We start from the raw sequence: 110785 nt of genomic DNA, 5'->3' as shown, positions 1-110785 counted from the left end.
GCTGGAGACACTCCTGTTCGTCAGTGTCCCCTCTGGCTCACAGCCATTTGTCAGCGCTGCCTGGGTGTAGGATTAGACTTTGTCGTTCATCTTGAACTTCCACACATCCACCACATCAGCCCAGAGTCGGCTCTGCCCATCACAGGGCTGCTCCCCATTCCCCAAGTACCAGCCAGGATGTAGGGTCAGCCTGAAAGCCCACTCAAGGATGGGTGGGGGTTCTGAGACAGGGTGAGGGGCCAGGGGCCAGCTCCAGGACCGGGGAAGCCTCAGGCTGTGCGGCCCAGAACCCAGGCAGGCACAGAAAAATGCAACCCCAGCTGATGTACCCGAGCCCTGCATTGTCGCCCTCCTTTGCAGTCAAGGACACTGCGGCTCAGAGGGAAGGACACCTTGTCCTGTGTCTCACAGCATTAGAGACAGGGCAGAGGTCAAACCTGGTCTATTTCCTCCAAAGCTCAAGAGCAGGTGCCCAGAGGAGATGCGTTAAGGGACAGGGTCAGGATAAGCAAAAGAGGGAAGGAACAGCTCTGAACTATAGAAATCATCCAGGCAACACTCTCCCTGATGACACTTGTGAAAATGTGGATTTTGGAGGGAGGATATAGCTCAGTGGTAGAGTGAATGCTTAGCATGCACAAAGTCCTGGGTTCAATTCCCAGTACCTCCATTAAAACAAACAAACAAACAAACAAACCTAATTACTTCCCCCAAAAAACAATAAAAATAATTAAAATTCAATAGCTATCTTTAAAAAAAAAAAGAAAATGCAGATTCTTGGTTTCACCTGCCCCTCAGACCAACTGAAACCAGAAACTTGCATTTTAAAAAGCACACCAGGTAATTCTCAAGAAATTTGAGAACCTTTAGCCCCCAATAATGCAGGGAAGTAGAAATGCAAATAGAGAAAGACTGAGATATCAGAGTAGCTCATTAGTTTGCTGTGCCAAAGTTAAAAAAAAAAAAGAGGAGCCCCCAGCCTGACACCAGGGCTTCAGAGGTGCAGGGCTCTGACGCTGCAGAGTGCACAGTCGAGCAGAAGCCTTGCACTGGCTTCTCACGGCACCCTGTGAGAGCAGGCACATAGAGCCCCACGTACAAAGGAGGAAACTGAGGCCTGGAGAGAGGAAGTCATGTGGCCGGCGGTGACAGAGCTGGCCCGCCAACCCAGAGCCAGTCACCGCACTGCTGCCTGCAAGCTCCGGGCAGTGCAGACCCCAGGTCAGCATTGTGAAGACCCCGAGGGTGCTCTCCCTCTTCTCGTCCCTGCTCCATTGCACCCACGTGTGACCAGACGTGGGGCACGAACGATCCAAAGGGTAAATACCAAGGCGGGGGCGCCTGACGAATCGCATTTGTCAGCGGGATGCGGTACTGTTGGATGGATTGATGGTTATGACCTTACGCCTGCATGGCCCCCTGATGGTTTACAAAGTGCTTTCCAGCAATAATTATCCCCCATTTGCTCACAAGAAGAATTAGTACTCAGTCACAAGTGGGTCTGATCGTAATTTGCAGAATGAGGGCTGAGCTCAGAGCGTACCTGATGTCTGTGGCCACCCCAGGAATCCTGACTCAGTTGGTTGGGGGTGGTGCAGCCTGGACGGAAGGATTTTTTAAGCTCCCCAAGGGATTCTAAAGCATGGCCAGGCCAAGGCGGAGAGTCGTTAGGCCCTTAAGGGAGACGGGCTGGATTTCAGGCCCCCGCATCTCTAAATCACGGCGTGGCTGGGTTCTGGGTGTTTTCCCTGGATTGCCTAGACAATGCCTTCAAACCCGCATGTCCCAAGGGCCCTGCGGCCCCGCCAAGTTCACCTGTTCAAGGTTTCCTTTCCTTGCCTCTAGGACCATCTACACCCTGACAGCACAGTTCTGGGAAAACACATCTTAGCTGAATCCCAAAGTGCACCCCAGCCAACCTGCCACCTCCCACTCCAGCAACTCAACTCCAAACCCACCTCCTCTGTGAGACAAGTGCAGAGTCACAAAGACTGCAGCGGGCCCAGCCCCAGCCCCACCCCGTCCCACCCCACCAAGCTCCCACGTGGCCCCAGCTCTCCCAAGCACGTAGGTCAGCCCAGGACTTCATGCTCCGAAACAGGTCAGGCCATTACCCACCACCGGCTAGTGATTTGGGCTTCGAATTGCCTCCAGTGTCTTAGACGGTGACACTTTCCCCACAGGGACCAAGGTTAACCAATTCCAAGCACTCCCCATCAGCCCCATGGTAATTACCAAGGTCAGTGTGAGCTGTGTGCTGAGCGCTTTCCCCGCATCCTCTCAGTTAATCCTCAAGCTAGGCTGTGCGGTCACTGCTGTGATTACCTTCATTTTACAGATACGGAAACTGAGGCTCAGAGAGGTTAGTAGCTTAGGTGGGTAGGTGGCAGGGTCTGGATTGGAACTGGGGTCAGACAGACACCAGAGCCTGGGCTCCTCCTAACAGCCACACTGCCCAGCCTCTCCCAGGGGTCACTTAAGCATCCTTGTCGCTGTCCTCACGGGGAGACAGCAGAGGGAAGCGCACCAGCTCAGGGACCAGAGCTGCTCGGCCACGCATGAGCTGTGCTGGCTCGGGGTCAGGGAAAAGGGCCAAGTCCAGACCCTGCAGGGACCTCCTGGCTGGCGTGGCTGTGATTTGTCCCCCGAGCCGGGGCACTCTGGGCAGCAAAGGGGGCTTTTATTTTCATGTAGTGTTTTGGTTTTTTACAATGTTGTATTAGTTTCTGGTGTACTGAATAATAACTCAGTTATATAGATACATATATTATACATATTCTGTTTCATATTCTTTTTCATTACAGCTTACTATTAAGCTGTTGAAGATAGTTCTCTGTGCTGTACAATAGGACCCTGTTGTTGACCTATTCTGTACATAGTAGTTTGCATCAGCCAATCCCCAACTCAAAGGGAGCCGTTAGTACCGACGGTGGGACACTCCGTGTCAGTCGGGACTGTCCCAGACAAGCAGGATTTACAGGCACCCAACACAGAGTTGAAGCTGGCTAAATTCTCTGATCCTCAATCTCCTCATATTTAAGGTGAGGCTATAATGAGGACCCACTAAAACAGTTTGTGTGACCACACACTTAATAAACTCTGAAACCTTATATGCAAATGAAGGGCTTTGAAAAAAATTTACAAGGACACACAACTCGGCCTTATGAATTAATTCATGGTCTAGCTGGACGTTGGGAAGCCTCTCCCACCCAGGACCTTGGTTCTCCTGCCGGTGTAGTGAATCTTTGAGCGCATGTGGGCGGCAAAGTGACAGTATAGGGCCAAATTTGCCCAGAATGACAAATCTTGTTTGGTCAGCACAGAGTTTTGATGTTTTTGACTTGGAATGTCACAGCCCTGCCACTCCCGCTTGGCTCCTCCCTGGCTTGATTCACATGGCATGGTCACCCGCCCGGCCCCTTGGGCATCTGAATTTGCAACCATAGGACTAGGCACATCCAGAAGTCCCTTCCAGTCCTGCACATCCTAGGGTCCTCATAGGCTGGGTCCCTAACACTGATGTGTACCCCAGCTGAAGCTATACATGTAGGTTGGCTGCAGCTAATGTCCAGTGTTAACATTAGATCAGTAATGTTTAGCATCAACCAAAGTACAAGAAAATCTCCCTTCACGCCATACCCAATGTTTAGGTCAAGAGGGGGAAAACAGAGTCACAAAATCAAAGGGTCATCACATCTTAAGTGGGCATTTTGGTTCTTCATCAAGCAAACCACTACCAACCTCTTCAGCTTAATCTTGAACCTGATCATAAGGAGAAGGGGTTGGGGAGGGGGAGCCTCTACCTTCTGAGTGAGCCCCAGTCTCCTCTCCTGCAAACCCCAGAGGGTAGCATGCACCTGGCCGGACTAAGAGGCTTGGTGACTCCGCTGAGCACACAGCCCAGCACACACACCACCCCATCCCCAGTCACTTTTACTCTCGCTGACCCACCCAGGTAGAGTTCAGGTGGGGTCACTCTCTGTAATGAGTAGATACTAGTCAGCAGATCCACCCTGGTCCTTCTTGGAGGGCAGCCTCTCGGAGAAACATGGCGGCAGTTGGAAAAGCACTGACTTTGGAATTTCAGCAACTTGGATTTGAATTCTAGCTGTGCCTCTGAGTGGCAGACCTTAATGAGCTCCTTGACCAATTTGGGTCTGTCTGTGCACCTGCTAAAGGGTTAACAATGACCCCTGTCCTGCCCACAGGTGGTCGTCAGCTTGTTAGAACCCTACCTGTGAGATCTTGTGGAGGACCACGTGTGTGCTGTCACTGTAAGCTAAGAAACTCTTCGAGAGGACCAAGCCCTTCACACTCACTGCTCTCTCTGCCATGGAAGCTGATGCAAATGTGTACCACATTGGCCCTTAGCCACAGTGATTATCCACACAGGTGGACTAGTCCCAAGGCTATGAGGCTACAAATTTTTCTTTTTTAAATTATTTTTATACCAAATTTTCTTCTTTAAAAATTATTTATGGCGGGAGGGAGATAATAAGTTTCATTTATTTTTCAAATGGAGGTATTGGGGATGGAACCCAGGACCTCATGCATGCTAAGCCCGCACTCTACCACTGAGCTATACCCTCCCCACTTGCAAGGGTATGATTCTTACCCAGGGTAGTAAATAAGCCCCTTTCATAACAACTGCAAACGAGATGAACAAATCTGCCAGTAGCTGGATCCTAGATGAAGCCAAGATGCCGACACTTAGCCAACAGAGCCAGCTCTTAATTATTTGTGATACATGATCAGAGATGGATCTGGCTTTGGGGGGCCTGAAGCTTATACAATTTGGTGGGCCCTCTTTAAAAAGAATCCAATAGTACACAAATAAAATCAGATAAAGGACCATGGAAGGATCCATGCAAGTGAGTGGCCCTGAGGTTGACCTTGTTCAGCTTCAAGGTCAATCTGTCCAGAGCGTGCGGATAGGCACAGGGGGCACCAATGATAGCAGCCATGTTTCACCCACTCTGTGCCAGGACCCATCTGCACATTGTCCCTTGAATTCCTTCCCACTGATCCTATATCAGAAATGCATTATTAAAGGTGAGGACTCGGGGGTCAGAGAGGTAGAGGAACTTGTCCCCCCAAACTATCTGGGAAGGAGCAGACCCCGCTCACTCCAAATCCTATATTCTTTCAGCCACACCAGGCATCTCTTCAACACACATGACCCACACGATGTGGGTAGTTGGTAATGATGAATGGAACACAAATTTGGGGTAAGATTCAGATTCACCCCATCAGTGCTGCACCCGACTCCCACCAGAACTCCCGAAAATCACAAACATTCAGCCGGGACCCCCCCCACAAAAAGTCCCGGGTCATAACTGTATTCGAGTCATGGAAAATGAGAAAATGGAAAAAACCTCAACATTCCCAGCAAAGACCTGACTGCGCCCTCGCGAAGCTCCACCTCGCTCCCACTGAGGCAGCTTCCGGCAGGCGCCTGTTTGTACAGCCAGCGAGACGCATCACTCGTGCTGATCTGAATTTCTTACCCCCACTCGCTTGGTTCTCTTATGATGACAGGCAGCTCTGTCGAGTTTCACAGCATCCCCAAAACGTGCCAGAGTAGGCTGGTGAGACTCTCGGGGCTCAAAGTCTATCATCAATCACATCTTGGTCGTGACCACAGAGGGTTTTTTTGTTCTTTTTTTTTTTTTTAACACCAGCTCCAGGACAGAAGCATTAGTCAGGGCTCAGAGGTTCAGGAACTCTACTGTATGGGACCATAACATCACTGTAAGGCCCCACAGCTCAGCCACCACCCTTGGTTGGAGCGAAAAAAGAAAAACAAAAAAAAACTCCCAGGTACTTTACCAGACACAGACAGCAGCGTCCTGTTTGGGACAGAGTCATCACAGGCATTTGGCACTGCAGATTCTCAAGCCATAGTTAAGAGTGTTTCATGCTTTTGAAACTGAAAGATGCATCCAAAATAATCTCTCTGACACACCGTGACTCACGCACCACCACCCCCGCCCAGCTCGCAAGGGGCTCAGTTTCTTTCATTCACACCTGAAGTGAAAGGGGGCTGGTCAGTGTCTGCCAATTACACTTCCTGCTTCCTTGCTTCCATCAGCCAGTGGAGCCGCCGGGAGGGACGGGTGTCACACCGCGGTGGGGTCAGGCAAGCCCAACTGCTGTGCCTCCAGAAGCAGCCTAGCCCTGACCCAGTCGACCAGGCCGCCAGCCCCCCATTCATTCGTGGGCCGTCTGTACAGCCGGCCTCTACAGAGGCCTCTTCCGGGACGGGAGTTGTTAGGAGTCGCATATGGAAAGAAAGGCATAGTTCCTCCTCTCAAGGTGCTCACAGTCAGAGGGAGACCGAGACGTGAACGAACAGTCAAATACCATGGTTGGGTACCGGGACGGGGGTGCACGTGTGCTACTGGATCAAGCGGGGAGAGCACATGGTCTGTCCTTAAGGAGTCTAGGAAGGCTTCTCAGAGGAGGTGACAACCCAGAGCAGAAGGATGATAAGAATGACAAAGAGGATGTTCGCTCACCCTGGCTTAGCACCTATGATGGGCCAAGCGCTTTCTAACACCTTACATCCCCATTGCTCTTTGACGTAGGTAACATTATTCATTTCACCTTATGGAGGAGGCAACTGAGTCACCAATATGTTCCCTCATCTGGCCCAGAGCCACACAGCTGGTATAAGCACAACACGAGGACAAGCTGACCTCAGGAGACAGCACAGGGATCAGGACGTGGGAAGCCATGGAGACCAAAGAACATGGCATTTACAGAGAACTGCCAGCCTCTCCGGAGCATAGAGCACAGGGTAAAGGTCATAACACGTGGGCATGTTTTGTTGTGGGAGATGCTTTGTTGGTGACCCACGTGGTGCTTTTCAAAAAATATAAACCAACATTTGAAAATTGGGAGATTTCATACAAAAACCCAGACTATCCAGGTTGTGCTGAAAAACTGGGATCTGGAACACGGAGCCGCATTCTTCTATGATGACCATCAGGGTTGGGATGGTTCTCTCTGGGAGAGCACATTGTAAATGGCAACATGACCTACGGATGCGAGAGACACATGGCTGTTGTGTAACATTGTCATCATTGTTTCTTGTCCCGTTTTGAACCCACATAGAAAACTCAGCCAAGAAGGTCAAGCGCGCCATCTTTCCTTTTCTCCTTTCCCAAAGTTGCCTAGCTCTGATGCTATCCCAGGATCCACACTAAAGATTCAGAAAGATCTTCCCAGTTCCTACCTTTAAAGGGGACCTCAAGGAATGCCTCTGTAACAGTGGTGTTTCAGGTGGCCCTTTCTAGAGCTCTCAGATTCTACCTAGCAAGCATCTAGATTAAGTCAAGCCAAAGACCTGGAGGAAAGCAAAAAAACCCTCAGCCAACATGCAAAAGGTTCCAAGTTTTTATACTGCTTGGCTACATACAGACCAGGGTGAACAGATTTCAATTCACACACCAGATCTAATGGTATGGAAAACTGTTTATGCTAAGAATGAGTCTATGCTGCATTTGAATGAGGCAGAAGGGAGTGCTGTAATTGATTAGTGATGTCTGTTAAGGGCACAGGAATGGAATGGTTATATGTGTGTCATACATTTGCCACCAGTGTAGATAAAATAGCTAGCGTCTTTTCATTTGGGTTCAGGCAGATGTTTAGTCTGTGTAGACCCAGCCCCAGTGTATCAAGGCAGAAGACCCAGGGCCTAATGGAGGAGCCCTTCCCTCCAACAAGGAGACTGATTTTAACATTCCCACCTCCTGTGTCCTCCATCAACCCTCTCACTTTATTTTCTATTGAAAGCACCCTGTCATCTTTTATGTTTCCACTCAGGAAACAGCAACCACTGAACAGAAAAAAAATCAAGATCCCATTTGCCTTGATGGATTCATTTCGATACAACTTCACTCAAGAGCTAGCCGCTTCCTGATTTCACATTTCACCATCAAAGACAAGGGCCACACAGGGCTAGGGGAGCAATCTTATCAACAACGTACCTGGCGGAGCAACAGCTTTCCACCTGGAGAAGCGATTCTGGAATGGCAGCTCTGAACCCCAGCAGCCCATCCCAGCAGCCAACAGAGGAGGGACATCCTAAAATATCCCCCACTTGTCCCATCCTGCAGCCAACTGTGGTAACAGTGGACAGAGCCCTAAGAGAAATCAAAATGAGATTAAAGCCAGACTATCTGTACAGATGAGGGAAGCAAGGCCCAGAGAGGGTGGTGGTATGGCCTTGGTCACACAGCAAGGCTCTAGCATCTAGTCTCCTCACTCTGGCTTGGGCACTGCTTCAGGCTACTTGATGTACCAATGTTGCCACTCATTTCCCTGGTGGGGACCGGGGGACATCAGGGACTCAAGCAACCCCAGACCAAGATAGTAACGAGGTGGTAGTCTGCTATGGGCCTGGTGGAGGAGGGAACACACTCTCCACAGAGCAGGGGAGAGAGGCGAGGACTGAGGACTTCAGGTCCTCCCCAGAGATTTTCACGAGCAACTACCTGGTCCTTGATAAACAATTCCAACATGAATGACAGGGAGTCCACAAACATGGTGACCACACACTGGCTGGAATCCAACCCAGGCTAATATCCACCAGAGGGAAGAACAATGATTCATTCATTTATTGAACAAATTATGTGACAGGCTCCTGCCAGGCTCTGTGGATCCAAGGCTGAAAAAGACACAGCATTTAGATCTTCACATAACTTAGAATAAAACCATTAATACTAAATCAAGGCAGTAGTCATACAACAGGGTACACATTAAATACACCACTTAAAAAGCACAAACCACTGCTACCCTCAAAAACACAAATGAATTTCACAGGCATAACGTTGAGTGAAAGAAACCAGAATGTGTCAGAGGGCACATTCTCTGTGATTCCCTTTATACGAAGCTCAGGAAGAGGTGAAACAAACTGATGGAGTCAGAACAGGGTTCAGCTTGTGGTGGGAAGGGAGCTGGAAGGTTAGGGACACTAGGAAGCCTTCTGGGGGGACAGAAATGTTCTATATCTTGAGGTGGGCAGTGGTTTTGTGTGTGTGCATGCATGCGTGTGTGTGTGTGTGTGTGTGTGTGTGTGTGTTATAATCCAATGAAAGTTCGAGTTTTTTAAAAGTCATTAACAGTGTCTGTTTACACATCCGTTTCACAGCTAACCTCTGAAAAGGCCCAAAGGCAGTTTTGCCTGAGCCTGAATCTTTCCCATGAAATACGAGATTCGGGACTCTGCAAACCCATTTGTATTTCCTAGAGATCAAGTGGGAAGCTCTCCCGGTCAGTCTGGAGAACAGTGTTGGTGAAAATGACCCTTCCGCTGGCCAGTACTTGGAACCAACAAAGAAGTCATCAGTTTCACATTCTGAGCTTGAACAGAGGACCAGTGGGGTGACCGGAGCCGCGTGGGGCCCAGATGGTGCCCACTGGGAGCAGGGACACACGAGTCACAGATCAATGACAGACCAGAGCCGGGCGTGGAGGCCCCAGGTGTGGAGGCCCCGGGCTCCAGGGTGACCCAGTTTCAAGCGAGCCAGCACTGATGCCTCCGAAGCTCCTTCCTCTGCTCAGTGTGGGATGGAGGGAGCCCAAAATAGCAACCCCCCTCCTGCCACCCACACAGAGACAACAGGTGGCTGGAAAAGGAAGGCGGGAGGGGTGGGGAGGAGAATGGCTGACAGGTGAAGGGGGGTGGGCTCCGGGTGGAACCATCTCTCTTCTCTGAGTCACAGCCAAGGGGCAGAGAAAGGCAGGGCAGTGACTTCACAGGACTCCGCTGCCACCGGCCACCCACGTCCACAGTGGTGACGCCAGTATGTCCCCAGACTCATATCTCCCACTGCGCACTGCCCCCTCAGCACCCCTACTGGGATGTTCAGTGGCATCTCAAGTGTTACATGGCCAAAAGCAAACAGCTGATCGGCCCCATCTCGGACAGGGACCCTCCAGCCTTCCAGGTGCTCTGGCCAAAACTCCCTGACACCTCTTTCTCTCTCGTCCCACATGAAATCCACCCAGAAACCCTGCTGCTCCACATGTAGCCAGACTGACCACTTCCACCACCTCCATGGCAACCGCCTGGTCTGAGCCATCATTTCTCACCTCCTGACTTTGTGCCTTGCTCCCTCCAGTGCATCCTCCGCCCTGGAACCGCTCCAGTTTCATATCCTGCTTGCCCTGTGTCCACCACATTGGCCTTCCTGCCATCAAACACTGTGCACAGAGCTCCTGCCTCAGGGCCTTTGCACTGCCCGAAAGCTCTTCTCCCCCGGGAATCTACATGGCTCCCTTCCTCACCCTCCCTGACAATCCTATTTAAAATTGCCACTCCTCCCCTGTTGTATTTCTGTGTAGCCTCTCTCACCATCTGACACATATTTTTTTAAACTCATTTATTTGGTTTATTGTCTATCTCCCCAAGTTAGAATGTTAGAAGCATGAGGATAAGACTCTTCTGTTTTGTTCATGGCTGTATTCTCGACACCAAGAACAGTGTCTAGTGCATAGTAGGCACTTAATCAGTTGCTGAATAAATGAATGCATCCAGGCCCAGCCACCTCCCTCTGGGTCACAGCCTCAGCAGCAAAGCACTCTGCTTCCTCCTGGCCCCATAGCGACCACACTCAGGGCAGGATCACAGGTGTGCAGTGTATCCCAGCAGGTCCCCACATCCCCTCAGAGATGGGGACAAGGGACTCCTCCTCAGGTCACATGGCTTTCCCCACTGCCCCCTACTCAGCCTCCAAGATGCCCCTGGCCTCCTTGTCCCCCACACACCTGACCTGCCTTTTACAACTTACGAAGAGTTTTGCCATCACGGTCTCAGCTGAGCCCTCACGTAAGCCCCGAGCAAAGTTTCAGCACCCCTGTCCCCCGGACTAAGGCCCAATGACACACAACAGACAGGGAGGAGGACCCCCATCCTGACACGAGTCTTGGCCCGCGCTCAGCTTCACCATGTTTCTACCACCTGATTTCCCCAGAGCAGCGCAGCGACGACAGTGGCTGTGCCGGACAGAGGAACGACAAACCAGCAAGGCTCTTGCCGCAGGAGAAAGTGGGTCAGCTGGAAACCAGGAGACTGGGGCTCAGAGGAGAATGCAGAAGGGATTAGGGCGCTCAGATGGACCTGCAAAGCCACCAGAAAATGGCTTTTTTTATTTTTTTCACTCAACCTAAAGCAGGTACTGATCAAAACACAGGAAGCAATACCCTTGGTGTTTGAACGTACATCCCTGTGACCCCATAACCCTCCACCTAGAGATTCATCGCAAGGCGATCATGGAAGGCGTGTCCACGGTGACTGTACAGGGATGTCCATCAGAGCACTGCTGGCAGGACAACAGCGGACGCCATCGGCCTGGCCACCAGAGGGGGATGCGGTCATAAATCATGACCTCCTTGAGAACAGTGAACGCGGGCTGCGTTTCCTAACTCGGAGAGACAGCCGTGATGCTGAGCGCCAAAGAAGGTGTTGCACGAGCCCATTTTTGTTTTTCAAAACGGTGTGTCTGTTTGCACAGGCAAGTGTCTAGAAAGATGCATATCAGGAATATCAAAAGGGCTAGTCTCTGCTTGGTGAGCCGAGGGGCAACCTACTCTCCTATTCTTTTTTGTATCCTACAAATCATTTGCCAAATAGCGTACATCAGTATTCTTTGTTACTAAATCGGAAGGGTTCATCCATTTTAGAAAAAATTGCACGAAATATTCCAAAGGCTGCCCCGAGAGCCCAGCCTGCTAGGCCGTCTCTGCAGCCAGACCTTGGCATCGCCCATCCAGAGCTGTCTAAGCTGAGACTCCGGCCCTCCCGCCGGGCCTCTCCTCTCGTGGCATCAAACGTCTGTGTGCGACTGAAGAGGGGGAAACAAAGAGAAAAAAACCCACTTCCTGCAGAGCTGGTGGTGGTGGCAGCTTTGGGGGAGGAGAGTCGCCCACCAGAGGTGAGAAGGCTGAATGCAGCTCAGGGGCCGCCCTGATTCTCGGACCACTGGGGCCCTCATTGCGGCCTCTGTCGACCACCGGCCGACCAGGTCCTGGGGCGGGGCGGTGCCCAGCGGCTGTCTGCAGCCTATGCGGACACTGAGACCCGCACTGCTTTAGGGAGCATGGTCTGGTCTGAAGCCAGAACAAGCACAAGGCCACAGATAATGGAATCCTCAGCTGGTCTCCAGAGCCACCCCATAGCAGCATGTCTGAGGGGACCCCATCCCTCTCCAAGGAACATGTGGGCTTGCCCCCAGCAGACGGGGGATGTTCACCCAACTCCCCACTGCCACCGGTCGTCCAGGTAAGATCAGGATCTGAATGTGACTGTGTTCTATCCGTCTTGGTATGCGAGGTGCCCAGCACAGACAAGGGGCTTAATGCGTATTTAATCAAGGAATGAAGGAATGAATGAATGAACAAACGAGCGAGCCGTCCACAAAGACGACCCACATCACTGCTTCGAAAATGACCATCTCAGGAGCTGGAAGGGCATCTATAACCTGAAGAGAGAAGCTGTTTTTAAAGAAAGAGAAGGAGGAGGCAGGCAGACCTGGAGAGCTCGGGCCCAGTTACAGGAATGGGCCAGAGGACCCCACCCTACCCACCCCACCCACAGGCCCCGGAGGAGGGGGAGTTGGCTTCTGGGAAGAAGTGGGGCCTCACCTGGGGCAGTCCCAGAGGAGGGAGGTGACAGTGACAGGGCCGGGCCTCAGTTTCCTGCCTTCAGAGGGTGAGAGCCAGGCCACACGGCTTCAGGATAATTACGCCCAAGTCTCCTTCTCCGGAGGCATCCACCTACCAGATGAAGACACGAGTCGGGGCTCCTCTGATTAGACTGAGTGACTCGGGGGGTGTTCAAGCTGTGACATTTGCCTGGGGCCAAAGGGGACATGAATTGCCCTCAGCTGGTTTTGCCCTGCATCGGGAATCAGAGAGGCAGATTCCAGAGAGCGTGGTGTTCGGAGGGAGAGAGGACACTCGGTGAATCAATGCGGCTTCCCTGGGAGCTGAGAAGCTGTTACAAGCTTCCACACCCTGATACGATGCAGCCGAGCTGGGGCCTAATTCTGCCGCTGCCCACCGTCACACCCCCGCACACACACCCTGACTGTGGCCACACTCAGGCCAGCAGGACAGACACACAGAACTATGGACCGTAACTGTAGCCAAGATGCTAGAGAACCCAGAAAAGCCAGCTCTGGCGGTTCCCATCCCAGTGGGAGACTTAGACACCATCTGCCCACTCTTTCTGCAGGCCCAGAGGGAGGGGACATTTGTTCAAGTCAGAATCCAGTCCGGGACCAGAAGCCAGGGCCCCAGACTCCACAAGTGCTGCACCCGGGGGAATTTTCTAGACAAAAGTCAGGGCTTCCCAAGAGGCCTGAATCAGCAGGATGTGGTATCAGCTTGCCCCATGGGGGGCAACCCCCACCCCCTACCCTTCCCAGCTCACTCATCCACTTGGCCGGCAGACCCCCAGACTTCCTAGCCTGGAGCTGGGGGCCAGGACACTTAACTGAGGAGAGTTTTCCCTCCGGATAAACCACAAGACACCCTCAGAGCCTTCTGGAGTTTTCCTGGCTTCAGTGTGCTTTGGACAAGTAACTCTGGTTAAATCCCTTCCCTTCTCTGGGGTACATCCTCCTGGTCTCTGAGGTTCCATCGGACCCTAAGAAGCTGTGAACGTCCAAGCCTGGATTCAGTCTTACTGTGTCAGAGAGACTCAACCCGACATGAATGAGCTGGTTACTAAAACCAGAAAGGTCTCCCCCTCACCCAAATGGCGTGTGATCTAGGAATTTAGATACAAGGACCAGTGGTCATTCTTTTTCACTTGAAATTTCACTAAAAGAAAGCGAACATTTGTGCCACCTGCAAAGCATCCCAAATACGATTGCTGGCCGGGTGATAGCTGCGGCTGCCTCCATCTGTTTATTTTCTCTTTTATCTACTTTTGCCCACGAATCGGGAACATTTAACTGGGCATTTTGGCCATAATGCCTTGCACGAGCTAAACCTTCCCCGAGATGAAAAGCTCCTGGTGGATGGGGGCTTCGGGTGCTGTACTTTTGTGCCCTAGCGTCTAGCACGGTGCTTTAGACCCTATAATGACTATTACTGTTGTTGTTGTAAATTTTCAATTAGAGAGCCTGACGGGAACTCCACATCGAATCCAACCTCCTCTCTTTACACTTAGGGAATCTTGTTAATTCTACTTCAAATCAGTCCATACATTCATTAAAATTGAAATTTAATAGAGTTTTTCAGGGTTTGGGAGATTTGACAAATTTATTTCAAAGTGAGAATAAACAAGAAATATTGGAGAAAGAAGAATAATGTCCTTCCACATTTTGAGAGGATAGTTCTGCAGATTTACAGAAATTAAAACTGGGAATAGATTCATCAGTAGAAGAGAGAATCCAGAAAAAGACTGAGATTTTAAGGCAATTCAATAAAGTGGTGATGTTTCTAATCCGTGGGGGGAATGTGGAGTTTTCAAATAGTGGTGTGGAAGCAACTGCTCTCCTTTTGGAGCAAGAAGTTAAAAAATAAAAACTTCAAAAATGATTTTAAATAACTGAAACAAAGCACATCTCACACCATACTCAAAAAAGTACAGGGAGATTAAAGATGTCTGTATTATAAAACAAAACAACAATAAGACTAGAAGAAAATGCAGGGGGAAATTTCTGTAACTTCGATGTGGAAAAGGTCTTTTTAAGTATGATCTAAAACTAGAAGCCATAAAGAGAAAGAAAAAGGATTTTGACCACATAAAAATGTTAAACTTAGGAATAGTGAAAGACACCATAAAAAAAATCATTACAAAATGGCAGACTGAGGCAAAATATCAGCAACACATGTAATAAACAAATTAATGTCCATCATATGTAAAGAATTTCTATAAATCAACCAGGAAGAGACAGACAACCCAAAAGAAAAATAGGCAAAGAATATGAACAGATAATTACCCAATGAAGAAACACAAATGTCCACAAAACATATGATAAAAATTGTCAATTTCCCTGAAAATTAAAGAAATAAAAATTTGAAACACAACTGGATGTTTTATAGCTATCATACTGATAGAAGTTAAAACTATGGGTTACATCCAGCATTGAGGAGATGGGAGACAATCAAAGCGTTCCTACCATGACAGTAATCACGTCCACTGGTTGATCTTTCTTAAAAGAACCTCTTTGGCGTCAGCATTATCTTTCAAAATTTTAAATGCTCATACACAGAAAGCGACACGACAACCGGAAGTCCATCCTAAAAGATATGAAACACATGTGCCTAAAGACATGCTTGCTGAGCTCTCCTTGTAAACAGACTAAATGCTGACAAAGAAAAGGATAAAATAAATCATGGCACACTCATATTTTGGACAGCCGTGCAGACATTAAAGAGAAGATCATCCACATATTCTGCCATGGAAAGTCACTTATAGTTTATTGGGAGGTGAAAAAAAAGGAAGCAATGATATAGTACATATGTGTGTAAATATAATGTCCCATTTTGTAAATAAACAAGTAAATAAAAATCCAAAGCAAACTTTTAGCTGTGGTTACATCTGCAGGGTAGGCTTGGTGGAGAATAATAGAGATGAAGAAATGCTGCTTTTTAAAAAGTTTATGTTGGTGTTCTTTGAATATGTTTCGATGGTACACAGAATTTTGCACATATATACTGTGTATATGTGTGTGTGTGTGTAATTAACAACAAAACAATATACCCCCACAGGCCCCCACACAAAGTCATTATCATTTTTATTTTTATTTAATTTATTTTTTTGTGTTTTGGTGGGGAAGAAGGTAATTAGGCTTATTTATTTATTTTTAGAGGAGGTACTAGGGATTGAACCCAGGACCTCCTCCATGCTGTGTGTGCTAAGCATGCACTCTACCACCGAGCTATACCCTGCCCCCTTATTTTTATTTTAGAGATGAGAAAACCACACCAGGTTTTCTCTTGCCTGAGACTTTCACATGCTATAAGCTGAGAAGGGAGTCTAATCCCAGTTTACCTGAACCAAAAGCCAGCTAGGACCCTACCCCACCACAACCCACTCACCCTACACCCAGAGCTTGGCCATGTGAATTGCTGACTTGGCAGATGGCGGCCATGGACATTAGAGCTATCAAGAGATCATGCATTGTCTCTCCAAGTGCTATATTTAACATTTCTGATCATCAAAGGACCGTAGTCAACTGGAGAAATACAGGAATGTTAAGAAGCAGGAAAAAAAAATACCAACCACCCAAAGACAATTACTATTAATGTTTTAGAATATTTCTTCCAATATTTTCACTGTATTTTTTCACTGCATTTTAAAATGTAGTCGATATTACACTCAAGGAATGATTTTGTATTTTTCCTTAAAAAATAACGCTGTATCAGAGTCATTTTCTAATGTCATTAAAATCTTTATAAACATCACAATTTAAAAACATGTTAATGTTTGAAGCAGCGGTACTTTATCCTCTATCTAATTTCACCTTGCTTATCCACTCCCCCCACCCACCCACCTAATCTGCAGGCACCGAAGTGTCCCATCTGAGATAAAATATACTCAGTGCATATTCTACGCCAGGCACAGAGATGACTAAGATATGCCGCACCTCATACCACACAGCAGAATTAATTCTGGGTGGATTAAAGGGCTAAAGAAAAAAAAATCACAGAAATACTCGAATAAAGTTGATGAGAGTATTTATCAAACCTCTGTGAGGGGGAGGACTTTCTAAGCCTAAAGCTATGGGAGAAACCACAAAAGAAAAGATCACGAGATCTGGCTAGCTAACATTTTGATACTCTATAAACAATGAAAACCAAAAAAGTAAAGGTCAAGTTGCAACCTGGGGAAAATAGCTGCAACCAATATGACAAAAGATTATAGCCGTAATATATAAAGAGCTTATACAAATCAATACAAAACACCCACTGAGACGCCAACACATAATTGAGGAAAGGCTCTGGGCTCTCCAACGTGCTAGCCACCAGCCACATGTGGCTATTTAAATTTAGATCTGAATTAATTTAGATTTGAAGTCCTAAATAAATTAATTAAATTTAAAGCTAAAAATTCTGTTTCTCCATCAAACTAATCACATTTCCAGGGCTCCTTGGCCACACTTTTATTTAACATCCTATCCTATGCTATTAAATAGTGCAGATACAGACCATTTCTATCATCAAAGAAAGTTTGACTGGAAAGCGCTTAGATCATTTCCAAAAGAAGACGTACAAGTGACTAAGAAACACTTTTTTTAAAAATTCAACTTCGGGAAATACATACAAGATCTTGTGGTAGCTCACAGCGAGAAAAAATGTAACAATGAATATATGTATGTTCATGTATAACTGAAAAATTCTGCTCTACACTGGAATTTGACACAACATTGTAAAATGACTATGACTCAATAAAAAATGTTAAAAAAAATTCAGCTTCACTAGGGATAAAAGGAATGCAAATTAAACCAAAGTAGTATTTCATATTCATCTAGTTCGAAGTGAAGGGGATGCTACTAATGTAAGAATACGGAGTGAGTGACCGACCCTCTGTAACATAATCCGGCAGTAGGAATTAAGAGCTGTAAAAACCCTCAGCCCCGTAATCCAGTTTCTGGGAACAGAACCTAAAGAAATGATCAGAAATACAGAAACAGTTTTATGTAGAAAGTTCCTCTATCCCCGAGTGATTGATACCTTCAGAAAGAGAGCCCAGCCTCTGGGAAGTGGTTACACTCACTCACTCTGATAAACTGTCAATAAAACTTATGTTTTTCCAAGAGAGTCTACTTGAAAAATACCTATGATGTAAGATTAGACTTTTTTTTAAATCATTCAAAACTGACCAGTGAGAATGACATCAACTATAAAAATATGGGAGCAACATATGCACAAAATGCTGTCAAATGTCAGAAATAAATATCACAGGGTGATGGGATTCTTAATATTCTTTTATGCTGTTCAGCAATTTCTGAATTGTTAACAGTGGTCATTTGCTGCTTTTACACAGAATTAGAAAGGTTATTAAAAACTCGGAGAAAGAGACATAACCTTGTGATTAGAGCACGGGACCTCAGAGCCAAAGCGAGCCAGCTCTCCCACCTCAGTCAAGGTCACCTCAGTGTCCTCACCTGTGAAATTAACACCAGCCCTGCCTCCTAAGGTGGTGAGAAAATTAAGCGAGACGTTGCCTGCACAGAGGTGGGCAGTCTGAGCACAGACAGACCGTACACTAGAGCCACGGCTTTTATTAACATGGGAAATGTTTATTCACACTATTGCAGGTGAGACCAAGACCCAGCATCTTCTACTGAACGTACTCTTGACTGGGGAAATATACGCTTTAAACATGAGCTTTTTTAAAAGTCCCAAAAGACAGGAAGGTGCTTTTCCAAACTAACAGTGGTCACCTTGGGGAGGCGGGATACATGAGTTTTCTTTCTTTGTTTAAAGAAGCAAGAAAATACCTTTCTGTGCTTTCCAAATTTTCTCCAGGGAGCCTGCAACCTTTATAATCATAAAAATGCTTGAAAAACAAAAAAGCACAGCTGAAATAAATAAGCATGTTTGATTGGCTGTGCTAAAGAGGTCAGTCAGGTTAAATCCGGGCACTCAGGGACACATAAGTGAAGGCATTAGCAGGGTGCTGGTCTTTGAGTGACGGGCGTCTGGGGGTGATTTCAATTTTTTCTATATATTTTATGTATCTTCCAATTTTTGTACAATGAGTAGGGAATGAGAATTATTTTTTTTCTAATCAGAAAAAAAAACGTAGTTAAGAAAAGAAAACTAGGCTCCCTGACCTTGGGGATGGAGGGTTAGGAAGAGGGCAGCACGGGGACCATGGCTGCCCCGAGAGGGGCCTGCCCTGCTGGGCTTGCGGGTACGGGCTGGATGGGATGGAAAAGGCTCCCTTTCCCCTTGCCCACCGGGGAACTCAGGCCCAGCACAGCTGCAAATATACCAGGGTAATGGCGACAGGTTACCTGGCAGGGGAAGCGGTCCCTTTTGGTTTTCTAAATTTCCTATAAAATGTCTGTGAGTTTTTTCATTGTCAGAGCAAACAGGAGAGGAACTTGCGTTTCACAGTTCACATAGCTGATAACAGATCTATCACATTTCTGTCACTTAGAGATTTATTTTTTCCTCTGAGAACCTGGCAGTGGCTGTCCCCACCCTGCTTGCATAAGTTCCCCCAAAGCATGGCCTTATCATTCCAAGTGCTCTCAAACCCACAGGTCCAGGCCACACACCTGGGGAACAAAAAAGAAACATTTACCATCGAAAAGGGCCAGGACGTAACACCCTCTTCCAGCGTGAGGTTGGGCCATTTCTCAGCCCTGTTATGTCTCAGTCCCTCTCCTGATCTCCAAGCTCCCCAAATCCCCCAGGGCCTCAGACAAAGCCTGAGAGGGCTCTTTGTCAACCAAAGGGAGAGGACCGCTGAGACCCGGTGTCAGATCTGCTTAGCCCGGCACACTTCTGAGGCGCTGGATTTAGTTTTGCTTGAAATGAGTGGGTTGTTGACTGGCGTGTGAGAAGCCGGAGGTGATGCAGAAAGAGGCCGTGAAAATGCAGGGGCTTTGGGATCCGACAACAGGACCTTGACCTGGTCATCCGTCCACACTGGGCAGCAGCCACAGCGTGGGGACGAGAGCCCAGGCTTGCAGGGTTGTGGCAAGCAGTCGATGAAACAGCTGACGGATTTGACGCAGGGAAAGGACTAGTAAATATTAACTCATCCAGCTCCTGTTCTGCTGTTGTCATGGCAACAGGGAAAGCCTACGAGCTTCGGGGATAATGGCATGAAAGGGTCTGGGACCCAGAACCCAGAGTCCCAGACATGGTTCCACATTGGCCTTGTGACCTGTGCCGGTCCCCAGTCCCCTTCTCTGTACAATGGGGTCCCTGTCACCTCCAGCCCTGGCAGCCAGCACCATGCCAGAGGCTCTTCATCACAGGAGTTGGGAGCCACGGAAATGCAGGCAAGCTGTAATCTCTGGCAGAATAATCAATTGCACGCAGAGCCCAGACCAAAAGCACAAAGTCCGGGTCCCCAGGCAGCAGTTTCCTCCGTGAAGAGAAGGTGCATTCTCTGCAGCAAAGCCCAGCAGACCAACAAAACACGAAACCATGCTTCCACGCTGCTCGGCCTCGCCCTGCACCAGGGGCACGGAGACCTGGACTGAAAGTATGTGCCTTCTCCCCAGAAAAATGCACAAATGCACACGCATGACAGCAGGCAGCTCATGGAACCCTGAAGAGCAAACTGGACCCCGAGGTCAGGACAGGCCCCACCCTGGGCTCAGGGTACACCTAGAATCGGCCTGGTCATGGGCAGCCCAAGTTAGCAGAAACCAGGCTGGAGGCCCAGCAGCCTCCGAGATTTGCTGGGCCTGGAGTTCCATCCCAAGCTCTGTGGCTGGACCACCCAACCTTATTGGTGTCATTTTGGCTGCCCCTGAGATGCCTCATCTCCTCTCCCAGGGTCCCCCAAACCCTGGGCAGAACAAAGGGAGGTCCTCAGCTGGGCCCCAAAGGCCCCTCCTTTTAGATTCACTCCCAACTTGGGGCCAGTGGGTAATAGGACCCCCCAAAAGCAGCTCTCTTGAGTGCTCTGCAGTGTCTACAGGCTGAAAGACCCCACCAGCAGAGGCGACGGCTCTGCATCCTTACCTGGACCTCAGAAAGGCAGGGAAAGCCCCTCTGCTCCCTGACACCCCCAGCCCAGCATCAGTCCCCAGCCCCAGCCTCCGTCTTCAGAGATTCAGGACACCTAGTCTAGCAGAGGACGCCTCATGAGAAATCCTCATTCGTGTTTTAAATCTCCTATTCTCTCCATAGATCTATTACCCGGATTTGACCTGGAACCTCTCAGTACAACCTGTGGCCACAATGGCTATACCTTTAGCAGAGCCTGCAGAGGCATGAGCTCTCAGGATTACTGAATTTTCGACTTTCAGCTTTTCTGTTCAACCCCCATGTCAGAGAAGGGAAGTCAGAAGGGAGCATAGAGGAGAAAAGATGGAGGGAGATGGGGCAGCCCATACCTTATTGCAGGGTGGAAACCAAGGAGGGCTTCCTGGGGGAGGAAGCCTTGGGCCAGGGCCTGACTGAGGGTGAGAGCGGGGGCAGCACCAGCTCCAGCTTCCTTCCGCCCCCCCACAGTCCTTCCCATGCCCCACCCAGCCCTCACCCTGGGCACCTTGCCCCAACATCAAGCCAGCGCCTTCCTCCCCAGTGTTTGTGTCATCAGGGCCAGGCCCACCCTGCATGTTGAGCAGACCAGCCTCACAGGGGTGCCAAGGACAGGCCCTGAGAGCGACCCCCCTCAAGGCAGGCCCTGGCCCCTAGACACACACACAACCCAGGCCAGGGGCTTCCCAGTGCGCCCCAACCCCCATGCAAGCCCACCAGCAGGTGTGGCTTACAGGCCATGGGGGCACATTTTACCTTCTGGCCTGTGAAAACCTAGCAGAGCGGCCTTTTCACAAAATCAAGGGAACAACCCTGATGATCCCAGTTTAAGTGCTGGTTCCATCTGCTTGTGAGTTGGATCATGTTTCTCACAGTCACAGCACCTTCCTCTCTGGAATACTGGGGTGGGGGAGTATCTCGGTTCACCTTTCCCCAGGGCCACCGCACGCCTGACCTGCACCACACCACCCCCACTAGCAGAGTTTGGGGGCTGGGGGGGATCTCCTCCCAGATTTACCTGCTTTGCCTAATTTAATCCTCACTCCAACGAAGTAGGAGCTATTATCATTCCCATTTGACAGAGGTTGCTCAGCTGGTGAGTGGCAGAGCTTTCCAGATGTTAAAAAGAGGTTCCTGTCCCCACTGTGTCCCCACCAGAGAGGCTGCCCTAGAACCAGTCTATCTTGAGGTTCTCTGTGACCCTCATCCCCCAGGCTCCCCACCGAAGCCCATCCTGCAGACAGTGGATGCAGGAGCCATGGGTCCCACCCGGCCTGACCTCTCTTGTTGGAAGCCCCCTAGCATCTTTGGGCCTCCATGTTCCTGTGTTCAGGCCCCAAGGCCCCAGTGTGGGCTGTGCCTTACAAGCAGGCCTCCCCTAGTGGACACGGCCCAGTGTAGCAAGGAGGCGGGTATCCTCTTGGGTTGAGAATCAGGAGCCCCTGTCCCAATTGGTTCCTTAACCCGCCAAGGGACTGTGGGTGAGTCACTTCCCGTCTCTGAAACATGGGGCAAATATTTGTTATCCGTGCTGCCTTCCTCCCGGGGTGGTTATGAGATCTCGGCTACAACGTGAACATGAAAGTTCAAGGCTCAGTGAGAACTGACAGTCAGAGGCTTTTACTGATCAAGGTGATCACAGTCCTCCCCTGGAGGGTGGCAAGGCCCTTTTGCAAATGAAATTTAAAATGGCTTGGAGGAGTGGGAGGGTATAACTCAGCGGTAGAGTGTTATGCTTAGGCACGCACGAGGTCCTGGGTTCAATCCCCAGTCCTGCCATTAAAATAAATAAATAAACCTAATTACCTTCCCCATTAAAAAAAAGAAGGAAAGAAAGAAAAGAGACAGCTTCCCACTCCAAAAAGCCCGCGACTTGTTTTGGTTTTAACTCTTTCTCAGAAGGCGGCTGGATTCCCCAGGCTATGAGGGTCTCCACAGGCTGGCCGGACCCCTGGATTTACCAGGCAGCTGGAAGAAGGTACAAACAGAAACAGCCAAGGACTTCATATCAGCAGTTCCGAGTTCAGATCCTGGTTCTGCTGTCTTTTCACCCGGCGGTGTTGAAGTCACTTCCCTTAGCCTCAGTTTCCTCGTCGATAGTGTGGGGACAAGACACCCCTACCCCAGCCATGTCCCCTGGGGCTGTGAGATGCTGCGGGCTGGGGAGTGGGGGGGAAAGAGCTTTAAATGCAATGCCACAAGGGAAGCAGTAAGATTGTCCAAACCACTTACCACCCAGGCCACCTCAAGGCCGCTCTGCGATTAGAAAAGCACCTGCCTCTGTAATTGTGGGTTTGTGTATTTCACACCCCTCCTTGGTCTCTAGCTCTTTGGAGAAAGTCCTGACTACTCTTTTCTGTGCAGGCATCTGTGGGTGGCAGCAGAGCTTCAAAGTTAAAAAAAAAAAAAAAAAAAAGTGGATTCTGTACGACCTAGATGCCCATCACAGTAGAATGGATGAATAGAGTGTGGTATCATCACACAGTGGAATCCTACACCCAACAAAGAACAAACTCCTGCCGCACACAGTAACGTGGATGGCTCTCGTGAGCGTGCCGCTGAGTGAAAAAAGTATAAACTGTGTGATACCATGTAGATAAAGCTCAAGAACCAGCAAAACCAATCTATGCTGATAGAAGTCAGGATAGCGGATACCTGGGTGGGGAGGGAGCACAGGACGAGGGAGGGCCTCCGGGGGCTGATCAGGCTGTGTTTCTTGATCTGGGTGCTGGTTACATGGGTGAGTTCAGTTTGTGAAGTCACTGTAGCTATGCATGTGTGATATATGCACTTTTCTGGGTGTACTTTATATTTCAAGAGAACGTTTTGTAAATTAGGCATCTGAGTTCCAGTCCCAGCTCTGCCCCAAGCATATTGGATGATCTCAGGCTAATGAAACTCTCAGCCTCCACTCGCTCCTCTGCAAAGTCGGGGTAATAATGGTATCTGTCCCTAATGGTCCCAAATGCCAAGTATTTAAATTCCACCTTCATGATATTTACCTTACCCAAGTGCCAAGTAGTCATTTAGGTTTTCCCCTTAGATCAGCTCAGCAGTTTTAGCTAAATAATCTAAAAATAACATTTTATATCACTCTCATAAGTCATGGCTTTGGTGTGCTAGTAATTTATTGTCTGGTATACTAAATTAAGACAAACTCAGAGCCCCTAGCACCGGGCAGGCCCTTAGTAAGTGGTAAACATTCACATCTTCATCAGCATCTTTGTCATTATTACTGACATCATCACCACCATCATCTTCACCATCCTCATCACCATCATAATTACCATTGCCACCAGATACAGAGCCAATAAATACATGCTTCCAGACCATCTCACAGGATCAGCCCAACATGGCCCTGCCCTCAGCAGAATTAAGGACATGGAACCCATCCTGAAGTTTCAGGGCTTGCTGGGGTGCACAGCTAGGTGAGGGCTCCCTGCGGGCTGGACTGGGTGGCGGCTCTGGGTTGCCCCTCCCGCCCTCCACACCGGACCAGAGCTGATCTCTCTCCGGATGCCTCTGTCAACCTGCCTCTTCCTCCAGGCCAAGGCTGACCACACCCAGGCCTAGCCCTACATCTCTCAGAACTTCAGTCTCCTCGTCTCTGAAACAGGGCCAGCAGCCTCAGCTCTTCAGAACCCCACACTGGGTCCAGATCACTAGACAAACAGAAGTAATCATAGAGAGCCCTCAACACTCAGTAAATCATCAAAATTGTGTCTTCACGTTATCTCAGATTTGCCCTCCGGGATGTGCCTGAACCCTTCCCACACTGACTGTTGGGGGAAAGAGGGCCTGAAATGCTCACAGAATTAAAATAAAACCCACTTGGGTTGTGCTCCTTTTTATGTAAACTCAGCCACTCAGCATTCAGAGTTACTAGAACGAACTGCACTTTCTAAAAGGGCTTTTGGTGTTTCAAATGACCATAACCATTGATTCAAATAATTCTACTTAAAGGAAATAAAGATATGAAAAAAGATGTTTGTGTAAAAATACTTATCACAGAGTTATTTTTAATAACAAAAAAGAGAGAGAGTAAACAATACAAATGTCCAGTAATAGGAAGTAGTTAAACAAACATCAGGACTTTTATGTATCAGCAGGACATCTTTTAAACCATTGTACAACCATTTAAAAGCCATGTTATGTAAGTCTATGATGTGGGAAGACACTCAACATATATTGTAAGAGAAAAAGCAGGTTACAAATGTAAGCATATATCTAATATATAAACACATATATATATCTTTTATGTATATAAAGACATATATATCATATATGATGCTAATTTTGAAAGAAAGTAAAATCTTTATAATTATAAATGAAAATGAATAAAAATACATGCCCTGATATGTTAACAGGGGTCATACTAGATGATAAAATTCTGGGAATTTTATTTTTTCTGTACTTGATTTTTTTTAATAAGCATGCATTATTTTTATTATTAAGGAAAATCATATAATAAAAATGTTATATGTCATATATAATGATACCATAAATACCTGGGACTTTCGTCTTTAAAAATTTTCCTGCAGATCCCTTTTATGTTATTTTTAAATGTATCATAAAATCATAATATACAGTCTTTGAAAGAAAAGCTCAACAATAAAGAGGTGCATAAAATAAAAAGAAAAGCTCAACCCAACCTCGCTCTTCCATCGCTACCAAACCCTATCCCGCATAACTCATGTTATCATTATTTTGATGAATATTCTGCAAAACCTTTCTCTGTGATTGTAGAAACATTTTATCTAACTATTCAGTTCACTCATATTTTTATTTTATGAAAATAAAATTGCAATATACAAACTGTTCTGAAATGTAGTTTTTTTCAGAACAGCTATCCCTTCGAGTCAGTACCTTGTGATCTATGTCCTCTCTCTTCACTGTATCGTATTCCAGAGTGGGGTTAGGATGAAACTGATTTGCCCTTTGCCTTGTCTTTCCATTTTTTATTATCCCTTGGTGGCTTCCTAAACACCCTTAAGTATACTGACTTGCACCCTAGGAAATATAAGAGGGATCTCTAAAAGTAACACTGTGTAGGCGCTTTTTTAAAAAAATGTAACTTTTGCCATTTTGCCTTCAAAAAAGGGTTGTATGGATTTTTCAGATTCCTGTGAATGTATTCCTTAAATAAGATCCCAAGCCTCAACTCCCAGATTGAGGAATCTCAGGGACCATCTCGGGCTGGGTGAGGGGAGATATTCAACCCCAGGTACAGAGGCGAAAAAGGGCTGAGTCAGGACTGATACCCAGCTCCTCCAACTTCTAGACCCTTCTCACCTGTAGCAACATGGTTATTGCACTAACAGGACTCAACAGCCTTTGCCCTCAGCCTGGAGAACCAGCCTACCAAAGTGGCAAACTCCTGCTCACTCCGGGTCTCAGCTTGGATGTCACCCCTTCCAGGAAGCCTTCTTTGACTTCCCCAGAGGTTGAATTGGACACACCTCTTCCTGAAGGCTTAGCCATGGACTGTCCCAGTTGCCTGTCAGGTGGTGTCCCCACTAGACTCAGGGTTGGTGGGGAGGAGGGCAGTGCTTATCAGTCTGTTTCATATGTCCAGGCTCAAACGCGTCAAAGGGCAGAGAAGCATCAGCCTGAGATAAGAGAGAGGCTGTGCTGAGAAAGGGTCACCCACAGACCAGAAGACTTGGGAGTTCAGTCCAAACCTCACTGTTAGCTGTGCGTCTTGGGAAATTCACCTAACCTCTCTGATGCTGTTACTTCATCTGAACAACGGGCTTGGTTAACACTTGTCCTACTCTATCTACTAGGGGCCTCATTTTCTCTATCAAAACTCATGCCCTGTGGTCGAACAAGTCCAATCCTACTCACAGGAGCAACAGAAGAGAAACCGTACACACTAAGTCCTCAGATGCACACACAGGCCATGGGCTGTGGGATGTGTTTCTTGCATACCCACCATGGGGAGGCCTGAAGCAGCCCCGGTGGGGGTGGGAGTGAAAAGGGCAGGTCAGTACACACCAGGGCATCTGCTGGGCCTCCAGGCAAACAGCCCGGGAAGAAATGTGAATAGGCCCCGGAGGGGGTGGGGGTGGAAGAGGCCTGAGCTGACCAGTCTTCACACTCACTCAGGGGAGTGCACTAGGGTTTACAAACCCTTCATGTCATTATAATAGAACCTTCCAGAAGCCCTGTAACGCAGGGCTCCTTCCCTACCCACATCTTATAGAGGAAGATGATCAGTTTCAGAAAGGGGAAATGACTAGCCCAAGGTCACCCATCTAGTCAGAGTAAAGCTAGTTTCCAGGCCCGTAGGCCCTATACACACCCCCCAGCCCTGAAATTATCATCATAATAGCTCTCATTACCAGTGTGCTTCACTCTTTATGTGGGTTATTCTACTTCATCTTCGAACTATCACCTCGGAAAGATGAGGATTTTTAGATAATTTGCTTGGGTCCTTGACTCAAGATTTCAACACAAGGATGTGAAGCCAGAGTCATCAGATAGCAAAACCTGACTCCCAGAAGGGATGGGACAGCTGGGGGTAGGGGGCTTTGACCTGTCCCTCCAGACTGCAAAGCCTTCGAGGGCAGCCCCACTCCCACCTAAGATTCCAGGAAAGTGTACACACTGAGCCACCGTACAGAGCCAGCATGCCCCTATCCAGGACAACCTCCAATTCACACTCTGTCCTTCGCCCAAAGCCCTGGCATTTGACACCCTCTCACCCAACAGAAAGAATCAAACCCTCCGGGTTCCAGAGCATACAAATCCCCTACCTCCAACTCTGATGGTGCAGCCTGGGACGTGGGTCCTAGAACAAGAAAACCAGTCTCAGGATCATACAATCCCAGTTTGCAGATAAGTCAGCTGAAGCCCTGAGTGGCCACCTGGGGCAGAGGTGGGACCTCTCCACCACATCTGCACATCTCAGCTGTCCACCCAGATCCAGAGCCAAATGTTATGTCCCTCCTTCTCCCCTCTCCCCACCTCTCACTAATAATCTGATCCAGCTGGAGCAAAAGTGGGGGAGGGGGTGCACTTCCTGAGGTGTGGAGCAGGGGAAGGATGCTGCCAATCCTGCTCTTCTTAGGGCAACCCCCCCTCCCCTCTGCCAAGTACAAGTTTTCAAGGATTCCGGTCACTGAGTCATTCAACAAACAAATAGGGGCAGGGCTCTTCACACTCATCTCAGAGCAGAGGTACCGCCTCTGGCCACCGGGCCATCCCGCGGTCTTTTGGAACCATCCCAGAGATACATCCACTCATTTAACAAACGCTGAGGTCCTACTACGCACCAGTCACATTTCTCAGCCTCTTTCCTCTCCTCCCGCGGCCCCTCCCTCGGTCCCAGCCCTCAGCTCCTCCCCTGCCCATGCGTTCCCTGTGGCCCCTTGACCCCGGGCGAAGAGGGCAAATCCCGGGGGCGCCGGGGAGTCAGGGAGCCCCGAGGGGCTGAGACAGCGCTGGATGACCGAGTGACAGACACACGCAGCCCCCGTGGTTACCTGGTGTGGGCCCGGGCAGCGCAGGCAGGCGCCTCTCCCGCGGAGGCCGAGGAGGTACTGACACGGCCCTGGGGGGTGCTAACCCCCTCCCCACCCCCATCTTCGGCCTCCACCCCGGCCGGGCGGCCTGGAAAACCCAACCCCGGCTCAGCCGACTTCCTCTTGTGTCATGGAAAGTGCGGGTGCTGGGCACAGGAAACTCCCGCCAGGGATCTGGGGTCTGAGCGGGGACAGTGGGCTGGAGGCCTGGGAGGGGTAGAAGGAAGGCTAACTCGCGGAGGGTGGGCGGCAGGGAGGAGGGGCTTGGGGAGACAGAGGAGGGTGGGCGCCTATAGGACAGCGGCTGGGGAGGGGGTGGACGCTTGGGGGTTGGAGGGAGGGTCAGGATCCCTCCCACTGGGATGGGGGCAGGCAGCCGCCTGAGGTCCTGGACTGCTTTCAATTTTCCAAAAATTAACAGAAAAGAGTAGAAACTATACCCTTGTCTGTAATGAAGACCCCCCCGAGATCAAATAAAAAGCCAGTATTTTTGCTTGTTTTCTTTGCTTTTGGCGAGCGGGGGTGGGGAGGGTGGGGTGGAGGGTGGTGGCAAGGGTTGTAAAGTGAGAGATATGTGGGTTCAAATCTTAGTTTTAACCTCCCGAGGCCAAAGACGTTTCTTTCTGAGCCTCAGTTTCCTCGACTGAGAAATGGAAAACTGCACCCACTTCCTATGGTGGTTAGGAAGATTAAAGGAGGCCACGCCCCCTGGCTTGGGTAGGTGCCCACTAAAAACCCCCTTCCCCGGCTCCCGCTGCGGTTACGTAAACCGAGCGTGGTGACAAGGGCCATGAAGGGCCACTTCATAAACACCCCTAGTGTGACAAGTAAAAGCTTCCTAAACACCGAGTCTTTAAGAAAAAAGTTATCCAGAAGGTCCTTGGAGTGTAAGCAGGGTGGGGACCGTGTGTCTGCACCCCTGGTGCTTAGTGTGGGGCAGAGATTTGTTGTATGATCAAACAAACGGTGGAAGGATTGAAAAGTCTGGGATTTCTAGAGTCACAGGGGAAGGATGGATGTTTTGGGGTGGGGGGGTGGGGGTGCCAGGAAGGGCTGGCTGAGAACTTGGGTGTCACCTCTGGGGAGGGGAGGAGACAGCTCCGAATCCTGTGTGAGGTGGTGGGTGTGCCCCCCAATTGCACGTGTGATGGGAGTCCTCAGCCCCTGATCCTGGGCCTCGACCCTGCCCTCTGGGGAACCAATTCCAGTATCCCCAAATCCTCCCAGCCTCACTGAGAGGAGACTGGGGAGTGTTGGATGCGGGAGCTAAGTGGATGCTATCTGGCAGCCGCTGAGACAACCTCATCAGGCCCTGGGAGGGAGAGCCCCGCCCCAGCGCTGGAGGACCGCCAGCTGCAGAGAGGGCGGGGATGGGGATCGGGTGCAGCTGGGAGGCCCACTCAGCCTCTTAGCCTCCAACATTTCACATTACTGTCATGTCGGAACCACTTCGCCCCTGCCTGGTGTGGCCCGGATTTCGAGAAGCCCCAAGGAACCGAGGTCTGCCTCCATCTGCCCTTCCTGGAATGAGGGACCTGAACCTTTTCCCAACCACATGCCTCCCCCACCTGCTTCACAGAATGCCGGCCACCTCCCCTCACCCTCAATAGCCAGGGATTTCTTTCAGCCCCTCTGGGAACAACATGCATCAACACAAAGATGTCACACATACACACAGCGACGCAGACCCGGCGCCCACGGCAGAGCCCTCTCCATCCAGTGTTTGCTAGTAAAATGCCTCCGGTGGGGAGTCACCTCCAACTCACCCCTCATCCCAGCAGGGGAGATGGAGGGTTTCATTTGGCTTTTCATCTCTGAGCAAGGACTGGGGCAGGGTCCCCACTTCCCACTCACTCCTCACCCCAGCACCGCTCAGAGCCTGCTTGGTGGGATGTGGCCCCTGTCCCCCTCAATCCCCTCAGCCAGGCTTAGGGCCCCCGCAGGCCGCAGCCCTTTCCCTGCCCCAGCCCTAGGCACCTCGGGCAGGAAGCTGGCAGAGACCAGGCCCGCCATTCGAATTGGGGCAGATGGTTTTACCAAGGAGGAAGTTGACAGTTTCAACTTCAAACACAGGTGACGCAGGCCCCACACTGTCGGCTTCCCTGTCCCACCCCTGCCTGAGCCTGCCCGCCCTGCCCCCTCCTCCCAGAGAGGGACACACAGGGCCAGACGCCCTCACCCACGGGTGCCGAGCTCACCGAGACTGAGGCAGGACGAGGCCGCGCCCATGGGGTCTCAGCATTCGCCGCTCGCCGCCCGGTACCTGCTGGGGCTGCTGGGTGAGTACCCGCTCTGGGGCGTCTGTCAAGGTACCTGGTCTCAGGGTGCCAGGGTGAAGATGTCAGTTCTTTCCTCGGTCTGACTCAGGCTTGCATGTCACCTCTCTGGAGCATCATGGAGGGTTGGGGCCACCAGGACTCCTGTCTTCTCCTCCAGCCCCAGCTCAGCTCTCAACCCTGCTTGTCTCACCCCCAGGGTCCCACCTCTGCTTCTCTCTTGCACTGTTGGGGACCTTACTGTGCCCTTCCAAGCGGAATTCATGCCAAGATAAGACTCAGCCTAGAGATCAAGTTGTGCGGTCCCCATTCCATGCAAGCTTCCCTGTGCAGCTACTCTCCACCCCATGAGTGTCCAGGCCGTTACTTGGATGCCTCCGGGGACAGGAAACTCAGCATCTCCTGGGCAGTTCTGACGATGCTCTGGACAGAGCAGACCTAAGCAGGGTGGGGACCACCTCTGGATTACAGTGGGACAAAGGTCAAAGACACACCGAAGTTCATCCCAGAGGGGCCTTACCCAGGCCTGCCAGCCAAGCGTAAGCACTCTCTGGGTCTGTTCTCACTCCAGGCCTGGAGGACGGGCTTCCAGAACTCTTCCCCAGGGCCATGGTGGAAATGACCTGGGGTCTCTGGAGAAGCTGGCTGGGGATAAGGTTAGGGCTGGGTGAGGTCTGAGGCATCCTATTTGCTGGAGGGGAGATGGTGGACCTGGCAGTCCTCCATCCCTTGAGACCTTGGGACACTAGCTGGGGACCGGAGTCCTGCTGCTAGGGCACTCACGACACTGGTAGTGGGGAGGATCTGGAGCAAACGTGGGGTGGGGAAGGGCAGTGTACTTTGTGGCCTAAGCCCTAGCATCTAAGCCTAGCTGTGTATGACCTCAGCTATGTCCCTGAGCCTCTCTGGGCCTCCACTTCCCCATTTATAAAATGCCAGGGGTGATCTGGATGAGATCTGTCTGCTTCTCAAGGGTCTGGAAGGTGTGGCAGGGTGAGAGGTGATTGACTCAGGACAGGAACAAGCGGGAGCTTGCGGCTTCCCAGTTTGGAGGGAAAGGACTCAGGGGACATTGCCTACCTGAGCAGGAAGCCTCAGTCCTTCCCAGAGAAGGGGGCAGGCAGGTGTGTATGTGTGTGTGTGTGTGTGTGTGTGTGTGTGTTCGTGGGCAAAACATGGCCTCCAAGTGTAGGCTTGCCTTCCCGCCGTGTGTGTGACAGTGGACGTGCACACACATGTTCTCATGGCTGTTCTTACATGGAACTGCAGAAGGTACAAAGGGCCTCCCGTCCCCAGGGCGGAGGCTGAGAGGTAGACCCCTGCTGCCCTCTGGGACCCTCCGAGGAGCTTCTGAGTCCTCCTTAGCCCTGGAGATTCCAAGGACCAGGCCCCTAAGCCCCGCTACCTACCCCTCCCCTGTGGCCTCTGACCCCACCAGGGCAGAGAGGCTGGCCAAGCTCCCAGCCAGGAGCAGGGGAGGGAGTCTTGATCTATGGGCCTCCTCCCAAATTCCATCAGGGCCGAGGCTCACGGCAAGACCAGGCCCAACAGAGCCCAGAGTCAGGAAGCGTTGGAGGCAGTGTCTTCACTGGAGTATAGGAACCATCTGGAAGCCCAGGAGCACATGGTTCCTGGTGTGTGTGTGCATCTGTGTGTGTGAACTGGTGGGTAACAAACATTCCCATTGTTCAGTAGGTCACAGCTTAAGAAATACTTTTAAAACCATTTTTTTCTGTAAGCTTCAAAACAGGAAGGAGGTGGTCCCATTGCCCCCATTTTACAGTAGGGGAAACTGAGGTCCCTGGGGAGCATCTAGTGAGCTACAGAGCCCACCCCAGCCTGGTGCTCCTGCTCTCACAGAGGCCCCTCTGCACCCCGAGCTAACAGCAAAATGCACCAAAGCCACTCCTCCGAGTAGGAAAATGGCCGTGGGACACAACCGCCATGCAGCCACCAAGGGCTAAGGATGCCTAGGGCTGGGGCTGGGGGCAAACAACACAGGCACCCTTCGAGCCATTCCAAGTAGAGGCATCGCCAGAGCCTTGGGGATACTGCGGCCTCCTGGCTGGCCATCAAGGTTGTGCCATGGCTTGGCGACCTTTGATACATGAAGATGCCCGTGGCCTGCTTCCCTCCGCAGCTGCTCTTAGCCCCAGCCTGCCTGGGGCTCACCTGCCAGGGGTGGGGCATAGAGGCCACCCTGATCACCACCCAGCTGGTCAGGCCCAGCCACCGGGACTCCAGAAGCCAGCACTCGGGCGTGGGAAAGTCATGGACTCGGCAGTTTGAATTCTCTTCTGTCGCTTATCAGCTGGGTGACCATGGACCCATTCTATGAGCTTCAGTTTCCTCCTCTGCAAAATGGGTATAATAATAGGACCTGCCTCATAGAGATTGATGAGGATTAAAGGAATCAAAGAATGTGGAGCCGTAGTAGGAACATCAGCACGGAGCATAGTAAGTGCTCAGTTAGCATTAACCACCATCGTAAATTAATTTATCATAGAAATAAATTTATTAATACATAAAATTATTGTATGAATTTATTAATTGTTATTTATTATACAATTCGGCATATCGATTTATTACTTATTATATAAAATTATTATTATTACTATCAGCCTCAGCAAGAGACAAGGTGAAGTAGGACCTGGTGGGGAGGAAAGTCTTGCCAGATGAGAGCCAGGCCATCAGCCTCTCTCTTCCCCAATCCTCCCGCACAGGCTCGGCATCCATTCATTTATCCACCTACAAATATTTACGGAGCATCCGCTACGTGTCCAGCTCTGTGTAAAGCACTGGGGCTACATCAGTGAAGGAGACAGGAGTCCCTCCCCTCATGGAGGGAGCAGCCGAAATATTCACAAATTTCTAAATATCATGATCGGGGCAATGAAGGAAACAGCAGGGCTGAGATGCAGTGGCCGAGTTCACTTTCAAAGGGGCTCCCGGTCCAAGGGGTTCCCCTGTGAGGAAGCGGCGAGACCCAGATGATGGAAGGAGCCAGTCAGGCAGAGGAAAGAGGCAGGAGTGTCCCAGGCAGATGAGACATCGAGGGCGAAGGCAAGGGCAGGACAGGCAGACAGGGACTGGGTGTCCACAGTAGAGGAGGGGAGAGGGGGGAGCCAACTGCAAGCTGTCCCAGGCTGCAGAGCTGCAGCCCCGAGCGCCCCACCCCCAGCGGGGAGAAGCGGGACCTGGGGTCTCGAGGGCTGGCACTGACCCCTCCGGTCACTCTGGCCAGCTCCAACCATTCAGAGGGATTTTTCCACAGCAACCAGGGAACCAGGGAAGGACTCCAACTCCACCCAACAACATCGATTGAACACCTGTCCTATGGGCATGCATACAGGTGCCTGGATAGCAAGTGTGTGTATGCTGTGTGCCCGCCTGCTATGTGTGTGTGTATGTGTGTACACACAAGCGTGAAGGCCTGTGGGGCTTGGGAGCAATCAGTCTGGGTTGGATTTCTGCTTGGCCACTCACAGATGGTAAGAACACCCTCTGAGACTCAGCCTTCTCAGCTGTAAGCTGGGGGTAACTTCAGAGGGTCATGGCAATCTTGAGATCTGGTTCATTCAGTCAGTCAGACAGCATGCGTTTAGCGAGCACCTACTGTGTGCCAGTACTGTCCTAACCGCTGAGGACACATGAGGAACTATCCAAATTCCTGCCCAGGTGGACCTGACTTTGTAGTTGGGGTGCGATGGGGAGGCAGGCAAGAGATGAGCTAAGTCAATGACTATATGGATGTTAGGAGGTTATGAATGATGTAGGGTTGGGGACTGGGTGCTCCAGGGGGCCGTGCTGGACCTGGGAGGGTGCAGTGTTCTCACAAGAAGATAATATTTGAGCAACTATGCACAGGAGATAGTGGGTGCACCGTGCCCTGTGGGCCTGGGGAGGACCGCTCCAGGCAGAGGGGCTGTCACACACAGGCTGGTGGCGAGGCAGAGGCAGCCATGGAGGCCTCCGTGAGGACAGGACATTTTCTCCAATGAACTCAAGCTGCCCAGGTGCCCAGCAGAGGAAACAGGGTGCTGAGTATCCTGGAGAGAAAGGGTAACTCTCACCTCTCCAGGTGCACAAGTCCCATCTTGAGCCTCAGACCAGGTACGTTTGGGAACCCGGAATTTTTCAGGTTGCAGGTAATATTGTTTATGTGCTATGTGCTCATGACATGCCAACAAGGTCCGGGCAATACCTCGTAATCAAACACATCCCCAGTTCTGCAGTGAAACTGAATTCACACACTAAAGGCACAAATATCTTCCCACCAAATGCATCAGAAAAGCCTTTTGGTTTTGGACTTGGAATTACAGTGGCAGATGGGACCCTGTATCACTTCCTCTAAAGCCACTACTGTCACCACGATTACCTCTGTCATTATCATGTATCCTTAGGGTGCTCGACTCTCAGGTTTCCACTAAGGACCCTGATACTCCCTTCTCCCTGGGGGCGCGGCTGGGAGAGATGTAGTGGGAACAGGGTACGAAATTGGTGGCAGTTGGCAGAAGTGACTTGGATCCCATGCGCTGCCACAGATGCCCCCTTGGAGTGAGCCTCTCCCTCTCCCTGGCCTCAGTTTCCCCTGTCTGTACCAAGAGGCAAGCAGGCTCTGGGGTCTCCCACTGGTAGACCCCCAGGGCGCCCTGTTAAGTGATGGTGTTGCCAAGAAACCAGCCTCTGAACCCCGATAGCCGAACTGAGAGTCGGAGGCAGTTTTGAGAGGAGAGGAAAGAACAGCTTTATTGCTTTGCCTGGTAAACGGAGTCAGCAGGCTAATGCCTTTAAGACTGAGAGTCCGTCTTGGGGTAAGGGTCCTGGGGTTTTATAGAAAAATGGGAGCAGGGAGGGTGGTAACAATCAGGTGTGAGCAGAGTCTACATTCCTTTCATCTTGGCAAGAACTTACTGCTGTTATGGAGGAATTGAGGGTCTGCCCATTTTCTCAAGGTTCAGTCCATGACCTTTCAAGACCTCTAGGGTAAAAGGATAAGTTATTCTAAGAAAAGAACGCACAGGGAGGGGAGCGTGTTAGTCATAAGATCAGTTTAGTCACGAGTTCAGGCCTGAACAGCACGGTAGCCATCTTGTTAGTTTTCTATTCTTTCAGTGGTGATGGGGTTTCTGCCCTGACTCTACCACCAGTGAGCTGTGTGACCTTGGGCAAGTCACTCAGCCTCTCTGAACCTCAGTTTCTTGATCTGAAAATGGAGGTAAACATGGTCCCTTCATCACAGGGCTGTGGGTGGAAAGGACAGTTCCCTGGGTGTGAAAAGGCTTTGGGATCTGTGCCACTCTGAACAGAAGGAAGGGTTTGTCCCTGTGACAGTGGAGGCACACACTGCACCATGAAACTCATGCAGATTCAATCAGACGCACCAGGCCACCAAGGAGAGCGTGGCATCGCAATTTAGATAGTGAAGGCCATTCTGCCCATAGTCTTGCTATCACTCGTTGGCACAGGGCCTGGGTGGGTGAGATTAGAGACCCGAATCTGCTGTTCTTTCTGCCAACTCCAGCCCCCAGGCTTCTCTTGGCATGAGCTCAGCTTGATTCTTTGCGTGTTTTGCACATAAAAAGGCCCCTGATCAAAAAGCAACCGCTGCATCTGGTACTCGACCCAAGAAACAGAATTTTGGCCCTTTATGATCTTCGTTTCCCTGAGGCCCTGATACAGAATCGGGTTAACACGGCTCCACTGATGAGTGTCGTTTCGGAGAAGCAGGGTTCCTGGACTTTCGAGTCAGCATCTCATCAGAGGATGAGGGAAGGGCAGTCCAGAATGCCCCCAAAAGACAGTCAGCATATCGTGTTTGTGGTAAATCGATGAGAATCTTATGGACCATTAGAGGGAATCACTGTTAATGGAAACAATGATTCGTCTGACTTCCAAACCGCATTAAATCAGTCTGTCAGTTTCCTTATCTGGAAAACAGAATGATGACAGCCTCTCTGATTGAGCCTGTCAGGAAGAAGTGGGGTCTCCCGTAAAATAGCCTCGCCCAGGGGGTCTGCACAGAGTAAGACTCAATGAATGTCCCAGCCCTGTGACAGTGGGATCTCGATGCCCGCTGGGCCCTCAGCAGGCCACGCTCTTGCCTCCACTTCCCAGTGTGTGGGAGCTGCGGGCTCAGATCCTCACTGGTCCAGGCAGACCCCGGAGTGAGTCAGAGTCGAGCATCAAGGATACAGGCTCTGAAGCCTGCAGCCTGGGCCAAATTCTGGCTCTGCTGTAAAATGGGATCCATAATACAAGTCCATCAACATTCATCTGCAATTCCGAAACCCAAAACCCGTTTGCAAATTTCGGGCAAACTGCATACAGTGCAAAATTCCGACCTGAATGAGTAGGAGACTATTTATAATCTTGGCGCATCCCACTCCGTGTGAAAATTCCTCACGTTCCACTGCAGAAACCATCATGTGTTTGAAGATGAGGCTCTCCAGACACAGGGTGATGGGGGGGTGGGGTCCCGAGGGTGCTGGCAAGCCAGGACAAAACAGGCCGAAACCTTGGAGCTCACGGCAGTGCAGCCCCATGTGGCCAAAGCATAGTGTTTTTCAAAAACATCTGGATCTTGGGGGTTTTTTAAAAGCAAAACAGAACCAAAAGAAAGCTTTAAAAACAGTGGACTCAAAAAAAGATGTAAACACTGTGCAGAGCAAATAAAACTCATCCGTGGCCTGATGGGGCCGGCAGGGTCGCTGTCCAGAGATCCAAAGTTAGAACCATCTGGAATGTGGGGGGGCGCAAGAGGAGAGGGGAGGGAGGGAATGTGTATGCAAATGTCTCAGAGCTGCTTTCAGGAATTCATTTACTCCTCGCTGAGACTTCATCAGGGCAGGCAGGGTCAACATTTAAATCTCTGCAAAGGTAGAGATGTGGAGAGGGTCTCACGGAGAATTAAAAAGCTTTCTAACTCTGGCGTTTTTGGCCCTGAGCTTTCGCTGGCTTGGTTGGTCTAAGCCCTAAGTAGCGGGGCCTCCCAGGAGAGTTTGGCAGGGCAGGGATGGGGGCCGGCCCCCTACTGCTCCAGGTATAGTTGCTGATGATGGATTGGGAAATGGCACGATGCTTCCGTGCCTCGTGTCCCTCATGGTCTCGAGGGTCCCCAGGCTTCCGTTTGCAGATTCTGCAGCAGCAGATCCCTGGGCCTTGGACTCCATGCAGGGGCTGAGCTAAGTTGTAGCCAGGGAGGGGGTGGTCAGAGGGACCCCAAGCACAGGCTGCAGGGCTCAGGGGAAGGAGGATGTTGGTCTGAGCCCCATAAGAAGCAGCTGAAAGAATGGAAATAAGTCGTGGGCAATCAAAACCTGAACGGATCCCTGGACAGACAGGAAGACGCAGCACCCAGGAAGCCTCCCAGTCAGTTACACATCTCACCTGCCCACGCCTGCCAGCTGCTGAGATGCATCAGGAACTAAGACTATAGACCCTGGAAGTTTGAGTTGAAAGGAAGGTGAGGGATGGTGGAATCTAACTTTATAGACAAAGAGACCAAACCCAGACAGGTTGAGTGGCTTGCCAAGATCTCACAGCAGATTCCTGGAAACGTCTTCCCACAGCATGTTTCACTGACTGAACGGAATCCCAAGTTCACCCCCTTTCAGCAGGCGTGCACGCCAGGAGCAGGCAGGAACTGGTGGCACACAGGGCAGGCGGTCGCAGCCGTCCCTCTGAAAGAAAGGGCGGCAGCTGGGCCCATCAGTCAAAAGCACAGACTCTGGGCCACATGGCCTGGCTCAGAGTCCTGGCCCCAGCACTCACCAGTTGCTTAGCAAGTTACTTACTCTGTTTCCTTTTCTATAAAACGGTGATCACAATAACAGTGTGAAGTCTAAGTAGTGAAGTCTAAGAGAGTTAATGTGCAAAAATGCCAGGGGAAGAGTGCAAACTATAAGTGTTAATGATGGTGATGGTGATGGAGATGGCGCTGGTGACGGTGGCAATGTTGGTGATGGTGACGGTGACAGTGACGGTGTTGGTGCTGCCGACCTGAGACCAGTCAAGCTCCCAGAGGGAGGCAAAGCCCTGGAATGCATAGATGCCTTTTCTCCACAGAGCATTTTCTTCTCCAGAATTTTTCTCGGTTCCCGGGCTGTGCAGTCTTTTCCTGAGAACATTCTCTGAGCAGAGCCTGGCTGTTCTGGGTGAGATCTGCTAGGCTGGTCAGGCCCAGTCCGTGCCCTGGGGGCGTCAGGGTCTGGGAGTTCCAGAACCACAGGGTCAGGGTCTAGGTCATTTTCATTTCTGCATTCCCAAACTTGGGATTTTGGAGGCCCCACTGGGTGGCAGAGAGCAGAGAGCATGGGTTTGGAAGGCAGAATCGTGGTTCAACTTCAGGCCTTGCCAGTGGCTGGCATTGTCACCCTGGACAGGGCACTCGCCCTCTACCAACATCTACACCGTGAACATATTCAGCTCGTGTTGGGGGGCCGTGTGGAAGATGAACAATGATATTTGTAATGACCCCTCCCCCAGGAGGCTGAGTACACAGTAGGTGGTCAATAATTGGTAGCTGCCGTTAATGAATGTTGACTGTGGTGACTTTGGGAATATGCAGGTCCTAGTGGGAAAGGGAAGTGGTGAGCCCTGTGACCTGGCTCTGCAATGGTACAGACAGGGATCGCTCCTGCTGGGGAAACTCCTGAGCAGGCCTGCAGCCCCACCACCCCTGCCCCGGGGCCCAGCCAGTAACACCAGCTCTGAGCACTGAACACGGGCCAGGAAGGCACAGGGCTAAGTCCTCTACATAGATTATTTCATCTCATCCTCATGACATTGCTGTCAAGTTGGTCCCTTTCTTGCTCCCATGCTGCAGATGAGGAAACTGAGGCTCAGGGGGGCTAAGAGACTGTACCCCAGGGCCCTCAGGTAGGAAGTGGCAGAGCTGGTACTCAGATCCAGCGAAAGGCATCAGTGTCCGAAAAGCTGCCCTGCGTCACACAGCGCCAAAGGGTGGATCTTTGGCCACTTCAAGCTGCCTCAGCCCTCAGGGCTTAGCCAAATAAATGAATCACTAAAGGTAGACAGTACCATTCACAATGGGGATGTGGGACCAGAGGGAAGTGGGAATGAGAAGTCAGGGGTGAGAGTTGAGGGAGAGACAAAGCCTCCTGCCTTCTCTCTCACCAAGCTAGCCGGGCATCTCCACCATGTCCTCCAAGGCTGCAATAGAGCAGATGATTGACAGTTGGCCAGCCCCCTCCCAACCCAGGCCAGAGCTCTGCCTCTGCTCTAAGTCCCACACTCCCTCTGCGTAGGAAAAGCCTTCTCCTTCCGAGGCCCAGGACTCCCCGGGCCACCACAGTGGGCTCTTGCCAAGATGGACAAAACTTACCACAGGCCACAGCTTCGTTATAAGGCGCCTTGGTTGTGGGGAGATGGCAGTTTGGCTGGTTCAGCTCTCCCCTTAAAATTCTACCATCAGCTTCAGAACACACAGGGAAAAATGGGCTTTTTTACACCCAGCAACAATTTCTCAAAAGCAACTTAAACACAGCCCTTTACTGTATAAAGTGGTCACCCTGATCCCAGGGTGAGAAGCCAGCCCAGGGGGCAGATGGAAACCAAAACACCCGCTCCATGACCGAGAAAGCCAGGCAGCAAATTTGGGGAGGGGGGTGGGCTCTGAGGCCATGCAAGCCTGCCACCCCACCGCATCCCCATCCAAATCAAACTTCTGCCCCTGCCACACATGAGCTGGCCACAGGCTGCTCGGCCAAGAGCCCGGCAAGGAGCCACTGGGCCCCCGCTGCACAGAGGGGCTGGGAGGAGGCGGAGCGTCCTACATGGCCCCCATTCCTATCAAAGTGGCACAGGCAGGAGCCAGGCCAGAGGGGAGGCCAGTTACCCCCCAGACCCACGTTCACTGGGCTCCTTCACCAACTGGCCACGTTATCGTGGGCAAGTCCCTTTGCCTCTTTGAGCTCCGATTTCCTCGTCTAGAACTGGGAGCTGTTAAAGGGAAATTGCTATCATTCTTATCCAGCCTTGGGAATTCTAGAAAGCACCAATGCTGTCCTGGATTCCCATTCTGGCTCATTTCTCAGCTCTCTAGAACCATGACATCCAAGCTTTTTTTGACTGAAAACAACACTCAGGAGATTTTTATACCACCACCCAATGCACAAAAAGTGAGCCTTACCCTCACAAGACATGATGCATTCTGACATTCTCTATTCTACCCCATTTCATTTTTTAAAAAATGGATGGTTGCATTATCATATAATTTTTAAAAATTGATGGTTGCAATGCTGCATGTTCCTGCAGAGGGACAGCATGAGGAAATCTGGGGGGTGATGGGCTGTCGTACGCCTCGTTTGTTATGGTGATTACACAGAACTATATGTGTGTTAATATTCATAGAATTGTGCATTAAGGGAAAATCAATTTTACTGCATGTTTGTTTAAAAAGTAAAGTTTTAAAACAAGAAAGAGAAGTGATGGTTGCCTTGCACTAAATTGATTTCCTGACCCCCTAGGTGTTCCAACTTGTAGGATGAAAATCCCTGCCCCTGAACCCTGTGGAGGGTGATGGCGGCCGGAGGCGGAAAAGGCCATTAATCAGGCTGTGGGTAGTGGGGAGGCGGAGGGGGGGGGCGGGTGGAGAAGGGAGTGGGGGACAGACTTCATTTCCTGACGTCCTCTCTCCTTTCCGCAGTCACTTCCTGCCTCGGAGGCCTCCGAGGGCTCAACTTGGAGGAGTCAGGTAAGGAAGAGCCACACAGAAAGGGGGGCGTGGAGCAGGGCTGTGATGCCACCAGGCTGTAGGGGGACCTGACATCCCTCTGTCAGAGTGAATCCACCCTGAGGAGTTGGGGAGAGAGAGAGAGAGAGGGCTCCGACACACATACACACACACGTGCACATGCACACGCATGCACGCCCACTTAAGAGGCCCATTTCAGGTCGATGCCCTCGATGGCCATAAAGCACCACACAAATGCTAGCTCTCCTGATAATTATTATTACCACCCACTCACCAGGCACAGAAAACAGACTGGCCCGTAAATGCACCTTGCAAAGTCTTGCTTCCTACCCAGTCCTGCCAGATGCTCCCTGGTCAAAGACATTTGCAGCTGAGGCTGCAGAGAGAGGCTGCACCAGACTGTAAAGTGTGTTAAATGTCTTGCCTTTGAGGGTGGACACTAGCCTAGAGGCTAGTGTTTCCCAGACAGGGTTCCACGGAACTCGTTGGACCCACGTTAGGCAACACTACCTCACCCCCTGCAGACTGTTGGGGTGCACAGGCCAGGTAGAAGCAGCTGAGAAGTCCTCCAGCGAGGAACTCTGTTAAGCATTTTCAAATTCAGCGGTTCCCAGACTCATTTGACCACAGACCTCTCTTTTTTACATTTCCTGAGATAACATCATGCTGAATGTATTTGAGGATTAATGCGGCGGGAGGGTCCCATGAAGCCACGGTGCAAAGGGGCCTTGATGGGCCCTGAGCCAGGACCTGGAACCCTGTGATGGCAACCTAGCTCCCAGCTCTAGCAAGACTGCACCTGCTGTACGAGCCCACTTCTGTAACATGTGAGAACGGGCAAAACTCATCTCAAGTGACAGAAAGCAGATCAGTGGTTGCCTGAGGCCGGATTCAGGGAAATTGACTACGAAAGGGTGTGAGGGAACTTTCTGGGCGATGGGGACATTCTCTGTCTAGAGGGTGGCAGTGGCCACAGGCATGTATATGTTTGTCATCTTCCACTGAACAAGTGCCCTTAAGATGAGTGCCTTTCCCTGCATGTAAATAGTACTCAATAACATTGAATTTACAAGTTAAAGGGTAAAAACCCAATTAGGAACCGGGCCCTATCCGGGATCTATTGAAACAGAATTTCCAGGAGTGGGGCGATTCTGCTGGACAGTGGGTGCCGAGAACCCCTCGCTCACTGCTCCAAGTTCCCCTGGGCTCTGGGGTCTCCAGCCCCATCCTCCTAGGCCTGGTTTCAAGAGACCACCTGGGGCAGGAGCAGCACCAGCCCGAGTCTCTGGGAAGTCCCTGCAGGGCCCCAGGGGAAGCTCACAGGAGAGGCCAAGCAGGCAGCGCGTGGGCAGAGGGAGCCTCCCTGGGTGTGGGCGCCAGGCGGGGAGGGTGCAGCGAGGGGACCTCGTGGAAGGCCCTTTCCCACCTGACCCCCACCCTCACCTCTTTGACCCCCTAGGGTTCAGTGTGAGACTCAGTGGTTCCGGCTCGTGGTGCCAGGGCCGGCTGGAGGTCAACGCCAAGGACACGTGGTACATAGTGCACAGCCAGAGCTGGGGCCTGAGTCCGTTCCGCCAGGACTCCGCCGGGGCCTCGAAGCTCTGCCGGCAGCTGCAATGCGGGGAGCCCTTGTTCCTTGCCCACTCCCATCCCCTCACAGGGAAGCTATTCCTGAAACAGATCACTTGCCATGGACAAGTGGGGTCCTTCTCCAATTGTAGCTTGAGCTCCAGCAGGACAAACCGGGCAGAACCTCTGGCCCTGATCTGCTTAGGTGAGTAACTAGCTGGCCACGGGGGTTCCCTGGGCTTGGCGCCAGCCTCAAGGAGACAGCCCAGGGCCTGTGACCTGGAGCCTGAGCAGGCAGGTGGAAAGGGTCCCAGATTTACAACCACCCCCTCAGAAACATACACTGGTGGGGAACTGGAGGGGGCGCACTGAGGGGGTGCCGGCACCTGTCTGGTAAGATGGAAAAAGTTGAGGACCTGGTTCTGCCAACTGCTAACTTCTCTCAACCTCTATTTTCCCAACTGTAAAACGAGCTGGTACTCCCCGCCTCACAGGAGGCTTAGAGACAGCGTGCGGGCCGAGGGGGCTTGCATCCTGAGTTCTGGGTCTTTCTCAACACTGCCGGTTGCCCCCAGCTCTCCGCACACCCCCATCTCTTCCCTCGTCCCTCCCAGGGTCCCCAGCTCCTCTCTAACCAGAGTGTCTATTTGTAGAGCCACGGAAGACGACGCCTCCTCCCACAAGCCCCCCGCCCACAACCACGCCGGAGCCAACAGGTAAAAAGATTCTGAGGGCCTTGGGGGTCGGGGGTTGGATTTAGCAAGTAAAAACACAGGATGTGCAGTTACATTGGAATTTCAGATAAGAATGAAAAGTTTTAGTGTAAGTATGTTCTACACAATATTTGGGACCTTACCATACCCCTGGGCTGTCGGCTAGTCCATGTGTTAGAGCCACTGAGCAAGGACGGCCCCAGGGCTGGTCATCAGTGCTCAGCTCTGCTCTCCCCCATGCCTCTCTTCCCCCAGCTCCTCCCAGGCTGCAGCTGGTGGCAGGTCCCGGGGGCCTGCGCTGTGCCGGTGTGGTGGAGTTCTACAGAGGCAGCCTGGGTGGCACCATCAGCATCGAGTCCCAGGATGGGACCCAGGACCTGGGGAACCACATCTGTGCAGCCCTCCAGTGTGGCTCTTTCCTGAAGCATCTGCCGGAGACCGAGGCCACCAGGGCACTAGAGGCTGGAGAGAGAAGACCCTTGCCAATCCGATGGAAAATCCAGAACACAAGCTGTGCCTCCCTAGAACAGTGCCTCCGGAAAGTCCAGCCCCAGGCAGGCGGCCAAGCTCTTGGCCTCATCTGTACTGGTGAGTGGGGCCCGGCCAAGACCCATGGGTATCCCCAGATAGTCAGTCACCACACGGTCTCCAGGCAGAAGCAGCCCCTGAGGGTCTCTTGGCCTGAGGAGAGGAAAACCTGGCTGGCTCTCAGGCCCACCCACCCTTCTGCTAGGAGGCCTCTGCAGGCTCTAACCTGCAAAACCAAACCCAGAGGTCTTGCCTTTGATTTTTTTTTTTCCCTAAATAGGAGATTTACTAGGGCTTTGAAGATGCATGTTGCTATAGAAATTGGCCAAAGCTGGTGAGATCACAACTCACTCTAACCTGAGCACGTGTGGGCCTCCAGGCCCAACCCTGTCAAGCAGAAATGAATTCAGTCTCCATTGGGCCAGGCCCTTTTATGAAAGCCTGTCCTTCAAGGCTCGAGGCCTAGGCAGTTGGATCCCTGGGTTCTGTCCCATCCGTGAGTCACCAGGACTCAGAGCAGGAGGTACTTCCCCCCCCAGGCCTCCGTTTCCCCTTTCTGAAAAGCCCTTCCTCCTCCTGAGGTGGGAGCAAGAGAATGAGAGGATGTTCCCAGGAGAAAAGTGGATCCAGGTGGAGCCGATTCCTCACAGCTCATCTTTTCCTGACCCTGGGCAGAGGCTGACTCCCTGCTGGTGGCTGCCGAAGGGCACTGCCACCTGCTGGCCCCTTCACTGAAAGTGCCAGAGCTGTTGCAGCTGTGCAGGGGGTCCAGGGACAGAGCTTGATGGGGGAAATGCAGGAAAGGATGTCAGAAGAAGGAAAAGGCAGAAAGGAAGGTGGTCTCACAAGGTGCCCTGCCGCCCCCACCCCCGAGAGCTGGGCCCTGCCAGGGCCCCCACTTTGCCAGTGCCACAGGGCCCAGGGAACTCCCGCCCAGCCCGCCACCTCACCTCCCCTTGCTTTCCCCCCAGATTTCCAGCCCAAGGTGCAGAGTCGCCTGGTTGGGGGCAGCAGCTCATGTGAAGGCACTGTGGAGGTGCGCCACGGCAAGCAGTGGGATCCCCTGTGCGACAGCTCCTCGGCCAAGGGCTCGGCAGCGCGGTGGGAGGAGGTGTGCCAGGAGCAGCAGTGCGGCAACGTCAGCTCCTACCAGGTGCTGGATGCCACCGAGAAGACCTCCCAGGGGCTCTTCTGTCCCCCAGGGAAGCTGTCCCAGTGCTACCAGCTTCTAGAGAGAAAATCCCACTGCAAGAGGGTGTTTGTCACATGTGAGTTGGCCACAGGCCATGGTGGTTGGAGGGCGGTTCTGGATTTTCCTTCTAGGACTCAGTCAATGAGCCCTTTTCTGAAGAGCAGGCCTGGGGCACTAAACAGAGAGCCCCGGAGACCTAGGAAAGTGTGGGGAAATGACAAATAGGGGTGGGGAGGGGACAGGAGTGCTGAGACAGCAATGAGCATGAACCATAAAGGGGAGACTGGCCGTAACTGTTAGGCAGCTAATGAATGACACAACTCTCATTCCGTTTTCTATCTTCCAGATGGGAGACAGAAAAGCAAGGGAGCGGTGCTGCTCATTCGCTGCACTAGTGGTACCTGAATAGCACAGGAGAGAGAGAAACGAGGGGCGGGGGTAACAGCTCAGTGGTAGAGCACATGCCTAACATGTATGAGGCCCTGGGTTCAATCACCAGTACCTCCATTAAAAAAAGAGAGAGAGAGAGAGAAATGGCTGGCTGGCTACTGGTATACAGTCTTATACTGGTATGTGATGGCAAGGTGATCACTTATAAGCAACTGGCTAATGGTAGAAAGTTACAGAGTTGAAAACAGGAGTGGCAAACGATAGCCATCCGGATGATCAATTGTTAGATAGTAAATCATGGATAAATGACTGTGCAGCAGAGAATTCCAGAGATGGGTGGAGAGAGAACCAGATACCGCACTCGCTGGTGAATTACTGGGGAAGCCAGCCAGCCCGCAGCTTCCTGCTGATGGACAGTTTCCAGAGCTCCCAGGCCGGAATGACCTAACCCCTCCACCTCCCCCAGGCCAGAGCTCGAGCCCAGCAGGCCTGGGCGCCGGCACCGTGATGAGCATCATCCTGGCCCTTGTGCTGCTGGCAGTGCTGCTGGTCGTGTGTGGCCCTCTCGCCTACAAGAAGCTGGTGAAGAAATGTAGGTGTCCGTGCCCCAGATCACATTCCTCTCAAGGCCCCGAGTGGGGAGACTGGGCGGGCTGCACTCGGAGGGGTCCCACCTCCAAGAGCCAGCTGCCAGCACCCCTGCTCACCAGCCAGTCCTGCCCCTCTCCTGTCCCCGCTCCCTCCCAGGCCCTTCTCTGCTCAGAGGAACAAACAGAAAGTCAGGAAAATCCCTGATGAGCCCACATCTGGAGCCCGGCTGGGACCCACTCCAGGCTGAAGGGAGGGCGTGGCCATCCTTTAGACCTGGGTGGGTCCAGGGGGTCATCAGCCCCCACTCTGATCTCAGAAGACACAAGTCCCAGGCCAGGCCCCACCACCTACCAGCAGATTGAACCACTTCCTCTCTGAGCTGATTTCCTCCAGCAACAACTGGGCGATGGGGGACCTTGTGAATGTAGAGGGTATTCCCCTGGCCTGGCAGAACTCAGGAGAAAATCATTCAGAGACAAGAAAGTGAGGCGGGAGAGGCTGGAAGGAGAAAGCCCAGAGGTGGGCAGGGTTGGCGGGGGTCCCTGGCGCCCTCTCAGGTCTTAATTCTGGTTCTAGAATTCTCTCCAGGAGAACCAGCCCCTCAGCATGCACCTGCTGCCTCCTCCCTCCTTCTCTGACTCCCCCCACCCCGCCCCACCCCTCCCTCACTCGACCCCTCTCCCTAACCCCCATCCTGATGTGTCTTTCCTGTCTGTCGCCCAGTCCGCCAGAAGAAGCAGCGTCAGTGGATTGGCCCAACGGGAATGAATCAGAACAGTAAGTATCCCCAGAGGCAGGGTCCTTCCTTGGCCCCAGCCAGTGTCCCCCAGGCTGAGGAAGGAGGCCGTGGAGCAGGGTCACGAGTCACCGCTGACCACAGATGGAGCCAGTGCAGTGGCCGCTTGAAGCCTCTGATCTCCACCATGCTTGTCTAATGTTGTGCTTCTGGCCACAGGTGTGAACAGGTGGCACTCGGAAAAGGGGACTCCATGATCCAAAGGGTGTGGGAATCAATGAGTTCAGCAAGCCAGACATGGTTCTTTACTTCAGGACTTATCAGAACCTTCATTGGCATTTTTGCACTGTTCATCTCTGGAGTGGGCATACGTTTCTTAACAGGTTGTTCGAGCTAGATTTACCATGGAACATCTTTATCATGGAGCAACTTTAAGAAGCCAGTTTTAAAACCTTTTGATGCAGCCAGCCCAACCCCCACCCGTGTTCTCCACCCCCCTCTCCTTCTGGCCACAGCCCTCCCCCTGCCTCCAGTCCACATTCTCCCCTGCTTCACATGTCAAGGGCCAGATCCTTCAGGAAGGCTGTATGTTGTGAAGTCTTTCTTACAATATAAAGACCCTCAGCTCCAGGAGGGCAGGGACCGTATCTGTCCTATCACTTGTGTTCCAATCCCTTGCTTGATAAATGTTTGATGACTGACTGACTGACCAACTGACTGAAGGCCCACCAGCCAATCAGCTTGCCAGCCAATCCAAAGCTGCTCTAAAACTCTGAGCCCTGCTAGAATGAGACTCCCCAGGAAGAAATGGAAAAAGAAATGCATTGAAAGATCTCCAGGGCCCTTGTTTCCCACCCCACCCCCATTACATGGTGGGAAGAGGAATTTTGAGTCCTGGGCCCCTGTTGGGGAGGAGGAAGAGGAGGACAGAGCAGCAAGTCTAATGACACTCCCGTCTCCTGCTCAGTGTCTTTCCATCGCAACCACACGGTGACCGTCCGGTCCCAGGTGGAGAACCCCTCGGCCTCCCACGTGGAGAATGAATATAGTCAGCCTCCGAGGAACTCCCAAATCTCAGCCTATCCAGGTAAGCACTGGCTGGCACTCCTAGGAATGAAGGCAGGGCAGAGCAGAGGGCCACATGATTGCTCGGAGAGAGAAGGGAGGCTGCAGGGGGATGGTGGTGTTGGGAACAGTGGGGGTGTGGAGGGGATCAAACTGCCCCTTTGACAGCCAGTCACGGCAGGTTATGGAAGGGATACAGCTTAACAGGCCGCTCAGCTAGAGAGAAGGACGTGCCGGGATGCCATTACCCTCAGCACTGCTGTGACTGAAAGGGCCTGTTTCACAATAAATGAGGCCCCTTGAATTCCTTTTAGGCAGAACAGAACCATCCATCAGTGGCCCGCAGAGCCCTGTATCGAATACCCTCTGATTGGCGCTGACAATTAAGCCCCAGGCAGCCCGGAGTTCAGCATCATTAGTGGACACTAGCTGATTCCATCACAACAGATCCAGGGCTGTTGAGTCACCAGCTCAGAAAGCCTCTGTGATCTTCCGACCCCTGCAGGGCTCTTGGCTCTAAGGACTCTCTCTGTGTAGCCTGGAGGGATAACCCGGCTGCAAGTAGCCTCCTTTCTTTCCGCAGCTCTGGAAGGGGCCCTGCATCGGATCTCCACCCAGCCTGATAACTCCTCCGACAGTGACTATGATCTGCATGGGGCTCAGAGGCTGTAAAAGGTGAGCCCAGCCCTCGGCCCCGGGACCCCTGCACAGCCCTGGAGACAAGCACCAGCCACCCCGTTCCTCACCTCCTGCTCACCCTGCCCATCCATGACCCGGGGGAGGTGGGGGTGGGGAGGGGCTGGCTGAGCATCTTGGCTCTTGGAAAGAACAAGCATCAGCAGTTCAGGAGACGGCAGCTGATTTGGCAATTTGAGCAGAGGGATCGTGGACCTTAAACACCACCTTAAACTCCATCTCAGAAGACCACACAAAAGAGCTCCTAAAAATAGGGGAAAGATTAAGAGATACAAACCACTATGTATAAAATAAATAAGCTACAAGGATATATTGTACAGCACAGGGAATATGGCCAATATTCTATAACTACAAATGGAGTGTAATCTATAAACATTTTGAATCACCATGCTGTGCACCTGAAACTAATACAATGTTGTAAATCAATGACCCCTCAATTTTTTAAAAAGCACCCCTAAGAGTGTCCAAATGGACTTGCACCAGCAAGAAGGAGAAACCACTGTCCCTGATACTGAACGGGGGCTTTGGGGGCCCGTCCCCCACCTCCCTGCACCATCTCCTCAGACACATTTCGTCACCCCACAGAACCAGGAATCTGGAACAAACGTCGAGAGCCAGGACTTTTGTCCTGAGAACTCCCTGCAGTCACTGCTTGGAAACGATGTCCCGGTTCCTGCCCGGTTCCTGCCCAGCAGGGACATGGACATGACTCTCCAACACGTCCTGCAGAGGCAGGCCAGCTCTGACATCTCCCCACTGAGCCCCACCCAGGTGAAGACCCCCAACACAGCTCAGCTGGCCCCTCCAAGTGTGGAAGCTGTGAAAGGGCGGAGCCCTGAAACAAGCAACCCTCCCCAGCAGAGACACTCGGGGTCCGGACCTGGGCAGCCCCCCACCCTCGTCCACGGGATGCTGTGCAGGATCGGTTCTCTTCTCAGACTTTGACCCCATGGGGCCCACAAGGAAGTCACACCTGGGGGATGGGGGCGGGCTGATTTCTCTCATGTATTTTTAATATGTTCTTTGTAAATAATGTTTTTTCTGCTTCCTGAGAACTTGCTTGCCTGCCCTCCTCAGTCCACGGTCCACCCTGTGGATCCCTTTGGGGCTGCCAGTGGGAAGGGGATGTACCGGGCAGGCAGGAGGCTCTGCAGCCTCATGGTCAGAGGGCTGCGGACCTGACACAGGACTGCCGAGCACATCGCGGCCGCTGCCAGCCAGCACGTGCGTGTGTGCCCGGGCTGTGTGTGGCTGCCTGACTTGGAGCCTGGTCACCAGCCCACCAACAGCCTGTCATCTGTTCCCTGCCCCCTACCCACCTCGCAGCCCCTCACTCGACCGAGAGCAGGGACCGCTGGCTGTCAAGCCCAAACCAGCACCCCCACCTCAGGGCCCTGCACAAAAATGGTACCTAGTAAATCCTAGCCGACTGGGGGTTTGGGTCAATGAACCTTCTAACCTGAGGGTCAGAGAACCGGGCTGAACATTCCTGTGGGTTAAATCACTCCCTTAACTAAAATAATCTCCTTACTCCCTGGAGAAACAGACACATACCTAACCCTGCAGTGGCCAGGTTTCCTTAACTACAGTGGGACGAGGACCTCTGACTAGGAACTTAAGGGCCCAGTAAAGGGAGAGTGTGCCTGGCCTCACCGAGCCCCGGGCAGCTGACAGTTCCCCGAGAAGAGGCCTTGGGGCTGGGGCCTTTCCCCACATGATTTGGCCCTGTATCTGCTGGGAGCAACAGATACCGATGGTCCGAACCACAGAAGCTAACTCTGGAAGAGCAAAAAGAAGTTACTAGAAGGGTATGGCGAGGGTGGGGGTGTGCTCATAGAATCGGGGAGCTGGAGGGACACCTGCACGCCTGAAGAGCCTGGCCAGCACTCTGCTCCACCAACATCCTCCTACCAGCCCTCCCGCCCACCCCCGTTCCTGTGAGAGCCCAGGGCGTGGCTCTGCCCTGACCCTGCCGGGAATCCGGAAATGGGGCCACCCAGTCACCTTCCTGTATGTGGCAGGGGCTCCTATACTGGAGGGGCTCCTCCAAAGGGAACTGGGAGGCTGCTGTCAGGAAGGGGCTCTAAGGACCTCTTGCTGCACCTTTCTGGAAAAAAGCTCTTTAATCTCTAGCTTGGCCACCATGGCCTACTTGGAAAACAAACCACCCCCCAAAAGAGATGCATTGAGCAGAAGATCTCTTTACAAGACTGTTTTCCTAGTAGTGGCTGGCTTGGGCAATGTATTTCCAGAAAGATCTGTTTGGTTAAGCAGCTGAATTAGAATCATCTCAGCCAGGGAGGCCCCTTTGTCACGGACCAGTCTTGGTGGGGAGACACAGCCCGCGGGCCGCTGGTCAGCGCTGCTCCTCTGGTGAGCAACTCACGACGTCTCCCTCGGCTGGGAAGGTGCCCAGCTGGGACCTGGGCCCACCTGGGTCCACATTCCAGCCTGCAGCCCGCCAGCCAGAGCAGAGCAGGTACACCCTCCGCCTCCGCCAGAGGGGGCGGCTCACCAGTATAGCCCCACAGCCTAGCCCCCTCCCCTACATCATGCTGCCCACCTGACCCTCACGGGCAACCTGAGTCTAGCACATTCTCCTCACGTTAAGTCAAGGAAACTGGGGACTCCAGAAGGAAAGCTCGCTCGGATCACCAAGTACCGGGTCTAACTTCAAACATGTCAGGCCTCTTGGGTCTGGGAGGACTGAGTGGAACAACCTGATGGCTGAAAGGGCACTTCAAATGGCCTCACCAAGCGAACACAGCAAAGTGTCCTTCTCACCGAGCTAGGAATCTCTGTGAGGCTCTGAACTTGGCACTTAGAGCTTGTCCCCGAGCAGCCCACACTGCAGCGAGAGGCCCACTGCGGTCTGGCAGAGGATGCCCAGTGATTTCATGCAGCGAATGCAGAGAGGAAGGGCGTGGGGAGGACCCGTAGGCCAAAGTGAAGGTGGGGAGGGCCTGGGGAGAAGGGACAGCAGAGAGCAGCTCGGGTGACATGCACTGAGTGACCAGAGGAAGCAGCTCTCCACCGAGCGGCTTAGAAAGTGGCGTTTCCTCTATTCATTCGAACCTGGGTACACCCTGCCACCACCCTGGGACCAACTCAGAGCAGGTGACTTGATGCCCCCCTCCCCAACCCTGTGAGCTTTTCAGCTTCTTCCTACAAAGCCTCCTAGCTCTCCCTGCTGTCCTGCATCCTCAGCCCCGGACACACTTGCAAGGCAAGAGTTCAGGAGGCAGCAAAGGGCAGTAACCCTCTGACCCAACCTCAGACAGATTCACCTGTGGGCTTAGATTCCCCAGGCTTTTCTCCAGATGGTGGCCTCTCGAAGCCTGACAACTTCTGGGGCCACAAAGGCATCTCAGAGGAGCCCCTGAAGCCAGATCAAGTCTGCAAATCTGGTCTCCACACCATCCCTCCAGGCTGTGTGGCCTGGTCACTGAACCACCCACCCTGCAGTCTCCTCCTGTTGTTTAAACTTGGGAGTCAAAGGGCCACTATGAGGACAAGAAAGTGCCCATAGACGGTTAATACACGGTGCAGCCCACTGAGTATTCAATACTGGAGATTCTCGGCACCTCCAGGCCTTATCCTCAGGCCGCCTGCCCTTGTCACCTTGCAGGGAAGGAAAAGCAGAGGGCTGAGTTGAGGGTCCGTTAGAAACTTGGCCTAGAAACCTGGCCTCCTGACTCCCTGAAGCTGCACTTCCTCCTGAAAGCAGAAGGCACTCTTTCAGGTCTCACGATGACCATCTGAGCTCAGGGCGAGCTAGAGAGGGAGGCAGAAGACTGCGTGGTTCCACAGCCAGTTCAGCGGCCTGCTGCCCCTCTATCCCAGTTTAGAAATGGGATGAGACTCTGACCCCAGCTGCGGGGCCTGGCCAGCCCAGCAGGTGGCAGCACTGCGGCGGCCTGTGCTCCGCTGAGGCCGGCACGCCCCCTAGTGGGGCTCTGTGGCCTGGCACCGCCCAAGCTCTCCCCCAGGACCAGGGAAACGTGCCCGCGCCAGCGTGAAAATGCCTCAGATGAGGGGACGGCCGGCGTAGGAACGGAAAGGGAAATGCTTTAAGAACCAGGCCCGGGGGGTGCAGGAGCAGGGGAGGGCAGCAGCTCAAGAGACAATATCTAGAAAGATGGGGCTTTGTGAAGAGGAATCAAAGAGGCCTTTCAGCAGGGCAGGATCCTGAAGGCTGCGGGAGAAAACGCAAAGCAAAGAATGCTGCCCATCATCCAGTTCTACGGGGAATCAAATCATTAGCCACTGCAGTCGCTGACAGACAGTGCACCCTGGAAGGCTGTGGGGTGAAAAACGGGATAAGGCACTCCGTGCTTTGGAAAAACAGGCTCCTTAAATAGATACCTTAGGGAAAAAAATGTTAATGAACCCAGGTTCTTGCACCTTCCCATACAGAGAACAGATCATTAAAGGAGATAGCTGGTTTGTGACATCCTCACTACTAACAGTAATTTTTACCAAGATGGATGCTTGACCGCACACATTCCTCAGACAAAATCATATATACACTGGCTTCTCAGAGCTACTGAGAGGCTGTTTCCTGGGCAACTGTCCTATAGTAAGGTCCCCGAATAAAACTGAAGCCCATAGCTCTTACGTCGTGTTTTTCTTTCAGTTGACAGTTTTGGTGACCACAAAGGGACCCAGAGCAGCTTCCCTCCACGCCTGAATTCTCCAAGGATCTGGAGCCTTGGTACCAGCAAGGGCCCCTTGTGCCCATCTGCCTCCTCGGTGAGCCCAGACGATTGGGTGAGTCTCTCCTGAGTCTCAGATCTTCCATCTTGGTTGACAGTCCATTCAGTGTTAGTTTTAAAAGTACCTGACTTCTCAGTTGAAAGATACTGAGAAAATTGTTCAGTTGAAAGATACTTGGAAGGTTCGGACTGGGAGATTAGGTAGGAGGCTGGCCTGACATCCTTCCTCAAACTGGCCATTTTACAGGGTTTGCCAGTACGAAAGTGAAGATACCATATGAGAGCTTTCAGCTCCAAAGGGCCCCAGCTCCACCTGGCCAGGTACGGTTTTCTCGGACAACTGAGAAATTTACTGAGAAATTTCCGGGAATGGCGGAGGCGAATCCTCCTAACATGCAGCAGTCCCACAGGGAAACCCGCTCATTAATCTGAAAAACTAGCTCATCCAGGGAGCCACACGTAGAGACGGGCCATCCAGTGCTTTGAGCGCCCAGGGAGGGTTTAGCCTGTCAGGAGAAACTGAGACACACAGAGGAGCTGAAACGATTCTAGGGTGACACCTAGAGGTGCCTGACTGCACGTACACCCTGGCCAAAATCATACGCATACTGGCTTCTCCCCCTACCTCTGTGGAGCAGTTTCTCAGAGCCACCGAGATATAATTCTTAGTAAGGCCTCTGAATAAAACTGAAATCCCCAACTCTCATGTTTCCCGTCTTCCTTTCAGTCGACAAAATCAATGCCTCACAGGCAGCCACATCTTCCGTTCTTAAATTCACCGGAGCCACAAACCTACCTGTAACTCATCAAAGTTTATTATGGCAATTAATTACACAAACATCCCAGCAACCATTCACCCAGTCCATAAGCGCTCGAACTGGAAGAGTCCATTAGTGATTTCTCTGTATAAATAACTTCTGAGAAGCAAGCACAACTGGTAAGAGACCGACATCGCCAGTCAAGCATCCGATCGCACGCACCCACCGATGGCACGCAGGCCGGGAGCGGGGCAGGCTCCAGAGGTCGAGTTTCCCCGTTGGCCCCCAGCCACCCAGGCCCACCAGATGCTGGGTACTCGAGTAGTGGACATTTCAAGGCACATATGACTTCCTAACTGATAGCAGCTCCAGAGTCTGCCCTTGAGACCTGGTTCACGTCGGGAACAACCACATTAATGCTTTGCTCATCACACCCTCCCTTTGGTCTGTTGTCATGTCTCTTACTAACCGTGCTGAAAACCCCCAGTGTGCTGGGTGGGGGCTGCATGTGGTATGGAGTCACAATCCCTGCCCCTTACATTCTGAAGATGAGAGATGTAAAGAAACGGATTCTGATGTAGTGATGGTGTTTTACAAAGCACCATTTGGGAAGTAACTGTCAGGGTATCTTCTGATGTCTGTCTTAGGAGGGATTTTGGGAGTGGGGGAAGTGAGTTACATCCAGGAGCCAAAGGAAGGGGATGAAGGGAGGGGGCTGCTGCAAGTGAGACTCAAGGCACTGAAGGAGTGGATGCACGGGGTGGGCCTCAGAGGTCAGCCAGAAGTGGAGGGCACCGGAAAAGAGGGGGGGCTGGGGAGGTGACCCGGCCCTCCGCTCCTAAATGAGCCCCCTATGTGATCATGATCTCCTGGGCCAGAGCTGCTCCCTCTCCTCCAGCCAAAGGGTCCAAGGCAGCCCCCTGGATCCTCTAACCAGGGCAAGCGAGGTCTGGGGTCCACCTCACAATCCCCAGCCTCCTCACTGCGTTGGCTCCACTGCCATCATTCAAACTAGCATACAGAACAAGATTATCTGACACCAGTCTATGAGAGTTCAATTATGGCTTTGTGTGACTTAAAAATCATGAAGTATTTTTCCTAATAACTCTGTTCTCTCCCCTGATCCAACCCTGACATGGCGTGCAGGGCAGGCCATTCTTGAATGGACCTGAGAGACACAAAGAGCTGTAGCCCTCAGCTGAACATGCCAAATCCCAGAGGAGAGTGAGGGGGTGAGCAGGAGACAGAGACCCGGCCACCCTGTCATCGAGAGAACTCCGCATGGGGTTCAGACGTCCAGGAGCGAGTGCAGGCACAAGCAGAGGTCCACAAACGCGAGCATCTGCTCCCTCCCGGGCACCCTCGGTGAGGACTGAGCTCCCAGCCTGGTGAGCACCAGAAAAGCTAAAGCCAGTCACAGAAACGAGGCGCCCCCTTCCCCCGAGAGGGCAGCCAGTGCTGGGACCGGCTGGCGCCTTTCCAGGCCTGTGCACTCCCAGCCCGGTGCCCCCAGGCCCCCCGTGTGGGACACAAGACCATGGGGGAGTCAACTCCACTTCCAGTTTAACCTCGAATCTCAGCAGTGGGTGGGCCAAAGGTTGTGCGCCAGGTAGAAGTAGGGAAGGCCAAGGGCCAGGACCATGTCTAATAGCCCGGCCAGGCAGGCCCCTGAGGCGGTGGAAACCCATAGGGAGGGGCGGGCCCGGGGGGATAGGGAGGCTGAAGGGGGCCTGGGGGCTGTAGCTGGCCTGGGAAGCTCGGGAGCTGGGGCTGCGTCGGGTAGGGAGGTTTTCCTCCTGTTGAGGGGTACGGGGGCTGTTGAGGATAACCAGGACTGGGGCCCTGGCCCCCCATCACGGGGTACCCAGGGCCAGAGGCACCAGTGGGGGCCACAGGATAGCCTGGCCGGGGTGGCATGCTCCTCTGTGGGGACCAGGAGTAGCCTGCAGCAGCCCTAGGCCCCGACTGGGCTGATGAGTACGGGGGCCCCAAAGGCCCACTGTAGGAAAAGGAGGGCTGGGACACCACAGGGAAGGGGGCCGGCTGGAGCGCACCTTGGGCAATGGGGCCCGCGGGAAGGCCTGGAGAGGGGCTGTAGGGCAGAGGAAAGGGAGGGGCCGCTGATGGTGGCGGTAGCGTTGGCGGTGGCTGTGACTGCAGATCCTCAGCCACAGGGGGCGGCACCTGGGGGGTGGGGCGAGGTGGGGGAGGTGGGCGGGGAGGTGGAGCATCACCAGCCGGCTCCAGGGAGGCTCTGGGCTTCCTCATCACATCCTGGAGCTTCTCCACCCGAACCCGGCGCAGATGGGACAGCATCCTCATGGAGGAAAAGTTCTCCAGAAACGTTTCCAAGGGCACCTCGCCCTCCAGGAACTTCTCAGCCATGGCCTGGAAGACATAAACTCCAGTGGCAACAGGGGTCTGTCGGGATGGAGGCCACCCAAATACCCCCAGGTCGGGGTCAGCTGGGCCCAGGAGCTGCCTGCCTCCTCTGGCCTACATTTGAGAAGTTCTCTCTATGGCCCTTATCACTGCGGATATGTCATACAAGCACATGGCTATTAGTCCATCTTCCTCGCCAGAAACGTGCCATGGCCACTGCTGTCCCCACCCCCGTATTGTGCCAGGCTCACAGCAGCTGCTGCATGTATTGCTGACTGACAGGACGATGAGATCTCCCCATCGCCAGCCCAGCCAGCCCAGGGGCTGTGGGACCCCGCAGCGTCCTCCACCCAGAGCGTGGAGATGTGGAGACCAAAGAGAGGCCCAGAGGGAGGGAGAAGAGAGGCCAGGCAGCCCCAGGAAAGGGGAGTGGCTGGGGGCCCGGCTTCAGGTCCTGCTGCACTGCCCATCCCCCAGGACTGCCAGCTGCCCTGTGGCCGGATTTCCGGATTTCCGCTTCAGCCAGTGAGGCTGGGCTCCTGTTCTCTGCATCCAAAAGGGGCCCCACAGAGAGACAGGAGGAAATGTCATCCACCTTGACCATCTACTAACGCCCGGTCCCACGGCCCCCCACAGGCCCGCAGACCTCGGGGCTCGGGACAAGGCCTCCCGCTCCAGGGGCCGACTCTTCAAGGGAGCAGGGGTGTCACTGGCCATCTCACCTCGGACTCCTCTTCAATCTTCATGCTCTCTATCTGCAGAAGGTCCAACAAGGTCCCTAGCTGCAGTGCTGCAGAGAATTTCTCTGAAAGGGAGGGCAGAAAGGTTGACATTTCAGAAGTGCCTCCTGATTCAGTATCGGAGGCCACGGTTTCCACAAGGCTCTCTGAGGGTTCCCTGCATGCTGGGGCCCAGCCGCCGCCCTGGGCCCTGCTGCAGAACACCTTTCGGTTCGGTTCCCTCAGGTCACCTTCCTGAGCAGAGAGGAGCTCGCCCAAGCCCAACCCAGACCCTACTCCCCTGCCTCCCCATGCCAGCCTGGGAAGCAAGAAGCCCTGGGCTTCGGGGCACACCCACCAACCCCAATCCTGTTCTGTCTCCCAGGGAGTTTCTTCACCTGCCTGGGTGTCCAGTCCTCTACCTTCAAAACCAGGACAGCCCCTCACCTTCACAGACGGCAGGCTGGGACACAGAGAGCCCAACCAGCTCTGCAAAGAGCCAGAGCAGGGCTGGCTGAGTGGCCGATGCAGGCTGCAGGCTCTCTGGGTTCCAGTCCCACCTCTGTGGAGCCGCAGAGCCCCAGCCACATTCCTGACTCTCTCTGCGCCTCACTCCTCTCATCTAGGACATGAGGGGGACAGCAGTGCCTACCCTGAGATGGCTGTTAAAGCACAGCACAGGGCTGGGGACGTGGTGACCCTCAGTAACCGCTGGCCCCTTCCTGTCCTGGGGAGGGAGATGGAATCTGTCCTTCCACGTGACTCCAGCAGCTCCCAACCCAGCCAGGAACAGGGCCCTTGTGTTACCAGAGGCGCCCAAGTGCACCGTCGTGGGGCCAGCCGCCTACCCAGCTTCGCCTTCTGCTCCTGGCACCGCTCCACCAGCTTCTGGAGCTCCTGGTACTTGTCCGAGAGGTTCGAGCGGCCGAGCTCCAGGGGACCCTGGAGCTCCAGGTTCTGCTCGGCCAGGCTCCGGTTGGTGGCCAGTGCCATCTCCCGTTCCAGCTGCAGGTCCTGGACCTGAAAGAGCAGGGCGCTTGACCGTAAGACCCACTGCCACCACCAGCACGCGGCTCGCGGTGGGCGGCACCCGGGGCTTCTGGGACTCATCACTGACCGTGGGGGAGCCAGGCAACACTCAGCCCTCAAGGAGAGTCAGACAGACCCAGGTACAAACTCTGAGCAAAGTAGTCCGACCCAGATACCTCACTGCATCCTTAACCCAGCAGCCTATGTGGTGGATACACGTGGGAAACTGGCACTGAAGGGTCATGAGATGAGCAGGAGGAGACCCACCACGGGCTACGCAGAGCTCCGGGGAGCGGGTGGAGAAAGTCAGAGGCTTTCTAGGAGGGAAGGGACCAAAAGTCCCAACCACGTATCACCAGGATTCGGAGATAAGAGCCCTACTCTGATATGCATGAAGGTGGCCTGGCCAGATGACAGGCCAGACACAGAATGAGGCCCCCAAAGAAGGTTAGTCTGAGGAGGGAGGAAGCCAGGGCCAGACCATGACACCGATGCCGGGGAGACCTGTCCCTGCCTCCTTCACAGGCATATCCTGCAGAGAAGCCATGCAGATGAGCTAACAGAGGGGTCTCCAAGAACTGGAAGGGAGTCCCCAGGCCAGCAGAGGACTCCTACCCACACAGGTGACCTGTGGCACCTGAGGCCCTGCTGCCAACCTTAGTGCCTGGACTGCCCATATGTGCCCCACTGAAAGCACGTCCCCAGGCTGAGCAGAACTTTGGCCCATCAGCCAGGTCCTCTGTTGTCACCAGCTGCTGAGGTGGCAGCCCCAGGAACCCTTCCCAGACCTGCTCATACCTGAAGCCCCATCCATTTGCCAGGGAGTCCTCTTCACTGAAAGGAGGGCGGAGGTCACACCCACACCCCTGCGGGAGCGGGGACAACACACCAGCAGCACCACATGACACAGAAGAAAGGACACGGCACCCAAAGCCGGGCTCAGGGTGCAGCTCGGCGAGACCAGCTTCCATGCAGGAGCCGTCGGGCAGCTTTTCCACTGTGGTCGGCCCTTGGTGACCAGGCCACCAAGCCTGACGCTCGTCCCCAACCAGATGCAGGAAGGCTGGGGGCATCCTGGAGGAGGGGGTTTCAGAAGGGCCGGCCCCCTGCTGATCCCTGACCACGGGGCCTGGAGCCATGCACTCTGGAGCAGGCCTGGAGCTCCAGACTGGAAAGAAGGATGCCACGGCCACCAGAGATCGTGGGGCCCAGCCGTGGTCTCTCAGGTCTGCGCCCATATCTGGGCTGTCTGATTTGCTGCCACAAACACCCTCTGGAGCCACTCAGCAAGCACACTGACTCAGGGACACCTGCACCACGTAGTTCCAGACTCACTGTCACCAGCCGTGAGAGCTTTTTTCCCTTGAGTGACTGACACGGAGTGGGAGGCCTGAAGCCCCCTGCTCAGCTGCCCAACAGGGGGCTCCAGATCCTCAGCGCATCCTCTGTATACCTTCACCGCCTTTTCCCTGGACCTCAACCAGTAAGTCTACAACCAGCAAAGTATCACTCTCCCCTACACCCGCCCTCCCCATTTCTGCCCCACTCCTCGGAAACTCCCCCAATTTTTCCCCATCTGGGGTTCGCTACAAAGCCCTCCGCCAGACATTAGAACAGGTCAGTAAGATAGTCTAGCACCCCACCCAGAAGAGCTCGCCCACCCTGCCTCAACCCCGCCGTTCACACTCGTCCACGTGGAGAGGTCCTGCTCTTTTCTCCAAGCAATGTCCCCGCCCCAAACTAAATGAGCTCCCGTCTCTCCTCACAGCCCACTGCGACTCAGGTGTCATTGTCCAGCCCATGGTAGAAAGCTAGCCCAAGGGGTCTGGACAGTCTATGGAGCTCTCCCGCCTTCATCTCCCCTTGATCCTGAGTGTCTCTCGAATCAGAGAATTCAAATCCATCCATCAAGACACAGCTGCGCACCACAAAATTCAACATGCCTTTTGCCCAAGCTGGTGTTTCTGCCTGTTTTCCGTGATTCTGCGCTTCGCCGCCGCCATTTCCACCAGCCTGCCCAGCTTGGAAGTCAACTAATCATAATGATGTAATCAGGCTTGTTTCTACACGGTTCTGTGTGCTTTAGAGCAGGCCTTGGGATCCCCAAAGCACAGTGCTCGTGCCAGATTCAAGAAGCACTTGGTGCTTAACATGGGGAAGGCGAAGGCGTGAAGGCTGGCACCGAGCTGGCTCGGACTGGACCCGGCAGGGCTCTGGGCCTCACCAGCCCCTGGAGCCAGCCTCACAGCTGGACCAGGACAACTTTTGCTAACGTCCCTGCTGAACGAGCTCTTGCTGGCTCAGGTTCAGCTCAGGGTGGCAGGACACACCACATCCAGCCCCCGTGGCTCTGCTCACACCCTGCCCCGTCCTCCGTGCCCTCTGGCCCCTGCAGAGATTGCTCCTGTGGGTAGAGGGACGGCGGGGCAGCAAGCACACAGCACGGGAGAACGGGAGAGCACGTCCGGCTGCGCATCCTGTTACGGAGAGGGAAGTGGGCTGCAGAGGCAGAAGGAGAGAAGCTGGATGGCAAGGCTTCCTTTTCTGGGGTCAGATATTGTGAATTCACACAAGAGACATACCACTTCTGTTCACCAGTAAAGATTAAAAACACACTCCAAATGCGAATCAATGAGCCTGGCACTATTTGTGTCCGTGTCTCCTGCACGCTAGGGGCAGGAGGCAGCAGCTTGCAGTGTTGCCACCTCCAGGTGTGACTATGGGCATGTCCAGCCCTGCGGCCACAGCCACATCCAGCCACTTGACCTCTCCGACCTCACAGGGGAGTCACAGGGACAAGGAGACGGAGAGGCCGGGAAAGCCTTTTATAAAGGGCAAAGCTCTGTACGTTCAGAAGGGATGTTTCATTCCCATCGGGACCGTGATTAGGAGCTGAGTCAACAGTTAGGTGCTTGTTCTGAGAAGGAAAGGGTTAACAGGATTAGGAGGTGAGCCTAATCCCAGCCCCAGCACGGCTCCTCCGGCTCTTCCTCCTCTGGGAGCTGCAGGGCCAGACAAGGCAGCTGGGGAAAGACAGCTACAAAACAGCACCAGTGCTTCTAGAAGCTGCCTCCAAATTCAGGCTGGAACAATAGGGTGGGGGCTCCTAGGGCACACAGGTCCTTGAAGGCACCAGGAGCCCGGCTTTGTGCGGGGGCCCTGGACCCTCTAGCACTGCCCGTCCTGGAACTCCCAGAGGGCCCAGGAACTGGATTGAGACCTCAGGGGCTCCTCTGGCTGGGTCCACATCAAGGGCAAGGCCATAGAAAGAGGAGATGAACTTGACCCAACCTCCCAACCAGCCAGTGCCCTTAAGAAGGGCCCCATTCCCATCTGCTGTCTTTGGCCCCATGACAGCCTTCCTCTACCTCAGGGGACTCCTGGGCCAGCCGGTCAATGGCCTCCGGGTCATTCTGCATCTCCTCCAGCTGCTCCAGGGTCTTGTCTTTCAGTGTCTCCATCTTTCCCTGTGAACACAGAATGATGCTGAAGTGAGGGAGGGGACAGCTCAGGCAGAAGGGACCCCCAAGCCTATATATTACCTGTCAAAGACAAATTGCAGTTTTCCAATGACGCTTTGAGTCCATATGCAGGCTCAAGGAGGGGCACACTTCGGCCACCCTGCCCATCCCCTGTACCCAGGGAGACCAAGGACTGCTCCTCCACCCACACCATCAACAGCAGGATACGTGGATGCATTAGGAAGCCAGAGGCTAAACCATGATTCTTGGCGGTGCCAGATGAAGCTCCCCAAGGAACAGGCGGGAGGAGGGAGAGAGACAGCCAGAGACAGAGACTAACTTGGCCCCGGGCCACCTGCACGCCCTCTGGGAGGTGTCTATTTCTGTCTGGGCCCGAAATACACGCACCCTCCACACACTGAGACTTTCCCGGCCTCGTTGTCACAGGCTCAGCTGCCCCCTGCCTGTTCTATTCAGTGCCTTGGGTTTCCCTCGAGGATTCTCTGCGGCGGCAGCCCTCTCCATGTGCCACAAAAATGGACTGTCACATGCGTGTCCTCATCAGAGAAGAACAAAAAATAGCCACCAAATTGGCCCCTCCGGCAACCAAAAGAAAAGGAAATCGACCGACCTGAATAGGACGTCTGCTTTGACCGGACAGCCGGTTTCAGCGGTCCTCTCCCTCCATCACTCTGCCCAGAGGGACATCGACCAGTGTCTGTGACACAGGGGTCACAGTCAGACCCCAGAACGGAACTCCAGGGACAGAGAAGAGGAAGCACAAATGTACCCAGGATTCCCCTTCTGCTGACAGGATCCTCTATTTTCATCTGTTCTCAATCTTTTCTAGACATGCATTTTATAGCCCTGAAGTGGGTTTTTCTCACTACAAAGGCTATGGAAGTTTTCCAAAGATCCCAGCACTGCAGAAACCCAGAGCCCCCAACCCCCACACCAGCACCCGGCGCGAGTGAGCCAGCCCTGACGCCTGGGCCCAGGCGGCAGCGGGGCAGCAGGCCCAGGGTCACTGTTGTGCGGCCAGAGGCCACCTCCAGGTCTGCTTCCTCATCTGTACCAGGAAGGGTGGGCTCCTCCCAGCACCAGCAGAAGACTAAGGAGAAACTACATTTGTGTGTTTGTTTCTGAGGTACCACTGACCTATAAGACTGTTCGTTCCCATTACACACATAGTGACTTTTTTCCATGCATTTCAAAATGACCACCAGGGTTAAGTCGGGTTATGATAAGTCACCATGCAAAGATATTAGTTATCGATTATATTCCCCAAACTGCGTTTTATACCCGTGACTCATTTATTTTGTGGCTGGAAGTCTGTACCTCTGAGCCCCCTCACCTATTTCCCTCCTCCCCTGACCCGACCCCCGCCTCTGATAACCACCTGTTAGTTCTGGTATCTATGACTCTGTTTCTGTTTCGTTATGTTTGTTCGTTTGTTTTGTTTTTTTAGATTCCACAGATAAGTGAAATCACATGACCTTTGTCTTTCTCTGTCCGGCTTATTTCACTTAGCATAATAATTTAACTTAACTAATTAAATTTGTAATGATGTTTAAGGTTTTGCCTAAGCTACCTGGATCAAGCTAGCTTGGCATCTCCCGTCTTTCCACTCCCTCCAGCTCTGAGGGGACTCAGGGGGACTAGCCTCATGGGACAGGAGAAAAGCAAAGACCCCGGGAGAGGAAGGGCTTTGTCCACGAGTCCCTGCACAAGCAGGATGAGAATCAGGGTTCACCCCATGTTGTTTCTATGGCGTCTCCACCAGGACCCCAAATGCACTTCCCTCTAGGTATCAATGGCCTGGCTTGCGTAGGTATGGTGGGACCCAGGTCTTCCACTCCAGGATTTGAACTCCAGATATGCGGCCCTGTGACATCAAGCACCATCGAGTGAGGCAGTGTTGGCAGTGGCCACCACAGTGTCAAGGTCAACCAGCGGAATGTGGGGTCGACAGCCCTGGAGAGGTGAGCCCACACTCTGGCCAAATGCAGGGGGAGAGCCCTGCAATGAGCATGCCCGCCACGTCAGGCTTCCAGCAGGTCAGGAGACCCACACCGCGTGCAGGCCGAGCCAGGAGAGGCCGAGGGGGCCTGCACTGGGCCCCGGAGGAGCTCATCCAACTGAGCAGGAGGTGCTGACGTAGGACCCACCCTGCAGCCGCCCCAGGGGCCTGGCTTCCCTGACCAGCTTGCCTTTCCCAGCTACTTTTTCCCCTAAAAAAGGGGAAATATTTTGATTAGACAAGTTACCAAAACAAAATCTTTCTAGAACCTTCAAATATTTTACAACATTCTGAATTGTCTTCCTAGGGGGCTGGCAAAAGGCAGGGCTGATGCCCGGCGGCTCGAGTGCACGTCCATCCTTCCGCGGGCCCCTGCGGAGGAGGCTGTGAAAGCAAAGTTGCCAAGCCCTCCCCCTGGGCTTGAAAGTCCCAGGTCACACAAAGGGGACCTGATGCTGCTAAGAGCTGCGTGATGCTGCTGCTTCCACAAGGGACGGGGCGGCAGCAAAGATGTAACCTGTCATAAAAGTTTGGTAACAAGTCACCAAAGATATTTAGCAAGAAAGGAGACTTCTCTGTGTTCAGTAAAGAACAGTGGCCAATCAAGGAATGAAGAAGGAAGGGAGCACCCTGGGTGATTCTAGAATGCTCTGAAGTATGCACCCCATGGTACCACGACACCTGGCCCCCCCGAGATACCTTCCCCTCTAACCGCTATCCCAAATAATAACCTTGCTCTGCCATCTGAAGCCCCACACCTAGCTCTGTCTGATGGCTTTAAACTCCTTGTGGCAAAAATCCCTGTAACATCAATCTGCCTGGTGATCTGGATAGTCCCATGTCTTTAGACATCAAGAAGTCACCCCAAAGTGGGCAAGGAATGAAACATACAGCTCTCCAGGAGTCCACTCTGCGTACGGAATGTGATCTCAGGTGCTGGTATGAACCAGAGGCCCGAACCCGGACTTTCATCACCTGTCTGTGATGACCATCTCTACCGCTCCCTGATGGGGAAAGATGACCCCAGAAATGCAGAAAAAAGGCCAGATCAGCCCAGGGGCCATAAATCACCTCTCCCCTGTGTCAATTCCCTTTCATCGAAGACTTCCGTATCTGAGCTACCTCAAGAAGTTCAAGTACGAAATACGTCCCTTTCACACAGGTCAACACAAATTAGAATGGACTCTCAAGGTCAGCCTGCATACCCGATGACCTCGATACTACTGGAAACAGACCCCTTTCCAGACAGCAAGTTTTCAGTTGAAATGTAACCAGCTACCGCGGAATGCGGGCTGTGGTGCCTTTCTTCTCATTCCACCTTCTCTGGTTTCTAACTCAACATCCCCCTCAATTCTACCATGCCTGTTTCACAAGGGGTAGAGTGGCATGTAACTTGCCTGTGGTGACAAGAGTGGGGACACCAGACCTGGGAACCCTGACACAGCCTGCTGTTCCTTCCACCAGGCTTTGCCCCCCGCCCTCCTCTCACACGGCCTCACTAGGCGCTGCTGGCACGTGTGAGAGCCACACGTTCCTGCTCCTTCTGGAACAGGTGCGCTCAAGATCCCATGCCCACATGTGCCACACTCAATTTTCCATACCTGATGGTCCCACAGCTCCTTTCTTCTGAGATCCAAACCCTTTGCAAACTCTCCGTTTAATGTATATAATCACTCTAGTGAGGAAAGGGAACACAGGGTTTAATACCCCTATTTCAGAGATGAAATGAAGGCCAGAGAGAAATCATAAGGGAATTGCCCGAGGTCCTATAAACTGCTGGGGTCAAACGACCAGAGGCCAGAGCTTCTTCCCAACTCTGGTATTTTAACAAACGATACCGGGTAGTGATGAGGCCAGAGTTTAGTTATAAGATCATCCAAAATGCAGAGATTACAGGCCCATGCAAGCCACAGCTTATCTGCCTCCCCACCACGGTCCCTGCCTCCCAGCTAGAGGTGGCTCACATCTGCGCCGCTGACAACATCTCAGGCCAGAGGAGCAGGCAGGCAAGTTCCATTTTACGAGATTTATCGTGGCATCACCTACCCCTGGAAGTCACTGGTGCCTTTCCTTCTGAAGTTCACAGAAATCACCTGATCCTGAGTCACCCAGTGAGGTTGAAAATAGCATGCATTTCCCTGGGTCCACAATTTGAAAAAACAGCAGGACAACATTCTACCCGAGGCCCACAACACAGGTGCCCCTGAAGTCTGGGCACCTGCCACCGCCAGCGTTCTGCCTCCGGATCATCCAATGTAGCAGAAAAATCCAAACCAGTGCTCCTCAAAATGGCCAAAACCACCGACCAACCTCCACAAAGTGGAGAACTGGGGGTGAGGGGTTGGGTGTGAGAAGCTATTTGGGGACGCAGAGTCCAGAGGCTTTCGCTTCTGGAGGATCTGACGTGTCCAATGACCTCGCCACCTGGGCCCCGACCTGGACCCCCTGCCGCTTACCAAGCGCCCAGGAGAATGCTGGCCGCTTCCTGAGCAGTGCCCGGAATCTGCCCCGGGGAAGGGACAGCAGAGGAGAGTTGAGGTGAGGAGACAAGACCCATGAAGGCAAGATTTCCTGTTCACCTCTGCACTCCCAGGGCCCGGCAGAGGCTGGCACACGGACAGCTCAGGGTGATGCTTGCAGAAAAACGGAAGGAGGAAGGGAGGGAAAGAGGCCATCAGCTGGAGGGCAAGGCACGCAGGACTTGGGGATATGAGGACAGGGCTGCTTCTACTTTTTCAACCTGCATTCATTTCTCCATGCTTCACTGAATAGACCTTTAATGAGCCGTTACTACATGCCAAGAACTGTGCAAGGCCCCAAAAGGAGGAAGGACAAATGGGGGCAGAGGGATGGAAATAAACATTTACTGACTTCTTACTGTGCACCAGACACAGCCTTAACATATGTAAAAACTCTCTAGGAACTCAGTTTGGTTTGAAAAAACTGAAACACTTCACAGCACATCCTGGTGAGTACAGCTGAGATGGAGGGAGCAGTGGAGTAAGGAGTTGGGGGGGGTGTGAGGAGCCCGCAAGGCCTCGCTGCAGGTGCTGCTCGCCGGGACCGGAGTCAGAGGGTCAGGGGCAGGTGACAGCGGGGCCATCGTGGGAACCACCGTAGATCTGCATGGCTGGGAGATGGACTGGGGGAGGCTGGGAAGGTGGGGAGGCGGCTACACAGCAGTCACAGGTACAGAGAGACAACACCTCTTCAAGGGCAACACCATCAGCTCTCAGGAGATGAGATTGAGACAGAGCTGGGAAATGAGCAGGCGCCAGCCTGCGTTCCCTCCACTGAGAAGAGACAATGTCTCACCACTTCCTCACAGCCTCTGAGAAAGAGAAGTTTTCTTTTCTATTCTTTCCTTCTTTTTTTCACCTCCTCTGCAGTTTCCACCTCCACCAGAGGTCACAAACCCAGATGCTAAAACAAGCCAGGAAGGCATGTCAGAGGCTGTGTCCCCTGAAAGCACGGGGCCCAGCCTGGCTCGGGTGCCTCCTGCAGGTAGGAGGGCGGGCCCGGCGCTGCCAGACCTGTCAGGTCTCCAAGGAGGCTGGAAATCCAGGTCCTGTGGAATCTCCCCATTTTTCAATTGCAGGAGCCAAAGTTGTAACAAACCTGGGGCGGGCTATGGTCTGTCAATTGAAATCAACACCAGACCCTCCATGAGAGACGCATGCGCGGAGGACAGATTCCATGGGGCGGGGTGTGTGTGGAGGGGCGAAGTGACAGACATTTCTCAGGGTGTCCTGGAGCCCACCTTCTATCAAAAAGCACTGAGTGTGGGGGGCCGACAAAGCTGGAGCAGCGCCAACCAGGAACAAGGAAGCAGTTTCCAGAACGGCTGCTGGGCTGTGCTAATCCACAGGCCATGGTGAGGGGACACAACCTCTCTGGCCGCTGGCCCCCACTCCTTGCACCTCTTGGCCTCAACTTCTTTCCATTACTTTCTATCTCAACGAAATCGATCTCACATACCTCGGACACAAGGAACACGATCTAGCAGAAGATAGTGTGGCCCAGAGGCAACTACACTTCACCTGGTGGACCAGGGCCAGGGCAGTGCTTTTTCTCACCACACCCGGAGGGGGAGGCTGAGAACCTCAGTCAGAGGGACTTCTGGGGGAGCTCACCTCAGGGCAGCCTTCCAGATCAGGCCTCAACAGGGGCAAAAAGGCAAGGTATTGATGTCTCTTGATCGATGAGGATCTTTTTCCCAGGACTGTTCAAGTCAACAACATATAGTTTCAACTGATACCAGATCCTTTGCAAGGATAAACTGGGTAGGGGGGATACAGTAAAGACCGAAAGCAAACCGTGGCACTTTCTAAGCGTGAAAGAGCTTATATCAGAGTAACGTGTGCCAATCCTAAAGGCGCCCCGCACCCCTCGCTTCTGCCTAAACAGTCAGTGCTCTCCCCACACCAGGTGCAGAGGAGAAATGCATAGAACTGGGAGACAGATGCCCTGGGTTTGCGCTTTGGCTCCACAGCTCTTTACCTGTGTGAGCTTGAGTAAGTCCCACAGCCTCAGTGTCCTTACCTGGAAAATGGGCTCCATGATGATAACCCCACCTTGGGGACTGTGTGTGCACCTCGGATGAGCAAACAGCCCTGACAGGGCTTTGCAAGCTCCTAAGCACCGAACAAATATTACTTGTTCTGCCTCCTTGGGGAGGGGGGTGGAATCTGATGATTAGAGGTAATTCCTGACCCCTCTGGGGCTCAATATTGAGTCAAACTAAATGACTGCTACTAGTCAGCCATAACACGGAACTGACTGAGCCAGGCACTTCTGTTTCCCTGGTGGAGCTAAAGGACTGGCTGCAATCACTCCCCTCCTCACCGTTCCCAGCCAACATTTTCTTGCCAGCTACTTCAAGCCTGAAATCACACTGCAAGGAGAGTCGTAAAGGCCTTTGGTTTCTTGTAAATTTCCCACGCCTACCTATGGCAGCACAAGAAGCCGTTACCACGGCAACCTGCACCAATCTGCGCGTGCGACACGGAATTGGCCCCATCCCGCTCCTCACGTCAAAAACACCTGTGGTTGCCTTAGAAACCTTCCTAAGCTTGCTGCTTAATGAGGAAATACACGTTGACCTGATCTAGTTTTCTTTTCCCAGAGTGATTCCAGCCATGCAACCAAGCAGCCAGACTGTCCAGTCACCTAACTTCCCAAAGGAGGTCATAAAAGCAAACCAATTTCTCACCTGGCCCCGAACGCCATCCAACTGACCTGCTCCAACAATGTGAAAACTTGGCACGTAAGCCTCAGAAGGGAGACTTTTTCAGCTTTCAGTCTAAGGAATTTCTGGGGTTGGATCGAGGCTGGAGAGCCCTCCCCACCCTCAATGCTAAATAGTTAACACAGTGTGAAAGATAGTGGAAAGAATTCAGGGCTTGGGAGCCCAACATTCTGGATTTAAACCCCAGCTCGACCTTTTACTAGCTACATGACTTTGCGCAAATTATTCCGCTTTCTTATTCTGTTTCTCATTGGAAAAATGTGACTAACTCTACCACTATCATGGGGTGGCTGTAAGGATTCACAGAGAAATAAACAAGAAAATGTCTGGAGGTGCTAGGAAGGTCTCGCCCAGCAAGTGCCAGGCACCATTAACACATCCACTCTCACACTTTTCTAAACTGCTGTTGTAAAATACTGCCTGACAACCTTGCCAGACACCCAGCCAAGGCGCTTGGGGGAGGACTCTGAAAGAACAGGTCCCAGAGGGAAGCAAAAGGTGTGGCTTCGAACCAGGCAACAAACCAATGTGAACAAAGGTCCACAAATATAAGGGGGCCCAGACACCCATGGGGGGATGGACACTCTCTCAGGACAAGGCTTTCTGAAGAAAATGGTCATCTTTACATAAATATTTACTTAACGATGGAATGCTCCTCAGGTCCACTGAATAACTCCATCTGACCCTTCGCTTCCCAGCGGTAAGCCCCCAAGTGAGAAGATGCAGGACTGATGAGCTATTGACTGTGTCAAGGGCTGCGGGCACTCTCATCACCTTTTTTACCTCTACCAAACTAGATTCCCGTCACAGCCTCCACCTCCATCAGTCTCACCCTCACTTCGAAGCCTCCAGGCCATCTCCCTCACCTCTATGTCCATCACCAGATTTTATATAGTCAGGGTTCCAGTGTCTTTTAGGTGCATCCATCCCCATCTTCCATCTTTAGTGCCTCTTCCTCACAACCATCCTGCCAGGCACCTCTGGATTAATTTTTTTTTAAAAACACTGCTTCCAGCCCCCAACATTCCCTGAATCTGGCTACCTCTTCCCTCCTCCCCCGGCTTTTCGCCATCCACCACCACTCCGCAGCCCCCACCCGCTCCCCGGCCGGGAGCAGTCTAAGCACAGCCTGATACGCTGTCAGGACACGCCACCTCCATCCTCTTTTCCCACTTGGCTGGTGTGCCCACTCTTTTTGTCTTCCTAAACTTTTTCAACTTCTTTTTTAAAAGAACATTTTGGGGCTTTGTATTTTTTCCAAACAAAACATTACCAGAACCCCCCCAGGCTTTCTGAAGGAAATGGTCGTCACAGAACAGATCACAGAGGCCCTTCTCTGGGTGAAGGGGTAAGGGAGAACCCTACTCTCCCAACTCAGTCTCCCTCTTGACCTCCAGGGGGACGCCTGAGGCATCTTCCCAGAAGGCAGCTGGAAAACCATTGCCCGAAGCCCTCACCTCTGTTGATGGCAACCCTCCCTGCCCCGCCCTCTGCCGAGCTCCCGCCCTCCAGCTGTGATGCCTCAGCAGCAGGGCACAGAAGGAGGGAGGGAGGGCTCTGCGTAGTAACGCTATGTGGTACTCACAGAGCACGTGGGAAGACAGGACAAGTCTTTGGGAAAGGGAGCAAGGAAAGGCAGAGGCAGCTCACTTAATCTCTCCATACCTCAGTCTCTCCTGTAACACAGGACGTTCATAAGGATGAAATGAGTTAGTGCCTGGGAGGCCTAACGCCCAGCTCTCAGGCCCGGCTCAAAAAAGGGCCACGATTCTCAGCACCACGGCTGAGCACGCACGCTTGGCCCACTCCTACCCCTGCACCTCAAGCCCTTCCCACGTGGACTCCTCCAGAAACCACGTCAGTCAACACAGCGACAGAACTCTCATGCTGGATGGAACTCAGGACAATTGCATTCGGCTTCCATCAACGTGCTGGCCAAAACATAGGTCATTTAATAAGGAGCCTGTTCCTGAAGCTTCCTGACAGTAAAACACAACCCAGCCACTTAGAGAAGCCCCTTTCTTCTCTGGGTCCCAGCTCTGAAATGGAAAAGAAAACCATTCTAAGCAACTTCACACAAACTTCCTTGTGTTTCCCCTCTCTCCCAGCTGTTGAGGTGACTCAGAAAGGAGTTCGCTCTGTAGTTGTTAGTCCTCCACCCAATCCTGCACCTTCTCACCCACAGATCAAGCTGAGCAAACAGGTTCAACCATTCCTTAATTTGAAAGACAAGATTAAGGTCATGCCAAAGGCCTACTCAGGATAAATAACCAGGAGTCTGTATGGGGTCACTCAAGTGTGTCTGTTCAAAGGCCAACATGATGAGGTTCGTTCTTGTCGCTATTTGGGGCTGCCCCAGGCTACACACCCTACCCTTGCCAGTGCTGTCTGACCCTGCGAAATTCTGGGTCCAGTAGAGGCAGGCAGGTGTGGCAACTGTGTAGCCACAGAAAAAGAGAAAGCAGGCCAGAGCCTCCTCAAAGCTACTCTTGAGTCAGGCAGGGATCTACAAAGATCATCATCAAACAGGAGAGAGGTGGCAACGCCATACCAGCAGCCACACTGAGCTCAGGACTCATCTCCATCCTTGTGCAGAATGTCAACCCCAGCTGGCTTCTCCAGCAGCCACCTGCCGGGTTTTAACAGACTCAGGCCTCTGCAGCCCCCTTCCACATCCCTCAGTAATCTCCAAAGAACACAGTCAATCAGAGCTCTCACACTCTGCTTAAAATATTTTTTTAAAAAACTCAGTGTTTGGTCCCACATTCAAAATCTTGTGCTCCTTGTCTTGGCATACAAGGCCGTGCACCAGCTGACCCCAAGCCTCCCCTTCCAGGTAGCTCTCCCTCCACTCCACGGACCGTGTACTCCATCAACACTCGGTTCTACCTACTATTCCCAGAACAAAGAACATGCTTCCGATCACCTGATAAATACTCTGCATCCATAGAGATCAGTACAACAGGGATCGTGCCCTCTGGGAGTTCCCAGATCTGATGCTCCACCTTTGCTCTTGCTGTTCCCTCTGCCTGGGAATTCTTCCCTACACCCTCTCCAGCTTCAAAATGCCTGCCAATCCTTCCCTGTTAGCTGTCCAGGAAGCGTGGCTTGTTCCTTCTCCGAAAAACTTTGTCCTGTGCTCCCACGGTGCTCCGTAAGTACCACGTAGCACTTCCATGTAGGAATCAGTATGTTTCTGCAGCAAGACTGCGAGCTCCCCAAGGGCACAGCGCCCGACTCACTCATCTCCGTGTCCCAGCACCTAGGTCAGTGCCTCGCACACGCGAGGCACTCAGTGAGCGCTGACTGCACACGGACCGCCACTTGTCAGCAAGCTTACAAGGAAGGGACCAGATTTACTCTCCTGCCTCAAACAACTACAGACAAAATTAATGAAACAACAGTCTTCAGATGTGGGACATCAGGCAGTGAAGGACGAACTCCCAAGAATGGGGAGCAAACAAGGTGAGCCCTATAACTGCCCCAATCTACTGTCTAGAGAGAGCTTCCAGGCCATGGCACGGGCCCAACAGTCTCCCCAAGTTGGGAAGAGAGGGCTGGGGCTCTAGGGAGAGCAAGGTAGCCGGAGTTCACAGGGTCAAATACCAGAGAGGAGAGAGCTACACAGAGAGAACTCTGGAAATCTCCAGTGGGCCCCACTCTAGTTTTCAGCTGAGTGCTGATGGTCAGGGAACAATCCTTAGACGTCAGAATGAGCCAAGACTAATTTGTGTCTCCACTTGCCAGAGTGGAAATGCCTCCTAACTCACAGGACATCAGCAGGGTACTAAGGAAGGTATTGCCTTGGTACTGGGGAAGGTTAATCCTGGTCTAGAGGTTGTTCCAGTCCCAGCTAACAAAGTTTAACAGCAAGACTTTGAAGGATCAAACTATTTCCAAGTAACTTAATAGTGCCCCCAAACAATGCCAAGAATATTTATAGACATGCAAAAATATCAACAACAACAAAATCCAATACCTAATAGGGTAAATTTTTAACATGTGACATCCAGTCAAAAATTACCAGACATATGAAGAAACAAGCAAATATGATCCATGATGAGGGAAAAATCAATCAACAGAAACAGGCTCAAAAATATAGATAACAGAATTAGCAGACAAGGACACTAAAATGGTTGCTACAACCGTACTCCATATATTCAAAAAGCTAAAGGAAAGACTGAGCATGTTAAGTAGAGTCATGGAAAATACAAAAAAGGCCTAAATTAAACTGCCAGAGATGGAAACTACAAATGTCTGAGATAAAAGGTGTATTAGATGAAAATAACAGAAGGTTAGATACTACAGAAGAAAAGACCAGTTAACTTGAAGAAATGGCAATAAAACTATGCAAAACAAACAACAATAACAACAAAAAAGACTGTGGAGAAAACGAACTGAGCATCGGAGAGCTGAGGAACAACCTGAAATATCCTAATATACATGTAACTGGTTTCCTCAAAGAAAAGAGAGAGAGTACAGAAAATATCTAAAGAATTAGTAGCTGAAGAAAATTCCAAATTTGATGAAAGCTTTAAACCCACAGATCCAAAACCTCAACTGACCCAAGCACAAGAAACATGAAAACTACACCAAGGAACATCATAATTAAATTGTTTAAAAACAGTAATAAAAGAAAAGTAGCCAGAAGAAAAAAAGACACATAAGAACAGAACAAAAATATGAATGACAGCAGATTATTTATATGAAATCACCCAAGCCAGAGAACACTGGAATCACATCGTCAAAAGCTGAAAGAAAAACAATTGCCATAAAATTCTATACCCAGGGAAAATACCTTTCAAAAACAGAGATAAGAGATTTTCGGTCAAGATGGTGGAGTAGTAGGACCACCAGCTTGCCTCCTCTCACTACAACAAAACCACAAATGGCTGCTAAAGAACCATTGAAAAAAAAAAGACCAGAACCTAGCAAAAAAGATCTTCAACTGGAAACATAAAGAGGGAACCAAAGCAGGACAGTAGGGGGAAGGTATGCTCACAATACAATCAGGCCTTATACCCCTAAGATGGGCAACCTCCAAGACGGAGAATAATTAAATTGCAGAGACTATCCCACAGGAGTGAGAGTTCTAAGCCTGACGTCAGTCTTCCCAGCCTGGGGTTCTGGCATTAGGAGGAGACCCCAGAACATCTGGTTCTGAAGGTCAGGTGGCTTAATTGCAGGAGTTTCACAGGACTGGGGGAAACAGAGACGTCACTCTCTTGAGAAGTGCACACAGAATCTTGTGTGAGCCGGGACCAAGAGCAGAAGCAGTGATTTCATAGGAACCTGGGCCAGACCGGAATGCTGGTTTTGAAAGTTCTCCTGGGGAGGTGGGGAGTGGCCGTGGCTCACCCTGGAGACATAAAAGCTGGTGGCAGACATTCAGGGAGTGTTCATCTACACGAGCTTTCCTGGAGGCTGACATCTTGCTTGGGTCACCAAGACCTAGCCGCACCCAACAGCCTGTAGGCTTAAGTGCTGGGAAGCCAGAGGCCAAACAACCTACTGGATGCAAATGCAGCCCTACCCACCAGCAGACTTCCTGAGCCCACAGCTGCCTCTAGACAAGCCCCTAGACATGGCCTTACCCACCAGAGGACTAGGACCTAGCTCCACCCAGCAGTGGGCAGGCACCGACCCTTCCTGTCAGGAAACCCGCACAAGCCTCTAGTCCAGCTGCACCCATCAGGGGGCAGACACCAGAAGTAAGAAAACAACAGTCCCACAGCCTGCAGAATGAGTCTCCAAACAAAAGCCAGACTCCACCCTGGAACCAGCTGGACCCTAGCTTTGGGTAACAAGGGGGAGTGCATTGCTGGGACACAGAGGACATCTCACACAGAGGGCCACCTCTCCAACGCCAGGAAATGTAACTAACCTACATAATAATACAAACAGAAATTTAGACAAAATGAGGCAGCAGAGGAATACATTCCAGGCAAAGGCACAAGATAAAATCCCAGAAGAAGAAATAAGTCATGAGGAGATAGGCAATCTACCCAAGAAAGAGTTTAGAGTAATGATTGTGAAGATGATCAGAGAACTTGGGAGGCAAATAGATACACAGAGCAAAGTGTTGAGCAAAGAGTTAGAAAATATAAAGAATACCCAAACAGTTGAATACAATTACTGAAATGAATAATACACTAGAAGGCACCAAGAATAGACTAAATGAACCAGAAGAACAGATTGGTGAGCTAGAAGACAGATTAGTGGAAATCACTACTGCAGAAAAGAAAAAAAAAGAAAAAAGAATGGAAAGAAATGAGCATAGTTTAAGAGAACTCTGTGACAACATGAAGTACACTAATATTCATATTATAGGGATCCCAGAAAGAGAGAGAAAGGATCTGAGAAAATATTTGAAGAGATAATAGCCGAAAACTTCCCTAACTTGGGAAAGGAAACAGTCGCTCAAGTCCAGGAAGTACGGAGAATCCCACACAGGATTAACCCAAAGAGGAACACACCAAGGCACACAGTATTCAAATTGACAAAAATTAAGGATAAGGAGAAAATATTAAAATCAGCAAGAGAAAAGCAACAAATAAAATGCAAGGGAACTTGCATAATGTTATCAGCTGGTTTTGCAGCAGAAACTCTTCAGGCCAGAAGGGAGTGGCACGATATGTTAAAAGTGATGAAGGGGAAAAGCCTACACCCAAGAATACTTTACTCAGCAAGGCTCTCATTCAGATGTGATGGAGAAATCAAAAGCTTCACAGATACGCAAAGGCGAAAAGAATTCAGCACCACCAAACCAGCTCTACAACAAATGTTAAAGGAACTTCTCTAGGTAAAAAAGAAAAGGCCACAACTAGAAACAAGAAAAGTAATCATGAGGGGAGGAGGGTATGAATACAGGGTACCTAAAATGCATTTGAAATTAAGTGATCAGCAACTTAAAACAATCACGTGTATATACAGATTTCTACACCAAATCTCCATGGTAACCGCAAACTAAAAATCTATAATAGATATACATGCAAAAAAGAAAGAGGAATCCAAATGTAACTCTAGAGTCATCAAACCACAAGAGAAGAGAATAAGAAGAAGAGAAAAAAAAGAGAACTACAAAAATAAATCCAAAACAATTAACAATGGCAATAAGAACATATGTATTGGTAATTACCTTACATGTAAATGAATTAAATGCTCCAACCAAAAGACATAGACTGGCTGAATGGATACAAAAACAAGACCCATACATATGCTGTCTACACGAGACCCACTTCAGAGTTAGAGAAACATGCAGGCTGGAAGTGAGGGGATGAAAGAAGATAGTCCATGCAAATAGAAATCGAAAGAAAGCTGGAGTAGCAATATTTACATTAGACAAAATAGATTTTAAAATAAAGACTGTTACAAGAGACAAAGAAGGACACTACAAAATGCTCAAGGGGTTGATCCAAGAAGAAGATATAGCAATTGTAAATATAATAATGACAGTGTTGTGTGGGACTTATAACATATATAGAAGTGAACAGTGTGACAAGAGCACAAAGGCCAGGAGGGAGGAAATGAGAGTATACTATTGTAAGGTTCTTAAACTACATGTAAAGTAGTATAGTATCACTTGATGATGGGCTGTGACAAGTTAAAGATGCACACTATAACCTTAAAGTAACCACTTTTTAAAAAGAGTTATAAAAATAAATTTTTAAAGTTATAGCTAGTAGACTATAGCTAATAGCTACAAGAGTTATAGCTAAAAGGAAAGAAAAAGGAATCATAAAAATTACTCCAGTCCTAAAGAGATTAGGAAAAAAAGGGAAATCGGAGGAAAGAACATGGAACAGACTGAAAAGAAATAGCAAGATGACAGAGTTAACCCAACTACACGAATAATCACATTCGATGTAAACGGTCTAAACATCCCAATTAAAAGCAGAAATTCTAAGACTGGATTTAACAAAAAGCAAAATTATATGCTGCCTATAAGAAACCCACTTTAAATATAAAGGTACAAATAATTCAAAAGTAAAAGAGTATAAAAAGATATATCACACTTATACTAATTTTTTTAATCCCTATCCATTTTTAAATTGTGCTAAAATATTCATAAAATTAACCATTTTTAAGTATACAATTTTGTGACATTCCATACACTCACACTGTTGTACAACCATCACCACCACCTCCCTCCAGAACTTTTCATTATCCCAAACTGAAACTCGTATCCATTAAACATTAACTTCCCATTCTCCCCTTCCCCCAGCCCTTGTACCATTCTTCTTTCTGTCTCTATGAATTTAACTACTCTAGGAACCTAGAGGAGATGGTGTATCTCTTTATATCCTTTTACTTTTGAACAATTTGTCTTTATATTTAAAGCAGGTTTCTTGTAGGCAGCATATTGATGGATTTTGCATTTTGTAAACTCCAATACATAAGAGGAATCATGCAACATTTGTCCTCTTGTGACTGACTTGTTTCACTTAGCATTATTTCTTCAAGTTTTATCCATGTTGTAGCATGTGTCAAATTTTCCTTCTTTTTTAAAGCTGGATAATATTCTATTGTATGCATGTACCACATGTTATTTATCCATTCATCTGTTATTGGACACTTGGGTTCCTTCTACCTTTTGGTTATTGTGAGTAATGCTGCCATAAACACTGGTGTACAGATGTCTGTTTGAGTCTCTGCTTATACTTCTTCAGGGTATATACCCAGAAATGGAATTGCTAGATCGTATAGTAATGTTATCTTTAATTTTTTAAGGAATTACCAAACTGTATTCCACAGCAGCTGCACATTTTACATTCCCACCAGCAGCATAAATAAGGTTCCAATTTCTCCACATCTTTGCCAATACTTATTTTTTTAATAGTTATTCTCATGAGCAGAAAGTGGTATCTCATTGTCATTTTGACTCAGATTTCCCTACTGACTAGTGATGTTGAGTACTGCCATGTGCTTATTAGCCATCTGTATATCTTCTTTAGACAAATGTCTTCTAAAGTCCTTTGCCCATTTTAATCAGGCTGTTTTGTTTTTTCATTGTTGGGATGTAGGAGTTCTTTATTCTGGATATCAATCCACTAGCACTAATTTGTTTTTAAGTTGGACTGGCTATATTAATATGAGACAAAGTAGGTTTCAGAGCAGAGAATATAACCAGGGATTAAAAGAGTCATTTCATGATAAGAGAGGTCAATTCATCAAACGAACATAACATCCCAAAATGTTCATGTACAGGACAGAGCTTCAAAACACATGAAGCAGAAACTAACAAAACTATAAGGAGAAATGGACAAATTCACAATTACAGCCGGAAGTTTCAATGCCCCTCTTTCAATGACTGATAGAACAAGTAGACAGGAGAGCAGTAAGGACACAGAAGACTGGAACAGATCCACCAACCAACTTAACTGACATTTATGGACCACTCCACTCAACAGCAGCAGTAAACATATTCTTCTCAAGTGCTCACAGGGCATTTACCAAGGCAGACCATATGCTAGGCTATAACACAAGTCTCAGTAAATTAAAACAATCCAAAACATACAAAGCACATCCTCTGTTTATAAAGAAATTAAATTAGAAACCAATGTTTACTGGACAGAAGAATAAAGTAATAGCATAATGCTGACTTTCCCTCTTATACTACTTGTAATTCTACGCAGGAGGGAGCAGATAAATCAGCAGCGTGACTTAAAATACATACATGTCTTCAGTCCTAGGCATACCTGACCTGGGGTATCTGACATTCACGGCTCATTCTCTCCTCTCCTCTCTTCTCTGGCCCATCCTAAGCTCAAGACACCACTTGTCAGCCCCAGTTAAATCACGACAAACCTGTCTGGTATTTGCGCAAGTATTTCACATAAACCACAGAAAGGGGAGATGTGCAGTGGAGGAACACATGCATTTAAAGCTCCCTAAACCTCAGAGACTGGGCCTTCACAGAGATGTCTCTGTCATAGGCCAATTATCCTGGAATGAACTGGAACCTTCTAAAAATTCCAGACCCCAAGGAGAAACTGAAATAATTTCTGAACAGAGAGCCAATCAGATTAAAACAGGTCTTTGCTAAGCTATTAGGTCAGTCTGGAAAAACCCTACTAGGGCTGGCCAACAGTGTCCAGAGATGATTCATATGGCCAGTTACCCAAATGTGCTGTAGCAGCAGATTTACGGCAGATAAGCAAATTTCACAGCAACAAGCAAAACGATAACAAGAATCCTTAGAAACAATTTCACTGCCAAGCTCAGCAAATCTACAGACTTGTTAAGGCAGTGCTTCCCAACTTAGGGCAAATGTTAAAAATACAAATTCCTGGGTCCCTCTCCAGAGTCTAAGCAAGACTTCCTAGAAGTGAACTGTATTTTCAAGAAGTATCACAAATGATTCTTAACATCCAGCAAATATACTAGCTTTGAAATGCGACTAACAACAGGTTAAAAATCCCTACTCGGCCACTTACTGGCTATAGGACCCTACCCTAATTACTTAACATCTCTATGACTCACTTCACCTGTAAAATGGGCTCACCTTGAAGTGTTCTCAGAATCCAGCATGTTCATAAAGCCCCTAGAACAGAGCCAACGGCACATGGCAGCCAAGAAAGAAATCAGAGCTACTGCTACCTAAAATTGAAAAAAAAAAAAAAAAAAAAAGCTACCGGCAGCTGCCCAGATGAAGTCTGCAAAGAAAAGTTTCTACTTAATGGAAATGACAAGGCACCAAGCCAGATTTCTGAGATAATCTAGGAAAAAGCTTTTCTGAGCACTGGGATAGACAAGAACAAAAGACACTCACTTCAGTGGGGAGGGTCTAGCTCAAAGTGGTAGAGTGCATGCTTAGCATGTATGAGGTCCTAGGGATTGAAATAAATAAACCTAATTACCTCCCTCCCCCGCCCCCCCAAAAACCTAATAAAATTAAAATTAAAAAAAAAACTCTCACTTCAGTGTCCAGTATTTCGCCCCAAGCCCTCCCATCCAGAACCAGAGTTCAGGTCTGTGCAGGGTTGCAGCTTTGGACAACAGCCAAAGAAACCGTTTTCTTCCCAAATCACTGTTACCACCACCTTCAGCTGTAGGTCTGCCAGTCGCCGACGGTGGTAACATCTTGGATGCACCAGTAGGAAATGGGACTCTTGGGTAAGAGACAGGGAGCCAATGAAGAGGGTGGAAAAGCCTGAGTCAGCAATAGTATTACTGGGCTACTGCTGAAGTGGAGGGAAGTGAGTTTGTTAAGTTTCCAGAGCTAAGGGTGGACGTTCCCAGGGTGAGTGAGCCCAGACATTGTGTAGCTGAGAAAGCATCGACTCATCTCAAGGCCTGAAACCCTGAGGTGTAGAGTCAATTCTGCCAGTAACTAATTCTCTCCCTCTCTCTCTCTCTCACACACACACACCCCAATGCTCTTTGTACACAGCAAGTCCAGGACTAGGGGCTGGTCAGTGATGCTGGGCAGTCCAAGTCCGGGTCCAGAATAAAGTATAAGAACAGACCCAAGGCTGAAAGTCCCATCCTCACTGCCCTGGAAAAAAAGCATAGCCCAGGTAGTTAAAGACAAGAGTGTCCTTCAGACCCCACTCTTGGGCCTGTTTCCCCACCTGTACAATGGGCAAACTGGCTCTAACGTCACCAGAAGTGTGACCAGCATGATGTCCAATACGGGGTGGAGGACGGCCGGTGCGGGATGGGGGGGCGGGGCTGGAGGCGCGACCAGCGCAGGGAGTTCAGGCAGTGCTTACCGCTTCCCCTCTCTTCTCCCGCCCTCCCACTGCGAGGGGCAGGGGCGCCGGCCCTCGGCGGGAGTCACGCGGCTCTCGCGCCCAATCACCAGCCTCTGCCAATCTGGGGCCGGCAGGAGGGGGCGCGCCGCGAGCGATTGCAGCGCCACCCCCATCCCCGTCCTCGCCCCTCCCTGGGCCCAGCTCACCTACCCCGGCTGCCGCCGCCGCTGCCACCGCCGCCGCGGGTTAAATCGCAGGCCGCGCCCACACTTCCGGGGCCCGCGTGGCCCGCCCCCTCCTGCCGGATGTGACCCCCTCCAACGTCCGGGTGCTGGGAGCTGGGCTCACGCTACTCGTTCCTCCACACGTTGGGCGCGCCGCGGGCTTCTTAGTCACCACGACGCCGCCCCGCCGCCCCCACAACACTCACACTCGCGGTCCCTCGGGACCTCACCCATAGGAAGGCCCACGAGACCCCTCCCGCGTGCGGTGCAGCCAGGCCCCGCCCCCGGAGGGACCCCGCCCCCCGGGAGGGACCCCGCCCATTGGGCGGAGCCCAGGCCGCCGTGGGCGAGTGCGCCTGCGCAGGCATCTGGAGTTTCTCTGGTCTGCGAGAGATTCTAACAGAACTTGGCCTCGGCTTTGTGGAGGCTGCTCAAAGCGGTCCAAAAGAGACCCGAAAAGAAATGAATGGAATCCCAGCACCGAGGGGACCCCCTAGATGGTCTGAGCTCTGACTGCGGAATCCCGACGCCAGGACTGGAGTGATCACAGTCTTAATTGTACCGTGGCAAACAGCAGTGCCTGTCCGTCTGGAACTAATTGGCGGGCTCCTCAAAACAACTCTGAGTAGCTTCCCCTAAAAGTAACCTGTTTTCCCAGGCCCTAGGTTACATTTAGTCCATTCTGAGTGGGTAGTGTTTTAAAAAATAACAGACGGCTTCATATATCCTCACTTGCCCAGAATCACGAGGCTGATGCCATGTGAAGCAAGACCTTGATGCTCGCTGGCCCTCTCTTCTTTAGGCGCTCATTCTGAACAACAGGCCTGGAGGTGCCCATTCCCTGTGTTATTTCTCAGCACCGTCTATAATTGCACCTTTGTAAAAATAGGACCCCAGGAGGAGAGTTTCTTAGACCAAGGAAACCATGCCACACAAATTCAAAACCTTATTAGATGTTAAGACCTTGGTTGCTGGTTACAGAAACTCAACTCAAAACAGCTTTTGCAAAATGGAAATTATTGGACCGCATAACAGCAAAATCTTGGGGTGCTGATAGTGCCAGGAACAGCAATATTCAAGGCCTCGTTCTCCCTATTTGATTCTGTTCTTTTTCTTTGGTGTTAAGACCCGTTCCTTTCTATACAATGGAATAAAGTCTCTTCAGCAAATGGTGTTGGGAAAACTGGACAGCAAGCATGTAAATCAAATGAAGCTAGAACACTCCCTTACACTATACACAAAAATAAACTCAAAGTGGATCAAAGACTTAAACATAAGACAAGATACAATAAACCTCCTAGAAGAAAATATAGGCAAAACATTATCTCACGTATATCTCAAAAATGTTCTCCTAGGGCAGTCTACCCAAGCAATAGACATAAAAGCAAGAATAAACAAATGGGACCTAATTAAACTTACAAGCTTCTGCACAGCAAAGGAAACCGTAAGTAAAACAAAAAGACAAGCTATGGAATGGGAGAAAACTTTTGCAAATGAAACCGACAAAGGCTTGATCTCCAGAATATATAAGCAGCTCATATGACTTAATAAGAAAAAAAAAAAAACGATCCAAAAATGGGCAGAAGACCTAAACAAGCAATTCTCCAAGGAAGAAATACAAATGATCAATAGGCACATGAAAAAATGCTCAATATCACTAATTATCAGAGAAATGCAAATCAAAACTACAATCAGGTATCACCTCACACCAGTCAGAATGGCCATCATTCAAAAGTCCACAAATGACAAATACTGGAGAGGCTGTGGAGAAAAGGGAACCCTCCTACACTGCTGGTGGGAATGCAGTTTGGTGCAGCCTCTGTGGAAAACAGTATGGAGATTCCTCAAAAGACTAGGAATAGACTTACCATATGACCCAGGAATCCTGCTCCTGGGCATATATCCAGAAGGAATCCTACTTCAAAAAAGACACCTGCACCCCAATGTTCACAGCACCACTATTTACAATAGCCAAGACATGGAAACAGCCTAAATGTCCATCAACAGATGACCGGATAAAGAAGATTTGGTATATTTATACAATGGGATACTACTCAGCCATAAAAACCGACAACATAATGCCATTTGCAGCAACATGGATGCTCCTGGAGAATGTCATTCTAAGTGAAGTAAGCCAGAAAGAGAAAGAAAAATATCATATGAGATCGCTCATATGTGGAATCTAAAAAAAAAAACCAAAACATAAATACAAAACAGAAACAGACTCATAGACATAGAATACCAACTTGTGGTTGCCAAGGGGGCGGGGGGCGGGAAGGGACAGACTGGGATTTCAAAATGTAGAATAGATAGACAAGATTATACTGTATAGCACAGGGAAATACATACAAGATCTTGTGGTAGCTCACAGAGAAAAAAAAGTGACAATGAATATATGTATGTTCATGTATAACTAAAAAATTGTGCTCTACAGTGGAATTTGACACAACATTGTAAAATGACTGTAACTCTATAAAATTGTTTAAAAAATAAAAAATAAAATATCCAAAAAAAGACCCTTTCCTTTCAGTAGATAGTCTCAAATTTTCTAATTCAAATTTTGGAAAGAATGTATCTGATTGGCTAAGATAATCATTGTTACCCCTATCCAGCAGAGTTTACTCTTCTTTGCCTCCATTGGGTCAGGTGATCACCTTTCTCCAATGAATAGTCACCCATTAGAGCACAGAAGGGATCAGTGAGGAAGTCAGTCTCTGCTACTGACCCTTTTGAGACACCTGTAACTCATTTGAGAGATGCCATGGCTGGTTTTGCAAACACATCCTTTGAACATAATGTTAAAGTGGCTCCCATTGACAGCAGCTGCCAGAAAGCTGGGTTGAAACTGCTTGTAAGGGGTGAGGAGGGCCAGGGCAAATGACCTTAAATCCTTTTGTGCTATGTAATTTTTAATACCATACATGTATTACTTTGGGGGTAAAAAAAAATTAGAAAACACTGATAGATTAACTCGAGTTTATCTTCAGCAATCCTTTTACTTACTGGTACTGTGTTGGAATGTGGAATGTAGGTGTGATGGCTGGAGCTAGATTAGTCATCTTGAACCATGAGGCAACCATGAGACTGGAGGCCATACTGACCACACAATTAGGAGCTTGATCCCTGACACAATGGAGCCCTGTGACCCTGCTGGATGCCCACCTCCGGATTTTTTACAGGAGAGGGAAAAAAACCACCTTTGTAAACCACTGTTATTTAGGGTTTTCTATCACTCATCCTTTAGGTCTTAGACTCCAATTCTGGAAAGTCCCTCTTGTATCCCCAAGGCTGGTTAAGTACCCCCTTTATATTTGTCAAACACCCCACACTTTTTCCTTTCTTGGTATTTACAACGTTTTTCTGTAATAGACCATTCCCTCCCCCTAGATAGCAATTTCTGTAAGGACAGGCAAAGACTATATTATACACCATTTTACACAGATGCTAGAAACTCCTAACACAATGACAATAATGACTTGTGAATGTGACAGATATGGTTATTCCACTGAGGGTGTTGAGAGGAAATGACAAACTGCTGCATACTCTCCGAATTAACTGGGTCATTGCCAAATCATCTTATGGTAGGGCGGGGGTGAGCGCTGGCCCTCCTGAATAACTAAAGACACAGAATCAGGGCAAAGGAGGGAGGGAGAAAAAGTGGCAGGAAATTCAAGTCATCTGAGGCTGGTGGCATTAGAACAGGGTGTTCTTCCTACCTCGTTTCTTTCTGTTTTCCACTTCTGGCTCTTTTCGGCTTCCCCTGGCTCTTGCCCCAGCCCTCTTTGGCCCTGGACCCCCATCACTTGCACCTATGTCCCCATATACCATGCCTCGATTATACCCAATGTCATTCATATTCAGAGTGTCCCTGATACATGCAAAAAAAGAGAAAGAGAAAGAAAAGGCAGCTCCTTACTCTTTTCTCTTGTTCATTCATTGCCCATATGTTCACCGAATACCCGTACTGCTAAGACCTATGGATACAAATTGAACACATCATCTCCAGCCTCAAGGAAATCACATCCTTGGTTGGGATGTTAGAATTCCAAGACATCTCAGCCCTTTAGGTGATCTTGATCAGGAGCAAGAAACATTAAAGTAGAAATAGTCATGTTTCTACCCGCTTCTAAAAAGTGTTTGCTCGTTTAGCTCCTTAGCTCCTGGATCTTGTGATGCTGCTGGCCTGGATGGACAAGTGATGCTAACAGAGGTAAGGAAGGATGGACAGGTAGGTCAGAATGTAAGGTAACAAAGGCAAGATATTTAAGAAGCTGAGATATTGAGAGAGATTTAGGAACTGAGTTGGAAAAGCAGTTTTTAAAGGAAGTTTGGCCATGTGGTATGTATAATCCCCAATTCAGTCTCCAGGAGACCTTCAGTGAAGATTTTGGTGTTTTGTTTGTTTGTTTGTTTGTTTGTTTGTTTGTTTGTTTTCTGGAACTGCAAGTCTGATATGTCTGGATGGTTTCTCGCTCCTGTTCCTTCTTCATCGCTTCCACACTGTGCCCAGCAGTTCAGCCTGCTCCATTAAAAACGGTTTTATTTTGGGGGAGGATATGGTTCAGTGGTAGAGCACATGCTTAGTATGCATGAGGTCCTGGCTTCAATTCCCAGTACCTCATTAAAAAATAAGTAAATAAATAAATGTAATTACCTCCCTCCACCCAAAAAATAGAGGGATTCAGAAAGGTTTTGTGTCTCTGAGGAAGGGGCTGGTGGCTGCCTATAAAATCATCCATTCCATTTTTCCTTCAACATAGAATATATTTTGTTATATAGCAATGTGCTCAGTAGCTAAAAGACTGCATATCCCAACTTCTTTTACTGTTAGTTGTGACTTGGTGACTTTGTGAGATAAGCAGAAGTATTGAGAGGGATTTCTTGGAAGGCTACTTTAAAGGAGCTGATTCAGTTGGGAGATGAGTCTCTTCACCCTCCCCACCTTCTTCTCAACTGTTGTCTAGATGTCTGATGTGATGGCTGGAACTCCTGTAGCTGTATTGGACCCTGAGGCGACCTTGGAGATGGAAACCAGTCAAGCTCTGGATGGCCTAACTCCAGATTTCTTTAAGTTGGAGGAAAAAAAATCAAGTTTTATCTTGTTAAAGTTATGGTTCTTTTAGGTTTTGTGTAAGTGTAAAATGCTTCCAAACTTAAATCTGGTACTACTATGGTTAGTATGGTACAGCTTTATTATTGTTATTTTGGTGGTTTTGGTAAACGAATTTATATTTTAAATTTTTCTTTCCTTTATTACTTTATTAAAGTTATGTAAAACCACACATATACAGTCTCGTATAAATGCAAAATTGTGATTGTAAACATGCTTTCTTATAGTTTGTGGATTTTTTTTCTTTTCTTTCTTTTCTTTTTCTTTTTTTGTTTGTTTGTTTGTTTTGCTTTGTTTCCCCACTTATCAACATCTTAGGATATGTCCTCTCATATAATCTCATCCAAATCCGTATCTACAAGCCAAAAGAGGCTGAGGGGCAGGGTGGGGCAAACCAAAAAAGGACAAAGTATAGGCACACAAATGAGGTTGGTGGCCACTGTAACTTGTCATAAATATTCTGTAACAGGATCACACTTTCCCTGCCCTTCTATGTACCCACCACCCCCAGGTGTTCCATCACCATGGAATTTACTTTGGCCAGTGGAAAGCGAGTAAAGGTGATGTATCCCTTCCAAATGGAAGCCTTTAAAAAGCAGAGTCCAATTTGCCACACACACCCTTCCCCTGCATCCGGAAGGGGCCTCCATCAGCTTTCCTCTCCAAGTGACAGTGATGGTCTCCCTGCCCACCGATGTCAGATGTGAATGAGAAATAAACCTTAGTTGTGTTGAACCATTGAGATTTGGGGGTTTTATGTCTCCACAGTATGACTCAGCTTATCTTCACTGAAACAAGAGGATATAACAGGGACTGCTCATTGTCTCCTTCTTCCTTTGGTAATTAAACCCCTAGTCTAAAGCCACCCAGCTAAAGTGTAGCCTCTCTTTCACCTAAAAATGCCACCTATGACTTCATTATAGCCAATGAGATGTGACTGGAAGTAATTGTATAATTTCTGGTTATGCCCTTTAAGGAAAGGCCATGTCCTGCTTCCCCTTCTCTATGTCCTGCTAGCTGGAAAGCAGATGTAATGACAGGAGCTGGAGCAGCCATATTAGACCGAGAGATGACTATCACACGTGGAAGATGGCAAAGCAACTAGAAAGAATGTGGGTCCCCATCACTGTGGAGCAACCTGGACTATTATTACATGAAAGAGAAATGAAGTTGTATTATATTTAAGCCTCTGTTATTTAGGCTTTGGTTACAGCTGTTGAACCTGCAACATAATTAACCTGGATGTTCGCCTTGTTTTGAGCATTAGAATATAGTGGACAGAGACATGATCTACATACATGGACTTATGATTGTGTTAAGTGAGCTCCCTGCCCTCCGGAATATGTGGTCTAGGCTGAGTTTCAGAAAATCAAACAAGGGCAAAGGTGCATGGCAAGGAAAGTTTCAAGGTGCTCTACAAACATTCGCAGGGGAAACCCAGATCAGTGGTTTTGGTGGGTTGCCTGAAGAAAGGGACCATCTTAGGTCAGCCTCCCCAGAAGTTGCCCAGGATGAGAGGTTTCATATATGTGATTTATTTCAAAGTTGCTCCCAGAGAAACCAGTGAGGAAGCAAGGGAAGCAGGACAGGGAAGGGGATGAAGCTGAGCCTGGGTGTGATTTCATGCAAGTCTTGGAGGGGGAGGCTCCTGCCTGCTCCCACAAGGAACTCTGGGATATAAGTTGTGCCTCAAAAGTGCCCCAACCCCAGGCTTTCACACTCCCACAAGCACCGACCCCTGAGCCTTCGGCTAAGAGCCACCCAGTGTCTCTGGGCTCTTGGAGTAGATCCTCCAAAGACAAGCCACAGGTGCCACTAGAAGCAAAACCACAACCAAAGCAGGGAAAATGCAACCTCAGACACTAGGGTGTTCTGGACCCACTCTGCTCTCTCCAGCATCATAGCAGGAATCCCACTAGGGGAAAGAGGCCTCCTCATCTCTAGAGGAAACCATTTCTGATGAACCAGGAAGAGCTAGAAGCTGGAACACAGTGCATTTCACCCCAGCAGAGAGCATTTCACCCTTGCATTTAAATCTCCAGGCCCCTGCAATACATACACATCCATGCGCACGTGCACGTGCACATACATGCGCAGGCAATGTTTTTAAAAGCAAGATGCAGGGACCAGTGTGATTGTTGGTAAAGTGCTCAGCCAAGACAGGACAGGCTCCGTCTCTAGTTTGGGCCCCCTTCGGTGTCACACTGCAGCTCCCCTACACTCTCATTTCCAATGACCTTGGCTCGGGCTGCGATAAGTCTCCAGAAGTCAGACAAACCTCCCCAAGCCCTCAGCCAGCTGGAAGTGGGAAGGAAAGGATGGCCTCTCCTCCAGGCAGCAGTCCTGAAGCAGTCCCCAGACCAGCTGGAGGTCAGACAGCTGCTGCTTGTTCCCGCTCAGGCCTGGAGGCCCACAAAGCAGCCCTTTCATCCCACAGCTGGACAGCCCTACACAGCGATCGCACAGCTGGCGAGAGGCTGACTCAGGATTCCAGCTTGCGGCTCCCCCCCTCCTGATCTCCAGTCCCTGCTTTGCCACCAAATTCCCTTGGTCTACAGCAACCTTGGCCAAGTCCCTGCTGTCCTCTGAGCCTCAATTCCTCATCTGTAAAGCCAGCAATGGAACTAGAGGGTCCCCCAAGGCATTACAGGACACTGAGACAGCTCCTTCTTAACCCCTGTGTCCCAGACAAGCTCCCCACATACACCAAGTGTCACAGGTATGAATTTGAGTCCAAAATACACGATTAACTTTGCCAACAAAAAATTGTCCCTTGCCGTCTGACACTAAAGAATGAAGTCACGAGCCACTGCAGTCGCTGAACTTCAGCTCACCTTGAAAGGAGTTCAGGGCTGAGATCAGGAATGAGGCACTCCGTGCTCTGGGGAAACTGATGGGAAAACTGGTGGAACAGTCCTTCAGAGAGCTGAATATTTTCAGGAGGAGATTTTATGAGCCCAAATTCTTGCATCTTCTTATATCTAAAAAAGCACTAAAATCATTCATGGAGACGTCTGCTCTTCGTGACTAGCAGCAAGCCTCTGCCAAAATGTGTGCGTGGCTGCACGTATCACCTTCACTAAAATCATAGATATTCTGCATCCCCTTTGACCTCTTCAGAATACTTCCGAGCTATCTGGGAGGCTGCCTCCCAGGCTATAGTCCGTATCTTACCCCAAATAAAATTTAACTCATAACTCTCGCATTGTGCTTTTTTTTTTTTGAGTCAACAACTTTATACAAAACTCATATAGCAAACTACACTTCAATAACAAATTTAAAAATTTAAATTAAAAACAAATAAATAAAAATAAAAAGCTGATTGAACACACACAAAAAAAGAACTCATATAGCACTTACCATGATTTTAAGCACCCTACGTGTATTAACTCATTCAGTTCTGTTACTATCCTTTATTTAAAGATGGGGGGTGTGAGGCACAGAGAGGGTAAGTAACTTGTCCAGGTCACACAGCTAGCAAGTGGCCTACCTAAGATTTCAACCCAGGCCCTCCGGCTCCAGCACTGCTCTCATTTTCTAAGCCATGTCGCATACCCTTTTTTTTTTTTTTTCCAATAGTTCCGTCTTCTTTCCCTTCCAGGCCAGAGAGAATTTATCTCCTGCTCTTCCCCCTCCTCCATGGAATCCTGTGAGATTTCTAGACTATTGTGGTGTCAAAAGAAAAATGGAGGGGATGCCCACTGTGGTGTCACCATCATATCCATAGCTCTTCCACCCACCTGGTGACATGCTAGTGCCCTCTGTCCCTGGGCAGGTCACAGACGTGCCCCTCCCAAGGCCCAGGCTGGAGCTAGCATCAGTCCTTGGGGATGGTACCAGCTCCTCTCGAGGCCACGTGCTAGGCGATCAGACCTCAGCACCCATCCACCTCCAACCAGAACTTCTGTCCCTTACCGCAGATGTGACGAGAAGAGAACCAGCCTCGGTCATGCATGGATGCCCAGAGAGAGCAACCCTCCCTTCCCTTACCAGCACTTACTCCTCTACCTCCTCCTGTTAACTTCGCCTTTCAAATGCCTCCGCTTCGGAGGGAGCTTTCTTCAGAGTAGTTCTAGAACACTGCTGAGCTATTAGCTACCACCCGCCTCCTAGCCTAGAATACTACCCTTTCATTTCCTACGGCTGTGAGAACAGGAAGGAAATTAACATTTCTGCATAACACACACACACACACACACACCCCTGTCTGTGCAAAGTGCTAGGCAAACAGTTCGAATAACAATGGGAAATTAATCACGAAAGTTGTTACCAAATTAAAGTTAAATCTGCCTTGCCACCATTTAACCTTTGTCTCTGTTCTGCTCTGAAAAGTCACCAGAGAGTAAGTCCAGTCCTCTGTTCTTGTGGAAAACTTTCAGAGATTTGAGGTTGGTCTTTGTACCCCACAAAAGTCTTGATTCTCCAGAGTAAACACACTCCAAAGCATCCGTCCCGACTCCCTCTTCCCGGTGAAATGGAGGGTTAGAAGCTAGGGCTTGTGACCTGCACTCAGGGTCCAAACGCTCCCCCAATCTCGTTTCTTCAGCTTTTAGGTTTTGGGGGGTTTTCCTATTTTTTAAAAAATGTATTTCCTTTCTCTAACTTCTTTTATCTTTTGCATCCTTCTCACATTTTAGCCTCACTTTCCTTTTTTCTCCTCCATTCTCTACAGTCTAACATCTGACTCACCTACTCAAAGCTCCCCATCGCCCACGTGATAAATTCCACGCTCTTGAACGTGGTATTCAGCCACCCCCTCCACCCCGCCCCGTGACCTGGCCTTTGTTCTCCTGTGTATCATTAGTGCTGTCGTCCAGAGTTTCAAGTCTTCATCCTACACTCAGACTGGAACACACTTCCTACTCTCTTAGCATTCAGTGTGGCCAGATGGCTGGTTTGGACCAATGAAATGCAAGAAGTAGTGACACCTGTCACTCCCAGAAAATGCTTTGATAACTAGTGCATGAATGGGCACGTGCCTTTCCCCCTGCTGTGGCAACCAGTGACATTGCAGATGGTGACACTTCCATCAGTCTGCATCCCTGGGTGAAGATGTCTCCAATCGGAGCCCCAGACAACTTGTAATGGACAGAGAGAACAAGAGAGGAAGGTTATTACTTTTTAAATGGGCGTTGCTTGTTAACTGCCCATACTAATGTGATGTGTCCTTTACGCCTAAGCTTGCCAGGTGACATACAATCCCTGTAGTCCATTACGATGCCAGTGGTGCCCTCTTTGACAGACATCCCCTCCTCCCCTACACCCACTCAGCAAAGTCCTTTTATCCATGGAGACGCAGTTCAGTTGCTACCTCCACCAGGAAGCCTTCCTAACTTTCCACCCAAGGCAGCATTAGGCGTCCCCTTCCCAGGATGCCGGGGGCAGGTCTCTGTTACAGTTTGGTCTCATTTTTCTCTCTGACTTTTTGTTTCCTGGACTACAAGTCCCCTACTAGCCTATTCAGAAAAAGCTGGCTCCCAAGGCGACTGGCTTGTGGCAACAGATCATGGACTAGACTTCAGAGCACCTTCCTCCTCAGCCTGGCACCTGCATTCTGGACACAGTCCACACACTGTTCCTGCCCTCCAGGGTCCATCTGTGCAACAGGCATTTTTCGGACTCGGCTTAGAGCACCTTGAAGAAATGTTCACTGAAAGAATGAATATTTCCTGGTAGATGAGATCCTTTCTCAGTCCCCCCCATCCCCCACCCCCTTATCAACTCGGCATCGTTTCCTGGTCCCCCAAGCCCAGGACTAAGGAGCAGCTGGAATTTGCAATCAGATCTGGATTCAAACCTTGGCTCTATCACTCCCAGGACATGCATCCTCAAGGGAGATACTTAACCCCTCTCAACCTCAGTTTCCTCATCTGTAAATTTGGGAAACTCTCAAGTTCTGACAGATTCACAGACACAGAAAACAAACTTGTGGTTGTCAAAGGGGAAGTGGGGAAAGGGATAAATTAAGAGATTGGCAGCTACTACTGCATATAAAATAGATAAATAACAAGGTCTTACTGTATAGCACAGGGAACTACATTCAATATCTTATAATAACCTATAATGAAAAAGAATATAGATACATAAAACTGAATCACTATGCTGCACCCCAGAAACTAACACATTATAAATCAACTATACTTCAATTTAAAAAAAAAACACACACACACACGGAAATGCATTCAGTGTCTATGGGCTCCTCAAATGGGTCAGACTCTGTGCCTGGGAGACCAGAGTGGCCCAGCTCAAGCCCTCCTTGAAGGGGAGACATTTGAGATGACACTGAATCTTGAGAAGAAGCCAGCCATGCCAAGAGCTGGGAGAAGAACATTCCAGACAGAGGAAACAGCCATTATAGAGGCCCAAGGTAACTAAGCTCAGTAAATGGCTACTTTCCCACTTCCAATCTTCTTTCCACAGCTGGACACACTACTGTGTGTGGGGACATCCAGGCCACAAGTCACACACCATGAAAGCCGTTACCCTCCTCCCCAGAATGGCAACCCCGGGGCTGCCTGCAACCTGAGGAATGGAGATCAGGGCTGTCCCAGAGCTGAGTCCACTTGGACCCGGGGCTGTGGGGATAAGCTGGTTATCACCGGGGACATTAAGTCCCAGGGACACCACCAGGGACTCTGACCCTCTCAGTGCGCCTGTCCTCCTGGGTGGAACCCCTCAGGGCACTGACAGGGTCAGGAGGAAAGCAAACACTCTTGTCTCCTTCCCCTGTGCAATTCGGGAGCCCCCGGCCCACACTGCTCTCTGGGCAAAGTCCCTTTCCTCCATTCCTTCTGGAAGCGTGGCCATGGAGGCCAGTGTCAACACCTGACTCTGAGGCCTGGTGGCTGGAACTCCACTCACAATCAGTTGGGACCCAAGAAATGCCCAGCCTTTCCCTGTGGGGCTGCCTGGTCTGCCCTTTTTCTCCAACCAGATTTATATAGCAAAGTGCCCATAGAGCTGGCGTGGTTTCATCCCCATCACGGCCTTCGAAGCTCCAAGGTCTTTCTTGAGCATCTAAGAGGCGACAAGTCCCTTGAGTCCAGGCTATTCCAAGCCTCCTTGCTCAGCCAGGTGTTCCCTGAAGAAAGAGGAAGACATTGTACCTAAGTTGCCAAGGGCTGAACAGAAAACGTTCCTTGCAGTGAATGCGGGCCGATGCCACCCAGTCTCACGAGGATCCTATAGGAACGAGAATAGGGAGCCGCAGGGATGCTGAGCTGGGCACGCGTCAGGGGCTGGCTGCACTTCTGCCTCCTGTCCCACTCCAGCTGGGCCGCCCCTGCTGAGCCTGGCACCAAGGAGAGCTAAGCCCAACATCATTTTCCTGCAAGAAGGCAGGTCTGACAACAGATGCGGGGCCAGAGGAAGGGGAAGAGGAAAGGGCTTCCTCTCTGGCACCTGCAGACCTCTGAGAACTGCCCCCGGAAGCCAGCAGCAGGGGACACAATGAGCTTTCTCTAACCTTTTCCTTCCCAGAGCTCCTCCCAGCCTGATAACCAGAGACCCTGGGTCCCAGTGCTTCATTAACTTACTTGCAGCCTTTTAGTAAGTCATACCCCCCCCCCAGGCCTCGGTGTCCTCATCTCTGGGGTGGGGAGACTGGACTTGCTCAAGATCAGCAGTTGCTCCAGACTGAGTACCAATGCGAATTAGTGGACAAGCGGCTGTGGCCAGGGTGCTGGACTCAGAATGGGGAGTGGCAAGCCAGGTGCCACACAATGGCTGTCTGTGAGCTGGAGGACCTCAGGGGCCCTGTCCACTGGCACATTCTGCCGCTCAGGTTCTGTGAAAGATGAGATCAGCTAGTTACAGGGTAAAAGTTACCAGCTGAGGAGGGTGTGAATTCTCCAGCAGGTTTATCCGGACGCTGATGTATCAACTCTCCTAAAGGAACTCTAGGTATGAGACAGGCCAGGAAGGTTAGATAAACCATATGATGTTTAACATGCTTTGAATGACCTGACCTTTTGCTGTCCAGCTTGGTGTGATGCCAAAGGCTAAAGTGTACTCAAAGGGCCCTGGAACACGGCTGCCCTCTTTCCTGAGGCTCACTAGCAGCGGGTCTCTCCACTGCCTCCCTGTCCGGAGCAGGAATTCCAGCAAGAAGAATGTGACCTCCAGCACAGTTCACCAGAGCTGGAGCCCTGGAAGGTACCATTCCTTTCCCAGGGCTTCTCCCTTCCTGGGAAGGAGTCCCTCCTGGTCCCATGCAAGCCGCCCTCCTCTTGGTTACTCAATTGTGAATTCCTCCTCCCTTCCCTCCAAAATATCCCCACAGCCTCACTCCTTGGCTCCCTCCCTACCCAGGCCCTATCCCTTAGCTGCCTTAAAGAAGAGAAAACCAGGGAAGGGGATGCCCAGTTTATTTTTTCTGAAAATATCCTCATCCCTTCTACCTCCAGGCCCTAGTGTGGCTCATCAAAGTCTCCAGCTGGATCACTGAGCAGCCCTGGGGAGGGAGGAAGGGTGGCCTGGTCACAGGAGAAGGTCTGGAGTAATGAACAAGTGGGACTTCAACCACCCAGCTAGTGGGGACCTGCTCAAGTCTGCTTTTCTTGGGCCCTTCCGGGCCCAAGACAGAAAGTTCAAAGTGGACTTTTTTAAAACTTCTTATTGAGAAGACGTTTCAAGCATAACTAAAGTAAAAGAGAATAGTATCATGAACCCTGTATTTCATCACTCCACATCAAAAATGACAACACTACTGTCTTAGTCGGCCCAGGCTGTCATACACTGGAGGCTAGAAGGCCAAGATCAAGATGCCAGCCAATCGGGTTCCTGGTAGGGACCCTCTTCTCAGCTTGCAGACGGCTCTCTTCTTACTTTGTCCTCACATGTGATGGGGAGGGGATGGGGAAGGAGACAGACAGAACCCTGGTGGCTCTTCTAATAAAGGCGCTAATCACAATCCCATCATGAGAGCCCCACCCTCAAGACTCCACCTCAACCTAACTACCTCCCAAAGGCCCCACTTCCTAACACCATCATATTAGGGGTTAGGGACTCAACCTATGAACTTGGGGGTGGGTACAATTCAACCCATAACAACTACACAATTTTTTTTTAATCTAAACCCTCATTTTAAGATTTGTCACTATTTATTCATTTTTGCTGGGGTATTTTAAGGCAGAGATGATCATTTCACAAAATATATAACCACAATGCTATTTTGTTCCAAACAAAATTAACATCTACTATCCAGGCCATGTTCAAATTTCCCCAGTTTTCTCCAAAAATGCCTTTTAACAGTTTATTTATTCAAATCAGGATCCACAGACTGTACACATATGCTGTGTTTAGTTGCTGTCTCTTGAGCCTTTTAATAAATAAGTCTCTCTCCCTTTTTATGCCATCTATTTGTTTAAAAAGTGGGAGGGGTGGGATCATTTTTCCTATAGAATGTTCCAAGTGTTGGGTTTAGATGATTGCTACCCTGTTATTTTATCTATGTATTTCCTGAAAACTGGTAGTTAGAGCTAGTCTTGAGTTAAAAAAATTTTATTGGATACTTCGTATGTAGTTCCATATATTTTTTATTACATCACTACAAGAGGCACAGAATTTCTAGTTGCTCCCTTTTGACAGATGCTAAGATCAATCAGTGGGTCCTGATGTAGCCAACTTCATCCATCCATAATAAACTTTCCCTTCGACTTTTCATCTTATGGTTTTAGCATCCGTTGATGATCTTTGTCCCGATCCATTGTTTCATTAGGATGTTGCAAAACAGAGGTTTCCTAATTCTACCATTTCTTCTGAATTTACCTGCTGGAATTCTTCAATTAAAAAAAGTACATCCCTTCACTGATGATTTGTAGCTGCATGAAATATACTTCATACAGAAAAAAATTGCATAAATACTGATGATTTTTTCCTTCTCTCTCTCAGTGATAAGAATAATAAGTTAGTACCCTAACAATCTGTCATGGCGGCAAATTAGATGTTGTATAATATCACATGGCTTTCTATATATTTAATCTGTTTCAGTCAATTTGATGTGACGCTCAAATTGTCCCACTTTTGACCAGTAGAAGCCTTTCATATGGATTCCTGAGCTTTTTGTCCAGCCAACAGTGGTCTTCGAAGGCCCTCAATGTTCTGGTCCTTCAAGGTTCCCAGGCTTATGTTGTGCATTTCTCGACACTGCCCTGAAATCAGCCGTCTCTTCAAGAATCTCTGGATCCTCTAGTGGGAAATGGTATTTAGAGGCAACAAGCCAGGCCTCAGGATAGGCACTCTTTATCAAGTTGCCATCGCTCTTAAGCTTTTCAGTGGCCAGAATTAGAAAGTACAGATTTTCTTAGAAAAATGAAAATAACGAATTAGTACAAAATTCTAATTCAAGTTTTAAGATTGTGGGGTTTTACTTTAGCTTTTTTATTTTACTCTTAAACTGCTTTTCTCCCATCCACTGAAAGACTTGCTTCGTAACAACATTAGTATAATTACTTACTTGCCTTAATCTATAACAGACATACGATACTTTCAAAATCACAGTAATACCAACAGTAAGGTGGTTGCACATAGTTTCAGATTTCTTTGTTTATTCCTTTATTTTTGGTTTTGGCTCTTTTTAGTGGGGGAGGAGGGATTGTTTTTGTCCCTAGAAAATATCTCACTATGAATGTAGAGTCAGAATTCAGTATTTTAAAGCCACTTAAGTCATGTTTTGTTCTTAACAACTTGATACAATTAGGCTCATTTGTCTTAGTCTGTTCTCAATGTTGACAGATACGTTTATCTATTTTTTGATTCTGTAACACATTTTACATGATTGCAAAGTCAAACTATCAAACAAGAAAAAGCTCACTTCTATCCCTGTCCCTCCTTCATAAATTACAATTTTTATTCGTTTTAGGTTTGTGCTGCCACTGTTTCTTATTGAAAATATCCATAGATGTGTATGTAAAAGCAACAGACTATAAGCACTATTCTAGTCCCTCTTTTTTTTTTTTTAAACAATGTACCCTGGAGACCTCACCCATTCCACGCCATTCTCCATGCGCATTATACCCAGTTATGCAGATGCCTTATAACTTATTCAGCACTCCCCCACTGGATGGTCACTTCAGGTACGTTCCTAATCTTTTGCTTTTACAAATAACATTGCAGTGAATAGCTTGTGCATATTCCTTTTTGTATTTCTGTCACTGCATCTTTGGGATAAATTCCTAAAAGTCGAATTGCTGAGTTAAAGGCCACATGTGTGTGTCATCTGCTAGATGCTGTCAAATCCCCTCCATAAGGATTGAACCACCAAAACTGAATTTTGACAACATACAAAAATGAGGAGTAAGACGCAGTGCCCCCCTACTCCATCTATCACCCAAGCTGGTGACCAGGTCAGCTTCCCATTGTTCCACCCAAGGGACAGGCCTGGACAGATCTCACACAGGAACACTCAGGTCCCGGGAGTTCTGGAAAATTCCATCATCTTTGCTTTGGCTGGATTAACAGTATAACAGGTGGCCTGATCATCTCAGGTTGAACAGAAGCTCTGAATGGTGTTTTATTTTTTGGTCTTGGTTAACAAGACACTTAAAAATTATTTATTTCTTTTTATGTTTGGTTTGGCAGACAAAACGTTTCAAGGCATGGATCCTATTAGGGAATTATAGCAGATGCTCAGCAAGTGGAAATTATTAAGTTCATTGGTTTATCTGACCCCGGTGGTCTTTCTTTACACATGGAAGGAAAATTAACACAATTAAGATGCATTCAGTCTCTTATTCATTCAACCAACACAAATTGAACACCTCCCCCCAACTCTGTCTTCTTTCTACTCCCACCTCTAGACCAGAAATAAAACCCTGCAAAGGAATTTGACACAATATTGTAAAATGACTATAACTCAATAAAAAAAGTAGTAGTAGTAGTAGTAGTAGTAGTAGTAGTAGTAGTAATAATAATAATAATAATAATAATAATAATAATAATAATAATAGTAAATAAATAACCTGCACAGCCTGCAGGCTGAATCCAACACACAGTTGCTTGAGGTTAGGCTCACAATATGTTTTTCGAAAAAAAAAATTAGTTGCTAATATTTAAAATCAGAGGATTTTACATAAATATCCAGACTTCTGATTTCTCTTGAAAACTTGGCCAACCAGCCTGCTTTCCAGCATGGCAGTCGCCGGTTGGAGTTGAGCAGAGGCAGCCCCCCGTGGTGGGGCATGGGCTGCCCCAGGCCCATGACACCCATCTAACCCCTCCATTCATTTCTCTTGCCTCCTGGGCCATGAGTTTGTGAGAACTGCCTTGGACTGCAGGCTCCCCAAGGACAAGGACTGTCTGTCTCTCACTTGACTTTAACGTTCCAGCATCTAACCCAGACCCCAACATTTCCTCCGGAAATGGCTGTTGGATGAATAAAATAGCTTTTGGATACATGCATCACCTTCCTTCCGATGTTAAAACTGTACAATTGTAATATTACTCTAGCCTAGATCTTTGAGGCAGATCAGCCTCCTAGGTGCCCCTGATCTGTGCCATCTGTCCCACCACCTAAAGCCACTCTTGCATCAGTGGGCTGCCTCCAAAGTCTTCACTTTGCCAGTTGACCACTCTTCCTCCTAGCAATCTCCTCCCCAGCTGAGGACAGTGATGCACACATCATAGTGTTGCTAGGAAGACTGCATGAGATCACGGATGTCAAGCATGGCCCCTAGCACTTCTCTTTATCACATTTTGGGCAGTGTTTCATCTTCAAGGTAGTAAGATTCTCCCTATTGTTAGTCCGTGCGGCTTGGTTTGGTTTTTCAGCCAAGCCCCAAGGAAGAAATTATAGTAGAAATGTCTGCATTCTGAGAATTTTCTAGGTGCACTCCCCACGGATACTGATGGAGGAAAAGATCTTATCAAAAGGTTTGTATTTCTTATCAGGTCCACTAGTGGCCCTTTAGGGTAGATTAGAGCATATATAACCAAGAACTCTTGGCCACCACTGCATGCTCAGAACCCACTCTTTTCTAAGTACTTGAACCCAGGAAGGAAGCATGAAGTGGCTTGGTATCCTTGGGCTGGTGGCTCTCTCAGAGTGCATGATCGTGTAAGTACAGGGACTGGAAATGGCATCACCTCTCTTTCTGGATTTTTCTTGTCATCCTCTTATACTGCCGCCCATCAGGGTTAGAGGGGAATGTAATTCTTCGACTGTCTTAAAGTTCAACTCTCACTTACTGATGAGTAGCTTGCCAGGGGCACTGGAGGGGCCTAAGGGTTTTGGGGTAGGCCTGCAGGGTTGCACAACTCAGCGGAGAAGGGTGCTGGTTCCATCACAAGCTTTGTGAAAATGGCCCTCCTTGGAATTAGTCAGTGCACAGCCTGTGCAATTGTAGGTGTGATTCTATGAAACAGCATTTCTCCTGCATTTGCTTCTAGGTCCTCTGTCTGCTCTCTCTCCATTTCTGTGTGTTATGTGGCTCTGTGTCTTCATCTCTGTATCTCTCTTTTATCTCTCCATCTCTTTGGATGTTTCTGTGCATGCAGAACTCTCTGTGTTTTTTTCTGTTTTGATTCTTCCTAACTTCTCTAGCCTCTTATTATCCTCCGTTTATTCCCCATCCTGTGGCTTCTTCTCTCACCCCTCTTTCTGCTTGAACCCTGGAGAAAGATCAGGAGGGCTACTTCTAGGCCATTTTACCACTAATGAGTAGTGTGACCACAGCCAAGTCACAAACTCCCTGCATTTCAGATTCCTCCCCTGTAAAAAGAGGGTAAAGATTCCCCTTCTACCTCCCTCCCAAAGCTTCTTTGAGAAAGATACAGTGAGATGACATCAGCAATAGTAATGACTGTCACTGTTGAGACTCTCTGTACACTAGGCACATTATATCCATCATCTCACTTAATACCCAAAGCAGTCTATGTCGGGGTGTGGGGTATTATATTTTACTGATGGGGAAACTGAGGCTCCAAGTGATCATATGGCTTACCCAAAGTTACACGACAGACCCTAGGTCTTTTTAAACCTGGGTCTTTGCCATGGTCTTTGCATTGTGTCCAGATAATAAGATGGCACACATAAAAATGCTTGGAAAAAATATGCAGTGCCATTGCAATGTAAGGTGTGTGGGTCACGTTATAACACAGACAGTTAATTGCTGCCTCTTATTTGTTTCCTTTATCCAATGCTCTGTGAAAGAATCCCTCTAACAAAGGTCAAGCCCATGCGAGAAAACCTCAGGGAGAAAAACATGCTGAAAGATTTCCTGGAGCAGTATACTTACCGCCTGAGCGACAACACGGCTCCTGCGAAGAGAGTCTATACTCAACCCTTGAGGAACTACCTAGATGTGAGTGTGTCTTGGGATGGTGCTCCACAGCGCCCCCTAGAGGTCTGGCCTAGCACTAGGGTTCTTGCGGAGGTACCAGCCGGGATGTTGGGGCTGGGGGCTCCTGCAGGAGGCAGAAACACTGGGGAACAAGGACTCCGTCCCCAGAGGAAAAGGAGGTCCCACCCTCAACTCTTGGTCTGTGGTGACTGGGCTCCGCAAAAACCCGGTAGCAGGTAAACCTTCATCTCTGCACCAAAGATATGTCATTGGTTTGAGGGAGATTGTTCTTCCCGCACTAAGTGAACCACTGAGTTACAGGTGAAGGGTGAGCTATGTCTGACCAAATGGTAAAGCCAATTGCCAGTGGAGGTTGAAACCCCAGGCAGAGGGAGGTCAGCCTCCACAGACCCAATAATGACACCAGAAAAAGTTATTGAGTTCCTATAGTGGGTGACACTATAAAAATCTAACATCCTGGTTATTGCTATTGATTGTTAAAAAAAAAAAAAAAAAAGCTCTCATCTCTTCTTTAAGATTGCATAGCCCAGCCTGAGAGACACGCAAAGAGTAAATAAATGTCAAATAAAGGAGCCAACTGTGTGGTGTTGACAGGACATGTTTTGAATTCGGAGGTAGTGGTCTGGGGTGACCCAGGAGGGCCACCTGGAGAAGGCAGCACTGAGGCTGGGCCTTGACAGGGAGACTGGGGAGCTGCTCAGAGGAAGGCACTGGCTTGAGCAGAGGCTGTGTGGTGGGGCAGTTGGGAACCCCGAGGGAGGCTGCGCCCTGCCCTAACCACCCTTCCTTGGCCCCTTTAGCTGGTTTACATCGCCGACATCAGCATTGGAACACCCCCTCAGAATTTCAAGGTTGTCTTTGACACAGGCTCAGCTAACTTGTGGGTGCCCTCCATCTACTGCGACAGCAAGGCCTGTGGTGAGTGTTCCCGCAGCCCACCCATCTCAGGCTCCCCACCCCCACCCCGTCTGGGTCCTGAGGACACTCACCTCTTGTTTTGTAGCTAATCACAGTGTCTTCAACCCTCCACGGTCCACTACCTTCTCGCTCGAAGGCCGATCTTTCGAAATCACCTATGGCACTGGGAAGATAGCAGGATTTCTCGGCTATGACACCGTTCGGGTAACGTGGAAACCAGAGGCTGAGTCAGGGCTGGCCCTGGGAGTGACCGCTGCTTGCAGGACAGACAGCATCAGCGGGGAGGGCCCGCCTTTTTCAAAGTCCCCCAGTGGCTGACTGCCCGCCTTGCGGGGCTGTGTCCCTGTGGAGATAGTCCCCCTGCTGACATACAAACTCCCGGAATTGTGACTTGGGGTGTGGATTTGCAGCTCCTTTGCCCACAGTTACCTCAAGTTTCATTTTGCTGGGAGCCAGGATGGGAAAGAAACCACCCACTCTTATATGCTCAGACTGTGCCAGACACTGTGTTGGGCACTTTCACTATAATAACTCGCTTAAGCCTGCAACAACCCCGCACAGCAAGTACTGTTACTATTTCCATTACACAGATGAGGGAACTGAGGTGCAGCGAGCGAGGACCTTGGCCAAGGTCATGCACCTGGTAAGCAGCAGAGCTCGGCTGGCCAGTCAGGACCCATGTAGGTGTAGGGTATTTGGTGGGGAGAGGATGGAACTGATCTGGGGGCCCCTAGGAGCAGCCAAGGGCTTCAGGCACCCAGGCATGGAAAGCAAGGCACCACGGATGCTGGAAGGACTTAATAAATGCATTCTTACTTTAGGGGTCCTTTGAGAAGCTAATAAAAAACTATGGCTTCCTCTTACCCAAAGTGCCAGAGTTCTCTCTCTATCCCTCTCTCTCACATACACCACCCAAAAACGTGTTTCCCAGGCAGAATTTTCATAAGAACCCTTGGCAGCTACATAGAGTTAGAGTTAGGGTTAGGGTTAGGGCAGCTACATTGTATAATGGACATCTGTCTCCCTGGGTGGATGCAGAATCCAGTGAATGGCAATGAATTCACCCCATTTCTGTCATCAAATTGATTATCATGATGCTAAAGAGAACATTACCCTGCCTCTACTCATTTTGCCCTCAAGTGGGAACTATTGTGCCTGAGTCTCAGTTTCCCTACCTGGACAGAAGGCATAGGGCCTACTGGACAAACTTCCGATGACGTTTGCAGGAGGAGCATGTGTGGGTTAAAACCCACCAGCCCACAACAGCAGAAGCTGCCTTCAGGTCCTGGCTTGGTTTAACCATCAGAGGTCAACCCAGAGCACAATCTGGCCTCAGTTCTCCTCTGCGGGGCTGTCAGCATCTCCCCACCACCCTCCTCCCCAGCCCAGCCCCAGCCCTACTTCCCAGACCTTGACATGGGGACACCGTCCTCTCCCACAGATTGGGAACCTTGTCATTGGGTCCCAAGCATTTGGCATGAGCCAGAAGGAGCCTGGTATTTTCCTGGAACATGCAGTCTTCGATGGCATCTTGGGCCTGGGCTACCCCGCCCTCAGCATCGTAGGGACCACCCCCGTCTTCGACAACCTGAAGAAACAACGTCTCCTTAAGGAGCCCATCTTTGCCTTCTACTTGAGCACGTAAGTCCGAGCTGCCCAACCCCTCTCTCTAAGCATCTGTAAGACGCTTCTAGGGGCATGAAAAATTATAGACCACCTGATCAAGAAGTTTCCTGAGCGATCATCTAGTCCACGATTTGCCAACTCTGGCCCCAGGGCCAAGTCTGGCCCCACCACTGGTTTTTGTAAATAAAGTTTTATTGGAACACAACCATGCTCATGGGCTCAAGGGCAGTGGCTTGGTCCAGGGAGGTGGAGGGAAGAGGGAGAGGGGAGAGTGTCAGGATACAGGTGGGAGGAAAAGGCAATAGGATTTGCTGATGGGCTTGATACAGAAGGATGGAGAGAGATTGGCAGGAATGCTTTCCTTCCTCACTAACATTTTCCTGGGAGCCCAGGACCAGTTGTGTAATTTGCAGGAACCAGTGTAAAATGAAAAGGTGAGGGGAGGGGGGGCTTGTTCAAAAAGTATGAGGAATTTCAAGAGAAGGATAACAGAAGCTTGGGCATGGACAGCACCAGTTCCTGGCCCCTGAAGCTAGCCCCATGTGAGCCTGAACCCGTGCCCGGAGTGCCCTCGGGCCTCAACTTTTCTGAAAAATGACAGGCTAGAAGGGGCGGCAGCCGGATCCCTCCAGCACGGTGTCCTCTGACGGTATCTCCAGACACTGACCGCCAGAGACCGGGCCCTCTTCAGAAAGGGGATTGGTCGGAGCCCAACCTGATTCAAATCTCTTATGTACTACTTGTTAGCTAGTGACCACCCTTGGTCAGGGACTCCACCTTTCTGTGCCTCAGTCTCCACATTTGTAAAACAGGGATCAGAGTCGTGTCTCTGATATGTGGATAAACAGAGCCCTCAAACAGTGCCTGGAGTGTCATTGAGCTTGAGAAAAGCCACCCATTATTCTCCTACAGTGAGTCCTCTCTCTTCCTCCCATCCTCAGCAAGAAAGAGAATGGCAGCGTGGTGATGTTTGGTGGGCTGGACCACTCCTACTACAAGGGAGAGCTCAAGTGGGTGCCAGTCTCCCAACGCCTCTACTGGCAGATAAGCATGGACAGGTAAGCCCCTCCGCCTAAAGGTGCCTTCAGGTGATGCCTCCACATGTGCACAAGGACATGTGCAGGCACTCACAGACACACCCAGATACACAGACGCATAAAAACACATACAGAGGCACACACACAGACATGCATATAAACACACAGGGAAAGTCCTGGACAAACAGGGAAAACCGATCTCCTTAGAAAGAGATTCCCCAGCAGTGGAGAGAGGTGAGGTGCATTCTCGAGACCTGAAAGTAAATCATACGAAGAAACATCCCCACTGGCCGCCACTCGCTCCATGCCACCCACCCTCTCCCCTGATCCCAGGCACACAGTGGGGCAGGGGCTGTGACAGAGAGAATCAGAAACCTGGAACCTAGGACTGGCCTGAGAACAAGGGGCAATAATTGACGGGATTCTACGTGATACCCTCAAACAAAAGCTTCAGTGCTCTCTGGAGGCCCTCTAGGCTAGCTCAGGCATCGTCCGGCCGAGGCCTCAGCGTCTGAGCCAGGCAGGGCTGGGGTGGGGTGGGGTGTGTGGCGAAAGACAAGCTCTCCCAGGGCAGCCTGCAGCTCCCTTCTACCACTCTGAGTATCTGCTGTCCCAGAGAACCTCCATCTTCACTATGTGGGTTGACCTATTATTGGTCAAACAGCAGATCCAGGTCTCTGGTTGTCCCTCATTCACTCATTTATTCATTCATTTGACAAACATGCTGCACACCCACTGTGTGCTGGGCCCTTGAGGGAGGCATTGAGAATACACCTTGCTCTTACAGACCGCATCATCTAGTAAGGCAAAGTCACACAAATAGCGAATCACCATTTGGGTACGGGACAGGTTATACAGAGAGTGACCAAGAGAGGAGCATGACCTAGTCCAGGGGAAAGACTTCCCTGAAAAAGCAACAATTAAGCTGGAACCTGGAAGATGAGGAGAAATTAATCAGACAAAGGGAATGGGGGTATTCTAGGAAGGACGACCAGCAGGTGCCAAGGCTCCGAGGCAGGAAAGAACCTGGTACATTCAAGAACAGAAAGAAAGTCGAAGAAGGTTATGTGACCATAGGAAAGGGAAGCAGAGCCGGGGCATGAGCTGGAGGGCTGTTCTGGAGACAGTAAGGGAAGGGGCAGGAGTGGCGGGAGACTTCAGAGTGATCCTGGTGTCCACTTTGTCCCTCTGTCTCTCAGCATCACCATGAATGGGAAGATTTTGGGTTGTAAAGGCGGCTGCCAGGCCATTGTGGATACCGGGACCGCAGTGCTGGTTGGCCCAACCAACGTGGTCACCAACATCCAGAAGGCCATTAACGCCAGGCCCCTCACGGGTTATGAGGTAAAGGGTCAATCCCCAGGATCATTTCAGGGCTCTCCCCACACAAAGAATTAGTTGAGCCAACCTCTCTCCCTCTTTCTCAAACAGTACTTTATCGGATGTGACGCCATCAACACCCTCTCTGACATCATCTTCACCATCAACGGCGTCAACTACCCAGTGCCAGCTCACGCCTACATCCGGCAGGTGAGGGGCTACTCCTTGAGGCTGGTTCTCAAATCTGGGACTTGCAGGAACCTTTGGGCTTTTGCTGGGAGGAGGGGGCCCTCTGCAGGCCGAGCTGCACCATTACAGCTGCTGCTGAGCCCCATGGCTGGGCCAGTGCCTCCCACAAAACCAGCCTCTTGATAGCAAAGCGCGGTCTGGGATATCCATCGTCCTGAAATAGACATGGTGAAACCAAATAGACATGGTGAAACCATCCTATGATGGCATGGTGCTAGGCACAAGGAGAGGGGAATGTTAAGGGTCTCTGCCCTCAAAGAGCTTCAGTTCAACAAGGGCCCTAGGACGGATGACCACGGAAAGTCAGTTCTAGCAATCTCTGAAATGGCCAGGTGACAAGTGAGGTTGGCTGGGGACAGTCCTGTGTGTTTTCCTGCCATAATAATGAACAGTCTCCCTTCTCATTTTGAAAGTGGCCTGTTTTGGATGATAAAAGATATGGTTACCCTAGTCCTAGGCTGCAATTTCCCCTTGCTAAGCCCCAGTTCCCCCTCTATGGATTGGGGTACCAGACCCCCTCTGTGGGGGAATTGGATGCTGCCGTGAATAAAGGGTACACAGTGACCACACTGCTCCTGACACGTGGTCGAGGCTTCATGAACGTCAGCTCCATAGGGCCTCAGAGGAGGCTGAAGGGCCTCAAGGCTTTGAGGAAGAGAAAGAATTTCAATCTTTCTAAACCTCCAGCCTCATGGAGGCAGGTGGAGGCCTGCTTGGGTTGAGGTAAGTCAGCAAATCTACACGGGGCTCCAAGCCAATGGCACCCCAGGGGGCTTCGCCGAGGGTGCCTGGGGCAGATCCAGCATGATGAGGGCTACAGAAGGGGGAACCCCCAGGGAAGGTCACCCAGTCCAGCCTGGAATGGCCAAGGAGGGTGAGCATGGGTCCAGGAAGGCTGCCTAGAGGGGGCTGACAGCAGTCTTAAAGAACAGGTTTGTAGTAACCTATAATGAAAAGGAATATGAAAAAATATATATGTATATATCTGTATGACTGAAATGTTATGCTGTACACCAAAAATTGACACAACATTGTAAACTGACTATACCTCGATTAAAAAAAAAAAACACCAAGAGAGACAAAAAACAGAACACGTTGTGGGGAAGGGGAGAAAGAAAGGCATTCTTTACAGCGAGAGCAGCAAACACAGGCAGAAGGACAGGACCAGCAGTTGTGAGGGGAACTACACGCCGTTCTCATCCTTGGATGGGCCTCCCGCTCCCGCAGCTGATAATTTGGTTCTTCCCAAAGGAAGGAAATAAAACCAAGAAGCTGCCAGCTCTGGATATTGATAAGGAGGGCAGGTGAGGGCTCAGGCTGACTGGTGTGTATTTCCACCTCCCCCAGAGTCTTGAAGGCTGCTGCTACAGCAACTTTGAAGGAGGCTCAGAGAAGCTGAGCCAATCAGAGCTGTGGATCCTGGGTGATGTCTTCCTGAGGCTGTATTTCACCGTTTTCGATCGAGGAAACAACAGGATTGGCCTGGCTCCTGCAGTGTAAATGTTCAGGTTGCTTCAGGAAACAACCAGATCTCCCCGGCCCCGGCAAACACACAGGCATGCACACACGGGGCATGCCTGCCCAGGGACAGTGGCTTGACCTGTCTGGTGCTCTGCAAAGCCCTATTCTTAGTAGATAATAAAAGCTATTATTCTCAGTGGTGCTAATATGAACAGGTACCTGGTCGGGGAGGAGCATCCTAATCAGGCAGGACTGCAGAATCTAGTCTCAACAAGTGAGAGGAGTACAACTTCAACTGGCTTCAACGAAAGGGGAGGCTTATTGAAAGGACCCCGCGATCCAGGACACAGCGACCAGAGCAGAGCCAAAGAGCTCAGTGCTAAAGCCAAGAAACCAAAAGCCATCAGCTCACTCTTTCCCTCAATCTTTCACGTCTCTCATCTTTGATTATCTTGGCCTGACAGCTTCCTTTCCTCAGGCTTCTACACATAGTGAAGGACTTTGCAGCCACCTGCTCCAGGGTTTTATATCCCTAAGGCATCTAACCCAGAAGGGAAGAAGCTCAAAAAAAGATCAGGGTACAAGGGATGGCTCTGATTGGCCCACCTCAGGTCACGTGTCCAGCCTTGGCCCAACCATCGTGGCTGGGGAATGGGATACTATGATTGGCTTTACTTGGCCACATGGCCTTGAGAAAACTTACTGACAATTTCCTCCAGAACCACATGGCTGGAGCTGGGGAGAGGCAGCCCCAAAGAAAGTGGTGGACAGCTGTTCTAGAGGATGGAAGTATTTGTGACTCCTCCACCAGCTTGGCCACCATCTCATTCAGAAGGATGTTAAGGGGTCATAAAAATTGATTCTATTCTTCCCATCTTAGAGGACCTTTGGCAATGAGGCCTCTCGAGCCGGGATGGTTCCACGTTGTACCTCCACCCCAGACACCAGATATCTGCAGTGTCCTTTCCAGTCCCACTTCCCAAGTGACAGCCCTTGTGGATGCCTGAGCCATTCTCACTCCTCTGGGGCTCAGCATGGCCCTTCCCTTGGCCTCCAAGCCTGCTGGGGAGGCTGCTTCTCGTTCGTGTACAGGGAGACCCAGGTGTTCAGCCTTTCTGAGCTCCCTCCAGGGGCAGAGCTACAAACCATTTGGTTCGAGCTGCTGCAGTTTGACAAGTTTGGAGGAGAAACATCACTTCTTCCCACCTGGAGACCCAGGCAGAGGCCACGGCGGGGGCAGCAGCGGGCAGAGGCAGCAGGAGGCCCAGATGGGAGAAGCGGCAGGAAAGACTAGATAAGGTGGAAAACACACCCCGACTCAACGCAAGGAAGGGGCTTTACTCAGGCAGCTGAAGGAGTGTCTCCCTTCCTTTGTCATCTTTTCATTCAGTACAAATTAACTGAGTACCGACTATGTGCCAGTTACTGCGGTGAACCCGGGGAATAGAGGGCCGACTAGAAACCCACCAGCGAGTCATGGAGACAAAAAAAGAGACAACCCCCAAAGGTGAGGGCCAGACAGAGGAAATAACAGAGGTGTGGGTAGGAGGCCAGAGGAGTAAGAGAGTTCCTCTTCAGGGAGAGGGTGGGGAGGGCGGGGGACTGACTTCCGTCTTGCCGCCCCACCCTGAAATACACCCTCAAACCCTGCAGTTACCGTCTGTGGCCACATCTACTGTATGTCTAGGGTCACGTGTACCCAGTCCCTTTGGGATGAGCATGAGAGGAGGTGAAAGAGGACACAGAGCTGATAAAGGATGGGGCAAAGGTGAGATCAGAACCTTTTTTTTTAACAGTAAATATCATGAGCTAAGCTTAACGGAGACTCAAGTGAACAGGCTGCAAAACTGATTTTCCAAGTAGTTCTTTGGATGGAACCGTAAAGCAACATCTCTGCTGGTGAGAAACCACCAGGAAGAATAAGAATGATAGCTCTGGCTGATTACATACACTATCTCGCCGTCTCCCCACACCCCCTGCAAGGCATGGCCCCCATGGTACAGATGTTGGATGTCTCCGAACTTCTGGCTCCGGTACCCAGTGGTGTGCACATAGTAGGCCCTCAATAAATACATGCTGAATAAACGAATGGATGAATTAGTAGTTGCTTCCATTAGAACACACAGCTGCATCCTTATCCAGAGACATGCATGGTCTCAGCATTCCTTACTGCCATAGCATCACCTGGAAGGGGTCAGGCTTTGCTCCCCTAGATGAGCCTAAGGCAGGGGCTGGAGCTGGTGTCTGTTAATGAACCCACTATTCTTTTTGTTTTCAAGTCTTTGTGTTTTTGTTTTAATGGGGGCACTGGGGATTGAACCAAGGACCTCCTGCATGCTAAGCATGTGCTCTACCACTGAGCTATACCCTCCCACCAACCCCACTGTTCTTGAGGCTTTGTATTTGTAGCCTGTACCACCAACATGAGGATAAATTCTGATCTTCAAAGCAAAAATCCTCCCCCACCCTCCACTTTTATCCTTTACCAATTGCAGACCAAAGTGATTTACAGCCTTTGGTGAGAGACAAGGGAGGGAAAAACAGGAGAAAGCCAGGTTTTGAACACTTCTTGTAAAGCTGTAAATTGGTATCATCTATTGGGAGAGGACTTGTCCTTAAAATATGTGTGGCCTTTGTCCCAGCAATTTTGCTTCTCAGGTTTATGTTTAAGCAGTGGTCTGAAGCACCCACAAACATAAATAGGCAAGGATGTAGTTCTTAGAGCCTCTTTCAAAAGGGACCATCTGGGGCCTCCTAAGGCCCAGTAAACATCAAGTGTCCCAGCATAGACAGTCATCATGCAACCGCCTTAAAATCCTGTTTTAGGAGAATATTTATTGTTATGAGAAATTTTTCCAATATGACATTGAGAGAAATGAACAGAATACAAAACAGCATGATCCCAGGTTTGCTAAGCACGTGGAAGTCAGTGTGTGTACATCCTGGAGCTCTTCTGCCTAGGTTCAAATCCCGGCTCTGACTCCTACCAGACACACGATCCTAGATACATTCATCTCTCACCATCAGCTTCCTAGTCTGTTTATTTGGGGTAAGAACAGTTCCTCCTTCACTAATCATCAGGAAAATGCAAATCAAATGACAATGGGATATCACTTCACACCTGTTAGGATGGCCATTATCACAAAGCAAAAGATAACAAGTGTTGATGAGGTCGTGGAATCTTGTACACTGTTGATGGGAATGTAAAATGGTGCAGCTGCTGGAAAACAATAGAGACTAAAAATTAAAAAGAGAATTACTATTTGATCCAGCAGCCCCACTTCTGAGTATGTATCTCCCAAAGATTAATACCAGGATCTCAAAGGGATATTTGTACTGTCATGTTCACTGTGGCATTAAGCACAACAGCCAAGATGTGGAAGCATCTTAGATGTCCATCAACAGATGAATGGATAAAGAAAATGTGGTAGAGACATAGAATAGAATATTATTCAGCCTTTAAAGAAGGAAACCCTGCCACTTTCAACAACATTGATGAACCTTGAGGATGTTATGCTAAGTGAGATAAACCAGTCACAGAAGGATGACTGTGGTGTAACTCCACTTATATAAGGTATCTAAAATCGTCAAACTTGTAGAAGCTGAGAGTGAAACGGTGGTAGTCTTGGGCAGTATCTATAGTTAACAGTACTGTATTGGGCACTTAAAATTTTGTTAGACTGTAGATCTCATGTTAAATGTTATGACTACAATAAATAAATAAATACCTTTTAAAAATGAGTAGTCCTTTCTAATTGGAAGGAAGAGAGTTGGGGGTTGACTGCTAATATGTACAGGGTTTCTTTCTGGGGTATTGAG

General features: G+C 50.2%; 3 protein-coding genes across 11 annotated transcripts; 2 read left to right on the top strand and 1 right to left on the bottom strand.

Moving 5' to 3' along the window:
* Positions 1 to 30310: 30310 nt before the first annotated feature.
* Positions 30311 to 49748, top strand: CD5 (CD5 molecule). The gene is made up of 11 exons (XM_010986988.3): positions 30311 to 30499; positions 41166 to 41213; positions 42673 to 42987; positions 43436 to 43498; positions 43751 to 44083; positions 44995 to 45291; positions 46072 to 46197; positions 46920 to 46973; positions 47900 to 48019; positions 48581 to 48672; positions 49279 to 49748. The coding sequence occupies exons 1-10, from the start codon at positions 30448 to 30450 to the stop codon at positions 48667 to 48669; spliced, it is 1497 nt and encodes a 498-aa protein (XP_010985290.2). The 5' UTR covers positions 30311 to 30447; the 3' UTR covers positions 48670 to 48672; positions 49279 to 49748.
* A 4457-nt stretch (positions 49749 to 54205) lies between these two features.
* On the bottom strand, positions 54206 to 90171 carry VPS37C (VPS37C subunit of ESCRT-I). 9 transcript variants are annotated; one of them, XM_064492290.1, is made up of 6 exons: positions 90056 to 90163; positions 88890 to 88981; positions 61665 to 61763; positions 58116 to 58287; positions 57271 to 57353; positions 54206 to 56554 (listed from the first exon to the last, which is right to left on the bottom strand). In XM_064492290.1, exons 3-6 carry the CDS (start codon positions 61755 to 61757, stop codon positions 55811 to 55813), a joined length of 1092 nt encoding a protein of 363 aa, XP_064348360.1. In that variant the 5' UTR covers positions 61758 to 61763; positions 88890 to 88981; positions 90056 to 90163; the 3' UTR covers positions 54206 to 55810. The 9 variants fall into 9 exon arrangements, with proteins under 9 accessions (XP_064348360.1, XP_064348357.1, XP_064348359.1 ...); XM_064492287.1 differs by lacking the exons at positions 88890 to 88981; positions 90056 to 90163 and adding exons at positions 79530 to 79624; positions 80932 to 81203; XM_064492289.1 differs by lacking the exons at positions 88890 to 88981; positions 90056 to 90163 and adding exons at positions 79530 to 79624; positions 79944 to 80539.
* An 8837-nt stretch (positions 90172 to 99008) lies between these two features.
* On the top strand, positions 99009 to 107005 carry LOC105094888 (pregnancy-associated glycoprotein). Its single transcript, XM_010986987.2, is given in 9 exon segments — positions 99009 to 99109; positions 100205 to 100355; positions 101156 to 101273; positions 101359 to 101477; positions 102715 to 102914; positions 103841 to 103957; positions 105136 to 105280; positions 105368 to 105466; positions 106853 to 107005. Coding segments are annotated over 9 exon segments (1203 nt in total).
* Positions 107006 to 110785: the final 3780 nt, after the last annotated feature.

The sequence above is a fragment of the Camelus dromedarius genome, chromosome 12, assembly GCF_036321535.1.
Source record: "Camelus dromedarius isolate mCamDro1 chromosome 12, mCamDro1.pat, whole genome shotgun sequence".
Lineage (NCBI taxonomy): Eukaryota > Metazoa > Chordata > Mammalia > Artiodactyla > Camelidae > Camelus > Camelus dromedarius.
Note: the sequence above shows the minus strand (reverse complement) of the source record. Positions and strands in the feature narration are given on the sequence as shown.

Excerpts from the sequence above, each read along its gene's own strand:
- CD5 (XM_010986988.3), top strand. The coding sequence starts at position 30,448 with ATGGGGTCTCAGCATTCGCCGCTCGCCGCCCGGTACCTGCTGGGGCTG. Across the intron at positions 42,988-43,435 it reads TCTGGCCCTGATCTGCTTAG|AGCCACGGAAGACGACGCCT; the intron begins GTGAGTAACTAG and ends GTCTATTTGTAG. Across the intron at positions 46,198-46,919 it reads CAAGAAGCTGGTGAAGAAAT|TCCGCCAGAAGAAGCAGCGT; the intron begins GTAGGTGTCCGT and ends TCTGTCGCCCAG.
- VPS37C (XM_064492288.1), bottom strand. The coding sequence starts at position 61,757 with ATGGAGACACTGAAAGACAAGACCCTGGAGCAGCTGGAGGAGATGCAG. Across the intron at positions 58,288-61,664 it reads TGGCCCAGGAGTCCCCTGAG|GTCCAGGACCTGCAGCTGGA; the intron begins GTAGAGGAAGGC and ends CTGCTCTTTCAG. Across the intron at positions 56,555-57,270 it reads AGATTGAAGAGGAGTCCGAG|GCCATGGCTGAGAAGTTCCT; the intron begins GTGAGATGGCCA and ends TATGTCTTCCAG.